Source organism: Narcine bancroftii, chromosome 2 (assembly GCF_036971445.1).
Source record: "Narcine bancroftii isolate sNarBan1 chromosome 2, sNarBan1.hap1, whole genome shotgun sequence".
Lineage (NCBI taxonomy): Eukaryota > Metazoa > Chordata > Chondrichthyes > Torpediniformes > Narcinidae > Narcine > Narcine bancroftii.
Window position 1 is genome coordinate 28,596,072 of NC_091470.1, and position 144,179 is coordinate 28,740,250.

General features: G+C 40.5%; 1 long non-coding RNA gene across 1 annotated transcript; it reads right to left on the reverse strand.

Moving 5' to 3' along the window:
• Positions 1-12,334: 12,334 nt before the first annotated feature.
• On the reverse strand, positions 12,335-114,744 carry LOC138752280 (uncharacterized). The gene is made up of 7 exons (XR_011350477.1): positions 114,679-114,744; positions 101,618-101,739; positions 96,083-96,192; positions 90,455-90,567; positions 55,625-55,791; positions 17,116-17,223; positions 12,335-13,145 (listed from the first exon to the last, which is right to left on the reverse strand). It is a non-coding gene; the product is annotated as an uncharacterized lncRNA (long non-coding RNA).
• Positions 114,745-144,179: the final 29,435 nt, after the last annotated feature.

The window sequence follows — 144,179 nt, forward strand, 5'->3', positions numbered from 1 at the left end:
CAATATTTATGTCATTTCTGGCATATTATCTCTGACAAGTTGATAAGCGTATCTCATTGTTTTCATTTGAAGTATATTGCTAAATTTCCTTGCTAACACCAATCATTATGTCCTTCTTTAAGAAATTTAAATGACTGAGATCAATCAGTTATTCACATAGAATGCTGCAGCACAGAAAACAAGCCATTTGGCCCCTCTAGTCTGTGCTGACCATCATCTCCCTAGTCCCACTGACTTTCTCCCTTTCCATAACCCTCCAGACCTCTCCCATCCATGTACATATCCAAAACACATGATCAAGCCGGCATTCACCACATGTACAAGTGATATTGATAAAATTTCATATCTTACATATAGATAAGACAAAATCTGTAAGGTTTGTTGCTAATACAGTTTGACTTCCATTTTCTGGTTTAGGCTTTAATTATCACATGCAAATTATCAGTCTAGTAATATAATCAAATTCACCATTCACAAAAAGGAAAAGAAGCTTTAAGATTGAAGTAGAAACAGAACAGAACTCTGTTGGCTCCTTAATGTTAATGTATGAACTCTACAGCCATTCTGCGGCTGACATTTGTAATGCTTAGACAGCTGTTTTTGCCCAGGAAACTATTTATGAATGGGATCGCTGTTTTGACAGTTTTGGTTCAGTCATTAAGCCAGTTTTGCCTGTTAAACAATACATATTTAGGAAGTGGTTTTGAATGGTTCATTTAAGTGCTAATCTGGTAGAACTGGGAGACCGAAGTCTTATTCTTTATATGCAAAGTTTTGTCTCTTTTGAAACCCTGGAATCTGTATCGATAAGCTTTAATAAAGACGGGTCTTTACTTAATATTTGTTGCTTCTGGATGACTCAAAAATAGAATCTTTCACAAACCGTGCAATCCTAAAGAACCGTGGGTTGGTTCTGCAACAGTCACCATCCCATTCATCTCCCCAGCTTGTAGAGGAAGCTTACATCTTCATTTTCAAAGGAACATCAGTGATTTCAGTGCCCCCACATCAATTCAAATGAGCAGAAGAATATAGGAAACAAATCAAATTAAAGCTCTCTCACCCTAGATTACTTTATACCATCCCTGATTAAAACTCTTTCATTTTGTATGTGCAATCATCATTTTAATTAAGCAGTTCTCCCTGTAACCGAGGGATACTGGTATCTGCTGGAAGAGAGATTATCAACTATCATTGCTGTGAACTGCAGCCAAATACATGAGGCACAATTACAAAATACATCCCTCGGACCCAACCAGCATTAAACAGCTTGAGCTCTAGCATGTGTCATGTTGTGAATAATCCAGAATGAAAGCTGAACTCTAATTAAAGGATAGCATTAACACTAATGAAGGGGAAATATGGGTAGTTTTAGTGCTTAAGGCCGGGTAGGGTATTTGACTCAGAAAGAGGAATTACAGATGTAAATCTACCTAATCTACTTGGTTTAGTCGAGTATAAGATGAATTATTCCAGTTTCTGTGGCTCTAAAATTTCATTTTGACATGACAAATTCCAAATTTGTAATGATCTCGTTCATGCTGATTAAGGTTGCATCATCTCAATACTTTTCAAACCTTTTCTTGCTGAAATGAAACGTGGAAAAAGAGGATGATGGAAGATTACCCCACAGCCAAGAAAGAATTATCTTTGTGAAAAATAGTTATCCAAGCTGATTGATGCTAAATGGTTTTTATAACCTGAGTCTTACTTAACATTCTTTTTTTTCTTTGGCTTGGCTTCGCGGACGAAGATTTATGGAGGGGGTAAAAAGTCCACGTCAGCTGCAGGCTCGTTTGTGGCTGACCAGTCCGATGCGGGACAGGCAGACACGATTGCAGCGGTTGCAAGGGAAAATTGGTTGGTTGGGGTTGGGTGTTGGGTTTTTCCTCCTTTGCCTTTTGTCAGTGAGGTAGGCTCTGCGGTCTTCTTCAAAGGAGGCTGCTGCCCGCCAAACTGTGAGGCGCCAAGATGCACGGTTTGAGGCGTTATCAGCCCACTGGCGGTGGTCAATGTGGCAGGCACCAAGAGATTTCTTTAGGCAGTCCTTGTACCTTTTCTTTGGTGCACCTCTGTCACGGTGGCCAGTGGAGAGCTCGCCATATAATACGATCTTGGGAAGGCGATGGTCCTCCATTCTGGAGACGTGACCCATCCAGCGCAGCTGGATCTTCAGCAGCGTGGACTCGATGCTGTCGACCTCTGCCATCTCGAGTACCTCGACGTTAGGGGTGTGAGCGCTCCAATGGATGTTGAGGATGGAGCGGAGACAACGCTGGTGGAAGCGTTCTAGGAGCCGTAGGTGGTGCCGGTAGAGGACCCATGATTCGGAGCCGAACAGGAGTGTGGGTATGACAACGGCTCTGTATACGCTTATCTTTGTGAGGATCTCTCTATAAAACTTCATCCATCGAATGGCAGTTGCATCTTCAACTGATGTTTTTATTATAACCACATAACAATTATAGTTCGGAAACAGACCATATCGACCGTTCTAGTCCGCACCGATTTACGTGAAACTCCAACTAGTTCCACCTACCTACTCCCTGCGCACAACTCTCCAACCCCCTCACATCAGGTACTCATCTAACCTCTTCTTAAATGACAGAATTGACCCTGCCGCAACTACCTTCAAATTAATGTGATGAACAATTATGGGGTATTTATATTACAGCTCCTGAAAAATTGACAGATGACCTCTCATGAGTGCTTGTTGAAACTAATTGCAAGTCAAATGATGGCCATTCACATGGTCTTTAATATAAAAGATCCTACCAACATGCAGCAAGATTTCCTTTCCTTGACCCAACATACGAAAGCACCTTTACTTCCTCAAGAGTTTGCGGAGGTTTGGTATGACACCAGAAACCTTGGTGAATTTCCACAGATGTGAGGTGGAATGTGTGCTGACCAGTTGCCGTCGGAGAGCAGCAGCAATCATCATGGATCCGCATTACCCAGCACGCACTCTATTTTCACTGCTGTCATCAGGAAAGAAGCAGAGATGTGATAAGACTCGCACCAGCAGGTTCAGGAACGGCTGCACCCCCTTCACCTTCTCCCTGTAACTGCATACTGTATGAGATTTTCCTGGGTAGATCAGTTTCTCCTGACATTCCAAAGGTGTGCAGGCTATGGGATTAATTGGGCAATGTTAAATTGCTTGCAGTGTAGGATTGATGAAAATGTGAGGAGAATTAACTACATAGAAAATCAGTGAGGGGATGCTCTTTGAACGAGCATGAACAGAATGACCCCTTGCTCTGTCTTAAATCTGGAACAAAAAACTGAGTCATACAGCTCGAAAACACAATTATTAACCACCCATGCCCCTGAGTTAATATTGAACTTACTCTAATCCTACATTTATTCTGGTTTTTTATTCTCCCAAAATTAGATGTGTTCCCAAAGACTGTTGAAGGGTAGAAGAGCATCAGAAGATGGATAGAAATACAGATCAGTAGCAGGTTCCCCTTCAACTCACACCACCGAAAGATAGATATGTCAATGCCCTTTCATTTTCATGGAACTCAGTACCATACAGTAATATGGGAGTCCATTCACCAGGATTTAAATCATTTAACCAAGTGGTTGTCAACAAAGTTCACTGATTGGAGACCTCAAGTATTGTTTTACAGTGTTTATTTCACATGATATATCATGGAGAGTAGGTGGCATCCACTGCTTACCAACTGTGAATCCTACTTGTGGAAGCAAGTCTTCTTCTTTGGCTTGGCTTCGCGGACGAAGATTTATGGAGGGGGTAAAAAGTCCACGTCAGCTGCAGGCTCGTTTGTGGCTGACAAGTCCGATGCAGGACAGGCAGACACGGTTGCAGCGGTTGCAGGGGAAAATTGGTTGGTTGGGGTTGGGTGTTGGGTTTTTCCTCCTTTGCCTTTTGTCAGTGAGGTGGGCTCTGCGGTCTTCTTCAAAGGAGGTTGCTGCCCGCCAAACTGTGAGGCGCCAAGATGCACGGTTTGAGGCGTTATCAGCCCACTGGCGGTGGTCAATGTGGCAGGCACCAAGAGATTTCTTTAGGCAGTCCTTGTACCTTTTCTTTGGTGCACCTCTGTCACGGTGGCCATTGGAGAGCTCGCCATATAACACGATCTTGGGAAGGCGATGGTCCTCCATTCTGGAGACGTGACCCACTGAGGTCCTCCATCAGCCAGCTCCCCACCATGACTACCAGCCCCCCCACATCTCCATCGGGCACACAAAACTCAAAACGGTCAACCAGTGGAAGCAAGTATATTTATAAGAAACAAACAAGCTGTTACAGAAAATAGGATTACATCATGAAATAAACCTGTCAAAAACTACATCAAGACCTTTACTACAATTTATTTTATATTAAAAACTTAGTTTTTTCTAATATGAAGGAGAGAGTATCAATACCCATTGTTATTGTCCTTAACTATGGTTAAGGCTACAACTTTTTTTCTAAATAACTTAAAGAATGCATCAATAATTACTGTTAGCATTGTTGGGCAGCATGGTCGGTTTGGTGGTTAGTACAATGCCTTTACAGCCCCAGTGATCGGGACCAGACTGGCTCTGTCTGTAAGGAGTGTGAACATTCTCCCCTTGTCTGCATGTGTTTTCTCTGGGGGCTCCCGTTTCCTCCCACCATTCAAAATATACGGTGGGGGGGGGGGTAGCTTAATGGAGTGTAAATTGGGTGGCACAGACACATGGGCCGATATGGCCTGTTTCTGTGCTGTATGTCTAAATTTAAATTTAAAAATATAATATTTTAAAAAAAATTATTGACTACTGGCACTCTTGACTATGGTTAAGATTTCAGATTTATTGTCAGATTACATACATGTCATGACATACGACCCTGAGATTCTTTATTCCTGTGAGCAAGGCAGAATTGCCACTTATTGTCAGTGCAGAAAAAAAACCTGACTCAACGGTTGTATATAAACAAATAAAGAAATCTAAACAAAGTGACTGTGCCATATAGAGAGGAAATAAAAATTCAATTTGCCTTGAGACGTCTGTTGGAGGGTTAGCAGCTGATCCTGAGCCTGGTGGTGTGAGTCTTGTGGCACAAATACCATTTTTCAGATGGTAGCGGTGAGAACAAGAGTGTGTACTGGGTGGTGTGGATCCATGATGATTGCTGCTGGTCGCTGATGGCAGCATTCCCTTTAGATGTTCTCAATAGTGGGGAGAGTTTTGTCTGTGATGTCCTGAGTTGTGTACACTATATTTTCTGGGCTTTACGCTCAGCAGCATTGGTGTCCCCATACCAGACCCTGATACAGCCGATCGGCACATTTTCCATCACACATCTGTAGAAATTTGCCAGGGTTTCTGATGTCATACTAAATACCCCTCAAACTCCTGAGGAAGTAGAGGCACTGATGTGTTTTCTTCAGGATGCCATGAAAAGTTAAGGCTTAACTTCTAAATAATATCATGCTGAACAGTTGCTGTTAAAATGGGCTGTTTGCCAACTATGTTAAATTCAATGTTAAAGCTGCAGCACAATTTTTTTCCACAGAGTGAAAATGTCAGTCTTCATAAAAAAATTTCCACAGTGGTTCATCATTGCTTTTCCAAGGGTAATTCAAGATGGGTGATAAGTGTTGAAATTTCCAGCGATACGCTCTTTGGTGATGTGTTGACATTTCCAGCAATATGCTCATATACAAGAAATAAAATAAAGGGAGAGGGTAACAGGGACTGAGATCTTAGAAAATGAGGAAGAATTATGGATGGGAATGAGGAAATGGGACAAGGAAAGTATTAGACAGAGCAGCCTGGTGCAATTAATATTTTCCAGTGATTCACGGTGCTGTGAGTTCATGGGGAAGAGATGCAAATGTGTGATGGGAGTTAGGTGATGGGAAGGGGTTTTAGACCTAGCATGGGAGATGTGGGTAAATGAAAGGTGGATATATTGTGGTGAACAATGCCCTTTTGAAAGCACATACATTTTTGATATAGTTTTGATGGCAGGGTAAAGACAGAGATTTTGCTTAACCAGTCCCTAGTTCATGTCTCGAGACAAAGCCTGTCATTTGCTCTTGTCAGGGCCCAGTTCAGGCTGTTAGCTTGTAAACTTCCAGCTCATCTGTGTACAGTTTTCAAATTCAGCAAAACAAGCTAATGAAGGAATTAATTGTACCCATCAGCACAAACTTCTTCTTTTAGTTCAGAGTTACAAGGCGTACCCTTTTCACCGAGTCTCTGATATCTTGCTGGATTGAGCCATTCTTATCCAAGGTCAATTCCCCACCAATTTAAGTGTGTCTACCCGCAGACTTAATGAACGGCTTCAGTTTATAATTTGCCAGTCGATTCACTCACAGAAATTAAATCAGACTTGCACTGGAGCAGGTGGCACAGGGAGAACTTGACAAAGTCGGTCGCACAGGTGACAAACGATAGAACTGAAGAATTTTTCGAATGCTGTGGAATTACACTCACTCAGGTGAAGATATGTTGATTTCTTTAATGCTATTCACATCAGTAAAATGTGGCAGAATTTTAAACAAACACTGCATAAATGTATTTTTTAATCTATAATGTTCTTTTGATTATGCAAGTAAAATGCCACTCACACAGCAACAATGCATCAAATTATTGTATTTTTTATTCTCTTCCCTTTTTAAGCCTAGGATCAGGGAAAAGATGCTTCCACCCTGGCTTTGTGTGTTTTGAGGTGACTGATTAAGAGCAAGGAGGCTCTGATGCAACTATAAAAAGTACTAGTGAGACCACACCTGGAGTACTGCATGCAGTTCTGGTCTCCTTATTTGAGAAAGGATATACTGGCTTTGGGAGTAGTGCAGAGGAGGTTTACTAGATTGATTCCAGAGATGAGGGTGTTAGCCTATGAGAAGATATTGTGTTGCCTGGGACTATCCTCCCTGGATTTCAGAAAGAGGAGAGGGGTTAATTTTATAGAAGTATGTAAAATTGTGAAACTGATAGATGAGATGGAGGCAGGATAGCTATTTCCACAGGTATGTGAGATTAGAATGAGGATACAAGATTCAGGAGAATAGATTTAGGTTGAAATGAGGAGGAGAAATAGCTTTTCTCAGAGAGTTGAGAATCTGAGAAATTTGATGCCCAAGGAAGTAACGATATAACCATTTACGGAGCAGAAACAGGCCATGTTGGCCTTTCGAGTCCGCACTGGTTCACTGATTTTGTGTGCCCTCTTCAGGCATTGGTCGCAATAGATCTTCATTCAATAACGATGGGCGAATTCAATGCAGGTGGAATCAGTCCGAAAGGTTCTGAAGCCACACTTCATTTTCATAAAGTTGGATATTCCTGTTCCTTGTACTTCGAAATCATTAACATTTTATCTTCATAAACATGAACAACACCTGGGTTTAAATTGTTTTCATTCCTTTCCAAACATTTAACAGTACTGTAGTTGAGACTATTTAAATAAATATACTTAAGACACAGTTTGATTCATTTTTGCATAGTAGCAGAATTAAAGGTTATGGGGAGCAGGCAGGAAAGTGGAGCCTTCTTATTAAATGGTGAAGAAGGCTCAATGGCCCAGATAGCCTATCCAGCTTCTCGTTCTTGTGTACACAAAATTCTTCATCAGGTAATTTTAAAAAGATATTGGAAACTACAAAAACAATCTCCAGTTGGCAATGCGGCATATGCACACAAAAGGCGATTAATGACTTTTTTCAATTTCTGTTCAAGGGGCAATTATAAACATTTACATTTATTTTGCATTAATTGAATCCCAATGCACTCTGAGTGTACGATTTGCATGGTCGTCCATTAGCAATTAATCTGAATATCAGGCATCTTGAACGATGGCATTTCAACAATTAAAAATTAATGAGTATTTGTTTGATTCAATGGGCAAAGCACAATTAGAGTTCACAAATCATATTGATGTCCTCTGTCAATATAAAAAAATGTAACAAATTGTAATATTACAAAGGATGGAATAAAATTAAGAGAGCATAGCAAGTCCAAGAATGTCTGTGACCACGTGTCTGAAGGCAACCTGAAGTTTTTTTAAATAAATATTCAGAGAGGACAAGTAAGTTTCCTTTAAATAAAATCATTCAAAGTTCTTATAATGGTGCTAAAATTAACACAGACGTCATTAAAATGCAGCACATCTGCTTATAATTTAGTTTCAAAGGAAGAATTTGCAAAAGTTTCTTCACAGCAAGGTCCCAGAACTGAGATATCAGTTAATCAGTTCAGTATGGCAGCTGAGAAGGAAGGGATAAGTTGGGGAAAAGTCGACCTGGACACAAAAAAAAACTCCTTGCCATTTGCAGATTGGTTGAGAATCAAAGAATTTTCTGAAATCAAGGTCTCTGAAGTCCATTTGGATCATAATATCTTCAGAGGTAATTATAACTCCAACAGCGCAGAACTCTTGCATTTCTGTGCAGAAGTGTTAGCCTAGATTCTAAGAAGCTTAAATCCATAAAGCTCCATCTAAAATATTAAGGAAGGTTTGCAGGATGAGAAAATGACTCCGAAATTTATCTTCCTGTTTTAGAAAGGCCTTTCTCTTGAATATTATAATCCAACTCACCAATAATATTTTCATATTTTTCTGTATCAATGATCTCTCCACCATTTCATTCCAGATACTTATTACTTCTCCTTGTGAAAGAGTTTAGCATCCTACACATCTGAATCTCCCCTTTAACACATGCTGCTTGACCAACATTGTCTCTATATGTTGAGATACCAATCATCTCTACAATCAAACATCAGTGCTCTAGATAGTGACTTGGCTTTAATTCTGATATTATTTCTATGGAGCTTGCCATTTTCCCTGTGTTTCCCCACTTGTTTTCATTACCTCTCACACCCCAAAGACATCCTGGTTGTTAAACTAACCGGCTATTCTAATGTAATTCTTGCAGACGTGTCCTTTGGGGAATAAGTAAGCATGTGTGAGAGAAAGAATGCAAGAGAATTAGTGGGGAAATGGGATTCCTCTGATAACTGTGATTGACTGAATGGCCCCCTTCTAAGTGTAAAGAAATATTTAAAAATATAACCAATTCTGAACACTACTAATTGCAGTTTAGTCAAATAGTTTGTTCTGATTTTACAATAGAGCCAGAGATCAAAGTACAGTACAACCCCTATTATCCAGAATTCTAGCAACTGGCAAAAAAAAAATTGTGGGAACTTAAACAGGTAAAAAATAGGGAAGTTTAAAATGGGCGTGCCTCACCAATCAAGCAACCGGGAGATTCACTTATCCCCATAGGTGCCAGATACCAAAGGTTTTACTGTAATTTAAATCTATGTGATCATTCAGAAAGATATCATTTTGTTCAAGACTGATCGCAACTTTGGTTGATTGATAAAATGCATAAACAAGAGCACATTCAAACCTGTAGTTATAATTCCTTGGGAAATAAACTTTTCAGTCTGAATCGCCTTCAATTAAGATTAGTTGAAGTAGTCTTTTAATATAGAATGAGGTAAAATCTAAGCTGGTGGCCCTTCTCTGGATTAGAGTGGCTTTGAACCACTCAAAAGTAGTTCATTGCAGTTTATGATATATCAAGCTGGATTTTCTCCAAAGGGGGAAAAAAAAACTGTGTCTAAAGCAAATCAAAAGACTAAATTAAGATTTCATGTGGAGAACTGTTCAAAGACATCAATACTATTAAAATCTCCCTTAGGGAGTGCATTTACTGCCCATAAAACTTCCTTTATGTTCTCAGAACAATACATCACCAGAATGGTATGACATGAATAAATACCTCTTTAAAGTTTTGTCATTGAAGAAATCTAATCCTATTGGATCCATTCCTAGAAAGTCATTAAAAGAAGTAGATGCAACAGAAGAGGAGTTCAAAGTCAGGTTGGGCTGGGAACTCATTAACTCAGCAAAGAGAAGCTGGAGGAACTCAGCAGGTTAGGCAACATCCATGGGGAAAAATGATCAGTCAATGGAAATTATTCAATGGAGATGTAAGGGGAGGAAGCTGAGGCCTCCATTGAGGACTGGTAATTAGAATCAGAGAGGGGAAGGCCCAGACACTAATGGAAACACAGCAGAAAGTGGGATTGGTCTCCGTTGGCCACTCAATTTAATCTAAATCAACTTCTTAATCCTACTGCTTACATATTGGTTTCAGCAAATGTAATTTAATTGAGAGATACAGCATGGTAACAGGCCCTTCCTCCCCATGAGTCTGCACTGTCCCAATACACCCATGTGATCTACTAATCCTGTACTCCTTTGGAATTTTGGAGGAAACCCATGTGGGCACAGGGAGAACATACAAATTCCTTGCAGACAGGGCCAGGTTCGAACACAGGTTGCCAGCGCTGTCGCAGGGTTTCACTAACCACTGCACTAACATGTTAAGATCTACTTTGTTATATTTCCCCGTCAAGAGATTCTTACTGGGTCAAGTCTGCATTGGTCCAAAGTATCATGAGACATGATTGGATAAGCATCAATGTAGATTTTGCAGTCTAGTGACAATAATGTGATGGCTGCCAGCAGACATATAAAAAAAGATTGAATAGTTACATGGATGGGAGGTGTATGATTGAGCTATAGTCTGAGTGCAGGTCAGTGGGACTAGGCAGAATAATTAGATGGGTGGGGACTATATGAGTTGAAAGTCCTGTTTCTGTGCTTTAGTGTTGCATGATTCTATGCTTTGTGGCAGGAAATCTAAGGATAAGGTAGCCAAGTAAACATACTGATTCTCTCAGGTGTTTCCTGGCTCCTTGCATGTCATGAAAATCTAAATTCTTTCCTTCTTCTCCGATGCTACCACTCTATAACATATTGAATTCCCAATTACATCAAACACTGGGTGGTGGAACTTTATTTCACTTTCTGAGTGTCAGGTGAGAGGTGGTGAATCAAAAGGCTTGCTTGGGAGAGACATGGAAGGACTGCTTAGAATGAGGACCAATCACTGTGAGATCTGAGAATATGAAGTCAACACCAACAGGAACCAGGCTTGACTATTTTATGTCAGGGAGATATCCAGTGCACCCAATGTAGTCTCCTCTACATCTGAGAAACTGGGCAGAGACTGTGAGATTGCTTTGTTGAGCACCTCGGCTCTGCCTGCAGCAATAGTGCGGATCTCCCAGTGGCCAACCTTTCCATTTGCCATTTCATTCCCTTGCTGTCCATGGTCTTATGCACTGCCAGATTGAGACCACCCACAAATTGAAGGACAATAGACAATAGACAATAGGAGCTGGAGTAGGCCCTTCGGCCTGTCGAGCCAGCACCGCCATTTTACAGATCATGGCTGATCACTACCATCAGTACCCCTTTCCAGCCTTATCCCCATAACCCTTAACTCCTTTGCCCACTAGAGTCTTATCTAACTCTCTTTTGAACATAATCAGCGAATCTGCCTCTACCACCCTCTGTGGCAGAGCATTCCACAGATTCACACTTCTCTGGGTAAAAAAAATGTTTTCTCATCTACGTCCTAAAGGGCCTACCCTGTATTCTTAAACTATGCCCTCTAGTCCTCGTCTCCCTCATCATTGGGAACAAGTAATCAGACTTCACCTTGTCTATCCCCCTGATGATTTTGTATACCTCAATCATGTCCCCCCTCATCCTTCTAAACTCCATCGGATACAAGTCCAGTTTTTCTAGCTTTTCAGCATATGTCAACCCCGCCATCCCTGGAACTAACCTTGTAAATCTGCGCTGCACACCCTCTATAGCTAGTATGTCCTTCCTCAAAATTGGAGACCAGAACTGGACGCAATACTCCAGGTGGAGTATACCTCGTCTTCCATCTGGGTACCCTCCAAATGGATGGCATTGACATCTCTGGTTTTCATTGAAACATCCCCTCTTCTTCCCTTTGCCATCTTTCTCCCAGCTCTCTCTTTCTCTCTCTTCCCTTTTCCTTCTGTCTACTTTCACCCAGCCAAACTCAATTTTGACCTTTCCTCTATCATTTCAAATTAACACCTTTTGTTGGTCTGGACTCCTCCCAGTCTTCATTCTGATGCCTTCCTGTTTTTAGCTTATAGCTTAAAGAAGGGTTCAGGCTCGAAAGGTCAGTAATATACCTTTACTTCCTATGCCGTCAGAATTTCCCCAGCATGTTTTTACTGCATTCACAGTGTCTACAGGCTTCTGTATATCACTTACGTCAGTGGGAAACCAGTTCATTGAGTTTGTTTTATCACAACACAAATTGTCATATCTTTGGCATTTAAGTAATAAGCTTGCAGTTAATCAAGTTCATGAACTTCCCTCCTGTGTTTCCATTGTGCTGTAAATCAACACTATTAAGTCTGAACTACTAGGAATCTTTGTCCAAAGAGTGTTTATTTCAGCAAGAGGGTACCTTGGCAGACTATCTCAGTGATGGATTAATTTCTCCTTCTGTTATAGTAATGTGGGTGCCACGGTTGGCATAATGGTTAGCGCGATGCCTTTACAGTGCCAGCGATTGGGATCGGGGTTCAAATCCTGCGCTGTCTGAAGGAGTTTGTACATTCTCCCCATCTTTGCACAGGTTTTCTCCAGGGCTGCACTTTCCTCCCACCATTTGAAGCATACTGGGGGTATAGGTTTATTGGGTGTTAATTGTGTGGTATGGACACGTGGGCCAAAATGGTCTGTTACCATGCAATATGCCTAATGTCATCCTTTAACAAAAATTGATTCAATGGAGGTGCCAATCATGCCTAACTACCCTTGAGAAGGCAATGATGAGCAATCTTTCTGAACTGCTGCATTTTGGGTGCTGATTATGTAACATGCGGCTGGTTGGTTGAACATTGCATGACTTTGCTCCAGAGCTGACCCTACAAAGTTACCGTCTTCCACATCAGGGGGTCATAACTTTGAAGCAATTGAAAGAGGGACCAGAAGAGAGATTATGAAAAACAAATACTACACTGAGAGTAGTCATGGTCTGGGAGTCACTGCCTGAAAGTCTGGGAAAGGCAGAAACATTAAACATATGAGAGCAGTCCATGGATGTTTTCTTGAAGAGCAGTGACCTATGGAGTGATGGTTTAAGCATTGGATCAGGCTGTGTTAGCCACCAATTACAATGTAATAAAGAAATAAATCATAGGCTGGTGAAGATTCAACTGCCTGCTGTCCTTGACATTCCAGTTGGAACACATTGATCTTTTGCAATGGATTTCAAAACCTTTAAAAGAGAAAAAGGGTTGACTTGGTCAACATATCCTCTATTAATTCACACACAACAGCAACAAAAAAGACAGTTCATCAATTCTTTAAGTTTGAAGAAAGAATTCCTTCAAAACATTCACAAAAATAAACCCAAGAAGACATATAATATAAAAACAAGCAAAGTATTACTGGAACTGAAAATCTCAATTCTGGATTCAAAGCACTTTAATGATAACCAAGTAATTTCATTGCAGCGTAGAAGGTTGAGGGGGGGATTTGATAGCGTATTTAAAATTATGAGGGGAATAGATAGAGGAGATGTGAACAGGGTCTTCCCCTTGAGGGTAGGAGAGATTGGAATGAGGGGTCATAACTTAAGGTTTAGGGGGCAAAAGATTCAAAGTAATATAAGAGGAAGCTTCTACACTCATAGAGTGATGGCTGAGTGGAATGACCTTCTGGAAGAAGTGGTTGCAGCAGGGTTAGTTTTCTCATTTAAATGGAGGTTGGATGAGTACATGGATGTGAGGGGGTTGGAGGGTTATAGGTGGATCTAGTGGAGTTTCACTTAAAACGGTGCAGACTTGAAGATCCGATATGGGCTGTTTCTGTACTGTAATTGTTATATGGTTAATCTGTAAAAAAGATATGAGCATGAGAGTCTATTGGCATATATATATATATATATATATATATATATATATATGTACTATGTAATGTTATGAGCCCAAAGGACCCCAAAACCCAGCAGCAATAGACATTCACCATTAAAAGTTGTTTTTAATTATCTTTAAACATGAAAACAGAATCAAACTAACTTATCTCTATTAACTTAACTAACCCAACTTAAGCCCCTTATAATTCTAAGAGCACATGTATGTAATGTGTGTGTAAATTTAAGAAAAGTTCTTTAGTTCACAGTTCAATTTCACTTCTCATTCTTCCAAGTTCACTGGTTGCAGGCAATTCTTATTCTGTGCACAGAATTTAACATATATAAAGTTCACCAGGTTTTGGTGCTCGAAAGGTAAATATCTGCCACTCAGGAAGGGTTTTGGAGGGTTTGCAGAGAGAGATTTGTTGTTCCGGGACATCCACACTGATGTATTTCCATCAATCACCTCCACAACTGAGGTATCACCATTAGTCACCTCAATGTCTTGTTGATGAAACTTACCAAATCAGGGTTCTCCAGATGATAACCTCTTTCTTCCAGGCCACCACAGAGTTTCTTTCTGTTCTGCTTATTCCAAGAGAAACATCAGACACATAGCACTTAAAAGTGCTCTGGAGTTTCTCTTTCAGTTCCAACTAGCTTCTCCTGCTTGAGACTCTCTCTCTCTCTCTCTCTCTCTCTCTCTCTCTCTCTCTCTCTCTCTCTCTCTCTCTCTCTCTCTCTCTCTCCCTCTCTCTCTCTCTATCTGAAATTCCAACTGCTAGCCACACATCCCTCTCTCTCTCTCTCACTTGAAAAATCCTCCCCCCTTCTCCAGCAAACAATAGGAGTTAGTCTTCTGCTCCCATCTGTTGTTTTTAGATAAACAAGAACCCAGTAGTGGTCTTTCTGTGCACTCAGTCAAAACCCATTCAAAGAGCTTTCAGCAGACAGAGTGTCTCCAGTCCATTCATTTCATGAAGTCATTTCAATTAGCACCTACTTGTGAAATGTGCACAGCATTCTCCATAGGTTCTGTAAAGTCACTGAATATGAATTCTTCAGTATTTCAAATAATATTTGTTTTAAAGTGTGTGTGTATGTAACCTTCTCTAATTTTACCAATTTATCTCCCAAATACATCTACACATGTTACACCACAGTACAGATACATCAAAATGCTTATTTTTTGTCGTTTCACAGGTACATAAGATATAGTAAGGGCAACAGTGTTAATTAAATTACCACAATATCCCTTGAGACAGGATTAGTTATGGATACTGACAGCCAAATGCAATAACACAAATAAAAGCTTTCATTTCTCTATCCAGTTAATGATAGGCTTGCTTCTTGTTTTTTTTTCCATGCCTGTAATTAACCTTTTTATTTTCCTTTGGTATGACCACTAATATTCTTTCTTGACATCTCTTTATTCTTCACTATCTCATCAACTTGTTTATTTCTGTTATAATTTTCATCCTCTAATCCACATTTCAAATCCTTTCAAAATATCAGTTTTACTGTCTGCTATATGTTGAAAGATTTTCTAAACATTTTCCTTTCATTGATTCTTAATTTGCAGAAAAGCCCACTAATTGATATCACAATTTCCCATAGTACACATGTATTCTTTGCAGTGGACCAGAATTGGACATCTGCATTATGAATTTGGAGTTTCGCTCAACTGACAGGGAATGAAAAATATTGAGAGCATTTGCTATCTACAGATTACAGGATTGTTCTAACAATCAGCAAATTGTCTTTCTCAGACATTTTATAGAATCCATAGAAACCTTCTCAGATTAATTCGAAGGGAAATTATGAATGTAGAGCAACAACAGGGAGCATTGAAGACAGAACACATCCATCATTTTGCTGTTAAGGGGAGTAAAGCAATCTCATGGTGGCCTGAATTTTTCGATCGAAGAGGGCGCTAAATGACATTTGAAACATGAAAAGAAAAAAAATTATGTAATACCTGCATTGTGATATTATAAAACATTAAAAAAAAGAAATTACGAAAAGATGAAAAGTGCACAAAAGAGAAACAGCACAAAAAAAAATCAAGAGCTCTAAGCAATAAGACATAATGGTCAGAGGAGCAGATAAGCAGACCGACTTTGTGCGAAATAGAGGAAGGAGAAGAATGGTAGAGGTACTATGTTTAAGATTTGATCTGTGAGATTGTTAAATTAACAATAGATTTCAAAAATGCTGCTGATGTTGTTACATAGAACATTACGGTACAGTACAGGCCCTTTGATCTTCGATGTTGTGCCAACCTACATATTCCTACAAAAAGATTTAAAAAATACAAAACCCTTTGATGCACGATCAATTACACAAAGACTGAAGTTGCCGAGACTGAAGGCTTTTAGTTACAAGAGATGAGTAGCATCCCTGTGTGGGTCGCTCACACTGACCCTGACTCGAACTGGGGGCAGGCTTGTGGCATGACAGCCTTTATGGGGAAGAAAGGGGAAGAGTCACAAGCCAGCCAGTGAGACCAGGGTCAAGCAGGAAAGGTCATGACATTGATATATGGCATGCAAACATATACAGTAGTGGTTTCACCACACCCTTCAGACTTTGTCACCCTCTGTTCTAATTTTGTCCATATGCCTGTCAAGGAGTCTCTTAAATGGCTCAGCCTCTACCACCACCCTTGGTGGTGCATTCCAGGCACCACAACTCTCTGTGTAAAAAAAAACTTCCTCTGAAGTTTCCTCTAATCTTTCCTCCCTTCCCTACTGGGAACTAAAGTGGGGTTCCGATTGCCTGCTTTTAAGGATCAAGGAGGAGACATCAGTGGAAATTTCCATGGGAAAGAACATTTTATCACAGAATGGAATATTGGTGAATGCTAGTGCTCTGCTCAAGAAAAGGAGGTTCCAATAAGATGGAAAAAAAATGATTGATCAGTTGATCTTTATTCATATTTTGGTAAAATACTCCAGCAAATAACAACTCAACATATCAATAGATCCGTAAATAAGATTATACAGTGTTACTTCAATAATGCAGGAGAGGGAACCATCTGACTACTTACATCTAGAGTCTAAAAAATTGTGTGCATTAACATAGCTGGGCTATGTAGAGGAAATTCTTGGAACCACTGTGTAATGTGGCCAATTGATTCTTTGTTCTGCACCCACTTTCTTTACAATGATTGAAATAGAAGGTAGAATCAAAGCTTAAGCCTTGTCCATCCTCGTCCCTCCTCCACTTTGCTCAAGGTCTGTCGGCTTATCTGCTTCTATGGCCAATTGCTTTATTGCCTTTGATAGCTTTTTTTTTAGCTAATTTGCTTTTATGTGCACATTATATCTACCTTGACCATTCAGTGAAGCACCCCACATATAGATTCTGACGTCGGGAGATACATCTGGGATCTCGAGCAAGAGAGAAAGCAGCAGTCTAGAGGGAGGGTCAGGCTGATCTGAGGAGAGAAGCAGAGAGTTTATGTTTCAGAACTTTCATCAAGACTAGATTCTAACATGCAACAGAGTATTATTATTCACTTATTTAATATAGACAAGAGCACACAGCTGTTATTCATTTTTATATAAAATGCACAAGAAAAATTTTATTTTCTTTACTCTGGAAAGGCACACAAAGAGGCACTGTTAATACTGCACCATGACCAAGACAAGGAAGAGAAGCAAAAGAGAATCCCTTCGGTGTATCTGTGAATTCCACTGCTTTTTCCGATGCTGCCACCTGCCTTCACAGCCCCATGGCTTCCTTTCCGGTAGAGCGGTGGACTCAAACTCGAAGTATCCAAGTCGCCCTCCTCAGGCCCTGGCTCTGAACACCCGCAGAGTTAAGAAGCTGTCAAGGCCCGAGGTCCTTCAGGAGCCCTGATTACAATTGGCAGCCTTAGAAATCCTGATTCCAAGAGGAAATCCTGGCTCCCAGAGGGAGCAGCCCATGTCATGATGTGAGGCTTCGAGCTGTCAGTTCCGATGCTGGAATCTCGTTTACTTCTGTGGTCTCCTACCCTGTAGGGCCCTCTCCAAGAATTCTTCATGGTGAGGGAGTTCTTTCACTCAGGGATTAAAAGAACCTTCACTCGCTTCTCTCTCATGGTCTTCCTTCTATTTATATCTCTGTCAACATCCTTGTCCATTGCCAATTTCTATTTGAGAGAATATGCTGTAAGCAAATTGGCTTCAGCATTCTGCACAGAGCAAAAGAGGAGCTACTGGAAGAGATTAGGGGTGAGGGAGCATCTTAAGGTGGCAAAGGGATAGTTAAGGCCTTTGTTTGCAACCCTGCATTAAAACCACCTGTTTTATTGCTCCATAATCTGGAATCTACAGTCTCTTATGTCCACATTTTAAATATTGGATATTAGAACTTCAGCTGTGTGTTTTATTGTAATTGTTTTAAAACACAATTGAAAACTATTTTCACTCTTATTGCCCATTTAGAATAAGCCCAAGAAATGAACAGGTCTGCAAAACTGGCCCTTTGGCCAATAGAAAGATGTCAAGAAACTGGAATAAATTCAGTCAACCTTACATTGGTCCCTAACATGCTCTAAACAACTGTGATGGAAGGAGGATAATTGACTATTTATCAGCCTGAAGAAAACTGAGGTCCTCCATCAGCCAGCTCCACACCATGACTACCAGCCCCCCAACATCTCCATCGGGCACACAAAACTCAAAATGGTCAACCAGTTTACCTATCTTGGCTGCACCATTTCATCAGATGCAAGGATCGACAATGAGATAGACAACAGACTCGCCAAGGCAAATAGCGCCTTTGGAAGACTACACAAAAGAGTCTGGAAAAACAACCAACTGAAAAACCTCACAAAGATAAGCGTATACAGAGCCGTTGTCATATCCACACTCCTGTTCTGCTCCGAATTATGGGTCCTCTACCGGCATCACCTACGGCTCCTAGAACGCTTCCACCAGCGTTGTCTCCGCTCCATCCTCAACATCCATTGGAGCGCTTTCATCCCTAACGTCGAAGTACTCAAGATGGCAGAGGTCGACAGCTGAAGATCCAGCTGCGCTGGGTGGGTCACGTCTCCAGAATGGAGGACCATCGCCTTCCCAAGATCGTGTTATATGGCGAGCTCTCCACTGGCCACCGTGACAGAGGTGCACCAAAGAAAAGGTACAAGGACTGCCTAAAGAAATCTCTTGGTGCCTGCCACATTGACCACCGCCAGTGGGCTGATATCGTCTCAAACCGTGCATCTTGGCGCCTCACAGTTCGGCAGGCAGCAACCTCCTTTGAAGAAGACCGCAGAGCCCACCTCACTGACAAAAGGCAAAGGTGGAAAAACCCAACACCCAACCCCAACCCACCAATTTTCCCCTGCAGCCACTGCAATCGTGTCTGCCTGTCCCGCATCGGACTTGTCAGCCACAAACGAGCCTGCAGCTGACGTGGACTTTTACCCCCTTCATAAATCTTCGTCCGCGAAGCCAAGCCAAAGAAAGAAAGAAAGAAAAGAAGAAACCAAGCAAGCTGCATAGAAGGAGAAAGATGGGAAGTGCATAATGCTGGAATCATGATTAAACAAATAAAAGCTGGAAGGACTCAGCAGTTGCCTTTAGTTTTTCTCAATATGCCATTTCATGTCAGGCCTCTGCCTGGAGGCTGGCTACAAGAGTGGATCTACACTTAAAACTTACCTTTCAGACAGCACCCCTCAAAGGCTGCTCCAGCATCCCATTCATATCAAGAGGCTCCTCATAGCATCCTCCCGAGTTGCTGGAGACAGGGCGACTGGTGCTGTAGTGTCATCTATCAAATACATGGCAGAGCAATGGCCATCTTTCCCTACTCATAACCCTCCACAAAGCTAGAACTGTTCTGGGGAACCACAGAGCGGTTCCAGCTGTGAGGGGGGGATTATGGGTAGGGAAGACAGGCATTGCTCTGCCACGCTTTGAGCAGTGGAGAGGGGCCCTGAAGGCCGAAGCAGCTGGGTGTGGCTGTCACAGCCTGCACTGACCACCTCCGATGGCTTCCGATGGCTCCCGCTTCCCCGACGGCTCCTGCTGCCCTGTCAGTCCCTGCTGTCCTGCCAGTTCCCACTATCCCGACAGGTCCCGCTGCCACGCCGACCGCCACTACCCTGCTGGCTCCCGCCGCCCCGCTGGTCCCCTCTGCCCCGACAGTTCTCGCTATCCTGACGGCTCCCACTGTCCCGGCAGCCCCCACTACCCTGCTGGGTCTCACTGCCCCCCTGGCTCCCACCCGCCACCCTTGCCTTGAGGGGATCATCGGGGGAGAGGGGTGAGTGGGGAGATGGCGTCATTAGCCTGCCCCTAACCAGTCGCTTGCAGCAGCTGTACATTCAGGTCAGGCAGTGGAGCGCAGCGCTCCGCCAATGATCCTTCCCTGAGAATAGTTGAAATCGGCACCTCAGACATGGTGCATTCAAAAAAGTCTGTGTTTAGGTGTAAGGGCAAAGAACCTCCGCCTTTACAGACAGGTGTTTTCTCCGCTTGAAAGTGCCTAATATTTGCCTAATACTTACAGCAGCCTCAGTGGGTCTTCTGAAATGCGTGACATTTTAAATCCTTTCAGGCTTGGCCTGAAGATGTGTGTGCAGTTTAATTACCAGAGAAACTCATTTTCTCAAATAAATTAACTTCTGCAGGGTACCCTTCCTCCTGTATGTTCTATCCATTCTTTAACGAGCTAGCGATTCCTAAGATTTTCAGGCATACTTGTTCGCAATCTGAATTTTCCAAGAGTAAAATGAAGTCTATACAAATAGACTTCCTTTTAATTAGCGTAATTTCACTTAAATGCAGAATCTGTAAAGGAGCATTTAAACTTCACTGCCTACTGCCCGGTGAAGCTTAATTTGGAAGTAGAAGAACAGAATATCCTTGGAATGTCGATGTTTGTGTTCAAAGCTTATCTAGAAATATCAATTATGAGAAAACCAGCACAGATTTTCCTCTGTAACAGAAAGAAATTTGTGGACTTCCAGAGAACCAGCTCGAAGGAAGAGACAAGTTTTAAGCCAAGGGATATTCCAGACAGGAAATTAGAATTGATTACCTCTTCTGCCCCGTTCATCTCAAAGTAATCATAGAACCTCTAGCTCTAGAATAGATAATGTCTTTAACACAAAAATGCTAAATGCCTTGCCGACTGATTCCACTACTTGTCAAATGGGCTTCCATTCATAAATTGGCTTCCCGCCCAAACGTGGCTGATTGACTCCACTACTTGCCCCACGCGACCTAGCTGTCAAAAGCTGAAGGATGTGCATAGCCACACTGAAGGCGCCAAGGAGACCTTGGCCTCACAGGCCTTCAAACTAGCACCTTCCCTCTCTATTGTTGGTATGGATGGCTGGCTTTCTGTTTAGGGTGGAACTGGCATTTGCAAGTGTTAATGAATGACTGAAGCTAAGGCACACACAGAGCACCAAAAATCACTGTATATTGCAAGCAGCTCTCCAGCCTGGTTCCATTGTATATGCTACAAATTCATATCTTTTAATTATAACGTGTACATGTAAAAGGCTAATTAACATCAACCATTTTCCTGTCTTTAGAAATATGCAAATACTGGCTGCAATGCCTTAACATGTGACAATGCAAAAATGGTCCTTAAATATTGTACACCTCAACTGGATTCTTTGAATGAGGTCCATCACTATTAGTGAGGTGACTTTGTCTACCTGCCTTCTAAAACTGCTCATTCCCGCTGGTGTGACTCATTAAAATCTATGTTTTGTACTTTGTGGTTTTGCTGTACTTTTTGGACCTTGACAGGATGCGAAGCTTTAACAGGAAATGCACACTGCAATCAGCACCATGTCAGTTTCAAACCAGGCCATGATTTTCTCCATATTTGATGTTGAGAACATCATGAGTATCATTCTTGTGATTTGCAAACCTCTTCAGTGACAAAATATTACCCGTTGAAGGGTGCAGAATTCAAATGAGATCGCTTGCAGCTTGCAGAGCTTTAGATGGAAGATTCGCAGACATGGATTCCTGGATATGTCCTCTTCACCATGAACAAATCGTCAGATGTCTTTCAGAAAATAACTTTATGACATACTCTGAGACCAATTCGACACATTGTAAGCCGCAGTGTGGCTGTAATTATAAATACGACCCTCTGTGTTTTCTTAAAGTCACTTGTTCTGTTATATACCAATATTGTTTAATTAACAATAGCGTTAACCTTGCGTTGTATCCTTGATCAAGGTGGAAGGCCTATTTGAAGATGTTTTTTGAAGAGCCATTTTCATATTCCCATGTTATCTTTGGCTTGGCTTCGCGGACGAAGATTTATGGAGGGGGTAAAAAGTCCACGTCAGCTGCAGGCTCGTTTGTGGCTGACCAGTCCGATGCGGGACAGGCAGACACGATTGCAGCGGTTGCAAGGGAAAATTGGTTGGTTGGGGTTGGGTGTTGGGTTTTTCCTCCTTTGCCTTTTGTCAGTGAGGTGGGCTCTGCGGTCTTCTTCAAAGGAGGCTGCTGCCCGCCAAACTGTGAGGCGCCAAGATGCACGGTTTGAGGCGTTATCAGCCCACTGGCGGTGGTCAATGTGGCAGGCACCAAGAGATTTCTTTAGGCAGTCCTTGTACCTTTTCTTTGGTGCACCTCTGTCACGGTGGCCAGTGGAGAGCTCGCCATATAATACGATCTTGGGAAGGCGATGGTCCTCCATTCTGGAGACGTGACCCATCCAGCGCAGCTGGATCTTCAGCAGCGTGGACTTGATGCTGTCGACCTCTGCCATCTCGAGTACCTCGACGTTAGGGGTGTGAGCGCTCCAATGGATGTTGAGGATGGAGCGGAGACAACGCTGGTGGAAGCGTTCTAGGAGCCGTAGGTGGTGCCGGTAGAGGACCCATGATTCGGAGCCGAACAGGAGTGTGGGTATGACAACGGCTCTGTATACGCTTATCTTTGTGAGGTTTTTCAGTTGGTTGTTTTTCCAGACTCTTTTGTGTAGTCTTCCAAAGGCGCTATTTGCCTTGGCGAGTCTGTTGTCTATCTCATTGTCGATCCTTGCATCTGATGAAATGGTGCAGCCGAGATAGGTAAACTGGTTGACCGTTTTGAGTTTTGTGTGCCCGATGGAGATGTGGGGGGGCTGGTAGTCATGGTGGGGAGCTGGCTGATGGAGGACCTCAGTTTTCTTCAGGCTGACTTCCAGGCCAAACATTTTGGCAGTTTCCGTAAAGCAGGACGTCAAGCGCTGAAGAGCTGGCTCTGAATGGGCAACTAAAGCGGCATCATCTGCAAAGGGTAGTTCACGGACAAGTTTCTCTTGTGTCTTGGTGTGAGCTTGCAGGCGCCTCAGATTGAAGAGACTGCCATCCGTGCGGTACCGGATGTAAACAGCGTCTTCATTGTTGGGGTCTCCCATGTTATAAAGGCTGCTGAATTAACAAAGGGGTCATTTCATTAGATTTAAAGTTTGCATCTTTCTGCTCAATTATGTGCGCTCAGGAGAAGTGTCAATTTTAAGTGACCTACTGCCTTGCATCAGTCTTGGCTTGCAGCTCAAATTACATTCAGAGATCCATTTGCACCATATCCAGTGCTATTACAGCTGAAATTGTGGCATCAGCAAAGTACAGAAAAACAAAGGAAAGCAGTTTTCCTTGTCAAACGCTCGATGCAATAGAATGAGACAGATTGATTGCATAGTGTCAAGCTGACAGATCGAACTGGAGATAAAAATTGAAGGATTGTATTGGAGATAGAATGAGCAAATGTTGGAATCAGTCAACAGATCAGGCAGCATCTGTGGAAGGAGTTAACATTTCAGTCTGAACAAATCATCTGTTGCAATAACCTGTCAGGTTCACCAATGTCATTCAAGGAGGGAAATCTGTAGATGTACAACATCGTGTTAGTAAACAAAAGAGTCATTGAGGCATAAAAAATCTGCCACTGTCTCATTGTATGCAAAATGATCGGTGCTTACAATTTCTTATAATTCTTTCTCCTTGTACGGCTTATATGTGACTCCAGTCCCACCTCAATGCATTGATATCAATGTGCTTGTTGAAACAGCCTTATAAATCAATCAGTTTAAAGTTTAAATAAAGCCTGGGAAATAAATGCTGTCCAGCCTGCAAGGACCATTTCCTCCAAAATAATGAATTTTTAAGAAATTACTTTTGCACAAATGTTAGACCAGAGACTTCTGGTTTTACTGATTTAACTGGTCCACTTTCCTTAAGATATTGAGGGAAATCATTTGGCCCAAAGATTCCTGTAACTGAGTATATTATTCAGCCCTTCGAGTCTGCCCCACTATTTAAACATAAGCTGATCCATTTTCCCATTCAGTCCCACTGCCCGGCCTTCTCTCCGTAATCTTTGATGCCCTAGTTAATTAAAAACCTATCAATCTCTGCCTTAAATACACCCAATGACCTGTTCTGTACAACCATCTATGGCGACAAATGCCACAGATTTACCACCCTGTGGATGAAGAAATTCCTACGCATTTCTGTTCTAAACAGACGTCCTTCAATTCGGAAGTTGTGCCCTCTTATCCTAAACTCTTCCAGCATGGGAAATATATTTATTTTATATTATAAACCTTTATGCATGTGTGTAATCTGTGTGCGTATGTTTGTGCACTGTGGTCTGGAGAAACACTGTTTCATTGGGTTACGTATGGGCAGTCAGATGATAATAAACTTGAACTTGAACTTATAAAATTGCAATGTTTAAAAGATATTTGTAATTTAGAATTTAGGCAAGTACATGTTTTTAAAATATTTAAAGGGATATGCAGCAAATGAATGTAAGTGGAACTAGCTTGCAAAGCCAATTTGATGGTTGGGTCAAATGACCTGTTTCCAAGCTCTAAAACCCTACAGTTCTATGGATCTAAATTTGATCCCCCGGGCACTGATTCCCTCCACCATAAGACTTCTTTTTTTTTTTTTTTTTTTAATTTTTTTATTTTTCACACCATAAATCACATTAGCCATGATATACACTATTTCTTTTTCACACATATACAGTGACTTTTTCTCCCCCCCCTTTCCTCCCAAACCCCCCCCCCACCCCCCCCTCTCATCCATTTTAGGTATACAATCTAGGTTGCATTAAGCCAGTCAGACAATGTTGTCATTCAACAAAATTACACCAGAAATTCTACTGAGTCCATTCTTTTCTTTCCTTCTCCTTCCATCAACTTAGGTAATGTTTGTCCCCGGTAGGTTTTCGCTATTGTATTTAATGTAAGGCTCCTATACTTGTTCGAATATTTCAATATTATTTCTTAACCAATATGTTATTTTTTCTAATGGAATACATTTATTCATTTAAATTTGGTAGTTTCTTCCTTTTAATTTGGTTATGTATTTCATTAATATTTAAAGACATATAGTTCAGCGTAGCCCTTTTATATTTTGTTTATCTTCTCTTTCCGTTTTTCCATCATTACCTTTCCTCCTTTTCCATTTCTGTTTTCTTATTTTCAACTCTTTATAAGACAACATTCCTACAACATCTAACATTTTCCTTATTCTCCTATTTCTATCTTATTTATCCCCAATCTCCCCTTCACCTCCTGAGTTGTCCTTTATCCCTTGTCGGACAACCACATCTCCCCTCTCCATTTGGATTTGCGAATCCACTCGCAAGCGTCAACTGATTTTGCAGTGACCGCTATTTCCCCCCACCCCGCCTCCCCCAGAAAAGATTTCACTTTTCATATGTCACAAAGGTCCCTCTTTTAATTCCCTCCTTATTCTCTCTATTCCATTACCTTCCCTTATTAATTCTTGTCTATACTATCTATATTTTCCTCTAAGTACAGATACATTCATGTATGCTCATTGTCTCTATTCACTCTTATACCTCTTTACCTGCATACATATCAATCGTGATCATTTTTACTCTCATTACCCGTCTTCATTCCTCAGTCTATTTTTGTCTTTACCCACATACATATCAGTCGTGATCATTTTAACTCTCATTACCCGTCTTCCTCCCTCAGTCTATTTTTGTAATTGTTCTGCAAATTTTCGTGCTTCTTCTGGATCCGAGAATAGTCTGTTTTGTTGTCCTGGAATAAATATTTTCAATACTGCTGGATGCTTTAGTATAAATTTATACCCTTTCTTCCATAAAATCGCCTTTGCTGTATTGAACTCTTTTCTCTTCTTTAGGAGTTCAAAACTTATATCTGGATAAATGAAGATTTTTTGCCCTTTATACTCCAGTGGTTTGTTGCCCTCTCTTACTTTTTCCATTGTCTTCTCCAGTACCTTTTCTCTTGTAGTATATCTTAGGAATTTTACTACAATAGATCTTGGTTTTTGTTGTGGTTGTGGTTTAGAGGCCAATACTCTATGTGCCCTTTCTATTTCCATTTCATGCTGTAGTTCTGGACATCCTAGGGTCTTAGGGATCCACTCTTTTATAAACTCCCTCATATTCTTGCCTTCTTCATCTTCCTTAAGGCCCACTATCTTTATGTTATTTCTTCTGTTATGGTTTTCCATTGTATCTATTTTTTGAGCTAGTAGTTCTTGTGTCTCTTTAGTTTTTTTATTAGATTTCTCCAATTTCTTTTTTAAGTCTTCTACCTCCATTTCTGCTGCTACTGCCCGCTCTTCCATCTTGTCCATTTTTTTTCCCATTTCTGTTAAGGTCATCTCCATTTTAATTATTTTCTCTTCTGTGTTGTTTATTCTTTTTCTTAAATCCTTAAATTCCTGTGTTTGCCATTCTTTAAATGACTCCATGTATCCTTTAATAAGAGCAAGTATATCCTTTACCTTGCCTATCTTTTCTTCTTCTATTTCACCATACTCTTCCTCTTCTTCTTCCTCTGGGTTGGCCATCTGTTGTTTCTTTGTTGCCCTTTCCTTCTCTTCTTTCTTGTTTCTATTGTCTTCTGTGGTCTCTTCTTGCTGCAGGTGTTCTGCAGCTGTCGTTGCCGGCTGTGGAGATCGACTCCCCAGCTGGTCCCCCCTCCCGTCGGTGTGTTTTTTTTCATTCGCATCGCAAAGTTTCGCGCATGCGCGGTTGCGCACTTTTGCTCGGCTCTGCGAGCCATTTTTGTAGTCCATTATTTACCGACCTGAGGGAGCGGGTTTCTCTCTCCGCAGCGGGCCTCTTCGGACAGGTAAGGCCTTCACCTTTTTCCTCCTTTGTCTTCTCTTCCTCTCTTCTTACCGTTGCTTTCGACTTTTCTTTTTTTGTCGCCATCTTCTTTCCACCTTTATACTCACTTTTCTGTAACTTTTATTTCTGTGCCTTTGTGTTTTCTCTTGTTTTTCCCGACTTTTCTGGAGAGGGCTGGAGTTCACCGTCCGGCCACTACTCCATCACGTGACTCCCCCCCACCATCAGACTTCTTGACAATAAACTTAATCAATAACTCATTTAAGGTCTTGGACTTTTGAACTTTATTTTTTTACTCTCTCTATTGCACAGTCAGTTTGTTTACAATTTTTAATCTGTTAACATTTATTTATTTGTACGTTGTGTACATAGTTTTTTGCATTACCATTAAGTGGTAATTCTGCCCCACTTGCAGAGGAAAAAAAAATCTCAGGGTTATATGTGGTGTCATGTATGTACTCTGACAATAAATTTGAAATCTGAGAACAGAATCTCACATGCAGAGCAAAATGGGGACTATATGGAGCTTTACCCTGTCAGTAAAGAGGAGACGTAAAAGCAATATGGCACCCGTCATCTGGATCTGCGAGTAGTTGTTCTGTGCATGGAGTCCAGTGGCACATCTAAGGGAGCTTCTGCCTGACAAAGCCAGTGATCCTGGTTCAATCCTGATTTCTGGTGCTATTGAGTGGAGACTGCACATTGCTTCTCTCAAACACGTAGGCATTCACCACTTTCCTCCACCACCCCCCCCCTCCCCACAAAGGCAATCTTGGAAGATTAGTTAGGCGTTGTAACCGATAAAACAATGTAAGAATGCAGAGGGGAGACAAGAGGTAATGGAGGGTAGTTTGGGAAAAGGGGAATAATTTATAGAGATAAACGGTAGAGGAATGGGATTGACGTGAGAGATGGGACAGATTGATGAACAGTAGTTCTTCAATCTCACAGCCAGTAGGAAGAAGCTATTTCCTAGCCTGACAGTCCTGATTTTCATACTCTTGTACCTCTTTGTTGATGGTCATGGGTCAAAGATACTGTGATGGAAAGGGTCCTTCATAATTGTATGAGTCCCCTGTAAGCTTACCTCTGAGCAAATGTCATCAATGGAGGAAAGAGAGGCTTCAGTGATCTTCTCTGCTTTTTCAATTATTGACTTCTGGGCCAATACCTGATAGGAGACACTTATTTGTACTCCTGTAATAGGTTGTCAAAATGGGGACCATAGACTTGCCCTCCTCAACCTCTTTAGGGAGTGCAGGTGCCACTGTACCTTTCTGAATGATGAGGAGGAGTTGTGGCACCTCTTGTATGCACACCACAGAACTTTGCGCTCTCCACTCTCTTCACCCACCTCTTCCAATTACCTTGGTATCTCATTCCATATACCCATCACCCTTGATGTGAAAAAGCTGCCCCTCAGATACCTTTTAAATCTTTCCTCTCTCACCTTATGTGGTGATCAACCACTGGACAGTGTGTGACTGCCTGCGCCTGTGTGCATTCCTGCACTGCCTACTGTCACTGCACCTGCAGGGAGGTTACCTGGGAGGCTGGCTCCACCTATTCCCTGCCAATCACTGGTCCTAGATAAAGGCTCATGCCAACCCTTGGGCACACGGAATCAGAAGGGACACTGAACCCTGTCTGCAAGTTTTAAGTGAATTAAAGCATGTAGTACAGCCTTCAGAGTTTGTTTGCAATGCAGCGCATCACACCTTATATCTATGCCCTCCAGTTTGTTTGCTGATCTGGTTTTAGTTGTTGTGAGAGTGGTAGCTTGAATCTCTGGCTAGAAATGTAATCAATATTTTTAATGCACCCTACAGTCTTTGTTTTTTTTTATTGTCCATTAAAGAACATTAAAACTGGTTTCTACTCGAATTCTTCAGCACCCTTCATTATACTTGCTCCTGAGCTGGTTAGGAATTTTGGTCTGAATTTCCTTCTGTGAAGTATGCCGACACATCTACCTTCATCAGAGGTTCACTCCATTCTCCATTTAATTTACATGTTAAATAAAAACTATTTATTTTTATTGTTTCACCAGCTTTCTGAGTTTAACATGTTGCCTTAAGGTTTAACAGTTCAATTACAGTACTAAATGCTCTCCTTAAGCTACTTGCACAGTGAAGATGTTATTTGGTTGGTAATTCCAACAAACAGGCTAGAAATACAACTTTAACCTCATCAGTACAGCTGTGTAATTTAAGTTCAGTTCATTAAGAGAATAACAAAGATTTACTTAATCCAATAACCTAGAATCAATGGGGAAAGTACAACTCTCAGAATGGTTAGTATGAAACTACTGGAATGATATAGCCCCTATAATTTATGTCCTTTAGTGGAGAATTTGTTTTGTTCTCTCCACTTTTCTTGGAGCTGTCTGAGGGCAAAGACCATGTCAGTAGTTCCTCTGTTTGCGCGAAAGCCGCACTGTGATTCTGGGAGAATATTCTCGGCGACACTGGGTATTATTCTATTTAGTAGAATCCTAGCGAAGATTTTGCCTGCAATGGAGAGCAGCGTGATTCCCCTGTAGTTTGAGCAGTCTGATTTCTCGCCTTTGTTTTTGTACAGGGTGATGATGGTGGCATCACGAAGGTCCTGAGGCAGTTTTCCTTGGTCCCAACAAAGCTTGAAAAACTCATGCAGTTTGGCATGCAGAGTTTTGCCGCCAGCCTTCCAGACCTCTGGGGGGATTCCATCCATACCTGCTGCTTTGCCACTTTTCAGTTGTTCGATTGCCTTATATGTCTCATCCAGGGTGAGGACCTCATCCAGCTCTAGCCTTAGGGGCTGTTGAGGGAGCTGGAGCAGGGCGGAATCTTGGACTGAGCGGTTGGTTCCTGAAATCAGCATTATGAAAGTGTCATCCATTAAGTCCCACTTATTTTGCAAAATTTTGATAATCTCTGTTTTTGACTGTCTTATTTCCTTTAGAAAGTTAGCATTGAACCTACTTTTCCTACCCTTTCCAGTTGCACATTCCTGATTTGCTGCTGTGATTGAAAAGACCCCTCATATCTCTCTCTCTCTCTCTCTCTCTCTCTCTCTCTCTCTCTCTCTCTCTCTCTCGCTCTCTAGTTCTTCAGCAATTATCCTGTCTCTCCTGACAATGGGAACATTTTTAATTTTCTGACGTACTCAATCAGAGCTTCTTGATTAAATCTCCCCTGAAATATTTCAGCTGGAAAGAGAACAATACCAGCGATTCCAATCTCTTCACCTGGCCAGTCTCTTCTTCTTGCTTTCCTCCTGGTAAATCTGCAAGCTCTGAAAATGTGCACCCACTTGCTGGATCTTTGACTTCAAACTTGACACGTTGTTCTCCCAAAGCTCATTCTCCAACGAGGTGGGTCAGAATCCAAATGATCCAACTTGGTCCTTGGTTCCATGTTGAATTGGAATGTCATGAAGTAGCTGTCCAAAACATGTGGTAACATAGCACATAGTTCTGGTTGTCATACTATGGGACTGATGTGATAACATAGAACATGAAACATTACAGCAAAATACAGGACCTTTGGCCCATGATGTTGTGCTGACCTACATAAACCTATTCGACAGTCTACAGCTTGCATATGTCACACCCAGAACCCTCTATTTTCTTGCCTATCTAAGAGTCTTTTAAATGTCCTTATTGCACCATCCTCCACCACCACCCCTGGCAATGCATTCCAGGTACCCACTACTGTCTCTGTAAAAAATCTACCCCTGACATCTCCCCTACACTTTCCTCTCCTCACCTTATATAGATGTCCTCTGGTATTTGTTAATGTGGCCCTGGGTAAAAGGTGCCGGCTGTCCACTCTAACCAAGCCTCTCGCAATCTTGAGGACAATGGAAAGATTCACTGGGATGTTGCCTGGAATGGAGGACTGACATGAAAAGGAAAGATTTTCTTAGAGGATTGGAGTGGTTAAAGCAATGCTATTACAGCGCCAGTGACACAGGCTCTAATCCAACATTGTCTGTAAGGAGTTTGTATGTTCTCCCTGTGTCTGTGTGGGTTTTCCCATGGTGCTCCAGTTTCCTCCCACCCTTCAAAACATATGGGGTGTTGTAGATTGAGTGGTGTATTTGATTGGAATGAGCTCGTGGGCTGGAAGGATCTGAATGTCTAATTTAATTTAAAATTAAAAGAAAATACCCTGGGTTTATTCTCATTTATTATCAAAATTTGATTTGAAGATGGTGTATAATATTATGAGGGGCATAAGTAGGAAAGAGACAGTCAGAAGCTTTATTCCCAGTGCAGTCTAAAAATAGAGGGCACAGGTGAAAGGGAGAAAACTTAAAGGAGATATGAGTTGTAATGTTTTCACATGGAGGGTGGCGGTTATCAGAGTGAGTGGGCAGATGAGGTGGTAGAGACAAATGCAATTCAAATATTTGGACAGTAGGTAAGAAATGTGCGGAGGATCATGCAGGTTCATGAGATTAGTGTCGATAAGCACCTCATTCAGTCTGTGTTGTATGATCACTTGTCTCTGTGATTCTATGCAAAATAATTGTTGTTTTAGTGAAAGGTTAATTCCAAAAGAGAGAAGCAAACCAGCTCCTTTCTTAAAATCCAATTTTAGGCATTTCACTTTGATCTCTGGGCATGAAGTATGCTTAAACAAGAATACATAGCATTTTACAAGGAATTTAAGACAACTGTCACTTTCAAGTTAGAAGCTCACAGTTCCTGGTGGTGCCTTTATTCCTCGTTAACATGAATGATGTAAGTTCCAGGAGCATCGTTTTTCAAGGGAGGGAGGGTTCTTTCCTGCCAGGCCAGGAGATGGTTGGGCTCCAGCAGGTCACCCAATCACAAACAAGTCTTCTGCATCAGCTTCAAAGCTGAATTATTCAAGTTAAGACATAAGACCCTTGTAAAGTTCATTATGAGCCCTTAGACAGCAGAAACCTTCATTTCAATTGAAGGAAAGGGATTTCTGGATGTCATTCTATTCCCAACACACACATTCTATATGTGAATACCAAGTGTATTTAAATTGTAATTTATTTGAACAATTCCAATGACATCAAAGTAAATTGAAGTCCACAGATGCCTGCATTGTGCAACCCCTCTTAATCACAAGCTAACAATCCAAAGGAGCATGACTAATATTTTTCAGTGTTGTCTCAATAGTCAATATTCTGTTAGGAATGGATCTTTTATTTGTAGGATGACTCAAGAGTTCTCTCATGACTCTCTACCATCACAAGAAATTGTTAAATGTTACAGGATATAACTTTGTTACCTCTCTCCATGGTCACAACAATTAATTTGAGAAATCAGCTTGCCTTTGAAGCAGATCTGTTTCATTGCTTAGGGTTTCATGCTGATCTTGCTGCTGAGAAGGTTAAAATTTCGGATTTCAGATTTAAGATGTATTCTCAGAATACATACATGATATCACAGACAACCCAATGATTCTTTTACATGCAGGCAAGGCAGAATCACCACTTATTGGTAGTACAAAAAACATTCTTCTGATTGCTTTCGGTCTATGCTCTATGAAAGAGTGAGAGGCCTGATAGAAATAGATACAATTCCAAGTGTTCCGGATGGAATGTTTTACACCAGTGGGTGTAAAAGATAGAACAAGGATTTATAATCCCAAGAGAAGGGAAGGAAAATATCCCTTATCACTTAGGGTTTGTAGACGGCAACTAATGAAATTTGCCATCGCATGGGCAGTCTAAAAAGGAGAGTGCAGGAATTTTTTTTGATTATTTTATTTATAATTCTTCATACAGGCTTGTTGTCATATACCGTGACCTGCCAACAATGGCAGTTCACAATCTCAGTTCACATATATGCCTTTTCTCTATGACTATATATACAAGCCTGCGTCATTCCCCACCCCCTCCCCCCACCTGTAAAACTAAACAATTTGTTCATACTACAATGTCGATAACAATAACAAACACTAACATTAAGGAAATTAATAAGAATATAAATAATAAAAAGAGAAATGAGAAAAGAAACAGGGACTGTCACGGCTCGATGGACGGCTTCCGGGTCGGGGGTCATTCTTGACTTTTCTTGATCGGGATCAGTGTGGGAGAGAGGGAGCAGCAGCAGGGAACGGTAGCCCTGCACTGTGATTTATCCTGCAGGACCCCTACTACTTTTCAGGGGAAGCCTGCACTACAAGACTCACCTCATGAATTCCACTTAAAAGCAGGAACTTAAGGCATGTAATGTAAATAACCACAAGGTGAGTAATTATGTTAATTTTTTTCACTTTTTTTCCGACATTGCTGTCTAAAAAACACCTACTGTGTCCTGACAATAAACCTGAACTTGAAGTTGAAGAGTTATCCATTTGAAGCTGAGCAAAGGAAAACTTTCTTCACTTGAAAGTCTGTCAGTTTTGGCATTTCTTGGTCCGAAAGGGTATGAATGCTCAGTAATTGAGTTGGTTTTAAAGCTGACAGTGAAAGAGATTTTAGACAATTGTGTCATCAATAAATATGGTGATTGGATTGAAAAGTGGACGAGGAAATGGCCTCGCGAAATGGAAGAGGAGAGATTGTGGGTTGTCCACTTTCCAGAATGGGTATCGCAGAATGGTTCCTCCACAGATTTTCCCTTGCCATTTATTTGTCCTCAACATTCTATTTTTTAAAGGTACTTATACCCCAGTAGAAACCAATTGTGTCAACCATTGCAACTCAATTACACCCAAATTAACCAACAATCCCATACATTTTGAAGGGTGGGAGGAAATCAGAGCTCACGGAGGAAACCACACAGACATGGGGAGAATGTCTGAACTCCTTACAGACAGTACTGGATTCAAACCCAGGACATTGGCACTGCACATCCCTTGATTGGGAGCAGTTGGAAGTGTTCCTGCCTCTCCCACGTTGGAATCAGTTTTATCAAGAACTACAGAAGCCGGGGATTGGATAGGAAGCAAGTCACCCACAACTCTGCTGGATGACCAAGGAGGGGAAAAAGAGCGGAACAAGGTTAGCACAATGCCAGCGATCGGGACCAGGGCTCAAATCCGGCGCTGTCTGTAAAGCTGAAAGTCTACCATTAAAACTCTATCCCTTAGACACCAGAATGTCTCAGTACTCCTCAGATAACGAAGCATTGTCATCGTTGGAAATGTGACTGCTTTTATTTTTTGTAAATAGTAATAGGATAATGTCCAGATTATTTGTTTATGCAGCTGTGGATGGAACATAAATTTTTGGTAAAGCAATAACGTTATCTCCTCCTTTTTTATTTTTTATTTTTTTTATTTTTTATTTTTCACACCATAAATCACATTAGCCTCCTTTTTGAAGTAATAACATGCTATTTTTTATATGCATCTGAGATGCATTTAACTTTTCAATGGAAATTCTTAATAGGTTCCATTCACTTCTAAGTATTTGAACAGAGGCGTTGAGGCATTCATTTATATGGGCTCACACCTCACTTCAACTAACAAAGTGCCTGTACATGAAAACATTAAAAACTCCCCACTGTATCATTCACAATGTAGTTTCAAGGCCAGTGCATTTTATGAGTTTTATGTTTAAAAAGAAGCTATGAATGATGTGTTCAATGGGAGGTTATGCTGCACTATAGACTATGGCATTTCTTCAGTGAGGGTTGGGGGGGGTTAAATTATATTGATGAAATTCAATCCACTCTATTTTATCTGCAACTTTCCATGGAAAACAATGTCCACGACATAGGTTGTCTGGGAATGCTTAGCAGCCCCACTCGGCACATTTAATATTCTTTGCACATATTGTTCTGTCTTTGAATCGAGTGGAAGTTTTTTTTTCAAATGTGTGTTTCCTTTGAAATGTGGAATGTCAAATATATTCTTTCTTTTAAGCTTGCTTCAATAAAATATTTCACCTGAGTGTTGCTATGGGCTGAAAGTCAAAAATGAAATTTTGGCCATCCTGGTAAATTGCACAGAATCCAAGAACTTTGCACAGATATATTTTAAAATTCCAATCATGGGGTAATGGGGCGGCAAGGGACGGAATTCACAAGCCTCCAAAAGTAGGCAGGCTCTCATTTTGTATAGTCCCACCGTTTTTAATCAATGGATCAAAATAATACTTTTTGAACAACACAGAGATACTAAAATATCCAGCACAAATATTGTACTGCCAATTTGAGTTGGGCAATTTTGCATCATAAGACCATAAGTCAGAGGAGCAGGAGTGGCACGGTTAGTGCAATGCTGTTGAGAGAAACAGAAGTACCTTCACAGAATTTGCTCAAGACAAAAATTGAGAACAAAGAACATTTATTATACAACAATGCAAAGTTGGGTGCTTCCCCTTACCCTGGGAATACACACACATACTGGGGCTCACCCAACTTTTACACAGTTCATTTCAGTGTAGAGGTACCCTCCCCTCCCCCTAACATTCTTCTGCCTCCTGGATAAGTTTGGCATTAGGCAATCCTGTCTGCCTACTTGCTGTTTCTATGAACTTGGAGGACCAGGGGGGTATCCTGTGTGTGTCCCATCATGTCATTGTCCTTATTCACCTGCCTTTGTCTTATTCACACCTTCCCAACCCTCAGGGCTTACTAACTCTTATATGCAGAACTTGCTAATTCTGTCTAAGACTTACCTAATTACATATGCGGAACTTGCTGACTCTCTCTAAGGCTGGAAGACCATTATCTTATTCAGACTAACTTTACTTCCTACATTCTTATTATCTAGTATATCCATACTAGCTTTCTTCATCTCTCATATTTTCATATTAGTTTTACTCATCTCTCACACTGTTAAAGTGCCAGCGATCGGGACCAGGGCTCCAATCTGGCGCTGTCTGCAAGAAGTTTGTACGCTCTTCCTGTGTCTGTGTGGGTTTTCCCCAGGAGCTCCAGTTTCCTCCCACCATTCAAAAACATGCCAAGGATTGGATGCTTTTGGGCGGCACGATCTAGTGGGCCGAAAGGGGCCATTATCGTGCTGTATGCCTAAATTTGAATAAAAAAATAATTCGGCTATTCAGCCCATTGACTCTGGCCTGCCATTCAATCATGAGCTGATCCATTTTCACACTCAACCCCACTGCCCGGCCTTCTCCCCATAATCATAATTAACAACAAATGCTGCTTACAGGAGGATTTTCCACAGGGCGGATGTTGAAGGTTATTTGTACGTTCACAGTAGCATTGCAAAAATGAGCCAAGATAATTTTGGCTCTTTTGTTATCAATCTATCTTGCTCTCTTTTATATAAATCTATTTTCTCTGTTCCTGCAGCACTTTTTTTCCCAATTGTCCCATGATCCCTATATCACCAGTTGCTATTGGGGACGCACAGGACACAAGCAAAGTGTGTAGAATGAGAATTAAACTGTCGGCTATGGGTCTGTGAGGCAGCTCATTCAGTGTCAGATTATAGATAACCAGCTGTGAGCTGGAAAGTGAAAGCAAAGTTGAGTCCTTTTGACAATGTCACAAACCTCAAGAGTGAACCTTCAGCAGATTATGAATGTTACAAGAACTGGGAGATTGGCTTTTTATTATCAGATATACTTTGAAACCACGGCTTGACTGTGATTTAGAGGGCATAACAATCATTTCAAAATTTTTTTTTATTGTCAGCTACTGGCCATGACAAGCTATGTCAGAGAGAGCAAAAAGGCATCAGTCATGAGAAAATGCGGAAACGGAGGAGCTATGTGGCATTTGGATTACTGAGGTACTTTTACAGCAGTTTTGCAAGATTGTTCCGATGGCAAAAAAGATCGCTAAAAATTAAAAACAGCAAACAATGCACACTTAAATTGTGAATTTGTTTCACAATCTGACCTAATTAATAAGATTCTTCTTTGGCTTGGCTTCGCGGATGAAGATTTATGGAGGGGGTAAAAAGTCCACGTCAGCTGCAGGCTCGTTTGTGGCTGACAAGTCCGATGCGGGACAGGCAGACACGGTTGCAGCGGTTGCAGGGGAAAATTGGTTGGTTGGGGTTGGGTGTTGGGTTTTTCCTCCTTTGCCTTTTGTCAGTGAGGTGGGCTCTGCGGTCTTCTTCAAAGGAGGTTGCTGCCTGCCAAACTGTGAGGCGCCAAGATGCACGGTTTGAGGCGTTATCAGCCCACTGGCGGTGGTCAATGTGGCAGGCACCAAGAGATTTCTTTAGGCAGTCCTTGTACCTTTTCTTTGGTGCACCTCTGCCACGGTGGCCAGTGGAGAGCTCGCCATATAACATGATCTTGGGAAGGCGATGGTCCTCCATTCTGGAGACGTGACCCATCCAGCGCAGCTGGATCTTCAGCAGCGTGGACTCAATGCTGTCGACCTCTGCCATCTCGAGTACTTCGACTTTAGGGATGAAAGCGCTCCAATGGATGTTGAGGATGGAGCGGAGACAATGCTGGTGGAAGCGTTCTAGGAGCCGTAGGTGGTGCCGGTAGAGGACCCATGATTCGGAGCCGAACAGGAGTGTGGGTATGACAACGGCTCTGTATACGCTTATCTTTGTGAGGTTTTTCAGTTGGTTGTTTTTCCAGACTCTTTTGTGTAGTCTTCCAAAGGCGCTATTTGCCTTGGCGAGTCTGTTGTCTATCTCATTGTCGATCCTTGCATCTGATGAAATGGTGCAGCCGAGATAGGTAAACTGGTTGACCGTTTTGAGTTTTGTGTGCCCGATGGAGATGTGGGGGGGCTGGTAGTCATGGTGGGGAGCTGGCTGATGGCTGATGGAGGAGCTCACACCAAGACACAAGAGAAACTTGTCCGTGAACTACTCTTTGCAGATGATGCCGCTTTAGTTGCCCATTCAGAGCCAGCTCTTCAGCGCTTGACGTCCTGCTTTGCGGAAACTGCCAAAATGTTTGGCCTGGAAGTCAGCCTGAAGAAAACTGAATAAGATTAACCAATATTTTATTAATTGTACAACTTATTTTCAAACTAGATGTTGATAGAATTAAAACAAAATTGACTCCGGGTCCATCAGATAAGGAAATTTGAGATAGTGTTGGTGTGCAGAATGCCAGGCTACAGTAATCTAGCAGTAATCTAGAAGAAATGATATTAGACTGGTAATCTGGAGATACGCTAATTACCCAGAATCATGGAATCATGGAGTTACACAGCATTTATCTGGCCCTTGGGCCTAATCTGCCCATGCTGACCAAGTTGTCATTCTGAACTGGTCCCATTTGTCTCCATTTGGTCCATACCCTCAACCCCTTTCTATCCATTGATCTGCCCAAATATTGTTTATGTTGAAATTGCACCCGATTCTATAGATTGCTCTGGTTGCTCATTCCAGATACAGTACACTCTCTGAGTTGTCCCTGGGTTCACTCTTAAACCTTTCTCCCTCACCTTAAATCTATGCCTTCTCATTCTGGGATTGTCTACCCTGGATAATGAACTGTGACAATTCACTTTATCTGTGCACTTTGTGATTATCTATCCCTCTATCTGGTCACCCTCAGTCTTTTATGTTCTAGGCAATAAAGACACAGCTTAGTCAACCATTTCTACTAACTCAAATCCTCTAGTCCTGACAACAGTCTGATGAATATTCTCTGTACACCTCCCAACTTGCTAACATCCTTCTTATAGCTGGGCAACCAGAAATGAACACATTGTAAGTCTCAACCATGCCCTGAATCCTGAGGTCCTAAACATTGTACTCAATATCCCACCCAATAAAAATGAACATATATGTTTTGTTCACCACCCTGTCTACCTGAGTCACCACTTTCATGAAATTATGCATCTGTATTCTTTAGTTTCTCTCTTGCACAATATTCTCCAGTCCCCTGACATTTATTGGGCACATCCTGCCCTTGTTTGACTTACTAAAGTGCAGCACCTTAGTTCAGAATTGGGGCAAGGCCATCTTTGGAGGCATAAGAAATAGGAGCAGGAGTTGACTGGAACAGGTTGTTAGAGGGAAGAGGAATGTTAGGAAAGCGGGATGCTTCTAGACATGTATTGACAAGAGTCCTAGACATGCACGTTATTATTATAGTGAAGGGTAAGATGTGCAAACATCAGGAAGCTTGGATGATGAGGGGACTTTAGTTAATAGCAAGAAGTAGGCATGGGGCAGATATAAGCAGCTAGGATCAAGTGTATACCTGGAGGCATTTTGGGAACTGAGGAGCAAGCAAGAAAAAGAAGCCTGGAGGGCAAAAATGAGACAGGAGATAGCTCTGCCAGATAACATTAAAGATAATCCCAAAAGATTTTATCAGTACATAAAGAGAAAATCAGTAACAAAAAAAGGGTCCCCTCAGGAATCAATGCAGTTAACTCTGTATGGAGCCACAGGAGATGGGCAAGATCCTCAATAAATACTGCTCCTCTGTTTGTGCTGTGGAGGATGACCTGAGGATTAGGGAACTTGGCAGCAGTCAATGGTAGTGCATCATGGATGAGGAGGTGCTTGAACACCTGATACATATGAAGATATACAAATCTCCTCGGCCTGACCAGAAGCAAGAGGGGAATTTGCAAGTCCTCTGGCTGAGATTTATGAGTCGTTACTAAGTACAGGTGAGGTGTAAGAAAACCGGAAGATAGCTGAGATTTATGAGTCATTACTAAGTACAGGTGAGGTGTAAGAAAACCGGAAGGTAACTACAGGGAAAAGCCTGGGAACTGCATACCTGTGGGAGAAGATATACATGCACTTAGATGGACAAAGAGAGGGGTGGGGGTGGGTTCAGAATTGTCATCATGGATTTGTCTCTTACAATCTGATTGAGTTTCTTGAAGACATATCAAAAAGACTGATGAAAGCAAAGCTGTTGATATTCACCAAGGCATTTGATAAGGTTGGGTGCAATAAAATGTAAGATTGCGTGGGATTTTCGAAGAGAGTTTGAAAATAGATAAGCGAGCACTAGCTTTCTGGAGTAAAGCAGAGGATGATTGTTGGAGGTTGTTCTTCATACAGAAGGCCTATGACTAGTCGTGTGTCTTAGGTTTGGTGCAGGATCCATTGCTGTTTTTCATCTTTATCAATGATTTTGATGAACATACACAGAGCATAATTAGAAATTTTGTGAATGACACTGAAGTGTCTGGTATTGTAGACAGTGATGGCGGTTGCCAAAGATTGCAGCAGGATCTTGATCAGTTGGGCATATGAGCTGAGGAATCGTGGATGGATTTTAATAGAGAAAAGTGAGGTGTTGCATTTTGGGAAGTCTAACATTGGTAGGACCAGTACAGTGAATAGTAGGATTATAGTGAATGTTGTAAAGCAGAGGATCTCGATGTTCAGGTACACAGTGCTTTGAAAGCAGCTTCACACATGGATAGAGTGGTCAAAAGGCTTGTAGATATCTGATCTGATCTTTCATCAGTCAGAATATGTAGAATAGAGGTCATGTTCCAGTTGAAAAAGACTTTGGTGAAACCCCATTTGGGGCAAACTCAGGCAAGTGGGACAACTGTGGGTATCATTTTGGTCAGCATGGGCAAGTTGGGCCAAATGGCTGTAAGACTCTATGACTCTCACTTTCGAAATGTGAATTTTAATCTCGATATGGCATCTGAGGGATTTTGCTTCTATTTATATTTTTAAAATGTGGAATATCACCTGAGCAGAGAAAATAAAAGCAGGAGGAGGTCACCTGGCCCCTCTAGCCTGCCCTCCCATTGAATATGACCATGGCTGATCTATCCCAGAAAGTCCTGTCATGGTCATTCATGAATGTATTAGACAATAAGATAGCTAATAGAAACAAGAATAGCTCATCCCCAAGAACAGTCGAGCTTAGGTATGAGTGCCAAAGTGGAGGTGCGTGTTTTGCCAACTCCAACAAATGGATCAACTATCTGGGACGGCTCTTGAGGTTTCTATCACTGCAGTATATAGGCATTATTCTATTCCAATCACCATGCTGTCGAGCCTATTAGATGCAGCAAAGTCCATTAGATCTGATAACATAACAGGATTATACAGAGTCAAAATAAGCCCTAAACCTGATAAAATTAACACTAACAATTGGATCTCTCTCAATCTTCATTAATTTCTCTTATCACCTTATTCTCCCACACACTAGTAGTAATTATCAGGGGTCATTGAATGTAAATTCTCTGGAATGTGGGAAGAAACCATGAGAATGCCTAACATAGACAGCACCTAAGCTCAGAATCTCTGGAGCTATAAGTAGTGCGAGCCACTGTGACCTGAGTCACGAGTTCCATTCATAGTGATGAATACCTCTGTATTCAACTTGCTTGACTCCAACTGTGTGATTTGGGGGCTTTGGAACACAAGCATTTGCACAGAAATATGGAAAATTATCCACAGAATAGACAGCAGAACAAATTTAAAAAGGGTAAATCTGTTCAGCAATCTACCTTCCGCATTCTGCAAAGTGATGAAGGGCATTAGAAAGCGCTATCAAATGTCACCTGCCCATTAATGACTGATGCTCATTTTGGGACTTTCAGGTATTCCATGGCTGCAGACCTTATTACAAGGTCAAAAGATTCAGTAGAGGTTAGATTTAAGAGATACTTTGCTGTTTAAGCTGCTCCACTCTTCAGTAGGATAAGGTCCGACAGATTTCTATGCACCAATTTTTTTGTCCTGTCTTCTGGAGTGCATTTGATTAACATTCTTATTGGTTTCATACTTTACATTTAACATCAGTTGATTTTGGCAGCAGAAAATTCCAGACTGATCTTAATGATTAATTTCAGTCAATAGTACAAAAACATTGAAATTTAAATATTTTTTTATAGAGAAAGAAGGGTTTATATTTACAAATTCTGGATTTCCCCAAGTATTTTATGGTTGAAGAATTTATTTTGATGATGTCAGAAAACATATATACCCCAATTTTCATAAGATTCAATGCAATAATAACTGGATTGTCGGTCGTTGTAATGACGGTTCCTGAATTCCATGTCATATGATAGATGTGCGGGAAGAGGAAAGCCATCTTCTCAGAGTGGACTTGCAATCAAGGAGCTAATCCTTAATATTAAAGTCCTTCTGATGCTCAATTGGCTATGTTGCAAATCCAGTGTTGTTTGCAGAAAGGTCTTTTTAAGTATCAGAAAAAGATAACATTTCTGGTCAATGACCCTTTATCATAACTATACAGTAGTTCCCCTCCTTATCCTTGGGGGAGAGGTTTAAAGACTCCCAGCAGAGACCGGAAACCACAGATAGTACTGAACCCAAGACAGGTTATGCACTGTCTAACGTCCACGATATGTTCAGTGAAATTGGGTGTTATACGATATGGACTCTGGGCAAACACAATGTTATATACATATTAAAGCTATTTGGGGTACTGTATTGTACCTGTACACTTTTTTTACTTGTAACTAGGGATCAGTGTGGGGACCGACACGGGGATGTGCAGAGAGAGCGGGGCAGTGGGATCATGTGGGGACCGACATGGGGATGTGCGGAGAGAGTGGGGCAATGGGATCAGTGTGTGGATCGACACGGGGCTGTGAGGAGAGAGCGGGGCAGTGGGATCAGTGTGGGGACCGACACGGGGCTGTGAGGAGAGAGCGGGGCAGTGGGATCAGTGTGGGGACCGACACGGGGCTGTGAGGAGAGAGCGGGGCAGTGGGATCAGTGTGGGGACCGACATGGGGCTGTGAGGAGAGAGTGGAGCAGTGGAATCAGTGTGGGGACTGATATAGGGGTGTGGAGAGAGTGTGGGGCAGTGGGATTAGTTGGGACTGATACAGAGGGTTGTAGGGAGAGAGCGGGGCGTTCGGATTAGTTTTGGACCACGGATGACCACAGGTAACTGAAACCATGGAAAGAGAAATCATGGATAAAGGAGGACCACTGTACTTTAAATCGGTTTCTCTCTCCATTGATACTGCCTGATTTCTTGAACAGCTTGATATTTTTTTCTAATAACCAGCTTTTTTTGTTAGCTTTTAAACTTTTTGTGATCTTGCTATTTTTGCCAAGGAATCCCATAATTGGATCCACCCAGGCAAATCCAGGACAGGTCTCCCAACTTCAGAGCCTGTTTACTCAGCTGTTATTTAAATGATAGGAAGGAAGTGTCTTCCACTGCCAGGCATCAATAAGCACTTAACATGCAACCCGTTGAGGTGAAACTGAATGAGGGGAAAAGTTCCTTAGAAGCCTAAAGAAACATGTCCTCATTGTTTCCTATCAATCTTTATCGACGCACCATAGAAAGTTTCTTGCCAGTTAGACCACAACTTGACATGGGAACTGCTCAGACCAGCATGGCAAGAAATTGAAGAGATAATGATTGTGTCACTGAGACCATCATGCAATTGAACAACTCCTCCATCAACTCTGACTGGTCTGCCGACTGCCTCAGAAAAACAGCCAAGAATTTAAAAGATATATCCTTCAAGATCACATCACCTTCTAATCCTTTCTGTTGCGTTGAAGACACATAAATCTGAAAATATGCACCATTTGGATCAAGGAGAGTTTCTTCCTCATTGTAATCAGACGATTGAATGATCCCCTCATGAGAAAAATGATGCTGACTTTGTATTGCTTCAACTTAACTTTAAAAAAAAATCTCTGTAGCAGAGATACATTTTGCACATTGTACTGAAGGATAGGTAGGCTTGCCCAGATTGCATGCAAAACATTTTTCCTTGTATCTCAGCAAAGGTGACCATCAATTCAGTTCAATTCATTTCACTTCAAATATTTAATGCCCTTACTGCCTACTTTGAGCCACTGTGGAAACAGGTTCTTTGATCTGTTGGTGATCAAGTACCTCCTTTATTAAACACATTTACCAGCATCTGATCCATTGCTTTGTCCACATTAGAGTTTCAAATGCTCATTGGAATACTTAAATGTGGTGAGAATACCAGACACCACCCCCCCCCCCCCACACCCAAAACCCTATGGGATGCTACAGAGAAGAGTTTAACAGCCTTGGAGATGTTCCTCAAATCCTATTAAAAACAATGTGCCCCTATCGATCCACCACAATAGCGTGGATCTCTCAGTGGCCACCCACTTCAATTCCTGTTCCATTCCCTTACTGATATGTCTATCCATGGTTTCATATAACCATATAACAATTTACGGAGCGGAAACAGGCCATGTCGGCCTTTCGAGTCCGCACAGGTTCGGTCACAAGTGGACTTTACCTTTAACCCCTGAAGGTCCAGTATCCAGCTCCAAGACACACGTAGCCTTCACCTTTAGCCCAGTGGACCTGAGGGTGTCAGCAGCTAACAGCAGTTTTGCAAACTTGAAGACCTGGATCATGCACTACTGGACTGAGACTATCGGCAAATTGTAGAAACAACACCTCATCTTCCATCTGGGAACCCACCAACCAGATGGCATTAACATTAACTGGTCTGGTTTCCATTAAACCTCTCATTCTTCCCTATCTTTGACTCTCTCTCTCTCTCTCTCTCTCTCTCCCTCTCACACTTTCCTTTCTCCACCATCTCATTTCACAGAGCCAAAATCAATTCTCACTTTTGCTCTTAACACATCCAATCAGCACCTTCTGTCTGTTGGTCTGGACTCCTCCCCTACCCATTCTTCCCCCTTTCCCTTTCAGTCTTTATTCAGACACCTTCCTGCTTTTTGCTTATACCTTTAGGAAGGGCTCAGGCCTGAAAGGTCAATCATATATCCTATGGATGCTGTGAGACCGGGTCAGTTCCTCCAGCATTTACTGTGGGTTTTTACCTTAGCTCAAATGCCATCTCCTTGGTTTTAGATGCATCTTTTCAGGAGAAAAATAAAATCTTATTTCTATCATTCATTCGGGTCCCTTTCCAATCTTCTCCTCGCCTATGACAGGCAATCACAACCTATCAAGACTCTCCTCCTGGTTGAAATGTTCTATCCTGAGTAACATCCTGATATGTCTTTTCTGCAGCTTTTCCAATGAAATCACCTCCTTCTCATAGTGTGGCAATTGAACCCAATATTATACTGATCAGACTTGCCTTAGTCAGTTTCATGAATGATCTTTTTGAAGTCATGTTTATTATCATCCGATTACACAAGTACAACCCCAGAAAACAGCTTTCTCCAGATCCTCGTGCAAAACACACAGACATACAATCAGACATTACATACATACAGATAAACAATACAAATTCAGGACAAGTATTCATAGATACAAATAAATTAATAAATAAATGGATAGACATTGTTTTGTGAATATTGGAGTCTCTGATGGTTAGTGTGAGCAGTTTCTTTGGTCGTTCGGCATCCTCACTGCCTGTGGGAAGAAACTATTTGTTATCCTGGTGATGTTGGCTCTGATATTCCTGTATCTGTTTCCCAACACGAGCAGCTGAAAGATGCTCTGCGTAGGGTGGAAGGGGCCCTCAATTATTTTGTGCACCTTCGTCAGATAACGATCCTAGTAGATCATATCAAGGGGGTGGGGTGTGGAAGGGAGTCTCCAGTGATCCTCTCTGGCACTCTTATAGTCCTGTGGATTAACCTCCAATCCAATGTTCTACAGCAACCATACTACACTGTGATACAGCCAGCCAGGAAGCTCTCAGCAGAGCGCCTGTAGAAGTTTGACATGATGGTAGCCATGATGGGAAAGGAAAGAGAGAGAGAGAGAGAGAGAGAGAGAGAGAGAGTGAGAGTCAAAGATAGGGAGGAATGAGAGTTTTAATGGAAAGCAGATCAGTCAATGTTAATGCCATCTGGTTGGTGGGTTCCCAGATGGAAGATGAAATGTTGTTCCTGCTTCACTCTTCACAGGCAGTACAGTCACTCTTGTGCCCTCTTGACAAGTAAGGAAATGTGTGTCCACAATAGGTCACTGATAAAGTGGACTCCAAGGAACTTGGTGCTCTCTCCTCTCTCCTCTACAGTTATTGAAGTGTAGTGGAGGGTGGTAATTACTGATCCTCCTGAAGTCTATGAATATCTCCTTCATCTTGTCCATTTTGAGACTCGTGTTGTATCTCCTGCACCATATCAGGAAATGTGTGTGTGTGTGTGTGTGTGTGTGTGTGTGTGTGTGTGTGTGTGTGTGTGTGTGTGTGTGTGTGTGTGTGTGTGTGTGTGTGTGTGTGTGTGTGTGTGTGGAATGACTGCCCTACCTCTCACACTCAGCAGTACTGATAGGAAAAACTTTTAAACAGCTCAATAATGGGCATAAATATTTGGTGATGCGGCATCTAAGATCCTCCACATAATCTCTGAAGGCATTTACACTGTATTACAGAGGAAGAAGAAAGCTTAAAACTTTTTACAGTGAGATGATACTACAGCTTCTCCTCAATAAGGCAATATTTCATCAGGCTGGTAGCCTTTATCAAGGATTTATGCATACTTTGAGGTTCAGAAGGCTGAGAACCTGTCAAGGATGTTGTCATAAACATACTGAACAGCACATTGTTTATAAGACTAGTAAGAAACTGTAGATAATTAATGGAGACAATTTTGCTGTTATGGATAATTTTTCCAAACTTCCCCTTTTCAACTGTCTCTTGAGCTTCTAGAGTTTTTTTTTGTAGCTGGTTGGTCTTTCAGAAACCCTGCAGTGATCTTATGCTCTGTTGGATCACCTTTTCTGCGTAAACAAGTAGGGCATCTCTGTAAACACTCTGACAGTGAACCAAGTTCATGCAACGTGTCATACATTAGATCTGAGTCCACTAGAAACTGTTCTGAAGAGAGTCTTTTCAACAGACTGTGTTTTTCCTGTCATTCCCAGATCTTGTTTCATCCCTTCATTGCTTTTTTTCAAAATGTAAACACAGTGCTTCATCATTTTACCACACTGTGGAAAATGTTTGAAACGAGCTAGCTACCCACCTGGTGCCCAGAACAAGGCCTCTTTTGCTAATTTCTTGTTCTAGTTGAGTGGCATATTCAGACAGTTCTTTTTGATTTAGAGGTGATCTACTGGCTCTGTGAGTACAATTTGTCCGTAAATGATTGAAAATTATTAATTTCATGAACTTCTCCCACCGAATCACCTATTGCAAGTTCTAATCTGTGGCAAATTATCAAGTTAATGTTCCTTGAGAAATGCAGCAACACCAGATTTGACACCAAGCATTGCGCTCACCCCATCACTAGTGAATGCTACAAGGTTCTGTCTCAACCCATGGTCATTGAGACAGCTTAATGGATGGTTAGCAATAGTTGCAGCCTTCTGATCAGGCAGTTCAATCAGATCTATAAGGATAAAGTGGGAAATCGCATTTACTTCCATAATCAAAATTATCGATGCTTACATCTATGTAATGAATGTGTTTTATAAATCAACTGTGCGCTCATTCTCAAACTGCTTTTAAACTATCACAATCGATACTCCGAGCAGGATAGTTACACCTCTCAGAGAAGGGTTAGGTAAGTAACCCTCCTGGCCAGCTTTTCTGGTTTCAGATGGCCACCCGACAGCCGCACAGGAGTATTCCGTGCGGCTTCACAGTCGGGCTTTGAGGCCACCTAAAAGCGGCTAATGGGAACTTTGTCATTCATCTGCTTGATATGCTGGCAGATTATCTTTTTGATATTAATGGCTATGTGATTAATTTTCTCTGTCGCACTAGGGCGGAAATGCAGTCCAATTCCAATGTCAATGCTATTTTTTTGCTTGGAAGTTCCAGTGAGCCAAAGTGATCAGAGTACGGTCCGTCATTCAGAGCTAAATAATATGCAGAATGAAACATTGAACAAGTTGCCTTTAGATGCGAAGCACATTCATGATGTCACAGAATTTTCCAAGAGCATCTTCACTAGCTCTATTTCCAACATGTAGAGCTGCAGGGTGAGCTCTTGATATTTTATGATTAAAAATTTTGTTTTTCTCTGAGAGACATTTAAGCAGGAACTTCAATCGGCTCCATAATAGGATATTTAGCACATCTGCCATTCATTTGACTGCCTTAAACCCTTAAAAGTGAAAAGTGTCAGATTGCTTATGTTTGCATATACTTTACACCCAAGTTTATCATCCTTGAAGTCTAACCAGGGATAAGTTTCCTTCCTTTTCTTCCACGTTAAATATCTGATCAGGGATACAAGACTGACTTCGAAGTATCATTACTTTCAGAACTGCATTGGGGGACCAGGTTAGAACATTTGAACTAGAGGCAAGCGAAACACAGGAGTGGAGTGGTGCCTTTGTGGCAGGACTTCACCATTCTGAATCAGAATCAAGCGGAAAGCTAGTGAAATATGTAAAAACACAAAAATGCTGGAGGATCTCAATGTCAAGAGGAGGTAGCAATATATCACTGATGTTTCGGGCCTGAGCCCTTCCTTAAGGTATAAGCACAGAACAGGCGAGGAGCCCAGACCAACAAATGGTAAGAAGAGAGGTGAGAATTGAGTCTGGCTCTGTGAATGAAGACAGAGGGCTCGAGAGGGAGAGAGAAGAGCTAGAGGAAAGGTAACACAGGGAAGAAGGAGGTGGGGTGGTTTAATGGAAGCCGCGGAAGCCGATGATAATTCCATCTGGTTAGAGGGTGCCTGGATGGAAAATGAGTCTGGCAGTGCATGATACCCTGGACAGGTCTGTCAGCAAGGGAATGGGGCAGGGAATTGAAATGAATCAGAATTTATTGTCATGAAGATGTCACACAATTTGTTGTTTTGTGGCAGCGTGATAGTGCAAACATTTTTATAAGCCACATTTCAAAAGAAATAAAAGAAAAAAAAAGAGGAGTGCCTGGGATTCATTGTTCTTTCAGAAACGGGTGGCCATCGGGAGATCCACTATATCGCTGAGGTGCTCAGCACAAAGATCTCCCAGTGAACCATGTCCGATCCTCAGCTAGGGTCTGCAGGGTAGACCTTGTGTCCATGCGTCCAGGGGGCATCCACTGCAGAGACCATCTCCCACTACGTCCCTCTGCTTTCAGGTTGGCGTGGTTGAAGTCATAATTTGCTTCATGGTTTTGCAGAACGAACATTCCATTAACCTCATTGCTACTTGAAGGTTAATTTTAATTTCAGGCAATAGTGTCAAACAATTGATATCCAGTTGCCTGCTCTTCCACCCCACCCCCTCACCCTTACATACCGAAGGCAAATTTTCAATTCCAATTACTACTGTGAAGAGAAAAGTCAGATGCGAACTCTATTAGGCAGCTAATTCAATATTACCAATTTACTTTAAAATAATGCCTATAAGTTATAAATGCCTCTGGTTATTCTGAATATTCTCAAATGGATAATTGTTCATAGATTTTTTTTCACTTTGAGAGGGAGCAGGCCTGGTCCTTCACTCGTTAAATATTCAATTCGCAGTAACAATTTGTGAAGATTCTTCTTTAATTAAAAAAAAAATCTCAGCCTTTCAGAGTTGCAGCTTCTCACCCATTGAACTTTCAGGCCTGCTCTGATCATAAATAATATCTAACAAGATTAGCTCGTACACTTGTGCGCTGAGTTGCTCTAAAATTCCAGCAGTTTACTTCATGCATGGGAATTGAACAAAAGGTGTTTACTGTCCACTTGTAAATGTTGAAGAAATGAGTACTTTGCAGGGTTATTTCACATTGCTGTTGTTAAGGAGGTTCAGTTCGGTCAGAAAACAAGAAGGAAGATACAGATACTTCCTTAAAAGTGAAGAATTGCAATTACTTCCATAATTAAAATTATCAATGCTTATAATGAACGAGTTTTATAAATCAACTGTGCATTCTTTCTCACACTGCTTTTAAAGGGTTTGACCATGCCTCCAGAACATTGTGCTAAATCCCAAGATTATTACTGCAGCAATCTCTCCACTTAGCTACCGCGAATGACTTCAGTTATTTTGAAAGCAAACAGGTAGCTTTTCACAGCTATTCCATTCATTAACTCAGACAATAAGAAGTGGATGTATATCCGAGCCCAGAGTGAACTCGGCAAAAAATCTTGTCCATTATTAACTTGGCTGTGGAAAGACTGTTAAAGTATGCATTATAAGATGAATCTATATCCAGTCTTGGGTAGCATTCCTCACAGTCTCAACTGCTAAAATATAACCCAGAGGCTATGTGTAATTGGTACACCAGTTCCAGTTAATGGAGCCATTCAGTGTCAGCAGGGGAAGCAGGCTGGTTTCTGATTATACATCTTTTCCACTGATTAACTTAACCGAAGGGCTCCAACATTTTCTGCTACAGGCAGAGAAGCAGAAAATAGTCTCTCGTTCCACAAGTTCACACAGTTCACTAAAGGTCAGGATTAAAATAATAGCCAAGGTGAGATACCAGCTTAGCTAACTAATACATTCACAATGAAAAGTATCGTCATAGACAGTGTGCCTTTTTGTCATTTCAGTCTATGAAGATAAGACAAATAAAAAAAAAGAGAATTCTTGAGGTCAGTATAAAACTTCAGACAGTTGTAGTCAAAATGCATCATGAACTATCGCTAATGACCAGAACTGACTGGATCTAATAAGTCGAGTGCTGCTATTGTCTCATTCATTTCATCTAGCATCATTTCATTAAAATGCATTAAAATCTTTGCACTCAAGTTGTGCCATTAGAATTGAAAACTGCCTCTATGAAACAACGGTTCTTGAGAAGACGGTGCTTTGAGCCACTTACTGTTTATGCATCTATGTTTCACGTGAAATGGATTAAAAATTATTACAGCATACTAATACAGTCAGTGATGTTTGAGACATGCCATTAATTTATCATTTATAGGGCATATGCTGATTAGATTTTCTCTTCCAGTCAAAGTAATCCCTTTCCCTGTTTGCCAGTGATGGGGTTACTTTTATTTCCTTCCATTCAAAGATGGAATCCTTCATGTGTGTGTGTGTGTGTGGGGGGGTGGGGGTGGGGAGCAGTTAAGTGACATATTTGTCTCTGTGGAGTGTTCGATGATGTACTGACTCATCACTTTTCCTTGAATAATTATCCCTGTCCCAAATCTCATCCTGGCGGTGGTACACTTATCTCATTGCAGGGACTGGACATGTTGAAATGAGGCCAGCTGCATTAATTTATCATGCTTCATTAAACAGACAACCGTGGAAAGGAACGGCTCATCAGACATTCTGAAGGAAGAGAAAGAAAATTAGCTGATTTTATTCCTGCAAATGCAATAATGAGGTGGCGTCAGCTGGCTGCTGGATTCCAGTGTTCTTGCATATATTATCTGAGCAAGACTTTTAACGGAAGTGAATGTCCATTTATAGTGCGCCATCTTTAAAGTGTACTTATCTGAATGTTATTATTCACTTAGCTTGCTAGGAGTTCAAAATTTTGCCATCTGTTGCCATTTAAATGTAATATAATGTCCAACCTTATCAAGATTGCATTTGCTTGCTGATTTTCGAACTAATGCAATTTGCCTAAGTTGCCTTCATATAATCTACCCATATTCTAGGAAGTTGAACAGAGGTTAGGCAGAAACCTTTGCATAAATTCTCATTTGGCTTCCTCATTTACTAGTGAATGAAAAGTATGCCTTTATTTTTGATGTAGTTTATATTTTTTTTATTAAGGCTATGCATTCAAAGCATTGCAGTAGCTTCTGTTATAACACATGCAACATGATTGCCTGAATTCCACCAACATCTAGAGAAGGGGAATCGATTTCAATTCCATGAATAACCCAGCAAGCATTGCTTGTGGCATTGCTGGTACGACAATCATTTATTTCGATTGATAAGACATATCCAGCTCAAGATGAATGGCTGCTTCTGGAATATTCCTTCAGAGGATTGATGCAATTGAGACATTACTGGGGTGAAGTAAAATTATTATTTTTTTGGATGATGCAAACTTCAATTATCATTCAAATGCTTCATTTTGTCTTTGAAATGACATCATTCAGGTTTCAAATATGTATTTTTTTATTATTGGCCAGTGGATATAGATGCCACTCCTGTTATGCAATGAAGTTGCATAATTTCATAACAGATGGTCTCAATGCAAATGGAAATAAAACATTTTTGTTGGCTTTCTTATGCAGAGATATTCTCCTTTCATAGTCTAGTTTCAATGTCCTGCTTAATGGATTTGTGCAAAATCTCTTTATCCATTATTTTAAGTCATTAAAATGGAATTGAATAAAATTAATTTCAGGACCAAAGTATATTTATTACTATTGACTGCAAATTAATTTACAGACATACTTGTTCACAATAAATAAAATGAATCCCACCATTGCATGAACACATTTGAAAGTTAGATAGGCTCAATAACAATATTTTAATATCATTAATATCAGTGGTAGCCCTGAAATACACATGGGATTTAGAGTAGTAAAATCACAGAAATGCTGCAGGAACTCAGCAGGTCTCTCAGCGTCCACAGGAGGTAAAGGTACAGAACTAATATTTTGGGCCTGAATCCTTCTTCAAAGTAAGAGCAAAAAGCAAGAAGGCATCTGAATAAAAAGGCTGAGGAAGGAGGGAAGAAAGGGCAGGAGGAGGAGTTCAGGCCAATGGGCAAAAGGTGATAAGTGGACATAGATCAGAGGACAGGTGAGGAAAGGTGAGAATTGATCAGGGGAGGGATGGCTCTGAGAATTCAGGGCTGGAGGAAAGGAGACTGAGGGAAAGGGAAAGAGTGCATTCTTTTTTGCTCGCACCTTGAAGAAGGCCTCAAGCCTAAAATGTTGAGTATACACCTTTATCTTCGCGGTGAGACATGCTGAGTTTCTCTGGCATTTTTGTGTTTTTATTACATCCATGGCATCTACAGACTTTAGCATTTCATTGGGCATTAGAGAAATTTAATTTATTGAATCATGGACCATAACAAGCCAAAAGAAGAAAACACGAATGATTGTCCCTATACGATATCCTGTTCATGACTCTTAATTCCGTTGCCCTGGCATTTTCTTATCTTTTCAGTTATTTGTCCAGTGCCTCTTTGGAAGTTAGCATAGAATCTGGGTCTTTTTTGGAAGTTAACTTAGAATCTGGGTGCTCAGGTTTTCAAGATATTTATCCCAGATAAATGTCTGGAAATATTTATGTCCATTGTCTGACTAGTTCATCTTCAGCAGAAGCTCAAAGACAATTAAAATTTAAAACAAACACAGATGGTGGAAATCCGAAACAAAAATTGAAAATAATTGAAATCTCGTTGGAATAAGCAATCAAGAAAACAGATTTTTAATGTGTCAGGTTGAGGAACCTTCATCAAAAAATGGGATAGAAAGAGAAGGAAGTTAGTTTTAAATTGTAGAGAAATTGGGAAGTGGGAAGGATAGGAAAAAGGTAGCATCTGTCACAAATTAGGGCCAGCTTGGCTGCAGGGATGGGTTATTAATGGAGCAATTAGAGGGTGACAAAGAGGTGTGACGTGCTATAACTAGCAGTTCCAGATGCACTCATAGGGAAAGGTATATAAAAAAATGTGCCAATCTCACAGATAAATGACCCAACCTATCTGATATAGGGAGAGATGGTAATCAAAAGACAGCAAATTCATTGCTTGGTAAAGACTACAATGTGCTCAGTGGGGAGATAAGATGCTGTTTCCAATCTTGCACTTGCTCTAGTTATAACAGGCCACCGGAAATTAGTTCAGTGGGTGAACAGGATGGAGATTAAAGTGGCAGACAGCCAAAAACTCAGGGAACATGTCCAATCGGGGCAGAGTGCTCCTGTAATTTTATTCATGACCTGACCTCAACTATTAATCCTTTTTTTTGTTGCACCCTCACCTTGTCAAATGCCCCCCATGTTAATTGTTGGTGTAATCTACCAGCAAAGTGTGATCTGAAGAAATGTTGATGAACCCAGACTACTAAATTGAAGAAACAAAGAATGCCTATTAGCCTAGCTGACCCTGACTAATTCCCATACTCTTTCTCAATAACTTCTACTCAAATGCCAATGTATATTGTCTTTCAAAGCAGTCAATTTCCAACGTCTATTGGCATGATTTTGATCAATGACCATTGCCATTGGCACCATTTTGTCTCCGCTCACTTAAACTAAATTTGCCAAATAGGAACAATTTGCATCTGCCCGAAACCCGTCATAATCTTGATAATTAAAAAAATATATATTTACACCATGGTAGAAGTCATTTCTGGCCATTAAGACTCATGCCGCTCAAATTCAACCAAATTAACCTACAACCTCATTCATTTTAGTGAGTGGGAGGAAAGCAGAGCTCCTGGGTAAACCTCACACAGTCAGGGGGAAGAACATGCAAACTCCTTACAAACAGCACCAGTCTCCATCGCAGGTCAGTGCCACTTTAATAGCATTGTGCAGTGTACATTTCAGACAAATCTACCGCCTTCTTTGTTTGAGGAGAATAATAACACTTTTCAGTGTAGCTGGAACCCTTTTATTAAATCTACTCTGCACCCTACCTTGGACCGATGCATCCTTTACAAAGTGTGGTGACCAAAAATTGACTCAATGTTCCATTTATGGACCCGAAGTTCAGGATAACCTCACCGCTGACCTTTGTGGCTCTGTTTGCGAAGTTGAAGATCCCATATGTACCACTAACCACTTTCTCCATGTGTCACGACCTTAGGGGGATACTCCCTTATCTTTTTTAGCCTCGGTGACCAAAGGCAATTTTCAACCACTACACATATGAGCCAGAACAATAATCTGCAGGGACAACTCCCACCTTCACTGTAAAGTCAGCACATATTCTACTGAAGTGCTAAAGGTAAATATAAGAACATATCCCCCAATACGAAGAATGATATTTATTTAAAGAATAGATCAGTTCTGTACTATGGAGTCTAAATAATGTGGTGAAGAAAAAGAGATCTGGAGCCAAGAACAATAGGAAAACAAATCAAAGAAATCAAAAGGAATATCTGAAAGATCGTTCCAGACAGATTTGATTATCCAGCTCTTTGATCCATTGTCAGCAAGTCTAACAATTAACTCACAAGAGTCAAATCCGGAAGGTGATTGAAATGTGCATACACACTGCTTTGCCCCTCATAAACCAAAGCTAAATGTAAAAGCTTAGTTTAAGAGGTAACTTCACGTTCAAGTTTATTATAAACCAATTGAAACAGAGTTCTCTGGTCCTTGGGGCAAAATCATGAAAAAGCATATCCAGGCATAACATGCACAGACAAATGATACATATGCAGAATTATATACATATATCAAAATAAATAAATATTTATAAATAAATAATTGGGTCTCAGAGGGTTTGCATTTCAGTCGTTCAACAGTCTCACTATCCATGGGAAGAAGCTATTCCTTAGCCTGGTGGTTCTGGTGGTTATATCCTGCACCTTACCAGAAAAGGATCGGTGGAAATTTCTCCATGTGGGGTGGTAGGGGTCTGCACCTATTTTGCAAGCCCTCTTTAGGTAATGATCCTGGTAAATCATGTCGATGGGAGTGATGGAGACCCAAGTGTTCCTGTCGATTGACTCCTGATCTAATGCTCGACAGCAACCGTATCCCACTGAGATGCAGGCGGCCAGGAGGTCCTCGCTAGAGTTCATATAGAAAATTGACAGGTATCCTTGCCCACCTCAGTCTTCTCAGAAAGGGCAGTCACTATTGCGCCTTCCAGACAAGGGAGGAGATGTTTTGCGACCAGATAGGTCACTTCTTAAAGTGGACTCGGAGGAACTTCGTTGGAACTTGACTTGGAAGAGATTTCAGTTGGCTGAACAGAGAATTAGCGGAGATGCCATTGGAGAGGTACTCAGGGTGATGGACAAAGCGAGGGCAAAGATAATGAATCCCTGTATGTCATTTACAAAGAAACAAAATACACTAAAGCAACTGAATTTTAAGGATCAATTAAAAACACCAAAGAGAAATATAAAAATGAATTAAAAAAACACAATAAAGAATTATAGCAGAGTGAATATAAGATAAATGTTGGAAGAAAGCCTACTTTACCTTCGTAAATTCACCAATCTCTGCTCCTATTCCAACTGATCTGCGGGAACGTTCATCCACATCTTGTTATCTCACTGACTTTCAAAAGCTCTCTTGATTGCCCTCACTGTTTCTAGAATTTGTAAGCTTCGGTGAATATAAATCATCCAGCCTTGCTGTAATGTGTCCTTTGGAGCAGAATGGATATGGTCAGAAATGTCGGAAGTAGGTGGAAAATGTTTCATTGATCAAACGGAATGAGAGGCAATTCTCGCCCGCAATGGTATAACAGCCATTCAAACTCACATTGTAATTCTGAGAAAAATATCAGGTCAACCTTCCTGCACGTATATAATTGATTTGTGTATCTGGGTCCTCTCCTTTGTCAATGGCCTACCTGCAAGTTTGGTTTTCACTCTGTCTGAAATGTTTGCATCTGAACCAATTGAATTCAACACTTCTTGTGTGAAAAAAAAGTGTAGTGAGAGAAACAAGAGTTAATATTTCACTTCATGAACTGGGCTCCAGCCGGAAACATTAATGATGCCTGGCCTGCTGAGAATGACATCCATTATCAGTAAAAACACCCATATATGACTGTCACCACTTCCCTGCAGTACCAGGTACACTATATAGATGGTGCTCCAATGTAACTTTATTTGCATGGTGACTTGATTTACTTTTCAAGTAACTTTACACATTTTTGAGTACCACATCTGTTTCACATTTCAAGATTATTTTATTGCCATGTAATAAAACAGGTGTAATATTACACAAAATGTAATATGGGGTGACACGGTTGGCGTAGCGGTTAGCACAATGCCTTTACAGCACCAGCGATCGGGGCCAGGGTTCGAATCCCGTGCTGTCTGTAAGGAGTTTGTACATTCTCCCTGTGTCTGCATGGATTTTCCCCGGGGGCTCCCATTTTCTTCTACTGTTCGAAACACACCGGGAGTACAGGTTAATCTGGTGCAAATTAGGCAACACAGACTTGTGGGCCACATTGGCCAGTTACTCTGCAGCATGTCTAAATTTAAAGAAAATTAAATGTGCTTTCATCTGCCATAAGGCAGACAGATTCACCATTTAACAGAAACTGTCTAGTACCTCTTACTGTCAGAGAAAGAGAAGTAGAAGAGAGTCCCCCCCCCCCCCAGCCCTTCTCAGGCTTGAAACATCAGCAATATATCTTTGTCTCCTATGGATACTGAAAAGACCATTGGGTTCCTCCAGCATTTCGGTGTGTTTTTTGAACACAATTTATTGATCTGTCCATCACAGCCTCTTCTATTCTCTAGAGTACTCTTCCTTTTTCCTTTTCTCCTGCTTACTATATCTCTTTTTGTCTCCCCTCTTTATTTGTTTCTCTCATTTACAGCTGTTTCCTTCGTTTCACTCTCTTTCTTACCCCCTCTCCATTTACTCCCACAGCTGTCTCTCCCCTTCTCTCTGAACTCGACCATTTAAGTCCGTTCAGCACAAACACACTTGGTCCTTATCTACACTGAGATTATCAGCTACTCACTTTTAAATGATTGTTATTTGAAAATTCTACCATTTTGTATTAAATATTTTAAGACTTTTATTGTTCAACTCTTTTATTTTGCCTTTTAATAGCCATTGCACTAAAGCACCAACTGTTGAATTCTCTCTGTCCTCCATAAGTCCCGTAGAATTTGTTCTCTGATAACCTCTTTTAAAATTCACTGAGGTTTCCAAGATTTGTATTGTGATAGGACAAGACTATGATGACTTCTTCAAAGCTACTTGCAGTTAAAAATAGCGTTATTCACCTCTAATAATAAAAAAAAATATTGGATGATCTCATGACCTCTCTGGAAGCAATGCCAATTTAAAAAAAAAAATTTCTAACAGATTACAAGAAATGTCGCTTGCTGTAAGGTAGCATAGATATGAATCAAAATGAATGTTCTGAACTCACAAGGACTTGTCCAGTTTCATTGACCTTTCCAATTTCTTATGACAAAATGAACAAAGGTTCACCAGATGGAATTTTGGATGTTGTTTTTTTCATGTCCTATGAGCAAAGAATAATTGTGGAGCTCGTCGAAAGAACCAAAGACTTGTTGATCCAAACCAAGGCTTTTATTAGCAAAAGACAGGAGCTCTTCACAGGTGGCCGACCAGTCCAGAATGATCTGACCTAGCTAGGGACACAACCCTTTAAGGCCCAGACAGTAGGCGTGGCTAAGTTCTCAGCCAATCGCTGTAAGCACAGTCTAGATACTGTAACTATATACACTATATACATTGGTGATAGATCTGTACTATCACAATAATCAGACGGGGACATTACTGTCCTGAGTTTAAAAGATTGAGAGGTAACCTTGTGGAAACAGTTTTCTTCTGGGGCTTCACAGGGTAGATGCAAGGATGACATTCCTTTTGATTGCCTGCATGCAATCAGGGCTCACAATCTCAAAATAAGAGGTTAACTGTTCCACACACGGGTGAGATGAGAGTGCTTCATCTAGAGAATAGTGAGCATTGGGAATTCTCCAGTAAAGAGGGTTGTGGAGGCTCAGTTAATGAGTGTATTCGGGACAGAAATGTTCAGCTATCAAGGGAATCAAAAGATATGCAGGAAAGTGAGATAAAAGACGAGCTGTGAACTGCCAGCACTGAGGTCCAGATGGTCTACTTTTTTTTTCTACTTCTTATGTCCCTCTGTTATTTTTTTTGCAAATTACTTACAATTTTAGAACCACATCACTTAGAAGAGCCTGCTCTGCCCATTCTGTAAATGCCAGCCCTCGGAAAGAGTGATCTAATCATTTCGACTTCCTTAGTCTTTCCCTTAAATCTTTAATGTTTGGTTTGACTTTGTAAGTAACTAGCCAAATCCCTTCAGAAATGTATTAGTCTGTTTCTCTCTCTCTTTTGAGCAATTCAATCCAAATCATTACATCAAATTACTTAAAACTAAATTTTACTGACGTTCCCACTAGATTTCCTATTAATTAAGGTTATGACCTGCTCCAAGTGGAAATAATTTCTATTTACTTGTTCGAGCGAATTTCTTCATACAATCTCTCTTAACAGTCTCTCTCGGAGATCTTGCCAGACAGCTTGTATACCTAATGGGCAGCAATATCCTCCATATAAATATGATGAATCCCTTGTCATCAATTGGTAGATTAATTGGCTTCTGGAAAAAAAAAATCACTGTGTAGATTAATGTCAAAAACAATAAAAAGAATAAGTCTCAGAAGTACAGGCAAATAAAATTAATGGTTTTGGTCCCTTGGGAAGAGACATGACCCCTATGGGCCAAATGTTATACTTCTGTATAGTTCTGAGCACAAAAATACATAAAAAAATAATCCTTGCCTCCAAGGATTTTCGCTAGCCACACAATTCCTCTGCCTGACAATCTGCTGACATAGAATCAAATGGCTTGCAATCTTGTTTTCACATGTATCCTGTGGCTGAAGTTTGAACCATTTATCTGTGTTATCTCAGTTTCTTTCTGTGCAACCAACTGCTTTCAGCCCTGGTTCATCTTTTGTTACTGAAACGTTTACTCATACAGTTGCAACCCATAGGCATGACTATTCCAATGGAATAGTCCCTTAAATCTGTTGCACCTTTCAGTTGGATTTCTGGCTGTACAGGCTCAAGAATCCTAGCTGCTGGGATCTACGAGGGGAAGAAATGTGAGGCTGGAGAGACTAAGCCGGTCAGGCAGCATCCATGGAGAGAAAGTCAGTCAACCCTTCGGGGCGGTTCCATTTATTAAGACTTGACAAAGGGTTCTGAACCAAAAGGCTGACTATTTCTGGTTGGCTTGCTTTGATTTCTTCCCCACAAATTTCAGTTCCCTGAAACCTTTGCTGCTCACGACCTAACTCTCATCTCAACCATGAAGAGGATTTGTTTTCACTGGTTCCTTTTTTTTTGAGAAGAGAGTATCTCTGGCTATATTAACTGATATTTATCTCTATAAGATTCAATTGCTGATTAAAATGTGTTAATCATTTTTTTTATAAACCTGTCATAAAGTATTTTAGAGCATTTTAATGTGCACCAATTTTATGAATAAATTATCCACCTTGTTTAAAATTCAATTCAAAAATATGTTCTTTATCTTTCTATTGCATGCCATTTAATACTATCATGGTGCCGGTGCCACATTTTGAAGATTAAGTGGTATTTACCCCATTAACTGGTTATCCACTCTGCTCAATACCAGTTGCCATCCGACTGAAAAGGAAACTGTGCTAATACAGAGATGCTGATTGCTTAACCAAATTCTAATTTCCTAGAAAATCGATCTCACCTTCTCTGATCTGTGCAGACTGGAACAGTGGAGTCTGAAGGAATAAAGCACTGAGAAACTTTTACCAATGAGTCAAGGTAGTTAAGCACCAATGATTTTTGATATATTTCACCCAAATGTTTCTGTTTTTCTCTCCATTTGAGAGAACGTTGTGCGAAGTGTTGTTTCCATGGTGACATGCTTCGATTGGGACCTCGAACAAATGGAATTTTTTTATTTCCTCATGTAACTAAGCAATAGAAGCCTGAAATTTCAAAATTTTTTTTTCAGTGAGAGTCCTCACTTGACCCAGAAGGAGTTGGGTCTGAAGCATTTTGGCTTTACATCTCTGAACTACGTCAACCATGAGAATAGTACTAAGGCAGTCCTGGTTCCTATTTATTGTATGGTGAATCAACAATGGGAAGGGAGTCAATAATTATCTGGTCAGCATGCCATGTGAATATTAAAGCAATCAGTAGTCCTTGGAGTACTTTCATACTTGACTGCTTTGGACCTGTTTCAGATGCATCTGTATCTCTGCAGCTAATCGTCTTGCCCCTGAATCACAGGGTCTGGGATCATCACATGTGAAGACCACTTCAGATGTGATGGCCCCGTTGTATTATTGAAGTGATGGTGTAGCGATACTTGTGCTGTCGTTCATCGGAACCATTAAACTGAAGCCTTGTCAGGTGAACAATGAAGGCATGCATGGCATTATTTTGAAAACAAGGGTGTTTCACTAGCCAAAGTTCTTGCCTCACTTCGATCAGGTTCTGTGGTGATATGTAATTACACCACTAGGTCACCCGGAGTCATCATGGTGACCTTGCATATAAAGCAGTCCAGAGCTACAGTCTAGCCTTCCAGGTTCATCTTGCAGAGAGACAAGACCTCTTAGTGTACATATTAGTTTATTAAAACTGTCTTATACTCGCACTGCTGGTGTGGTTATTGTCAGTACAATTTAATAACTTAATATGATGGCTACTAGGATGGAAGCTGCTTCTGCTCCAATGCGCATTCCTGATCACCTGGAAACTCTTCCTGAGGAATGGAATCTGGGGACAACCAGCATGCACGTGCATCCGAGGACAGAGACGGCGAGGGACTGTTGTACTGCAATTGTAGTGGAATGCGGGGAAGAACACAGAAGTATGATAGGACAGGTAAGAAACAGCCAAGATCCCTGCTTGCCCATGGGTTCGCTGGTACAAGCGCTGACGACCCTAAACCCCGGTCCGATCAGAAAGGGGCTACTACAAGTGTGGGTGGAAGGATCTCCACAAGTCTTGCTCCTGACCACTCCAGAGCCAGAGAAAGCAGACACTGCTATCGTCACTCCCCCAGCAGCAGTTTCCTCAGTACCACAAAGACCTGATGCTGCCACTGGGGTCCACCCTAAGCCCTCTGCAAACATCCCAAAGCCAGAGACTCAGCCAACAGCCCCAAGCACCCAGGTTACTCCTCCAGCAGAAACAAGCCACACAGAGGCTTTACCAGCAGCTCCCAGTACCCCAGGGTCCGCCCTTGCTACACCTAAGAGACCAGAGACTGCGGCTTAGTCATGTGCTGTGACCAGACAGGCTGGAGCTCGACCCCAGAAATCCCAGAGCTGGCATGCACTTCAGCCGGTGGCAGAGATGCTTTCTGAAGAGAGGATACAAATAACCTCCCAAGGATGTTGGGAAACATAGAGACTAATGCAAGGGAGGAACTGAAAGAAATCAGTATCTCTAAGGACATGGTCTTGGGGAAATTGATGGGATTGAAGGCAAAAAAATCCCAAGGGCCTGATAATCTACATCCTAGGGGACTTAAGGAAGTGGCCATTCAGATAGCAGATACTTTAAGAATTATTTTCCAGCACTCGATAGACTCAGGATCAGTACCCCACTATTTAAAAAGGGGGGTAGAGAAAAAGCGGGGAATTATAGGCCGGTGAGCCTTACATCAGTAGTGGGCAAAATGATGGAATCCATTATTAAGGATGTAATAGCGGAGCATATGACTAGCAGAGAAGGGATCGGACGGAGTCAACATGGATTTACAAAAGGTAAATCGTGCTTGACAAATCTATAGGAATTCTTTGAGATGGTGACAGGTAAAATAGATGGGGGAGAGCCAGTGGATATGGTGTACCTAGACTTCCAAAAGGCCTTCAATAAGGTCCCGCATAAACGACTGGCTTACAAAATCAAGGCTCATGGGATTGAAGGCAAAGTATTGATGTGGATTGAGAACTGGCCGGCAGGTAGAAGACAGAGACTTGGGATAAATGGCTCGTTTTCTGAGTGGCAGGCGGTGACCAGTGGGGTGCCACAGGGATCTGTACTGGGACCCCAGCTGTTCACAATTTACATTAATGATCTGGATGAGGGGATTGGATGTAATATCTCCAAATTTGCAGATGACACTAAGCTAGGAGGGGTTGTGTGCACGGAAGAGGGGGTCAGGAAGCTCCAGTGTGATTTGGATAAATTGAGGAACTGGGCAGATACATGGCAAATGCACTACAATGTGGATAAATGTGAGGTTATCCACTTTGGTAATACAAACCGGAGGGCAGATTACTATTTGAATGGCAATAGATTAAGAGATGGGGAAGTGCAGAGAGACCTAGGGGTACTTGTACACCAATCTCTGAAGGCGAACATGCAGGTACAGCAGGCGGTTAAAAAGGCAAATGGTATGTTGGCCTTCATAACAAGAGGGTTTGAGTATAGGAACAAGGATACCTTACTGCAGCTGTACAGGGCCTTGGTGAGACCACACCTGGAGTATTGTGTGCAGTTTTGGTCACCTTATCTAAGGAAGGATGTTCTTGCAATGGAGGGAGTGCAGAGGGGATTCACCAGGCTGATACCTGGAATGGCAGGAATGACTTATGAGGAAAGATTGTGCAAATTGGGATTGTACTTGCTGGAGTTTAGAAGATTGAGAGGGGATCTCATAGACACATATAAAATTCTGGCAGGACTGGACAGAATGATGCGGAAGGGATGTTTCCAATGGAGGGGGAGTCCAGAACCCAGGACCATGGTTCGAGGATAATAGGCAAACCATTTAGGACTGAGATGAGGAGGAATTTCTTTACCCAGAGGGTGGTGAATCTGTGGAATTCATTGCCACAGAGGGCAGTAGAGGCAGGTTCACTAAATCTATTTAAGAGGGAATTAGATATATTTCTTCAGTATAAGGGTATTAAAAGTTACGGAGAGAAGGCGGGGACGGGGTACTGAACTTTAAGATCAGCCATGATCTCGTTGAATGGCGGAGCAGGCTCGAAGGGTCGAATGACCTACTCCTGCTCCTATCTTCTATGTTTCTATGTGTCTATGAATTGCGTGGAGGGAGCTAAGGCATCGGATAAAGAGCTATTAATGCTGCTGTTAGCCCGGCTGGGAGACCACCCTTATACAGGATCCCAGGTCCTACCAAGAGGCAATGAGCATTTTACAGAGGCATTACAGTGAGGGGCATAGCAAACTCCACTCCGGTACAGACTCATGACCAGGTCACAACAAGTAGGGGAGTCTGCCAGAGAATTTATACTCTCCCTGAAAGACCTGGCGAGAGGCTGCAACTTTAAAGCAGTATCAGCTCAGGAGTATGCGGAGGACCTTATTAGGGACAGAATTGTTGCGGGCATACGGTCCACTGAGACGAGACATCAATTGATGGATGAAGCAGAGACCATTGCAGAAGCTTTAGAATGTGCCAGGAAAGAATTGGAGGAGTGCTCACAGGACCCTGGGGTTGGGACAAACGTCACGCTGCTGGACTCTCTAGCCCCTCGAAAAGAAAAGTACGCTGCCTCACAGGAATTCACAGCAGCAGCACACCTCGAGGGTCCCAAGTGCTTATTCTATGGACAAAGAAAGCCCCCCAGAGCCCTCTGCCCTGCCAGAGAAAATGTCTGTTCCAACTGTGGAAAACGTGGGCATTATGCAAAAGTCTGCAGAAGCCCCAAGGCCCATTCTCATGCTAATGAGAGGCAGGAAAGCTCTTCTTTCTCCACAGACAAACAGAAGAACAAGAATGCCAGTGCAGCCAGCCATCTTGGACAAATGCTACAGAGCAGAGGACACAGTCTTCAGGAGATGAATAAGATGCTGAGTACTATCGGATGGAAGGACACGAAGGACACGCCAGACTTGCTTCCCGACGCATGAATCAGGTGAGTCCACACAATTTATCTGATGCCACTGTGTGCATCAAAATTAATGATGTGAGGGTAAATTGCTTAATAGATAGTGGAAGCACTGAAAGTTTTATTGACCAGGAGTTAGTCAACTGCCTTGCAGTCCTCACATGCCCGAGTGAGCACCAGATCCTGTTAGCAGCCAGCAGCCTTGCAGCTGAGGTCAAACAGTTTTGCAGGGTTACTCTAGAAATCCAGGGCTCAAAATACGAAGGGTTCAAATTACTAGTACTCCCTCACCTCTGTGCCCCGGTACTGTTGGGGTTAGATTTTCAGTGCCAGTTAGAAAGCATTACAATAGTGCACAACGGGCCTCACCCCCCACTACGCCTCACGAAGAAACAACACTGCAGCCTGTCTGTCCTGAACATAGAACCCCCTGCGCTGTTCACACACCTGACCCCAGAATGAACCACGGAGCAGGAGGTACAGCCTGAGGGACAGAGCCTTCATTAGGAACAGAGGTCTGCAGGCTACTACAGGAGGGCATCATAGAGCAGAGTACCAGCCCCTAGAGAGCCCAGGTGGTTGTACTAAACTCAGGAGAAAATCTGTGCATGGTAGTGGATTACAGCCAGACAATCAACAAATTTACACAATTAGATGCCTACCACCTGCCACGCATAGCAGACATGGTCAACAACATTGCGCAGTATAAGGTGTTCTCCACCATAGACCTGAAGGCAGCATACCACCAACTGCCCATTAGAAACAGCGTTCGGATTTACACGGCATTTGAGGCAGACGGCAGGCTGTATCAATTTCTGCGACTCCCCTTTGGTGTCACCAATGGAGTGTCCCTATTTCAGAGAGAAATGGACAGAATAGTAGATGAGTTCCAACGGAAAGTGGTGTTCCCCTACTTAGACAACATGACAATCTGTGGCCACACTCAGGAGGATCATGACACAAATTTAAAACGCTTCTTCCAGGCAGCCGAGGAAAGGAACTTAACAAACAACAGGGATAAATGTATCTTTAGCGTCAGGAAGTTGCCAATCCTGGGCTACCTAGTGCAGAATGGGGAAATCAGCCCAGTCCCAGCCCATATGACCCTCTCCTAGACCTCCCAGTGCCACACACGCTGAAAGCACTAAAAAGGTGTTTGGGACTGTTTGCTTACTATGCCCAATGGGTCCCCAACTATGCCGACAGGGCCCGCCCACTTATAAAAGCCTCCATTTTCTTACTGTGCCCAGCAGCCACCAGAGCATTCAGGGACATTAGGGACCATATCGCTTAAGCTACCATGCGGTCCATAGATGAGTCGATCCCATTTCAAGTAGAGACGGATGCATCCGATGTGGCCTGGCAGCCACCCTAAACCAAGACGGATGACCGGTGGCCTTTACAGGGGTCAGAGGTAAGACACTGAGCAGTAGAGAAGGAGGCCCTAGCCATTGTGAAAGCAGTAAGACAATGGCGACATTATCTGTCGTACAAACACTTCATCCTCGTTACAAACCAACGGTCTGTGGCTTTTATGTTCGATAACCAGAACAGGGGGAGAATTAAGAATGACAAAATCCTGCACTGGCGGATAGAATTGTCTAGATTTAACTATGACATTCTATACCGCCCCGAGAGACTTAATGAGCCTCTGGACACACTGTCCAGAGGCACTTGTGCCATCCTTAACCACGTATCCCAGTTGCAGAGCTTGCACAATGAGCTGGGCCACCCAGGGGTCGCTAGACTGTTTCACCTCATTAAAACCCAAAATCTCCCATTTTTGATAGAGGAAGTGAGGTCATTGAACAAGAGCCACCCCATCTGTGCGGAATGCAAACCGTAATTATATCAGCCAGACAGAGCCACCCTGATAAAAGCTACCAAACCTTTTGAGAGCCTCAGCCTCGATTTTAAAGGCCCGCTCCCATCCAATAATAGAAATGTCTATTTCCTTAATGTAATAGATGAATATTCCCGTTTCCCCTTCGCAATCCCGTGTTCTGATGTATCTGCAGCCACTCCAACCCATCTTCAGCATATTTGGGTACCCGAACTACATACACACAGATAGGGGTGATGCATTCATGAGTACAGCAGTACCTGCACGAGAGAAGGATTGCTACCAGCCGCACTACGATTACAATCCCAGGGGTAATGGACAAGTCGAAAGGGAAAATGCCACTATCTGGAAAACGGTCCTCTTGACTTTAAAAGCAAAAGACCTGCCTGTTACTAGATGGCAAGAAGAGTTGCCAGAAGCCCTACACTCTATACGTTCTTTGTTGTGTCCTGCCACTAACGTGACCCAACATGACTGTATCTTTTCTTTCACAAGGAAAGCCACGACAGGCACAGTCCTGCTTAAATGGACGATGACACCGAGCCCTGTTCTCCTCCGGAAGCACTGTAGACCCCACAAAGCGGACCCGCTGGTGAATCAAGTAGAGTTGAGGCACGCGAACCTTCAGTACGCCTTCATCACATTCCCACATTCCCGGTGGCCATCAGGGATCTCGTGCCAGCCGGATGTGTGAACATCGTGGAGGAAACACAGATGTCTACGGATCAACAAGGAACGCAGCAGCAGTCACTAGAACAGTCGTCCATCGAGTCACCCCAGAGGACTAGACCACCCACCCCGGAAATCAGGACTCTGAGTACACCTGCCCCACCACCCTAGACTTGATGACAGGACCTAATCACATACAAGAGGATCTCCACCCTACACGGCCACATGGCCATCTAGTACTTCCCACTCCCACACCTCCACTAAGAAAGGCCAAAAGGCAGACCGCACCCCCCACCCCTGTACCACTTCCGAGGAGGTCCAGAAAACAATGGAAGCCACGAAAAAATTTTGACTTATGAAATTTCAAATAAGGAATGAGGGATGGGGTGGAGGTGAGGTGGGGGGAATAACAATTTTTTTAAGGGGGATGAATGTTGTGATATGTAATTACACCACTAGGTCACCAGGGGTCATCCCAGTGACCTTGTATATAAAGCGGTCTAGGCTTCCAGGTTCATCTTGCAGAGAATCAAGACCTCTTAGTGTACATATTAGTTTATTAAAGCTGTCTTATACTCGCACTGCTGATGTGGTTATTGTCAGTACAGGTGCTTTTCCGTTCAGCATGGGCAATCATGTCTCTCCATCCATCTTACCTCAGACAACAGCATAAAATAACATTTTCTGGAGGAATGTAATTGGGAGGAATTTGGTAAAATTGGAGAAGGTCACACACACACACACACACACACACACACACACACACACATTTTAAAACAGATCTTATTTGAAATACTGAAGAATTCATGTTCAGTAACATTGCAAGATCTTTGGAGACTTTTATGCACATTCGCAAGTAGGTGCTAATTGAAATGATATAATGAAATAAATAGACCATTGTTTGGAATTGGAGATAAGCTGGATAGTTGGATAACTACAAGGCTTCTGTCCTTTCTGCAAAGTGCTCGCAGAAGGGTCATCCTGGGTTTTGTTTACCTAAGACAACAGCTTGAGCAGAAGGATAATTCCTATTTTTCTGCTGAAGAAGGTAGAGGTTTTTGCAAGTGATAGAATCACATGGACTTTCTGGCAGTTGGCAGTTGGAGAGAGAGAGAGAGAGAGAAGACTAGTTCAACAAGCTCTCCCAGCAGTTGAACAGTGCAAGCCAGGAAGAACTGGTTGGAAACAGAAAACTCCAGAGCAGTGGATGGCTTAAAGTGCTATCTGTCTGATATTTCTCTTGGAATAAGCGGAACAGAAAGGAACTCTGTGTTGGCCTGAAAGAAAGAGGTTGCATCTGGAAAACTCTGATGGGGCAAGTTTTATCAGTGAGACATTGAGGTGACTAATGGTGGTACCTTGTTGTGGAAATCCTGGAACAAGGGGCGTGGCAAGATGGCGTAGAGTCTAGATGTGTAATCTCGACCTCTCTGGCCAGACTTTTAAGAACCCATTTTTAACTCTTTGTTTTCAGGTTTAATTTTTTTAAAACTTAGTTTAAAGTATCAAGGAATTGTTATGGCTATTAATGGTAAAAAAAATTAAACCTCAAGTACAGAAGAAACTACATTTTCGGAGTGTTGAAGATTTAGAGCATAAACAGTCTGCTACAATTTCAGGTTTGCTTTCTTTCAAGCCTAAACCACAGAGATTGCCTGTGGGAGCTGAAAAAATGAATACTACTCATCAGGAGAAGGACATTGCTGGAATTACCCATTCTCAGAAGGAAGGTCCGTGTCCCCCCGATGTGGATCCTGATTCTGGCAGCCTGCCGACTTTAATGGAGGGGGCACGCAAGAAGATGACTTCATTGCTTGAAATGCCCCAGGAAGTGTCCCAACCTGAATATCTTGATCTTTTCCGTTAGTTTTTGAAGCAACAACGGGTTGCGGGGGGAGAACAGCGTCGGCCCCCTGAGGAAGTCGGGGTGCCGTCGCTGGGAGTCCAGACCCGCAGTAAAACTGTTAAACTGCCTGTTGTTGAGATGCAGCAGGAGCTGCAGTTATCTGGTTCTGCCACTACGCAAGAGAAAGCAGGGCTGAACTTTTCTGAATTACAATGTAAACAGCTAAGCCTCATCATTCAGCCTATGCTAAATGAAATGACTCAGAGGCTCAGTTTGAAACTGGATACAGTTAAAATATGTGTGGAAGCATCTTGTGTGGATTTTAAACAATTTCAGGCTGATTTTTTGAAATGTCAACAACAAGTGGCTTCTAATACAGAAAAAGTGTTGGAGGTGGAAAAATCCGTTAAAGAATTGTGAGAACGTGAGAGGGAGTTAGAGAGGAAAGTAGATTATTTGGAGAATCAAAGTAGAAGGAATAAAGTGAAGATTGTTGGTTTGCTAGAAGGTATGGAAGAACAAGATCCTTCTTCGTTTTTTTTACCGAATGGATTCCACAAATACTGGGGCAGGAATTTTTCTCTGGAGGTCTGATATTGGAAAGAGCTCATAGAGCCTTAAGAAGAAGACCTTTGCCTGGTCAACCACCAAGACCTGTGATAATTCGATGTTTGAATTATTTGGACAGAGAAACAATACTTCATTTAGCAGTGCAAAACGTAAGACAACAACAAGCTCCATTAATGATTCAGAATAGTAGAGTTTTTTTCTATCCTGATTTGAGTCAAGAGGTTATTCAGCGTCAGCGTCGATTTAATCCAGTTAAAGAAGTTTTGTGGCATAAAGGTTATGAGTCTACCTTTCGCTATCCGGCAGTGTTGAAGGTGTTTTGTGGAGACTTTCAATCTCGGTTTTTTGAGAATGAGTGTGAAGCAATGAGTTTTGCTGACTCGTTGCCAGATGTAAGAGGACAAAGACGTAGCCCACCATTGTCTCCTAAAGAAAAATCTGGTGTTCTGGAAATGGAAGAAATGGCAGAAATGGGAGAAATGGGAATGAAAAGAGTCCGTTTCCTTGAAATGCGGTCGCTGAGTCTGGAATTTCTTGAATGAATAGAAGAACTTTCTTATTTTTATTTTCTTTTTATGTCATTATGATATCTTGTTGTTATTCTTTGTTTGACTGGGGAGGGAGAAATTTGCTCTATGTTCTACTAGTCATTAGCCACTGCTGGGTGATCCACACCCAACTTTTGTTTAGGGATTACTTCCTTTTGGTAGTTTTTTTTTGGGGGGGAGTTTTTTTCTTTTTATCTTTTTTTTACTTTTATTTTATTTAGACTTTAATTTGTGGTTTCTTTTTCTCCTATTGTAGGGCCTATTTAATAGTCTTTATATATTGATATTATTAGTTTTTAGTAATATTAGTGGATATGTCAAAGTTGAAGTTTGCTACTTTTAATGTTCGGGGTTTACACAGTCTGATTAAGCGTAAGTGTATTTTTATTAAGTTTGATCTTTGGTAAGACATGTGTTCGGTAGAGATATGATTTTACCTGAAATGATTAAATTTGACTTTTGGCATAATGAGATGAAATTTTGTTTAATAATGGAAAAAATTACATATGTTTCGCGGATAACTATAGTTTTTTTTATTAATAGGTGGTTGTTATATTCAGAATATTTACATTTTGATTTAAATTGACTAGATTTTAATATGTATGCTTTGCTTTTCTTTATTTTTTTCTTGTTTCTTTATGGCTCTCCTTAGGAGAGTTGGCTGAAAGAGTGGTGGGGGGTTTCTTTCCTTTTTTTTCTTTGTTTTTTTTTAAATATATAAAAATATAACGTTAATGCTTTGTTTATTGTTATATATGTTACTTATTATCTGTATTTTGAATGAATAAATAAAGTTTAAAAAAAAAGAAATCCTGGAACAACAAATCTCTCTCTGCAAACGCTACAAGAACATTTACCTTTTGAGCATCAAAGCCTGGTGAACTTTATACATGTTAAATTCTGTGCACAGTATAAGAATTGCCTGCATCCAGAGAACTTGGAAGAAGGAGAAGTGAGATTGAACTGTGAACCAAATAACTTTTAAATTTACGAACACATTACATACACATGCGTTTAGAATTAGAAGGGGGTTAATTTGGGTTACTTAAGTATAGTGATGAGTTAAAGTTTGATTCTATTGTCACGTTTAAAGTTGATTAAAAACAACTTTTGTTTTAAAAACTACTTGTCTTGGTGGATGTCTATTGCTGCTGGGTTTTGGGATGCTTTGGGCTCGTAACACTGGTCATTTTCACATTGGTGTTTGGAGAATTAGTTGCTGCGTCATTCATTGGCAGTAAATGGTTTAACTTACAGCACGGCAATAGGCCCTTTCACCCCACAAATCCGTGAAGCCCAATTACTCCCAATTGACATTCAACCCCAGTAGAGTTTGTACAGTGGGAGGAAACCAGAGGACCTGAAGGAAATCCAAGCAGACATGAGGAGAACATATAAACTCATAACAGACAGTGCTGCATTCATTGTGCTAACTGCTATGTCAACCGTGCTTCCCACCCTGACTCCATTTTTTTGGGAATATTGTATTTTATGATAAAATACATAAATGAAAATGACTCACTGATACAAGTTGTTCAAATTTCCAGAAAGGAAAAGAAAAGAAAAAAAATCCCTCCTCCCCACAAACAAAAAACCCTCAAAAGGAAAGAAAAGAACAAAAAAAATGAAGAAATAGAATGAAAAGAAGAAAGAAATGATAGAGGAAAGAAAGAAAAAATAAAAGAAAGGAACCGTATAGTTTCAGATTCCAGCTCAAATCACAACTATGGGAAAAAAGGATAAAAAATTCTAAAAAGGATAATTGCCTAATCCAGTTATTCTCAACCTTTTTCTTTCCACCCACATACCATTTTAAGTAATTTCTGTGCCATCGGTGCTCTGTGATTAGCAAGGGATTGCTAAAGATGCTATGTGAGTGGGAAGGGAAAGTTGAATATCACTGCTCTATACCTGAATTTTACTGAAATATTTTACCTGCAAGATATTGTCATTGGCCCATTTCCTTTGGAGTTATGAAACCATGCACATAATGAGTCAATTAGGATGATTAAAATAGCAGTTTTCAAACTTTTTCTTTCCACCCACATGGTACCTTAAGCAATCTTTTATTAATCCCAGGGCAGCTGGTGTGTGAGTGAAAAGAAAAAAGAATCAGACTTCCAGGTAACTGCAATACATTTCCAAGCCACTGCTAATGCAATCATAAGAAATTCAGACTTGTACTGACAGCTTCATTTTATGTCTTATGTCCATAATATTTCCTAGAAGAAACAATTCCAGACCTAATAGCAATTGCTTCTCAATAATCTGGTTTCATAAAATTCTTAAATTTTCCCAAAAAGTTTCAGTTTAGAACATGACTGGAAGAATGTAAAAAAGGTACCTGTTTCTTCCCCCATCTAATGCATATATCAGAAATATTATAATTTATGCAGGATAAGATATAGCTGCAAAAATATTATATTGCGCCAGTCTATATCTTAAATTAATTGCATTAGTCATGGAGTCATGTCATAAATCAGACCAGGCCTTGTCTTTAATACTAATATTCAAGTCTGATTCCCATCTTTGATTTGATTTGTATAACTCTCATTTGGGAGTGCCCAATTGTAGTAGAAAGCACATTATGATGTAAATTTCTTTGATCCCCTTTCGAATTAGAATCTCCATTTCACTGGTAAAATCATGGTCAGTTCTAATACATGTCTAAAAAATGTTCTTAATTGAAATTAGCAGAAAATTGCAGTATTATGGATATTGTATTCATTTTTTTATCTGTTTGAATGACATTAATTGCCCTTGTACATAGTAATCTTCTCGATATCGGATCCTTTCAGGGGACCAGGCATGTAGAATTAAATTGTCCATAGTTAATGGAATTATTCTATTTTGAATCAAGAGCATTTTTGGAGTTTTTTTTTCTTTGAACCAATAAAATTATTTAATTTGTGCCAGATTTTCAAATTGTGCTTTTTTAATGGTGCCTTTTTTTCCAGCAAAAATAAACGTAATACCCATTTGTATGTAAAGCTTTCTGCCATTCTCTCTCTGACTTTGTGCAGTTCAATTTCCACCCATGAAGGCTGGTCTCTTCCATCAAAGAGGGAAGAGACAAATTCCATTTGGGCCACCCAATAGTAATATTTGAAATTTGGGAGTTGTAAACCTCCCATATGATATTTCCAAGTTAATGTTTCTATGGAGATTCTAGCTAACTTACCTTTCCAAATAAATTCCTAATTAATGTTTTCAAGTTTTGAAAAAAATATCTGCAGTAATGGTATTGGAAGATTCTGCAAAAGATATTGTAGATGTGGAAATACATTAATTTTAATACAATTTACTCTTCTAATTAATGTTATTGGTAGAGTAATCCAATTACTTAATGAAGGGGAGATAGTTCAATTTATACAAATTTTTAAAATCATTATTGACTTTGGTCCCCAAATATTTAATCCCATTTATTGGCTATCTGAATTGTGTGTTTCTTTTACACTCTGTATAGTCCCCATCAGTTAAAGATATAATCTCACCCTTATTCCAAATCATTTTATACTCAGAGACCGTCCCATAATCTTCCAATTGCAAATGCAATCTTTGTAGAGAAGTCACGGGTCTTGTCAGATATATCAATAAATCCTCTGCAAAGAGACTGATCATCTGTTCATCTTGGTTAACTCTAAACCCCTTAATGATTGGATCCCATTGAATAGTTTCTGCTAAGGGTTTTATGGCCAATATAAATAGGGCTGGAGATAGTGGACATCTTTGTCTACTAGTCCTAGGTAGTGGGAACGTCAAAGATATTTGCCCATTGGTCACAACTCTACCCTTTGTTTCATTATATAAAGCTTGAATCTAATTTATAAAATTTTGACCCAATCTAAATTTCTCCAATAGTTTAAATAAAAAGTCCCAATCCAATCTATCAAAGTCCTTTTCTGCATCCAGAGCCATTCCCACTTTCTGGGCCAAATAAATTACAATAAGCAGTCTTGATACATTATCTGTTGAATGGTTTTTCTTCTAATATTCAGTATGATCCATATTTATCAAATTAGGCAAATATTTTGCTTGGCTAGTATTTTATAATAATCTGTATTTTATAAAGAAATCAGCCTATATGATAATGGTTTCAGTGGATCCCTATTTTTCTTAAGAATCACTGTTATTATTGCAGTTGAGAAGGATTCCAGCATAGTGTGTGATACAAATGCCTGATTCAAAACCTCTATAAAGAGAGGCATTAATAAATCCTTAAATTCTTTGTAAAATTCCTATGGAAAGCCCCAGCCTGACTCCATTATTTACATACTGTAATTTCCAGTCATTCTTATCTCTAGCCTAAGGATACTAAGATGATTATATTGCTTAAAGCCATCTTGCCATTGCCACATCATCGTCAGATCAATAGAGATTGAGGATGAAATAATCCTCTCTTTTATAAATATTTCCATTCTACAGCACTGATACAGGGTACCTAGCAGGGTACGGAACATCTGTGCCAACCAAATAACCTGAGTGTTCATAGTCTTTTTAAACCTTCCTTTCCTGCATTCAGAGGTTTCCATCTGCTACAAAAGGGCATCAATAATCCTTGTACCCAAGAAGAGTATCACCCAGTAGCACTAACTTCTGTGAGGAAATGCTTTGCGAGGTTGGTCATGGCCAGATTAACACCTAGCTAAGCAAAGCTCTGGAGCTATTTGCCCATCATCATAATCGCTCCACGGCAGATGCAATTATCGCTGGCTCTGCACTCAGCTCTGGATCACCTTGAAAACAGTAATTCATACATACGGCTGCTCTTCGTCGACTGCAGCTCGGCTTTCAATACCATTATTCATTCAGTGCTGGTCAAGAAGCTACAAACTCTAGGTCTCTGTACCCCACTCTACAAATGGATCCTTCACTTTCTCATCAGAACACCACAGTCAGTACAAATTGGAAACAATGTCTTCTCCTCACTGATCATCAACAGAGGTGCACCCAAGGATGAGTGGTTTCCCCACTGCTCTACTCATTATACACCCATGAATGTGTGGCCAGACACAATTCCAATGCTATCCACAAGTTTTCCAATGACAACTCAGTTGTCGGCAGAATCACAAATGGCAATGAGGAAGTGTATGGGAAGGAGATGGATCAGTTCGTTGAATGGTGCAACGACAATAACCTTGCACTTAACATCACTAAAACCAAGGAGGAAGTCAGGGGAACACGGCCCAGTACTCATCAAGGCCTCAATTGTGAAGAGGGCCAAGAACTTCAAATTCATGGGTGTCAACAACTCTGAAGATCTGTCCTGGAGCATCCATGTTGATGCAATCACAATGAAGGTTCGCCAGCGGTTATGCTTTGTGAAGTGTCTGAGGAGATAGAGGTCATCAAAAACTCTCATAAGTTTCTACAAGTGTATTGTGGAAAGCATTCTTTCTGGTATGGAGGCTCCAATGCGCAGGACAAGAATAAACTCTAGCGAGACATCACAGACACAAGATTTCACTCCATCGAGGATATCTACATGAGGTAGTGTCTTAAAAAAGCAACCCCACCACCCAGGCCATACCCGCTTCACTCTGCTACCATCTGGAAAAAGACAAACGACAAACATTTAACAGCACAAAGACAGCTTCTTCCCCACTACCGTAAGATTGCTAAATAATCAATGAACCAAAGACACTGCCTTACTTTTCATGCATCCTTATATTTTTATATAGTAATGTTGTAAGATGGTTATAATATGAACGTTTGCTCTCTGATACTGCCGCAAAACACCAAAGACAATAAATTCTGATACTGATTTTTAATACAGAAAAATGTTCCACGATGCAGCAAAGATACCTCTCAGGAATCTTATTAAGGAGTGAGACGCCTTTCGGTTAAAGGCACAATTTTCTCCAGATCGATTGGAATTAGAAACGGCATGCAAAGTGGTCAAATTGACAGGTAATGTCCCACAAAGAAAGGACAGGGAACTAACTGAATGAGACAAGCCAGTGATTTCAAAATGAATTAATAAGGTATGCAAGCAGCCAGAGAAATGTAAGGTGAAATTTAATGCAAGCTAATATGAAGTGCCAAGCATAGAAAGGGGGAAGTAAAAGATAAGCATTAATTTTAGAATCAGTGCTGAAAGCCCTCTGAACAGAAAATTACTGAACAGTAATTTTCAAGGCCAATGAAATGTTGAATTTCTATGTCAAAACTGTAGCAAAGTTGGAAATTAAAGGTTATTCTGCACTTGTCAGAAGCAACAAGAGGATTTTTATGCATCGGATTAAGTGCTGGGAAACACTACAATCAGAACCTTTCTTTTAGAGAAATGAGTTATAGAAAAAAGCTGGAGCTGTGAACAGTTTAACCTAAAAAGACGGCAACTAGTCAAATCACTCTACTGGTTAGAACAATGGTTCTCGACCTTTTTCTTTCCACTCACATCCCACTTTAAGTAATCCCTCCGCCATCGGTGCTCTGTGATTAGTAAGGGATTGCTTAAGGTGGTATGAGAGTGGGAAGGGAAGGTTGAGAATCACTGCTCCAGACCCAATTGTTACTGAGATATTTTGCTTGAGAAAAGTTGTTAATGGACCATTTCCTTTGGAGTTGCGAAACCATGCACATGACGAGTCAATGAGGGATGATTAAAGCAGTGGTTTTCAAACTTTTTCTTTCCACCCATATACCGTCTTAAGCAATCCGTTACTAATCACAGAGCACTTATGGCATAGGGAATACTTAAAGTTGTATGTGAGTGGGAAGAAAAAAGATTGAGAACCATTGGCTTACACAATTCATTTCATATTTTAAGAGAACTCAGAGAAGAAAATGCTTCCCATGTCTATGCCGGAGGGTCAGGGATTTGAACAATTTAATAAATGGGCTGTTTTTGAAATGATTTCTGAAGACCTTATTTGAGAACGAAGAAGAGGACAGAATTTTGCAGATGTAAATGGAAAGAGATTATTGAAAACAGAGGACACTGGATAGTCAAGGATTATAGTCATTTGAATTTAGAAGAATCTCATTGAGACATATAAAATTCTGGGAGGGTTAGATGTAGGAAGATAGTTCCCAATGGTGTAAAAATCCCGAATAAGAGGTCACAGTCTAAGGATAAGGAGGAAACCATGTAGGAGATGAGGAAAATCATCTTCACCCAGAGAGTTATGTCCTTGTGGAACTCCCTATCATGGAAAATTTTCAAGGCCAGCTCATTAGATATATTCAAAAAGACCTTGTCTGTGGCCCTTATGGCTCAAGGCATCAAGGGGTATGGAGAGAAAGCAAGAGTAGGATAATGAGACCATGTGATCATCCCAATCAAATTGAATGGTGGTAAAGGGCTGAATGACCTGTACCTGCACCTATATTAATTCCATAATTCTAATGGAGAGCAATATGAGATATGAAAATAACACATTCGAGAAGAAAGGCATTAAAGTTGTTGAAAATTTGGAACACAAACAGAATACTGGAAATATTTAGCAGGTCAAGCGGAATCACTGGGATCTGGCTCCCCCCACCCCTCCCCATACCTCCACTCCATCAACGTGATCTATCAGGATCATTGTTTGAAGGTGGTTCACAAAATCATTGAGGACCCCTATCACCCCCCGCACACAGCATCTTTCAGCTATACCTGTCAGGAAAGAGATACGGGAGTATCAGAGCCAGAATCACCGAGCTGAGAAATAGCTTCTTCCCACAGGCAGTGAAAATGCCAACGACCAAAGGAACTGCTCATGTAAACCCTGAGAGATTCCACCATTTATTCAACAATATTTTTTTTAACATATGTACTGTCTATGTATCGCTTTTCTACATCTGAGCTTGCATGTTTTTGTACCGAGGACCAGAGAACACTGTTGCATCAGGTTGTATTTGTACAATCAGATGACAAATAAACTTGAACTTTAAGTTGATTTCTAGAGAGACATAAGTAGAGTTAAAGCCAAAGGTTGATGCCTTTTCTTCAGAGAGACACACTTCTGATACAAATGGAAACATTGGCGATCTACAATTATTGAATTCAATGTTGACTCCAAAGGGCTGTCATGGGTGTAGTTGTGTGAAGAGAGGCAGTTCGTTAACTCATGTTGGGCTTTATTGGAACAATATAAAAACAGAAAGGTCAAAGTGGCAATGGGAGAATTCAAATGACCAATAGTATGCCTGTGATCACTGAAGCAGACTGAATTTTGGTATTTTGAAAATAGCCATACTCCAATGTGCATTTGCATTCTACAATGTAGAGGAGGTCATACTGTGAGCATTGAATGCAGTTTTCTGAATTTAATGGGGTGTAAGGGAGTTGGTGCTTCACCTGAAGGGAGTACTTGAGTCTTGTGGCACCTAGACCTCTTTCTTGATGGTAGCAGCAAGGACGGAGTCTGTGCTGGGTGGTGTGGGTCTTTGATGATTGCTGCTGCCCTCCAATAGCAGCATTCCCTGTAGATTACTCAACAGTGGGGAGGGCTACATCCACCACATTTTGGAGGGCTTTATGCTCAGGGGTATTGGTGTCACCATACCAGATACTATTGCAGCTGGTCAGCACACTTTCCATTACATCTTTGAAGAAATTTGCCAGGATTTATGGTGTCATACTGGAGGAAGTAGAGGCACTGACATGCTTTATTCATGATGCCATTGATGTGTTGGGTCTAGGAAAGAGCTTCCGAGATAGTGAATCCCAAGAACTTAAATCTGCTCACCTTCTTTACCTCTGATACCCCAATGATCACTCGATCGTATACCTCTGGCTTTCCTTTCCTGAAGTCAACAATATGCTCCTTAGTTCTGGTGACAATGAGTGCAAAGTTGTTGTTGGTGAGTAGAGCAGGGAGCTAAGAACATAGCCTGGTACTGATGGAGATTGTGGAGATATTCTTAGCAATCTTAACTGATTCTGGGCTGGAGGTAAGGAAATTTATGAATCAATTATACAGTGGGGTGTTAACTCCTAGGCCTTGCAGTTTGCTTATCAATTTTTCAGGGATGATGATGTTAATTCCTTAATTGTTGCTGACAAAGAGTATCCTGATATATGCATGTTTGGTGCCCAGGTGTTCCAGGCTTTATGTTGAGCCATGAGACCAGTTACTATGATAGGCGAACTTAATGTATCCATGTCATTGCTCAGACAGGAACTAATATGCTCCATCTCCAGCCTTTCAAAATACTTCATCACTGTTGATGTAAGTGCAACTGGTAGATAATCATTAAGATAGGTTACTGCACTCTTCTTGGACACTGCTATGATTGACATCTCTTTGAAACAGATCGGTAACACACGCTGCTGGACTGAGATATTGAAGCTATCCATGAATGCATCGATAGGTTGGTCAGCACAAATTTTGAATACTCGCCCAGGTACTCCAGATGGTACTTCCTCTGATTTATTCTCCTGACTGCAGCATGCACATCCTCCTCAGATACGGACAGGATGGGATCATAAAGAGACATGCGGGTGCGAAGTTTACTGTGGTCAAATCAAGCGTAGAAGGCATTGAGTTACTCTGGGAGCAAAGCTTTGCTTCACCGGATTTGGTTTTGTAACAGGTTATGGCATCTAGGCCCTGCCACTGCTGTCGGGTATCCCTTACCGTTTCCATTTTCATCCGGAATCTCCACTTTTCCCAGGCAATAGTTTTGCACAGGTCATATCTGCTCCTACTGTAATGATCTGGATCTCCAGACCTAAATGCCTGTGACCTGACTCTCAGCCGGTTCTGGATTTCATTGTTCATCTAGGGCTCCAGGTTGGGGAAAACCCTGAATGATCTGGTGGGGACATACTCATGTTCTTTGTTCATTTACATCTATTTTGCAAACAAAATATCTACTTTGTTAATTTCCTTAGCCTGGAAACAATTATCATCAGGGCATCATCAATATGTTCTCTTTAATGTTTTTACAATTCAAATTAATAGTTTTATATTTCAACCCCCCCATTGGATCATTGATAAAATCAGAAGCAGAGAGATCAAAAAGCAGTCATCTTTGTTTTTATGGCTTAAATATTAGCAAAAAAAAATCTAATTTAGCAGAGCAAAGACTGCTTAAAAACATACTCCATAATAGTTGTGGTTGGGTTTCATTCATTTGAGATCTTAGAGTGTTTCCTGAAATGGTCTCTTTTTTTCTCATGAATAAACTTTATTTACAATAAAATTATTTACAAAAGAAAACCATACCGAGTCTTACTGCATCCTTAGTGTCCTAGTTATACTGTTCATGGATACATTGTTCTCTAATTAATGCATTGCTCCAGTCACCCTTGTAGTTCCTCCTCTCACTGTTGTTTGATGAACTTCCCCTCCAGTAGCTGCCTATCATAACCCAGTAGCACAAGTCCTTCCACACAAAGCCTTCGCGTTGGCTGCACCAAGCCTCAGTGCACCTCTCAATGCGTACTCCTACTGCCTGGAACGTGCCAGTCAACAGCATTCCCTCACCGCCATCTCTTGCGCTGGAAGACCAACAGGTTTCGGGCAGACCAAAGGGCGTTGTTCACCAAGTTGATGATCTGCTGGCAGCTCTGCAAGTCTGGCTCTCTGTGCATCCCGAGAACAGTCCATAAATCAGAGAATCCCCTGTCACGTCACAATGATGACTTGCTTGTAACGATGAGAGACCTGGTGATTGTTTTATGTTCTTTGGGCAAACCAGCATGTCTTGAGAGGAACCTTTCACCAAACACATTATACTCACCAATGGTTCCATGCTGAATAAACTGTATATTTATTATTTTTTGATATCTGATTGTGAATTAATGAACAGTGAAATGATCTTATAAAAGGGAACCAAGGAGACAAAATTTTCAACTTCCAAATATTTATGACATGAATTTTGCAAGGACACATTTTTAAGCAAACACGATTCATAAAACATCTAACATTTTTAATTTTACAGGTGGAAACCATTTAATATTTATAATAAATGTTCTTGTAGTAATTCTCAGCAGAAATGGTGTGAAATACTAAAGTCTGCAGATGCTGTGATTGTAGTTAAAACACAGAAATGCTGGAGGAGCTCAGCTGGTCTTTCAGCATCCTTAAGAGGTAAAGATACATTACCCAAGTTTCGGGTCTGAGCCTCCCCTTCCCATTCGTCTTCCTTACTTTTCCCAGCCTGTAATTCAAATGTCTGTCCTTTTTCACCCATACATGGCAGCAGCAGAGTTGGCAAGGGTGGCACGGTTGGCATAATGGTAATCACAGTACCTTCACTGCACCAGCGATCAGGACTGGGCTTCGAATCCCGCGCCATCTGTAAGGAGTTACATTCTCCCCCTGTCTGCGTGGGTTTTCCTTAGGTGCTCCAGCCAGTATATTCAAAATATATTGAGGATTTAGGTTAATTGGGCGGCATGGACTCATGGCTGAAATGGCTTGTTATTGTGCTCTATGTCTAAATCGATGGTTCTCAACCCTTTTTATTTCCACTCGCATACCACTTTAAGTATTCCCTATGCCAGCAGGACTCTGTGAATATTCAGGGATTGCTTAAAGTGGTATGTGGGTGGAAAGGGAAGGTTGAGAATCACTGCTTTAGACCCAACTGTTACTGAAAATGTTTTGCTTGAGAAAAATTGTCATTGGCCCATTTCCTTTGGAGTTCTGAAACCGTGCACATAACGAGTCAATGAGGTACGATTAAAACAGTGGTTTTCAAACTTTTTCTTTCCACCCATATACCACCTTAAGCAATCCCTTACGAATCACAGACCACCTATGGCATAGGGAATACTTAAAGTGGTATGCAAGTGGAAAGAAAAAGGTTGAGAACTGCTGGTCTAAATTTAAATTTAAAAATCTCAGGCCCGAAACATTGGTAATATATCTTTACCTCTTATAGATGTTGCAAGAGTGGCCAAGTTCCTCCAACATTGCTGCGTTTTGTCAGCAGAACCTATAAACTATTCAGTACATGATCTCAAAAATAATAATAGACAACTGTGACATCGTTGTATCTAGGAAAGTGCCAGGTTCAGTGGGTTCACAGAGAGACGAGTCTGGACACTAGTGTTACAAGCAAAGGTAGCTTTATTGAACTCACAAGAGATAAATAGGGGAAAGATGCTTAATCCAAACGATGATTAATTACTCTACTTCTAAACATCTATATAGACATTCACATCAGATCCAGCGTGGACTCTGATACCAGTGGCAAATTATCTTCTATACGCTCCTACACATGTACACATTTCACAGACAGGGACTTTCAAACACACTCTTACCAATGGCGGTGCAGCTCACTGCAAGCACTGATTTATCACAGTACCTCAGCTCAATTACCCATGACTCCTCTAGTGATGTCCAGCGACCTGGCATAGAGAGATGTCCGAGATTGAACCAAGAGGCAGAGAGAAAGAAATGTAGTATGCATCAATGTTTTATACTGTTCTGAGCTGGATGCCTGACCACTGATGATACCAAGACATTTAAATGAGCCAATGGCAAGGTGTGCCCTAGTGGGTGGCTGGACTCCAATGTTAATTGGTAGGTGATGCGATTTACAAGTTTCTGACTGGGAGGTCATATGACCTCCAATCCACAATGTTCCAGGCAGAGAGGCCACGTGTTCCACCACAATCCACATACAACAGCCATAGGATGATGGAGCAGAGAAACAAGTTCTTCTGACAATAGAATCTGAGCCCTCAACCATGTATTTAAACCAATACTACATTAATTTCACTTTTTAAAATTTACCTTTCATTCAGATCAACCTCCCTTGGATTCTCACATTTATCTGCAAACTAGGGGCCAATTACAGTTGTCAAACTGACCAGACTGCACATCTGTGGGATATGGGTTGGAGGAGAGGGGGGGAGGGGCATCAGGAGATGCACAGAAATCCTACACAGTCACCGGGAGAATGTGCAAGCCTCGTACAGATAGAACTCGAGGTCAGGATGAACCCAGGTGTCTGGCAATATGAGCCATCGGTTGTACCAGCCCAAGTTAATGATAATTTATAACAACATCTGGATTTGTATTATAAAAACTCATGCATTAAAGTGCCTTTTGATGCTTCATCAAGCAAACAAAAATATGTAGTGAGCCACAAAGAAATTTAAGGCAGACACCTGAAGGCTTGTTAAAAAATAGAGGCTGATGTTGCTTTTTAATGAAGCTGAAAGTTTCATGTGGAGAAGGTGAAGTCTTCCACTGGAGAAAATCTCAATAAATTCATGTATAAATCAGTGATTACATGACTGGTAGAGATTACAAGGATGTAAAGGGGAAAGCCTGTTGATAAATTTGAAACAATGGGTGAGAATTTTGATACTGAGGATTTTTTCCAATTCATTGACAATATGGGCTGAGATGGTGCTAAATGTGACCTGGGCTACAATGTTTTGAAGTTGTTAGGTGATGAATCAAAGGGGGAAGCTAGGAGTGTGCACAGGCAATCAATATATTGATGAAGATCCTAGCAGCAGATAGACTGAACCAGGGATAATAAAAACACACAGAAATGTTGGAGGACCAGCCGGTCTCGCAGGAATTGAAATGGGTGGCCACTGGTAGATCCTTGCTATTGCGGCAGAGAGAGAACTGAGGTGCTCAACAAAGCAATCTCCCAGTCAGCGCCTGGTCTGAGGTCACTCATAAATTAGAGGAGCAACACCTCATCTTCTTCCATCTGGGCACCCTCCAACTCACAGAAAGAGAGTAATGAATGGTAAATAATTTGCAGGAATGTGGGAAAAAAAAAACAGTGTAATGCGACCAATTAGATTACCTCAGGAGACGTTGGTTTAGCCTTGATGGGCAAATTATTTTCTTTCTCTCCTCATTTAATTTCCAGTAGATAGTGAAGGCTATAATAAATGCACAGCTATCCACTCCAATGTTTTACTCAGAGTCAAATATGACCATAAATGTCTGAACAGTAGGGTTTAAGGAGAGTGAACCAATCTGTGAATATGGATTCAATTTTCACAAAGCCATCTTTTCATGAGAAAAAGCTAAAAGAAAATAACTAATAGTTCAAATAACTAATAGCAACCTTTCTTTTTTTATATATAACTGACTGAACTTTATTTACAATGCAACCAGGTAAAGAATGGGGGTACATGGAGGAAATGTTTTGGAGCCTCTTGCAACAAACTTGCAACCATCTGAAAAGGTGGCTTTGTTCATTGATGTCAGCATTATTTTTTCTGTGGCTCTCACTGACATCACTCTTGTCAACCAGAGTTTCAACCAACTCTTAGAACCAGGGTCTCTGTGGACATGGTTTCTGTATAAGCCGAGCTAATAGCCAGTTTTCTCTGCCTAAAGTCTGTCAGCATTCCATCAGTGAAAAACAAAATGCATCGGGGGATGCCTCCACTGCACAGAGAAATGTACAAGGGGCCGCGGGTCTAATTTGGAATTTGTTTTATCGATGCTGGTAATTTCCCTCCAGTTATTGCTGATTAGACTGCAGTCTACAACATACAGCATGAACTAATTAAAACTTGGTGTTGCTTCCACTGCTTTTCATTAATCCACTCCTTTTCCAAGCTGCTCATTATGTAGTATACTGAACCACAAAATCATTTTTTTTTCAATCCTGGAATTGCTGAGACCGTCAATATCACCCCAGTTTGTTCAGTATGTATCGTTTCTCTTCACAATTCAAATCCTATCCTTCAAAGACATGATCGGAACTAGGATGTTCTAGATATCAGGAATGACTGAGTGGGCTGACTGAGTCATTGTGAAGGTGTTTCTTCTTGCAGTGGAATCCTAAAACCATCACAATAAAGATATTTGGCACGCTAATTAATCCAACAGGGAAATCAGGAAAAGCTTCCTTACGCTGGTACAGATTGAAATGTAAGGCTTGCTATCACAAGATATGACCAATGGAAATAGCAGAAATGGTCACCAAATAAATGCAGAAGTGAACAACAGGCTCAACTAATGAGGCCGATAAAAACAGGTAATCCTCTTCTCTGCCAACATGGCAGAGAATGGCTTTGTGGTGAAGTTTGCAGATGATATGAACGAAGGTGGAGGACCAGGCAGTGTCGAGGAAACACAAAAGCTGCAGAAGGACTTAATCATCAGAATGGGCAGAGAAGTGACAAATGAAATATAACGTCCGAAAGTGCGCGGATATGCACTTTGGTAGAAAAAAATAGGCAGACTATTGTCTGCCTGGGGGAGAACATTTAAAGTGCCCAGATGCACAGGACCTAGGAGTCCTCATGCAGGGTAGCCTGAAAGTAAACTTGCAGATTGAAACAGTGGTGAAGATAACAAATGCAACACTGCCATTCATTTTGAAAGGAATAGTATATAAAAGCAGGGATGTGATGTTGAGGCTTTGTAAGGCCAGACCTTACTTGGAGTATTGTGAGCAGTTTTGAGCTCCTCTTTTAAGAAAGGATGAGCTGAAGTCAGGGAGGGTTCAAAGGAGGTTCACTCGGATGATTCTAGGAATGAAAGGGTTCTCATAAGAGGAGAGTTTGACAGCTCTTGGCTTGTATTCATTGGAATTTAGGTGAGGGGATCTCATTGAAATATTTTGAGTATTGAAAGGCATGGGCAGAGTAAATGTAGAAAGGTTATTTCCCAAAGTGGGAGAGTCTAGGACAAGAGGGCACAAGTGTGTCCACTTAAAGCAGAGATGCATAAGAATTTCTTCAGCTGGAGGGTAGTAAAGGTGAGGAATTTGTTGCCACTGACGGTGGAGGAGGCCATGTCCCTGGCCATAATTAAGACAGAGTTTGATAGGTTCTTGATTACCCAGGGCATCGGAGGTCATGGAGAAAAGGCCGGGCAGTGGGCCTGAGTGTGAAAATGGATCAGCTCATGATTAAAAGGCGGGGCTGACTCGATAAGGCTGAATAACCTATTTCTGCTCTTTTGCCTTAGGGTCTTAACATTAGCAGTTTTATTTACTAAGATATTGTGCTTAAATGCAACAACTTACAGGAAAATGCGGAAAGATATATAAAGTTAGACAAGAGAGTCTGCAGATGCTGGAGTTGTGTGCAGTATGCAAATAGGCTGGAGAAACTCAGCAGGTCATGCAGCATCCATGAGAAGTAAAGAGTCACCATCGTTTTGGCTCTGGGCCTGATGAAGGGCTCATGCATAAAACATCTGTTGCCCTTTACTTTCTGTGGCTACTGAGTGCCTGCTAAGATCCTGCAACATGTTTGTGTACTCCAAATAGAAACATATCTTTTTTGTCAACTTCCTTTTTAAGAGGATAGTCAAACTCACCAAAGGACAGATGAAGATTTTTTTTTAAAAATACTGAGTGAATACCCTGGACATTTGTTCAATAGCAAGAAGCCATCATAGACACAATGGGCCAAAGTCTCCTTCCTGCTCTAAAATAAAGACTGTGTCTCTACTGCAATTATTCCATTTTAATCCCTGTGACACTTTACAACCAAAAGCATAACCAAGTAAAACTAGAGAAATGCCACTCACCTTTGTTCTTTGCCCCTCCCCTACCAGAGTTCCATGGTTTTCAGCTTCCACCCTACCAGATGCAAAAAGGATTCACCATTGGACACACGTTCCCCTCCCCTCTCTGCATGTCATATGGATGGTTCACTTTATGACCTGTTCTGCTCTTCTGTCCATCATTTCCTCTCCACTGGAACATTCCCGTACAACACTTCCTGTCTCATCGCTCATTATCCCTTGCACATCCTCTAATCTAGCCTATTGCATTTGGTATTCGCAGTGTGACCTTCTTTCTCCTGAAATCAAATGCAAATTGGGTGATCATTCCACTCAGTCTGGGGGGATGACCCTGAGCTTTCTGGTGCATGATACTAGTTCCCATTCCAAACTGTCTGTCTGTGACCTCCTCCACCTCCATAATAATGGCTAAAGATAAATTATCTGAAGACACTTTGCAGCCTTCTGGAAAGAATGTTGTATTTTCAAACTCAAGGTCAACATTTCTCTCATTGTTTCCTGTTACCATGCCTCTGTACCTTTCTCAACACATCTCGTTAGTGGATGGTCAGTTCTCATGCTCCATATCACATGATAGTGAAACTTGGTTGCAGGAAGGACAGGACAGGCAGTTCAATGTCCTGGGCTTTTGTTTCTTTAGACATGAAAGAACAGGGGGGTGGGGAAATGAAAGAGAAAGGAGTGGCATTGCTCATCGGGGAAAATATCATGGCTGTACTCAGGTAGGAAAGACCAGAGGGCTTGTCTACTGAGGAGTGGAGTTGAGGAACGTGAAAAGTATGATCACACTCATAGGTTTGCATTATAGACCACCAAATAGTCAATGAGAATTGGAGGAGAAAAAGAGATAGCAGACAGCTGCAGGAAACATAAGGTTGTGATAGTAAATTTTAACTTTCCACATATTGACTGGAACTCCTATATTGTAAAAGGGCTGGATGGCTTGGAGTTTGTCACAACTGTTCCGGAAAGTTTTCTTAATCAATATATAGAGGCACCAAATTTTTCATCCCACTTGTTCCTCATTTTAAGGAATAAGAGGGGACAGGTGATAGAAGTATATGTAGGGGAAATATTTGGGGTCCAGTGATCACAATGCCATTAGTTTCAAGTTAATTATGGAGAAGGATAGGTCTGGGCCTCGGGTTGAGATTCTAAATTGGAGAAAGGCCAATTTTGAGGAAATGAGAAAGGATCTAGAATGTGTGGATTGGGATGTTGTTTTCGGGCAAGGGTGTGTGAGGTAAGTGGAGGATCTTCAAAGGTGAAATTTTGAGAATACAGTGTTTGTATGTTCATGTCAGGATCAAAGGCATGGGCAACCTAGGCTTCTGAGGGATACTGGGGACCTGGTTCAGAAGAAGAGAGAGGAGTACAACAGGTATAGGAAACATTGAGCAAATGAGGTACTTGAGGAGTATACAAAATGCAATAGAAACCTCAAGAAAGAAATTAGGAAGGCTAAAATAAGACATGAGATTTTTTGGAAGACAATACGAAGGAAAATCCTAAGGGCTTCTATAGATTTATTAAGAGCAAAAGGATAGTAATGAACACAATTGACCCCCTTAAAGATTAGAGTATTTGTCTTTGTATGGAAACAAAAGAGATGGGGAGATCTGAAATGTCTTTTTCATCAGAATTCATTCAGGAATTGGGCACAGGGTCGTTGGAAGTAAGGAAATTAAGCAGTGAGGTCATAGAACCTCAGCAGATTAAAGTGGAGGAAGTGCTTGCTGTCTAAAAGCAAATAAGTTTGGATAAATTCCCTTGGCCTGACAAGATATTCCCTTGGACATTGATGGAGGCTAGTGTAGAAATTACAAAGGCTCTAGAAGAAATATTTAAAATGTCTTAGCCATAGGTATGGTGTTGGAAGATTGGAGGGTAGTTCATATTGTTCCATTGTTTATAAAGTCTTCAAAATAAATCCTGTAAATTATAGTTGGCCTGATGTCAATAGGACGTAAATTATTAGAAGGAATTTTAAGAGATCAGAAATAGAATTATTTAGATAGCCAGAAATGGATTAGGGATAGCCAACATGGCTTTGTGTGCGGTAGGTCCTGTTTAATAAATCTTATAAAGTTTTTCGAGGAGGTTACCAAGAAAGTTGATGAAGGAAAGGCTGTGGATGTGGTCTACATCGACTTTAGTAAGGCCTTTATCAAGGTTCCACTTAGGGGGTTAGTCAGGAAGGTTCAGATGCTAAGTATTCATGGAGAGGTTGCAAACTGGACCCAAAATTGGCTGAATGCGAGAAGACAGAGAGTGGTAGTAGATGATCACTTCTCAGACTGAAGGCCTGTGATTAGCGGTGGGCCTCAGTGATCGATGCTGGGGCCATTGTTTCTTTTTGTCATCTATATCAATGGTCTGGATGATAAATGTGGTAAATTAAATCATCATGTTTACAGATGACACTAAGATTGGAGGAGTTGCAGACAGTAAAGTAGGTGTTCAAAGCTTGCAGAGGATCTGAACCAAATGGAAAAGTGGGATGAAAAATGGCAGAAGGAATTTAATGCAGAACAGTGTAAGCTGTTACATTTTGGAAGGTCAAACCAAGAAAGGACATGCATGATAAATGTGGGCCACTGAGGAGTGCAGTAGAACAGAGGGATCTGGGAATATAGGTACATAATTCCCTGAAAGTGCTGTCACAGATAGAGTTAGGAAAAAAAAAAGCTTTTCATATATTGGCCTTCATAAATCAAAATATTGAGTACTATTGAGATGGAATGTTATGGTAAATTTCTATAAGACATTGGTGAGGCCAAATTTGGGGCATTGAATCCAGTTTTAGTAACCTAGCTACAAGAAAGATAGAAATAAGATAGAAAGAGAGCAGCGAAGATTTACTAAGATGTTGTTGTCTGGATGTCAGGATCTGAGTTACAGTGAAAAGTTAAACTGGTTTAGGACTTGATTGCCTGGAGAGTAGAAGAATGAGGGAAGATATGAAAGAAGTATTTAAAATTATGAGGGGAAAAGTCAGAGTAAATGTTGATAGACGTTTTTTCACTGAGGGTAGATGAGATACGACCACAGGACATGGGTTAAGAGTGAACAGGGAAATGGTTATGGGGAAACATGAAGGGGGAACTTCTTCAGAGAATGATGGGAGTGTGGAACGAGCTGCCAGCTGAGGTGGTGAATATGGACTCAATTTAACATTTAAGAAGAGTTTGGACAGGTACATGGATGGGAGAGGTATGAAGAACTATGGACTGGGAGTAGGTCACTGGGAGTAGGCAAAAGAAAATAGCTTGACACAGACTAGAATGGCCAAAGAGGCCTGTTTCTGTGCTGTAGTGTTCTGTGGTTCTATGATCTGTCATAAACTGTCTCTGTACAGGGCAGCATGGTCAGTGTCGCGGCTAGTGCAATGTCTTTACAGTGCCAGAAATCGATGGGAGTCAAATCCTGGACTGTCTATATGGAGTTTGTACATTCTCCCTTTGTCTGCGTGGGTTTTCCCTGGAACTCTGGTTTCCTCCCACCATTTGAAACGTACCAGTGGGGTAGGTTAATTGAGTGTAAATTGGGTGGCACAGACTCATGGATGACATGGCTTATTACTGTGTTGAATGTCTAAATTTAATATAATTACATTTTAAAAGAAATTAAATTTACAGTCTTTGGTCTTGCACCTTGTTGCTTTACCCCATCACCCTACTTTGAGGCGACAATCTCTTTATTCTTCCCCTCAGTTTGATCCTCTTTCTGCAGATGTTGCTCACCTCACTGAGTAATTCCAGAATTCTATGTTTATTTTGTGTTGTAATGCATTGAGAAGACAAAAACCCAGTTGATTATCAAGTGGATATAAGTGAGTGCATTTATGGCACCATGGATTATTGGGAGCAAGAATATTATTTAGCCAATAATATTTGAATTGAGAGGCATCTTGTAACTTGGACACATGCCTAAGTGTGCTCTTCATCAACTGCCTTGGCAATTGCATTTCACAAGGTCATCCTCTTGCAATCCATCATCTACATTCCCCCCATTTATTTGATTGCTGCTGGAAAAATTATCTTGCCGTCGTAAGGAATAGGTTAGGTACGGGGCCTGGTCTGCATTAAAACATGTAATCATCTTGGTAGCTCTCTACCAACTATTGTAATGGTATTCAGAGCACATTACTTGCAGACCTATTCCACAGGAAATTGACTTATGTCATCCTACATTCATGTGAGTAATCGTGAGGAAGATTTATCTTTAAAACAAAATCTAGATAAAGAAAAGCTTATGGTATCTTTATGGATGTTCTGCATTGTTTACATAAAGTGAACTTTCACTTTTGTAATGCAGGAGATACGTATCTAATTCAAGCATTGTAGGCTCCTGTGAACAATAAATTAAACACGTGATCAGACTCAGTGACGGTTAAGAGTTAAATGTTGGCCAAGACTTTCTGAATGATGACCTCCTTAAATATTGGAATGGGATTGTTCACACCTGCTTGAGAGATCAGAGGTACTGTATCCTCAGCTTAACCCTTCAATCAAAAGATGGAATTTCTTACCGAGTCTGTTGCAGCTAAACTGTCAGATGAAGTTAGGTGTTGATAATCCCTGGAGACGTGCTTGAGCCCACCTCTCCTTATTTAAAGTTGAGTGCACTACCAATTGAACAAACCTAAATGGTAAAATGTAAAGAATATTTAGCCTGCTGATATAATGCATAATAAGAACATTATGTTATATTGAATGTGCTATACCGGTATATAAATTTTATTATTGTTCCTGTAAAAAAATACAATCTTGCTTCTTCTGGTTTACATCATTCTTATCATACTTAAATATTGTTTTGGCCCTAGTTCACATGCTTCAGTGTATTGTCAGCACAAGACATCTGTGTTGCTTATTTTGTTCGGAAATTTAAAATGTCAGCAAACGGGCTCCAGCATTATTCAGTAATAGAGCAGAATTTAAACTAAATTACACTTTTTATTCAGGATTGATTACTTGCCATTGTTAGTGGTCTGAGTCATTAGTCATTCACTTACCATCTTCTATCTGTTACAAATTGAGGGACCACACTGCCATTTTCTCTTTAACTTAGGAGCGCATGGAAAATATCTGATTTGTTCGTGCATGGCGGAAGGACAAGCCATCATTCCCTTATGGGCATTTGTAATGTTATGAAAAATGACTCATTTAACTATCAGCTTTACTGGTTGTGCCCCCAGGTAAGGATTCTACTGAGAGATAAAAAAAAAACCAAAGCAAATGCTTAATTTTTTTTTCTCTGTGGAAAACTTGCACCGAAAGATATGTCATTTTCTAAATCTTCCTCTCAGTGCGATGGATTCAGCAAGTATCCCAAATCTTAACCTTAGAACGGAATGATTCAAATTCCTAAAAGGAAAACCAAATCAATGATTTGCACCCAGGGATTGCTGTAAGAAGTGGCCAATTTTCCATACAAGGAAATAAAAGGCGGTCATGGATGTTCAATCCATTCTGTTTATACTCCATAAAAAATTAACAACACCTGTTATTTGGGCACTCCAGGGACCAAGGTCACAATCACCTTGCTTCCGGGATTAAAATAGTGGAGAGGGAGTGACACTAGTTGACCTCTATTGTCCACCAGAGATATGTGAACCAAGGAAGAATATGATACAATGAACATACAATTCTGATTTGATGCCAGTGTGGGTCATCTGCATTTCAGTGTTTTTTTTTTGCCCTATTTTATCTTCTCAATGTCAAATCTGTATTAACTAAGAGGAGTGACTCCACATCGAGGTGATTTAAAGAGTAGTTTGACTTCCTCTGGCAAGAGTTTATTTGGCCAATGGACTCTAACGCTGGGTCTTCAAACAATCTCATCAATCCTATTACCATTTTGTTGTATCCTATTAACTCCTTTTGCATCTATGTTTAGGGTCATATGGATTAGCCCAATAACCAGCATGTATTTGGTATGTCAGAGGTAACTGAAATACCCAGTGGAAACCTTAAGCAGTTACAGGGAGAACTTTAGAAAAAAAGAACTTGAGACGGAATCAAATCCAATCAATTGAGCTCCAAGGCAGCACTACTGCCAACAGTCCCCATGTACTTCCTATCAATTCTAACAATGCAATTCTTCAAAGCCTTTGCTATTTTCCAAAGTTGTTTCCATTGTTAAGCCTGTACACTGAGGGAAAGTAAATGACCCCTGCCTGAATTTAATATGTCCTGCAAATGAGTTGCTGCCACACATGGATCTTTACCAAGGAGAAGAGGATGGGCTGAAAGGGCAGAGACAGGGAGAAGGAAGAAGGAGGTATGATGAAATGCTGCTTTCACTTATGATGCACCAACTCCACATTCATCCACAATTGTACACAACTTACTTTCCCTCATATTCCGTCTTGGCTCCCTCCAACCAGGTGGCATTAACATCAACTTCTCCTGTTCCCATTAGGCACCCTCTCCCCACCTTTCTCATTCCCTATCCCTTGTCTCCCTCTGTCTCCTATCTCCATTTCCACATTCACAGAACTACCCATGTCCTCCAATCAATTCTCACATTTTTATCTCCTGCCCTCCCTACCCATGGCTGTTGTCCAGCACTTCCTTTATCTCCCTGCCTTTTTATTCATGTGCCTGCTTAATTTTTGCTGACACCTGGACAAAGGGCCCAGGCCCAGAACGTTGGCTATAGATCTTGGCCTCCTCTGGAGGCTGCTCGACCTGCTGAGTTTCTCCAGTACTTTTGTTTGTTTATTTTCCCTCAGTGACCATCACAACAATATCCTGGTCACAATGCAAACACTAAAGTGTAAACATTCCCAGCCAAATATAAATTAAATGAAGCATAGAACGTTAGGAACTCAATATTGTGAATTTCTTTACTGCTTATATATAGAGGGTCTTAATTATTCATAATTAATTGTGGGATGTTCATTCTTTCTTAGTGTTCAGCACAATTTATCATTTAGGTTATTAAAGTAACAGATAAGATATGTTTAATCTTTGAATGTCTATTTCAATGGAATTTAGAACAATGTGATAGGGGATCTTATAACAGTATGTAATATTATGAAAGGCATAAATAAGATTGAGGTTGGGGAGACCAGAACTAGGGTTAAGATTCAGGGTAGTAAATTTAGGACAGAGATACGGAGGGATTGGATTTCCCAGAAGGTGATGAATCTGTGGAATTCACTTCCCCTTTGAGCAACAGAAGTGACCTCAGTAAATACCTTCAGGACAAGGTTGGACAGATTTCTACATAGTAAGGAAACTAAGGGATATGGGGAAAAGGCAGGTAGGTGGAAATGAGCCTATCATCAGATCGTCAGGATGTCCTATACCTGCTCCTATTTCTCAGGTTCTTATGTTCCAGCAAACTAGATGCAAGTAACATTTGTGCATTGAAAAACTTAATAAACTTCAAATTTATTTGATATAAAAATGATTCAATAAAAGAAAGCATATTGTGGGAGGAAAATCTATCTAGATATAAATATAAAAACCAGCAATGAAGTGCAGATGTCCATTGTTATGACTAAGATTCAGAGAATCCATTGTTGTAAATCACACTGTTCATTTCAAATGAATTTGCAGGCATTAATGCTCGGTCTTTGTGGTCCAATGATAGTATGAATTCAAGGGAAGGAAGTCGCCGTAGGCATAACCACAGCAACACAATAATGTTTGTTATTTCTGTTCATTGTGCATGCTTACCTTTCCAGAACTCTAATCCTGTAACGTTGAGTTAATAGGGGCCAGGGGGAGCATGTTGTTCATGAACCGATTCTCCAGCAGCTCTTAATCTACATCCCACACAGGCAGTTAAAGATTAAATTGTGTTCTTCCAAGATTCAGATGAATTGCTTCACATTCAACTAGTCTATAACCCAAAGTGAATCTTCCCATCAAAATAAAAGAGGCTTTGCCTGTATCACAAATCGTTAGCTGATAAATTTTAAGATGAAAATATTTTGCATATGTTGATTATTGAATGTTTAATAAAGGTTTTGGCCTACTCACTTGAGTATTCTTCATATTTTTGTTGAAGTGCAGATTAAATGTGGGGTAAAGCTTGAGCTCAAGCTTTTTATTGATCCAGTTAGAGAGTTGGTTCTCTGTCAGAAACAGATGCCAGCAAAATAAAAACTAACTTTTCTTAAGACTGATCAAATGATCTGGTCTCACGGATTTTTCTTATGAGCAATTTCACTCCAGAGGAGAAATTTTGTTCAGCTTTCTCCAATAAGTGCTATTGACCATAATAAATAAAAGATAGGTCCCCACCAAAAAAAGTTCCAGCACATTCTCATCTAGTCAAGGTGATCACTATGAAGTACTGCATTATGTTTCAGAGAGCTTCGAGATGTATAAATATTTTAATACAAGTGAGTCACAAACTGCCCTGCTCCGGTCCAATCAGTGATGAATCACAATGTCAAGAGGTCTCACGTGACATCCCACACGGTGCAGGACCACCTGCTTCAATCTAAAGATCATATACTTCATGGAAACTACGTTATGTACTAATGTTACTTTAATCAGGGGCTGCTCAGAAACCAATAAAAGAACTGTGAGCATTATTGCTAAGTCAAGATTTTTGAGCTAGAATTATTTTGAATATATTATGTCTTTTCAAAAATTATTTATTGCCTCATTTTAATTCAGGTAACAATTTTAGTTTTTTTTTTCTTATAAGGTACCTGTTCGTCTGCAGCAAATAAGAATTTTGGTACAATTTATATACAATATATGACATTAACATACTTCAATTCTTGCAACCCCCTCCCCTTTCCAATTACACCCCACCCATAACTCTGCTCACACACTCAACTCCCACTCTCCAACATTCACTGCACTGCTTTCTGGCATTTTCTCATACTTTGATGAAGCGCTCAGGCCCAAAACGTTGGTGGTGTATCTTTACCTTGGCTACATAAAGGCACTGTTTGACCTGCTGTCTCATCAATTCTCCATTATTTGTGTTTTTTTTCATTATATACTAATGATTTGGATATCGAATTGATGACTTTGTCAGCAGGTTTGCAGATGATACAAAGAAAGGAGAAGGGGCAGGTGAAGTTGAAGAAGTACTGATTCTACAGAAGAATTTAAGGGCAGGTTAGGCGACTGGGCAAGGAAATAACAGATGGAATAGAGCGGAGAGAAATGTGTGCCCTTTGATGGAAGGAATAAAGACAATTTTCTAAATGGGCAACAAATTTAGAAATCAGAGATGCAGAGGGAGTTCGGAGACCTTGTGCAAGATTCCTTTCAGGTTAACTTGCAGGTAGAGTTGGTGGAAAGGAAACAAATGCAATGTCAGCATTCAGTTTGAGAGAGAGGGAGTGAACCTAAAAGCAGGGATGTAATGTTGAGACTTTGTCAGGCATAGTTAGACAATATTTGGAGTACTGTGAGTTGTTTTGAGATCCTTACCCAAAGAAGAATGTGTTGGCATTGGAGGGGGTCCAGAGTAGGTTCATGACAATGATCCCAGAATGAAAGGGTTATCATATCAAAAATAGCTCAGTAACCGTACTTTGGAGTTTTCAAGAATGAGAGGGGATCTCATTGAAACCTATCAAATACTGAAAGACCTGGATAAAGTGGACGTGGGTAGGTTCCTTCAAATGGAGGTGGAGTCTGGGATCAGATGGCACAGCATTAGAATGCAATATTGTCCCTTCAGAATAGAGTTAATGAGGAAGGTGGAGAATCTATGAAATTCATTGCCATTTGCAGCTTTGAAGGCCAAGTTATTGGGGATATTTAAGATAGAAGTAGATAGAAGTCAGGAGAATGGAGTTGAAAGGATAGTAAATCAGCCATGAAGGAATGGTGAGAAAGAAGTAATGGGCCAAATGGCCTAAATCCACTCTTATTTCTTATAGCCTTAAGGTTTCTTTGGTTATCTCCTGAATTTGGCTTCATCAATTCAAAAACATCAATAACTCACCACATGTATGAAGCAGAGATTCTTACGAAGAAGTACGAGGCACTGCAGATTTAGAATGTGGAGCAAAAAACAAATTGGTAGAGGAACTCAGCAGCATCAATGGGGGCAGGATTGGCATCAGAAGTGATCCAATCAAGGGCATTAGGATAATCACGGTGGGGGGGGGGGGGTTTCGCAAACTAACATTTGAGGACCTACTCATTTTGGATTGGGGGAGGTGGTGCCTTACCTGCCATGGACCTTCTCCTGGGAAGACAAAACCACTCGACTCATTTTGGTGACACCCCTCTGATGGTGTCACCCGCAACCCCAAGATGACGCCCGTTGCTGCACTTGGACCTGCAGCGTAAAGACCTATAAGTATGGGTTCAAATTTTTGAAAGCAACCATTTTGTGTTTCTGATATATCTCAATGCTATAAACAAGTTGAATGTTGAACGTTGTACCTCAACCAAACATAAACTTTATTCACAAATAAATTAAACACAAAGTAAAATGATTCATAAATTTCCATCACTGTACATTGTTACATTCATTTTTATTTACACTATTACCACCACTGTGGCATCATTTCCTTACTCCCCTTCTGTTGTTTGAGAGGCTTCCCCTTGGTCTCAGCTCTCAGTTGTGCGTCCAACCCGCCAGAAACTCTCCCTTTCTAACCACACACTAGCTGATGATAGTAAGACTTTTCCCGTCAACAGCCAACACACCAACCCTCTTGCTGCAAAAGTCTCTCTCTTTCACACACACTGCCCTGTGCACGTCATTAGAACATCATTTGAAATAGACTATATACTCCACTTTTACCAAATAAATGCAGACAGACCTAAAAATTATTCAACATCATGTGTGATAATCATGAAAACCAAGGTTGGCATCAAAGAGTGAATTAAATGTATGGCCTAGCTTAAGAAGAGTTGCAGGCAGCGAGTGTTGGTGCTGAATCTTGTAAGAATGGTGTCCTTCCACTCATTTGTGCATTTTCAGTATAGGTCCCCCTCAAACGCTTTCTGAACCAACTGGGCCTTTCTTTTGTGGAGCATTGGGCGTCTGTGGTTCGGAAATATGTTTGTCAGAGTGGAGAATGAATTTTTGCACATTGCTGTGGAGGCGCTAAATGTTAAGATGTGTTTGAAAGGAGTCAGTACACTGGCAATTCCAATCAGATGTGTGCGGTACTTTGAGAGGATGGGCTGTATAGTTCAATCCCCCTCGATTGGCTTTGATGGTTTTTGTGAGCTGAAAAACTGTTTAGCAACTTCGTACTCTATCTTAATTATAGGAGATTGTGACAGGTCCATAATATGCTTCACAGCCTTTACATCAAGAAATGTACCCCTTTCTGGATTCAGTGCTACAAGTAACACTAGCCAACTGTGAGTTTCACTCACTGAATCTGTGATCGATCTCTCCAAGCTCTAAATCAACAGTGGTGTAGTACAGTCTCCGAAGTTCTGTTTTCTCATCATCATTCTTATGTCCTGTAGTTGACATAAATAACAGAATCTCTGTTTGGTAATTGTGGGTCTCAGAGGGGTTTCCGTAAGCAAGCTGTTGCACTGGCCTCGATATTTAAATCTGTCATCAAGTCAGTGTCCTCTTTCAGTAGAAGCTTCTTTGGTGAGTCCAACAGGGCAAGAACTGGGTGCACTAACTTGGCAATGAAACTGTGCTCGGTCATCTCGCGCATCAGGCCTACATCATCCATTCGTATCTCTGTACTATAGACCAACACAGAATCAAACTCACTAGAGGTACTCCCCAACTTGTGACCTATGCAACTTAAATCCACCTGTTTATACTAACAGACACTTAAAAAATTTAAAAAATATATACAATTTATCCCATTTACATTGTATTTTGGCTTTTACATTCTCTATAACAAGGATACAGGGCATGTAAGTGCCAAAATATGCTTACTTACCTGTTGAGTCGCATCCCAGAGTCCATAAGCTAGGGGCAGCCTTCTGGTTTCCTGTGCGCATGTGCGAGTCTTCAGTTGGCACATGTGCTGTGGGTTCATGTATTAGAGTTCGGTTGGCACATACACGAGAGTTAAGGGCGCAAATTCAGTATCATTAGGGCGCTAAACTCACACGTCTATAGGTTCCACCTAATTTCAAGGTGTAATAGGAGTTTCCTAATTCCTCCATTATAGCCTCTGTCACCACACTGCTGTGTTCTTAGGAGTTCATTTTGCATGTTGTGTCAAGTGTACATGGCGCTAGAGGGATCACTTTCACAACCTCAGGCAATTCAAGCTCCTTTTTAAGTGTATAGTCCAGTAAGGAGAAGAAAAGTCCACTATTCCACTCCAACATTATCAAACACCTCTATCTTGCCTCGCAAAGGCAACTGGTTTTCTGCCAAAAATCCGAAAACATCGATCAGAGAGGAAACATAATTCTTTCATAGTTGCTCTGTGTTGATAAGGGTGGAAATCTTCTTTCCAGTATTGAAATGCCTCTTCCACTTCATCACGTATGCATTCCACCCAGTAAAGCGTAACTTCCTTTCAGACGTCACGTGCTTAAGTAATGTTCTTTTCTTATTTTTGTTTTATTTCATTTAATTTCATTTAGCAAAAAAGCTACTTTGAATATGATAAATATAAATTAAGAAGTTTTGCCACAAAGGCTTGACTTGCCTGTGGGTGGCAGGGGCAAAATAACTTATTTGGTGGGGGGGTATGGCCCATGAATGGCCCCTCTTGGCACCAGCTGTGGGGGTGGGGGGAAGAATTGTCAATATTTCTGGTCTAAACCATTCTTCAAAACTGATTCTTATTTCATGGTGGAGGTGGTTCTAGAACCAAAGACTTGAATGCTGAGTCACACTCTCAAGTTCACATGTCTGTCCATGGGCTTTTACACTACCCCACCCTAACCACCCACAGATTGGAGGAACAACACCTCATTTTTCATCTGGGCACCCTCCAACCCCAGGGCATGAACACTGAGTTCACTGCATTCCACTAATCAGCTTGCCTTCCCCACCTCTCCCACCTCACTAGTTATTCCAGTTCCTACTTCCTTTCTCTCTCCACCTAGCCTAGACTTGTCTCCCCCTTCCTGCGGTCCTCGCCCCCCCCCTATCATCGCCCAACCTCACCACCCTCTCTCCCCCCCCCCTTTTGTTCGGACATCTCTCATGGTCCCCCATACCTTGATGAAGGGCTCAAGCCCGAAACGTTGGTGATGTATCTTTATTTTTGTGACATAAAGGCAAAGTTTGACCTGATGAGTTTCTCCAGCATTTGTGTGTGGTTTTTTTTACTTGAATGCTACATCACCTTAGCTCATTCTCTTCTTTATCAGCAGCGTGATTTGGCTTATAGCCCCCCCACCCCCAACCCCCAACAATCTTCATACTGTTGGTGGAAATAACTTTAAAAATAAATATTCTCTTTACCAATGATTATTATAGCACTATTCATGAACATTCCCATTCTTTATTATTAAAATTACAGTACTATTTATTATCATTGAGAAACTCTCCTTACACTAGATGGTGCTGTTCCCAAAACAATATATTAAATGCAAGGGCAAATGTGCACACAGGGTTCCAGTGACCTGAGCTTCTCACAGAAGGCAGCTATCAATGGTGAAGATATAGACGGCCTTGGAGAATGATGTCAAGTACCCACACCTCAGTAAGCAACACTCAGCAGATACCAGCAATGGAAAATGTGAGTTTTGGATTTGTGTGAGCCATCGTGCATAATTATGCTGTGGACATCAGACTGTGCCATCGTGCATAATTATGCTGTGGACATCAGACTGTACTGCATAGGAACAGGCCCTTTAGCCCATATTGTCTGTACCAAACATGATTCCAAACCAGTGGTTTTCAACCTTTTTCTTTCCACTCAGCTACCATTTTAAGTAATCCCTATGCCATGAGCGCTTTGTGATTAGTAAGGGATTGTTTAAGGTGGAATGTCAGTGGGAAAGGAAGAATCACTGCTCTGGACCCAATTGTTACTGAAATATTTTGCTTGAGAAATGTTGCCATTGGCACATTTCCTTTGGAGTTGTGAAACTGTGCACATAATGAGCCGATTAGGTACCATTAAAACAGTGGTTTTCAAACTTTTTCTTTCCACTCACATACCACAATAAGCCAACTCTTACTAATCATAGAGCACTTATGGTATAGGGATTGCTTAAAGTAGAACATAAGTTTAGATCGCACGGATTGATCTGCTGGGCGATGCCTGGAGATAATTGCGATCATGGAGGGTCCATCGAAACAACGTAACTTGCAATGAAAGTATGAAATGGGTGTTAAATTGAAACTGATAGAAATGGCCAAGAAAACCAACATTTGTGCTGCTGCAAGAACATTTGATGTGTATGAGAAGTTGATAAGAGATTGGAAGAAGAAAGAAGAGACCTGAAGAAAAATACCAAAAAAATCCAATGTTTGTTGAGAAAGGGAATCACTTGTTGGCCAGAGTTGGAAAATCAAGTTGCGGAATCTAGAAGGCTTTGAAATACTATTGTTTGCATCCACCACTATCCTTGACAGCATGTTCCCTGCTTCTCCCATTGTCAGAGTGAAAAAAAATGCCCTCCTTTAAACTCCCCCCCCCCACCCCCTGAACCTCCCTCTCCTATAACCTAAGTGCATGTCCTGTTGTATTTAATCTTTTTTTCCCCTGGGAAACTGATTTTATCTACCCAATTTATGCTTCTCAGAATTTTATAAACTCCGTCTCCAGAGAAAACATCTTTGCTTTGTCCAACTGTAGTTCATACCCTTTAATCCAAGACACATCCTGGCTAATCCCTTCTGTGCTCTTTCTCTAGCCTCCACGTCCTTCCTGTGACCAGACTTTGTGTGATCTGGTTCACCAGGAGGACAATGTCCAAGTTCATCAGGGCTATTAACAACATCAGCCATTCTCAAAGAGGGCAACAGCACATTTAAGGGGAGCCATGGATTGAAATCATAATTTTTTTTGTTTTTACGTAGTCGGTGGGAGAGAAGTACGGCAGAAAGCAACTAAACTTGATGGCTTCACAGGGAATGGAGGCCATAAACTTTGAGCAGAGTCCCAAGGGAGCCGTAGCCAAAAACAAAGGTTGGGAATGACTGCTCTAAATTACATTGTAGTAAATTACAATCGTGCAACAGTAATTACAAAGAGATATTGATGGATTGAAGAAAAGGAGGAAAATTTTGGCAAATAGGTTTCAATGTAGGCAATTATGAGGCCATCCACAGAGGATTTAAAAGGGCTTTTAAATGGTGACAAGTGTGAAAGAGCTGATATTTGAGAAGACTTCTTGGTCCATGATATTTAAAAAGTCAAATAAACCGACAGAAAAAAAGAAATGGGATAATGAGAGAGATAAAGGGACTGGAAAAGAGATTACATTTTAAAAAAATTACCATGTGAAGGAGTGTGTGAGATGTTACAAATGCGATTTATTTCATTTCTAGATAATAATTAAGATTTATGTAGCTGAGAAATTCCTTATACTTAAATAGACACACACACCCACACCCCCATTGCTTGTTCAAAGGAATCTGAATGGAGAAGGGATGATTGGCTTCAATCCACAGATGTTTGCTCTTAACTAATTTCATAAACTAAGCAGGCTCGAGTCCTGGTTAGTGTTTCAATGGGACACTGTTTGTGATTACATTTGGATAAAAGGGAAGCGGTGGGGCACCATCCCTGAGAATCATGTACATCAGCAAACTGAGGCCTGTCTTCCACATTTTAATGGGATAGTACATATTCACCTCTTACCCACTTCTCACCATTCATGCGTTTTAATGTTGTCTCTCTGAACGAAGCATCAACAGCCTGGAAGATGCAAAGGAACCTTGGCACATCTGAAGCTGTGCTTGAGAGTGCAGGAGCTTACAGACCTGAGGCCAAAGAACAAAATTTGAGTGTTGAAATTGTGTTTTCTGGAGGAAAACACAGTGCCCTGTCCAGGGTTGCAGCAAGACGTATAGAGCGCATATATTCAGAATGCCCTATCCAAATCCATTGTAGCCACAGAATTGCCAGCTAGCCATCAGCACAATTATGGCCATTAAGTATTCAAATTCATTGTTTCTGATCAATAATCTGGGCTCTGGATAAGAGTGGAGAGACTTAACCAATGGGCAAACATAGCTTGAAGTTAATCTTTGAATGATCCATGTTTGTCCTGTGAGTAGATTTTGCAGGCCAGTGAACTTTAAATGTTGCATGGAGATACTAGAAGACTGTGGATGCTGTAATCTGATGCTAAACTTCTTGTTGGAGAAACTCAGTGGGCCAAGCAGCACCAGTGGGAGAAAAAAAAAATGGTGGATGTTTCAAACCGAAACCCTTTATCTTTAAATTAAATGTATAAACACAGAAAAAAGCCGAGTCCAGCCATGAGGACTCGTGTCACCAAATTAAACTCAATTAACCTACAACTCTGTATGTTTTGGAGGGTGGGATGAAACCAGAGCACTGAGGAAACCCACACAGATTATGGGGAGAATATTCAAACTTCTTGCAGCAATTGGCTCTGTAATAGCCTTGTGCTATCTATTACACCAACTACCCTGCCCATTGAGACTGGGGATGTGGAGAAGGGAAGCTAGAGTAGAGGACAGGGTGAGATAGATACCTTCTTGTAGCAATCCAGTGGTTTTATTTTAATGGCTTCTGAATCAAGTTTTACTGACACTGGCCACGTTGAACCTGTTCTTTGCCACTGACAGAATGTCCACGGGGCGCTGACCCCTTGTGGCCATGCAGCTCCCAACATCTTGCTGTGTTCCATAAGCCAGTGGAACTCATGACTGCCTAACGACTGCTTTGATGGGGTTCTGAAAGCCAGTCTTATCAAAGGCCTTTTGCAATATTTTGAGATATGATGATGACCAAAATTATTGAGAAAAAACTGAAACAAGACCAAAAGTCTGAGGAGCAGAAATAGGCTGTTCAGCCCATCAAGTCTGCTCTGCCATTTAATCATGAGCTGATGCTTTTTTCCCACAACCCCCTCTCCTGTTCTTCTCCCCATAACGTTTAAACTACTCAAAAGTAATAAATATATTCAATATCACCTTTGACCTCTAACTATTTTATTAAAAATCCCTTTAAGTATTGTTTAAAAGATCTTCATTTATCTTTTACTGACCCTCAGAAACTCCATTCAAATTAATGGAGATGAAATGCATTCACCCACTATGGCTGAAAAAAGGAAGGACAGATCAAATCGATGTCCAACCCATGTAACAGAACTAAGTCTGAGCCCAGTGCCCTGTCCAGGGTTGCAGCAAGACGTATAGAGCGCATATATTCAGAATGCCCTATCCAAATCCATTGTAGCCATAGAATTGCCAGCTAGCCATCAGCACAATTCTGGCCATTAAGTATTCAAATTCATTGTTTCTGATCAATAATCTGGGCTCTGGATAAGAGTGGAGAGACTTAACCAATGGGCAAACATAGCTTGAAGTTAATCTTTGAATGATCCATGTTCGACTCTTCAGTTTTGAAATGAAATCTTTTTTTTCTGATGCCACAGGTATCAAGTAAAGCTAATTATAGTGAATTCGATCCAATAAATAGTCGTTCGAAGGCTAAGTGAGACACATTAGTGATGTGCTTTCAATTAGTTTCAATAAAAGTCCAGGTGTATTTAATCTTTTATTTAACACGTAAATTTGAAATGATTTTCTTTTGATAATTTTATTTTTCATTTGAATACAAACATATAATTCTTCATCATAAACAATGAAATAAAAAGATACAAAATGATAGATTATTTAATTTTTCTTTTTATTCCCCCATCCCTCCCCAAAAGAAAAATTTTAAAAAACACCTGTTGTTAAGGTAGAGTTGCCATAAAGGTTTATATTCAGGTGTTAAGTTTATTGAGGTAATTCTATTATTAACAAATTTTGTGTTAAACTTAACTCATCTCTTTATGTATCTCTAAATTGCTGCTGGTGAGGTGTAACAACACACTCAGCCGAACACACTCAGGACGCCTGCGGGGACCAGCATGATGCCCACCTAACAAGGTATGTAAACAAATTAAATCAAATTTTGGCTCTTACACTAATTTAAAAATTGCTTAATTGTTAACAAGCTGGACAGTGATTCTCACTTAATATCACCCATGCAACTTTGACATCCAGTTTCCACCACTCTCCAAAACATGCAGGGTTGGTGATTAATTACGTGTAATTAGTGGAATTAGCTTCTAAAGTGTTGAAAATAAATTAAAAATATAGAATAAAGCTAATTTTCAATACCAACAATCCACATTTTATGTAATTAAATCACTCCTCTCAAATTACAACTGTACAGAACCATTTTGATTTTTTTTGGTTTCTAAATCTAACTCTTGAATCTAAATTAGCACCAGGAAGTGGAAATTCCAATTGATATCAGATGTAGCTACAAAAGCATGATTTTATTTGGAACAATAGCTACTTAACCCCTGCTTAATTTGCCATTAAAAAGAATGCAGAATTATATTCTTATCAGTTTATCCATCAAGTGACTTTGGACAACTATTATCACCTTAAATACACAAAAGTGTTGGAGTATTTACTACAATCACAGAATCTGCAGACTTTCTTGTTTCACTTATCATCTTAAAACAAGCTTTGTGTGAATGCTTCAACCTTTCATTGAGATAGCAGTTAAATAATGGGTACCAGGGAGAGATTAATGGCATAGAGAGCATAATCTGTCAGCTCCCACCATGATAACCATTGTCTGTAAAATATGGCACCAAAAAAGATCTCATAGTTCAGTGCAGTGTCTTGAAGCATGGAATCTTATTTGGGGAATTCATATGTATCAAAATGCTGTGAAGTTCGTGCTCCTGGTTTTATTTGCAGTTTGAAGCGTATTTTGTGGTCATAGATTTCATGGTGATTACCAATATCTTCTACTTCATTGACGTTTGATGGTGTTTGCATTGAAGTAGCAGTATTTGTGCCCATGTGTTCTTAAAAGCTTTGCTTGGAAATGCCAGGGTTATCCTACATTCCTGCCACAGAGCTGGGTGCTGTGACTGAACACAAAAGTCAGTAAGGAAGCTGCTTTATTCAAGTTTTGCAAAGGGAGATTGACTTAACATCAGAGACACCTTTCATTCCTATAGTGACGAACACCTATAATTGGGAAAGGTGAGGCCATTTCTATTTCTTGCATTTGTTCAGCTCATCTCAGTGTATTTATCTACAAGTATTTTCAAGTGTTAATTTAATCCATTTTTTAAAAAAAAAATGCATCATCTGAGAATTTTAAATAGGTTTATTCATTTTAATAGTTTTTAAATGCATTTGCAGAGTTGTTCATGAGTATCCCAAACATTTTGACTGCATCACTGCCCTTTAAGACTGGGGAGTGTTTTTAAAAAAAAATGCAGAAATGCTGGAGGAACTCAGCAGGTCTTAGAGCATCCAAAGGATATTCAGGTATTACTGATGTTTCGGGCCTGAGCCCTTCTAGTGTTTTAGCCAGGTGTCTAAGCAGTTTTGTAAGCATTTTTTATTCTTCATAGTTTGAGGGTTTTGTACAAGAAATAGAACCAGAAGTCAGGCTTGCTTACTCTGTCTGTCTGTTGAACTATTCAATAACAACAAGGCTGTTGTGCCACATTATCCTTAATTCCTCTACTCTGCAAAAATCTAGGTAGCTGTCTTCACCAGCAACTGTACCTCTGGTCTCTGAGGCTGACATGAGTAGAACCTTCAGGAGGGAGATTCCTCAAAAAGTGTCTGGACCAGACAGTACTGGTGTACCTGGCCAAGTCCTCAAAAACTCAGCAGGTCAAGCAGCCGAGAAAGAATGGTTGATGTTTTGAGCCGAAATTTTTCATTAGGACTGAGGAAAATTGGGACAGAAGGAGTGTAAAGAGGACAGGGAGGGATGGATGAGGCAGAGGTCCCACATGGATGCTTTTATGCGGCACATGATTGAACATCTTATCAAAACCCAAACAGATAACATCCATCAGTCCCTTTCTAGTCACCTCCATGATATATTGTCAAAGAACTCTAGTACATTTGTCAAACATGACCTGAACTTCTTGTCCAGTTTTGGATCTCATTGACCACATGAGAGCTGGCTTCAATCTAGATGTTCTCTCTGGAAGATCCTTCTCCGGTAAAATCACACTTAGCAGGCTCGCCACTGTCAGGAAATTCAAGGTAATTTAAAATCTTTGAATGATAGACAGTGTATCAGTAACGAATAGTGCACAGTATAATGCACAAACTGGTCTCCAGTGGAAATGCAGCTCGCACTTTCTCTGGGCCTTTATTACATTTAGTTACAAATCACTTTTTTTTTGCACATACTCTCAGTACTTTTGTGCTTTGAATACAGTAAATTGGAGGAAATGTGTGCCTTTTTATTGTACAGCTTAAGCAATTAGTGAAAGAAGAAAGTATTAGAAGGATGCATTGATGAAGTGGGATGAGGGTCATCGGGAGCATTAATAATGCCATTGGCCTGTTTGGTCCTGAGATGTTAATTCTACATAATTAGTCATGGGCATATCCATTTGGAGAAGACTGCATATTTTGAGGCACAGAATTATCGATTTCAAGCCTAGAGGACACAAACTAATTTTACCAGTGTAGTCTGAGGACAGGAAATGACCAGGTTTTGCCCAAAACCTACCTGTAGTATTTCCAAAGACTGTTCATCCCTGGGAGGCAAAACATCTACTCAGGGTGGGAAGGGGGCAGGGGGAGAGAAAGGGTTGTCAGTAAACAGGACAGTTTTGGAGGCTACAGATGAATCCTGCTGGGACTATGATTTTGATTTGACCTTAGGTTAAAATGATAGAAAGCTTATTTGAAAATTCACCTCTTTATGGGTACTTTGCTTATTGTTTTCTATGAATTTTAAAATTCAGGGGGTGTTTTTATTCTGGTTGGAAATCAGTAGGGAGCAGGGTACCACAGGGATTGGTACTGGGCCCACATCTGTTCATGATGTACATTAATGATCTGGAAGAGGGGACAAAGTCTAGTGTATCTAAGTTTTGTGATATCCCAAAATGGAGTAAAAAGCAAATTGGGCAGAGGATACCGAGAGTCTGCAGAGAGATATAGATAGGATAAGTGAGTGGGCAAGGGTCTGGCAGGTGGAGTACAATGTGAGGTTATCCACTTTGGAGAATGGAAGATCAGAATATTATTTAAATGGAAAATGATTGCAGCATACTGCCATGCAGAAGGACTTGGGAGTGCTTGCACATGAATCGCAAAAGGTTGGTTTGCAGGTGCAGCAGACTTTAAATAAGGCAAATGGTATGTTGGCTTTCATTGCTAGAGGGATTGAATTTAAGAGCAGGGAGGTAATACTGCAAATGGACAAGGTGCTGGTGAGGCCTCATCTGGAGTTCTGCGTACAATTCTGGTCTCTTCACTTGAGGAAGGATGAATTGGCTTTGGAGGCAGTGCTGAGGAGGATCACCAGGTTGATTCCAGAGATGAGCGGGTTAGCCTATGAGGAGAGATTGAGTTGTCTGGGATTATACTCCCTGGAATTTAGAAGAACGAGAGGGGATCTTATAGAAACTTATGAAAGGCATAGATAAAATTGAGTTGGTAATTTGTGTCCATTATGGGGGACACTAGAACTAGGGAATATAGCCACAAGATGCAGGGTAGTAGATTTAGGACAGAAATAGTAGGAACTACTTTTCCCAGAGGGTGGTGAATCTGTGACTTTGCAGCCCGTTGAAGCAGTGGAAGCTATCTCAGTTAATATATTTAAGACAAGGTTGTGTAGGTTTTTTTTTTTACAGAGTAGGGGAATTAAGAGATATTGGGAAAAAGCAGGTTGGTGGAGATGATCCTATTATTAGATCAGCCATTATCTCAATGAATGGCAGGGTAGGTTTGACTGGCCAGATAGCCTAGTCCTGCTCCTATTTCTTATGATCTTAGAGTGGTGCCGACTACCTGGATAGCACTTAAAACAGCCTTTCACTCTATCTCTATACACATGACAATAAAGTAAATTGGACAACTCTAATTTGAAGCGCTTGGCAGTGGAAAGACGCAGGCATTCATAGAAGAAGGGTAGGAAGAGGCTAAAAGTAGACCAGTATCACTCCCCTTCTGGGCACAGTAGGTAATGATTGTTTCATTGAATTGATAATCCAAAACACCAGATTCACGGTCAGGAGACAAGAGTTGAAATCCCAATCAGACAAAGAATTTAAAAATATTTAATTGAATATATTCTGGAACAAAAAGACAATTTACCAATGTATTCATAGATATCTTCAATATCTCATTCCAGCACAATGTGGTTACACACCTGTTTCTAACAGACATCAATCACACCGGTGCCAAGAAAGTGTAGTAACCTACATTAATGACTGCAAAAGGTTATGGATACAGCCCAGGACATCGCAGGCAAAACATCCCCGCTATCGAGAACATCTAAAGAGAATGCTGCTGTTGGAGAGCAGCAGCAATCATCAAAGATCCATACCACCCAGCACACGCTCTGTTCTCACTGCTACAATAAGGGAAAAGGTATAGATGCTACAAGTCGCACACCACCAGGTTGAGGAACAGCTGCTACCCCTCCACCATTGGACTCCTCAACAACAAACTCAATCAGAGACTCATTTAAGGACTCTTACTTGTGCACTTTATTGATTTAAAAAAAATAATTCTCTCTATTTCACAGTCAGTTTGTTTACATTCATTATCTGTTTACAGTTCTTTATTTGTTTATATGTACAGGTGCTCCCCTACTTACGATGGTCTGATATACGATTTTCAAAGTTACGTTGGTTCGAATCCATACTTTCAATTTTGAATTCCGATCAGTTCCCGTGCTTGCGATATATGCGATGCACTTCTCTCCCTGTTGCTTTAACACTCCCATCATCCTCACCATCCAGCAATTAATTTTAATTCAATGCTTCAAACATTCTCCATGCCCAATGTGCTTTCAGTTGCGTACATTAATGTTTTTTTTTCCCCCCAGTGTGGAATAAAGGTATTCAAAATTTTAATTATATAAAATGGTAGGTGCGGTATTCTTTGTCAACTGATGATCGGTTTGCCAGAACGTAACCCCATTGTAAGTTGAGAAGCACCTCTGTACAATTTTCTTTTGCACTACCAATATGTGGTAATTCAGCCTTGCGCACAGAATAAGAATCTCAGGGTGGTATGTGATGTCAATAAATCAACATTTCAAACACTTTGGGGACCCTTTTTGAATTATTTTCATAATCTTTGATTTGTTATGAAGGTAGAACTGTTGACTAATGAGGTAATTTGTCACTGATTAAAAATTCTGTCTTTCTTTTCTTTTTCTTTGGGCCCAGTAGATTCATTCTTGGTTGTGGGTTTAGATTTTCCTTTTTATTTTAAAATAATATGATACCAGTACAACATAATCTGGGGTATCTTGGATTAAATGATTTGTGTAATGTATCTTTTTGAATTTTAACATGTACTCTGTATTTTGGGATGCAAAATTTCAATGTTAATAAAAATATTGAAAAATAAAAATAAATCTGAAATCTGAAATCAACTTCTTGGATCTAGTAGAATGATGTTGATGTGCTGACTAAGATATTATTTTTTCAGTAGCCAAAGGAAGTTCTACATGTCCTCACAATCTCTTAGCAGCTCTTATAGTTGCACCTTCGAAGGTATCCTGTCTAGATGTGGCATCACCGCGCAGTACGCAAACAGCTCTTCCAAGGCTGAAAAAAAAAACTACATAGGGTTCAGGCCATCAGGCAAACGAAACTCACCTCTCTTGACTCTGTTGATATCTCCTCTTGGGAAATCTGATAGCATCTTTATAAGAATGATGCTACCCCTGTCAAACTCACTTCTCTTCTTCCCCCCTGCCCCCCCCCCCCCCACCTTTCATCTGGGAAGAGGTTCACGAGCTTGAAAATATAACCAACCGACAGTCTTTCTCCTGCTTGGACAGACCCTTAACTAGACCTCTCAGTGGAAAAAGGGAATGTCTCTGCATGGTTTCAAATTGTAGTTTTCTCTACACTTTTTTTGTACTGCTTTGACACATTATTTGCTTGTATGTGTATTTGTTATTATTGCACTATCTACCGTACTAGTTGACTTTCCTGGATAGTATGCAAAATTAGGATTTCATATTTCAGTGCGTCTCAGCTTACATGACAATAAGACACTTCAATTCAGCAATAGTAATGGCAGCCAGATTGTTGTTTTAAAAATAAAACATTTAGTCAACTCATGCCCCTTAAACAAGGGAAGTTTTACTAGCTGTCCTAGATGTGATGGCAAATTCACAGCTGCTCTATGAAGTCATCTCGGTTGAAGGGTGATGAGAGATGGACCACAAATGCCTGCCTTGCTTGTGATAGCCACATTCTATGTAGGATTTTTAAAAAAGCACATCAAATGAACAGCTGTCAGCATATTAAGGAGGCAAAAATGAGCAGTTTAGAACAATTCAGCAATCTAAATCCATGACCTTTGTCTGATATTCGAGTTTATTCCATTTCTGTGCCTGGAATGTCTGAATGCCTTTGGAGTGGTTATTTCAAGATGGGGGTGGACTCTGTGGACTTTTCTCCCAGCACAGGAAAATGAAAGGCAAAGAGCCTCAGAGAATTGTAAAGCTTCTTTGTCATGCCTCACATGGGCCCAATTCTCCTTAATCCACAGAAGAAATTTCTAGCTCAGAACGATGTCTTTCACAGGGCATAGATGTGTAGATTATAGCAGATGTTTGTGTTTAGACATACAGCAGAGCTCATGCCGCCCAATTATACCCAATTGACGCACAGCCCACCCCCCCATACGTTTTAAAGAGTGGGAGAAAACCAGAGCACAAGGCCAAAACCCACAGACACAGGGAGAACTCCTTACAGAGAGTGTCGGATTCGAACCCGGATTGCTGGCGCTGTAACAGCGGTGCGCTACCCGCTACACTAATTGTGCCACCCCCGCCTATGTTCGGCAGACATTTGTGCAGAGACTGCCTCAAAGTCAGGAGGATCCAATCGTTCTCCCGCTCCCTCAGACCACAGGAGTCACAATCTTCTCCTGCCATGAGCAAAAGAAATCAACACATTCCTTAAGAAACGCATTTGTAAATCCAGCAATTATGGGTTATTTTTAAACTTAAAAAGGAAGTCATGGCACCTCTTTTAACCTCCATTTAACCCAATCATTGATAAGTAGTTCCTGTTGGGATATAATTATGGGCAAGGATCCAAGTGAAAGAGCAGAGTAGACAACAGTTGAAGGTCCTGCACCAAAATGACACCCCTGAAAACACTGCCATCCCTCACTTCTTCACTAGAGTCCAGATGTTTCTGTTCACCCCCGTGCAAGTGGAATTGGATTCTGTCCTACTCAGAGGAACTACAACCGAGTCATAGTGGTCAGCCCAGCAATTAAAGTGCAACATATAAATGCGAACTTTATCCACAAATTATTTCCATCTATAAAATGGACTAAATCGACTGTGTATAGTCTGGTCAAGAATGTAGCACATGTCTGAAGTCAACAATCTGTCTGAAATCCAGATTTTTCCTCACACCAACAATGTCACTGGCTCTCCACTCAGCTCTGGATCACCTAGAAAACAACAGCTCATACAGCTGTTCTTGATCGATTACAGCTCAGCCTTTAACATCATTATTCCCTCAATGCCCGTCAACAGGTTCCAAAACCTGGGCCACTTTATCCTCCCCTCCCTCCCTTCCTCCCCCCCCCCCCCCCGCAATTGGATCCTTGACTTCCTCATCAGAAGACCATAGTCAGTATGAATTTGAAACAAATCTCCTCCTCAAGGATGTTTGCTCACTGCTCTATTCACTGTACAATTCTACAAATTTGCAAATGTCATCGGCAGAATTACAAACCTGCAATGAGGAATGTTAGGTCTGCTTTGTTCATGAATGAGTGAGACAAACACCAGACTGAGTCGAAATCAGGGTTCTTTGTTCTTTATTACCGGATTGTAACACTTGCAACTAACCATGTTAGTCGGAGAATGCATTCTGCCGTTATCAGCAAAATGGTGATTTTTTATACCCTTGGATACGTGCTTAGAACATGTTAGGTCTGCTTTGTTCATGAATGAGTGAGACAAACACCAGGCTGAGTCGAAATCAGGGTTCTTTGTTCTTTATTACCGGATTGTAACACTTGCAACTAACCATGTTAGTCGGAGAATGCATTCTGCCGTTATCAGCAAAATGGTGATTTTTTATACCCTTGGATATGTGCTTAGAACATCATCATATCATTACTTGTCCAATGACTAAAACTGTTGCTATCCTTTCCCTGCTAGCTTCCTGCCTCTCAATCCATCAATGTCTCTCTTATCTTGTAAGTACAAGGATGCATTCACATCTTGTTACAGCCCTGCACAGGGTAACTCCTTACACATTCCCATCTCATGATGTTTTACCTTACAGGAAGCATACAGGAGGGAGATAGATCAGTTAATTGAGTGGTGTCACATCAACAACCTTGCACTCAACATTAACAAGACCAAGGAGATGACTGTGGACTTCAGGAGGAAGTCAGGAGAACATGATCCAGTCCTCATCGAGGGCTCAGCAGTGGAAAAGGTCAAGCACTTCAAATTCCTGGTTGTCGACATCATCAAGGATCTGTCCTAGAGCTTCCATGTCGATGCAATCATGAAAAGGCTCGACAGTGGCTTTACTTTGAGGAGATTCAGTATGTCACCAAAGACACTCAAAAACTTCTACACATGTACCATGGAGAGCACCCTGGCTAGTTGCATCACTGCCTGGTATGGAGACGCCAATGTGGAGGACAAGGGAAAAAAACTCCAGAAGGTTGGTAATTTGGGTTGCAACATCACAGCACCAGCCTTCATACCATCGAGGACATCTACAAGAGGTGGTGCCTTAAGAAAGCAATGTCAATGCTTAAGGACCTCCTCCTCTCAGGCCATGCTATCTTTACTCTGCTACCATCGGAAGAAAGGTAGTGGAGCCTGAAGATGAGCACTCAGTAGCACAAGGACAGCTTCTTCCCTCCTGCCATCTGATTCCTGAACCACAAACAGAGCCTTACTTTGACCTTTTCTTGCACTATTTGTCTTTATTTTATGACGTAATTTATATAAATGCACCATGATCGCTGCTGAAAAACAATGAATTTCACGACACGTTCATGACATTAAATTCTGATTCTAACATTTCTATAATTTTGGCTGCCCTTTAGTTCACCAGCTTCACCACCTGTTGTTGCAATGGTGGACCCATCCAGTTCCTGCACTCAGAATAAACTCGATCTAAAGCTCTCAACCTAACCTCATAATTGGATGCCTGGAATATTTGGTAATTACAAACATAAATTAATTATTGCTTTCAAACTTCAATTTCACATTATCTAAACTCTGGGGAAACAATTAAAATTGTGGAAAATCCAAAATCTGCTACAGTCTTCTACTCCTGCAGATGTTGGACTGATGTGCGCATTGAGAGATACAATAGTGGTTCCTTGACATTGAATGCTTAAATATGTCAACTGATATTGCTCATAGCTTTCAACACATTCATTATTTAATAAAATATTCTTTCTTTGGCTTGGCTTCGCGGACGAAGATTTATGGAGGGGGTAAAAAGTCCACGTCAGCTGCAGGCTCGTTTGTGGCTGACAAGTCCGATGCGGGACAGGCAGACATGGTTGCAGCGGTTGCAGGGGAAAATTGGTTGGTTGGGTTATAAGCAAGAAAAATAATATAATCAAATATACACATTCAAGTTTTTTTGCATGGAACTATGAATCACATTCAAGTTAAATATCCAGAGACAAATATTATGTAACGTCCCAAATAATGCAGACACAAACTTAAAACAATCCCACCAAAAAAAAATCTGCAACATTCCAAGTTTGAAAGAATTAAAACAAATTAGAGAACAATTTATCCCAATCTGATTAATGCCATCTTTGATGGTTGCAGCCAGCTACTGTGAATAAAGGTTAACAGTTGACCTTCTATTTCGTGATGACTCCCAGTTGTGAAAATATCATCGGTCCTCATTGGGAGATTTACGATCATGGGGTATTTTGTTTTTCCTTTATGTTTACTGAAACTTTTAATCTTGTTTGATTTCGACTCTGCTTGGAATGAGACTCTGTAGAATGGATCCAGCTGTGAGAGACAAACATGTCTCGTGGACAAAGTGGTAAAAAGAGTCCAAAACCTGCAACCTCAGTTTTCTTTTCCATTTTCTGCCTATCTTCTTCATCTCACCTCCAGAACACCGGGCACACAACCTCAGAAGTTGCTTTGGTCAAAGGTGGGGGGTGGAAGTTACTGCATTATTGGAAATGCAATTTTAAACTTTCTCCACAGCAACACAGGCTTCAAGCGGATGGAGATCTCAAACTGTTATCCAATGTAGAAAAAAAAGTAACTATCATAATGGGATGAAACACAGAAGTCCGCAGATGCTGTGGTTGTAGTAAAACACAAAAGTGCTGAAAGAACTCAGCAGGTCTCACAGCTGAGGCATGTAAAAAGATATGTAACCATCATTGGATTTTCACCTCTCTCTACCTCCTGGGTGTTTCAAGACCTACTGATTTCCTCTGGCATTTTGGTGTAGATATCAGAATGTCTTAGTTGATATCGATCCCTCAACCATCATCTAAAACAGATATTAATCAACCTAGTTCAAGAGACCTGTCTGTGTGCAATTTCAATAATGTACTTCCAACATTGCTATAATTTAAAAGTACCTCATTGACTGCCATGCAAAATATAAATGCAAAATGTAGGTATTACACGTAGTTTTAGAATTAGAAGACACATGGTGACCCACTTACCAGCAAGCAAACCAGCTCACAAAATGGCAGATATGCTGTGGAAAACTGACCTGCATCCAACACAGGTTTTTATCTGGGCTGATCACATCACTGATTATGTCATTTCCTGTCCATGTGACAGAACCAGTGATGTATATAAGGCCAGCATGCAAGCCTGGAGGTGTCAGTTTTACATGAGGCTTGCCGGTGTAGATATTAGCTTGACAATGTGTAAGCTGATGTCTATAGTTGCTCAGTATAGAATACTTCACTACAAACACAGAATAAATCCAAGCAAGTTCTTTCCACCAAGGAATTTTATCCAACCAGATGTGTCCAGCATTCTCCTTATGGTTTCCAAATTCAATTACTCCAACCTGCATTTTACAGCTTCTTTTAAAAGTCCCTTTGTTGTTTTCTTTCTCTCTCTCATTCATCTATTAACCAGGCAGTGATCCCTTTGTGGCCTTCTCTACATCAGAAGGACTGGGCACAGAGAGAGAGATTGCTTTGCTGAGCACCTTTGCTCTGCCTGCACCAGTGACAGGGACCTCCCAGTGGCTCACCATTTCAGTTTTGAGTCCCACTCGCATTCTCACATGTCTGTCCAAGTGCTATCCCACCAAGGTCATCTGTAAATTGGGGGGAACCACACCTCAATTTCCATCGGGGCACTCTAGTGTGGATGTCATTAACATTGACCTTTCTGGTTTCTACTAACCTGCTCTTCTTTTCCCCCTCCCCTTCTCTTCTATCTGTCCTCTTTCCCCCAGCGTTGTGCTTTTACTTCAACCATGGTGTCCGCAGACTTTTGTGTATTACACCAGACAGCACTGCATACATGGGGGTCTGAAATATTCATTTTGTTCTATCCACTCACCACCCTCCATCTCTACAACTTAAAGCTCATTTTTTCCGACACCAATTCTCTTTTCACCTTAGATGATTGTTTTCAGCATTTTTTCTGATTTATTTTTTTATTTCAGATTCAAAGCATCTGCAGATTTTGATTTATAAACACTGATGTTGACCCAGGGAATAAGAAAATGTGAATTGAAGGAAAGTTATATACCCCATTAAGACCCTAAGGTACAATATATCAGTCTGTGCAATGTTTTATAATTTATAAGCATCTTGCAAAAAGATCTCACTTCATTTACTATCACTGCCATTCTTACTTTACTCAGGAGTTTAAATCTAGTGAATCTCTAAAATGTCCACAGATCCAACCTTTTCCTTGGAATTGAAGATCATATTTCTTTAGCTGTTTATATCCTATGACCTTCAATGGTTTTCAGCAAAAAGATAGCCCTCAATTAACAATGTAGTAGCAGTAGAGAAAGCCATTTAACTCTGTGAGCTTTCTCAATCAGTGAATCATTCAATCACATGGCTGATCCTGTACCTTGGTGACATAAAATAACCACCCAATCAGCATATACACTGTGGTACTCAAAAATTAGCAAGTTATAGAGCAGTTGACGATTCGCGCCTGAGGCCTTCTTCACGAGCCCCCAAAATGTCAGACAGATGCCCGAATAAGCTGGTGGGGGGGGGGGGGGAACAGAGGGGAAGGGGGAGGAGTATAGGCTAGTAGGTGGACACAGGTGGCAGGGAGAAGAAGGACTTGGACTTGATAAGGGGAGAGGGAAGAGGGCTAAGAAGATGACTCTCTGATAGAAGGAAGAGAAGGGAGTTAGGAGCTGGAGGAAGATAGACAGAGGGATAAGGTAAAGGGTTAATGGAAAATAGATAAATCAAAATTGATGCCTTCTGGGAGAAGACTGCCAGGGTGGAATATAATGTGTTGTTCCTCCAATTTTTAAGTACCCTCAACATGGCAGGGCATGAAACCATGGACAGATGTGTTAGTACGGCAAGGGCTGTTTTGTTTTGTTGAGTTTCAGTTATTTAGCATAAGTGCAGATTTCAATTGGGCTGCAGGCTAAGCAACCTGCTCGTGTGTTAATAAATCAAAAGGGCACCGCTAACATCTGAAGCATTCATTCACCAGTGTACAGTAATTCGGGAGTGTACCATTGACAAACTTCTTGCAGTTATTCGCACAAGCCACTCCAACAGTGCTTCCTAAATCTATGAAATCTACCACTACTTAGCTCAAGGGCAACTGGTACATTGAAATACCAGCACTTTCAGATTTTTGTCTGCAGCTTAATCAATAACCACAAGCAGACACAACGCTAAAGGCTTTAATATCCAGAAACATCAGACATATCTCCACATGTTGCTACCCCAGGTCCGAGGCTGGTATGGAGGGAGGAGATTAAGGCTATCAGCTTTTATTAGGGTATCTTATGGGGAAGAGTTACAGGGACAGAGGCAGGCCAGCCTGTACAATCCAGTGAGGTTACAGCTGCACTACCATTTTCCACCATATTGTCTAAGTCATGCAGCATTCTGACTTGGAAACCTATTGCAGCTGCTCCATTTTCACTATTTGTAAATCTTGTAACTCCAGCAGAATTGTGGAGCAGCATCACCTGAAGGACTGCAAATGTTAATGTAGGTGGTTCATCACTTCCTTTTCGAGGGCAATTAGAAATAGGCAATAAATGTGAGATGTGTCGATCACATCATACTGTGAAAATGAATACAAAGTTAAATGCTAAAAATGTTCATGAGTGAACAAACAGAGAGTGAATGCTCTCCGAGACCATTTGATTTGTAGATGTAGAGCAGAGAGGCATGGTTAGTGAAGTAGTTATCTTGATGCTATTAAGCACCAGCATCCCATGTTCAAATACAGACCTGTCCATGTGTGTTCTCCCTGTAACTGTGTGGGTTTCCTCTGGATACTCCACTTTCCTTCTACCTTCCATAGATGTATGGGTTTGGTAGGTTGATTGATGACATGGATGTAATTGGGTAACATGGTCTTGTGGTCTGGAAGGGCTATGTCTCAGTAGAGGTAGGTAGATAGAGGTAGGTAAGTTGTTTCTATTGGTGGGAGTGACCAGAACTTGGGAACGAAGTCTTAAGATTCAGAGTAGTCGACTTAGGACAGAGATGAGGAAGGTGGTAAATATGTGGAATTTGCTGCCCATTAAGACAAGGTTGGATAGATTTTTACATAGTCAGGGAATTAAAAGATATGAGGAAAAGGCAGGAAGGTGGAGATGATCATCAGACCAGCTATGATCAAGGCAGGCTTGATGGGCTGGATGGCCTACTCCTGCTTCTATTTCTTATGTTCGTATGTTGTTAGGCCTCTAAATGAAAAATAAAACCCACACATTTAGGATGAGCAACTGTGAATCGCATTCAACCATGGGATTTGTGAGTTATATTTAGTTCTGAAGAATTCTGTTGCTTAGCTTGGACCACTTGCCTGCCCTAATTGGAGGCTTGCCCTCTTAGAAAAGATAATAAAACCAAGAGACGGAAGTTCAGAGAATGCATTCATACATGAGATGGCACCAATGGAGCTTCGTCAAAAAATCTATTTTGTTAGATGATGTTGTTTAGGACAGACATGGATTGGAGGTGCAGAAAGTGAGGATCTTCAGAATCAAGGTGCGTGGTGGAAAAAATGTCACTATAGTGGCAGAGAGACAAAATAACTAGGCAGAGAAACAATGGAAAAAAATGGTGATATATTGAACAGTAAAGACAGTACAATTAGACTTAAGTCAACTTGGAGAGTGGACAAATGAATAGCAAATAGAATTTATCTCAAATAAATGCAAATGACACATTTTGGTAAGTTAAACAAGAGTGGGACATACGCAATGAATGATGGGATCCTGGGGAGTGTTATCATGCAGAGAGATCTTGGGGAACAAACATATGGTTCCCTGAAAGTGTTGGCATGAATAAACAAGTTGGTGAAGAGGCAAATTACACATTTGCTTCTGTAAGTCAGAACAATTACAAGAGTTAAGGCATCATATTTTAATTTAAAAAAAAAATCCCTTCCAGTCTACAAGCCCATGCCCAATTAACATACATTTTTGAAAGGTGGGAGGGAACTGAAGCGCCACAGGAAACCCACACAGACATGGGGAGAACGTACAAACTCCTTACAGACAGCACCAGATTAGAACCCGGGGCACTGGCACTGGAACAGTACTGCCCTAACTGCCACGCTAACCATTCCATTAAAGCTGTACAAGGATTACTCTGCGCAATTCTGCTTGGCATGCAATGCAAGGATGTGATTAAGCTCGAGAGGCTGCAGGAAGGATTGGTGAGGAACTTGCCTGGTCTTGAAGGTTTGAGTTATGAATAGTGATTGGGGAGTTGTTTTCCTTGAGGCATGACCATTTAGATGTTCAGAAATTACAAGGTGCTTTGATTTGATAAATGGTTGGTATTTTTACTTGGGTAATGAAGTTTAAAACTAAAGGGCAAAAGTTTAAGATGATCAGAAAGGCAAATATGTTTACAGAGAGGATGGAACTATCTTGAATGGTAAATGCAGATTTCAGATTTATTGTCAGAGGACAAACATGACATCACTTACAACCCTGAAATTCCTTTTTCCTGTGGGTGCAGCTGAATTTCCACTAATTGGTAGTGCAAAAAGTTAACTGTACACAGTGTAAACAAATTTTGAAAACTGTTAACCGGTAACAACGTTTAAAGCATATTTGGACAGGTACATGAATGGGAAATATTTCAAGGGAAAGTTACCAAATGCAGGCAAATGAGACTAGCTCAGGAAAGCATCTTGGTTGACACAAATGAATTGGGCTGAAGATAGAGCATTATTTATTCCACGACATAAGATTAGAGATACGTAGTGAATGGAAAAGTGCAGGGATTTTAAATTGTCTTCCGAATGTTCCGAGTTCTCTCTTGGAGGAGGGTGGTCTGATAAATGGGTGGTTGCATGAAATAACTTTGCTTTCCCTGTTTTTTATTTCCTTTCCCTGTCTCCTTTTGCACAGACATGATATCTGCTGTACTTAAGTACTGTATAGGTTAACTTGCCTAGAGATCATGCAAAACCAAACTTTTAACTATCTTGGTCCACATAACAATTTGATCAAACCAATGGAGGGCTCTATCATTCCTTTTGTGTAACTTCCTGCTTTCCACCAATTTTAGGCCTTTCCTTTTGTTCTGTCCTTCTCTTACCCCGCCCCCCCCCCTCCTTCTCTTGCATCTTCAGGGTCATCTCCAACAATTTTGATTTTTGCTTTCACGTAATTGAGCTGAAATATCAAGATTTTGGGCAAAGTTCTCATGATTGAAAGGCTAAACATTTTTTTTTTCTCCACAAGAGCTGGCCGACCAGTTGAGGGTCACCAATGTTTCTTTTTCTTTCAGTCTTCCAACGTTTGCAGTGTGAGAAGCCAATCGTCTCTTTAATAAGAGACAATGCGAGGGCACTTGCATCCAGAGCTGGACAGGTGAAGGTATTTTCTAACCTTGTCTGCCATTAGTCATTTTCATAGACAATAGCAATATCGACCAGCCTCCGCCAAACTCTGCGCAAAGTTTATTGCCCCTTTCCTTGTGAAGCAGTCAAGTTTTGGATTCTTCCGTACTTCTCTCCTACTGACTCTATAAAAGTTTTTAAAAATATTTATGTTATATGAAGGCTTTTACTTAAATGTGCTCGGATCCCCAGGGAAGGGTCTTGTTGAGGGGGTGAGGGTTGGTGCAGATCTCTCATTGAGAATGGCTGGCTAAAGAGACACCCCCTACGTTTCTGTGAGGGGCGGTGGACAAAGTGCTGTTCAATTGGATAAGTAGAAAGTAGATCATATTTGGTTTTATGTTCAACTCCTCTTATAAAAATCAGGATTTTTATTTTGTGCGAATTGTAGATCAATTTACTTAATCTGATTTTTTAAATCTAGTCTTTCCTTTTATATAATTTCCCCTCTTAAGTATACTTTCATTGTATCCCAAACAATCAAAGTTAGACATCGTTGAGGAAGAATTGGTAGTAAAAAAGAACTGAATTTCTAATACTAAAACACTTGATCTGCTTTTTAATACACCATTTTATTTTTAAGATGGATTAATAGCATGTATTTATAATAATTTACTGGATTTAAATTTAGTCCCAATGGCTGGGATCCAAAGAGACTGGGGAAAAAAAAGACTTGAATATAACATTTTCAGTTGAAGATTGGTATTCTATTCTCATCTTAATTAATGATTCCTCATTTTGCGCAAGGCATTGCTTATTACAATTAAAGGTGGTACGTAGAAATCATGACCAAACTTAAATTATCCCATTTTTACACAGACGTTGATAATTTTTTTGTGAGAAATGTGAAATTTTTGAAGCCTCTCTACTTCATATATTCTGGGAATTGCCCAAATTTAGAGAGATTTTGAAAAGAGATTTTTCAAATTTTCTCAACAATTTTCAAGACTAACTTGGAAACCTGCCCATTAATTGTTCTGTTTGTTTTTTTTTCTCTCTCATGACTCAGCGTCTCAGGAAAAAGTCTTAGCTTTTGCTACATTGATAGCCAGATGAGCTATGTTATTGAGATTCATCCCCTACTCATACGCAGTGGTTCTATGATGTAATGTCCTACTTAAGAAATTTTAGAGAAAATCAGATATAATCTTAAATTTAGAAAGTTTCATTTCATGAAATTATGGGGCCCATTCTTAGAATTTTTTTTTTATAACTGGAAGAATCAATAATTATATGTTCCAGGAATTCTTTGTCTGTTTTCCTGGGTTGCCTAATGATTTCATTAAAAAAAAAATCTCATTACAAAAAAGGTCACCTTTATTAGAGGGAGGCGATAAGTTAATTTAGCTTAGTTCTTTAGTTTTTTTTTAATCTTGTTATTTTAATATAACAGTCAAATGAATGGTTGCATGTATTATGTTCATCACTAGATTGAGTTACGACAAGTAATTATAAAAGTAGTTATACATGTTTTATTATTTACCTATTTTTTCCCTTTTGTATGTATTTATTTGCATAAAACAGATGTATTATGTAATCATCATTTATTATATATTTAATATATTAAATATTTAAAAAGAAAAAAGAAAAAATAGATGTTCTCATTGAGATTGTCCCTTTGTCCCAACCTGAAACTTTGCATCACTTTTCATGCCACCAATTCATATCCCATTCACGACTTCCCAGGAAGATTATCTGATTTTCTATCTTGATAGATGGATAGTTCTCTTGTCATTCTCATATTCAACTCTCTCTCTCTCTCTCTCTCACTGGCCTAATTCTTCTTCTTGATTCACTTCTGTCCAAGGTACTCTCAGCCACTTTGGTCATACACTGTGGAATTCCCACACTGAACCAATTGACCTCTCCACCAGTCCCTTCTCTATGCTATCCATTAAAACCATGCACTTTCAGCAAGAGTTGAACATTTTGTTTAATGCAGTTCCCACAGGATAAAGAATCCCCTCAAGGATGCATGTGATTTTATGTATGCACTCTGACAATAAATTTGAACATTGAACAACTTTGGTGCAGTAACCAAGATTAGCATTCCATCCCAATACAATACAATACAAGAGTGCTTCACTGCTGAACGTGTGCAGGTACCAGGGTCAAATGTAATACACAAATCAGGTCACACAGCATCCACAGGAAGTGAAAAGTAACTAATGTTTCGGGCCGGGGGTATTCATCAAGTATGATAAAAAGGTGGGGGGAAGGGAGAGGAGGAGAGGAGGGAAGAAGGAGCAGGGGAGGAGCAAAGGCTAACAGGGAAGAGATTATCAGACATGTGGTATTTTGTCTTTCAGCTGGAAGAAGATCTCAAAGAAATATTTAGGAAAAAAGTGCTCGAAGAAATTTTCACTGGTATCATCTTCAGTATTTATCTCCCAATCCTGATCAGAAATAAATTGCCCATTGTGTGCATGACCTTGCTGATCTGAAGCCACATTTAACACTCCACAACACTGACCACCATTATAACGGAAAAAAAGACAGTAGATGCTAAAAACACACAAAAGATTGGGCTACGTCTGTGGAACGATAAAGAGGTGAATCCATCGCAGATCCATGACTTTTTTGCCAGATTTCAGATTTCCAGCATCTGCTGTTTGTTGATTCACAGCGAAAAATAAATTTCATTTAGTTGAGAAAGGAAATAAATCAACTCAAAATTGTGAAGCATTCTATTGAAGTTACATTTTCCCTTTATTTTAATTTGACTTAATAATTGATGTTGGGCCATGCCTTCCTCCAGGAATTTGATTTAACTAGTTAATCCAGAGTTTTAACTCATTGCCAAACAAAGCCATTCTTTTTTATTCCTTTGGACCCTTATGCACACATTCACCTTTAATATAAGCAATTCCATTGAAAGCTTTTGCTGTCTTTAGGACTGAAGACCCAGCAATGCCTTCCTATTTGTTGGCTATGTGGAGCAATCCAGGCTACTAGGCTACACAGACTATCTTCACTCTCTCTCCACGGCAATAATGCGGAATTCCTAGTGGCCAGCCATTTAAATTCCATACCCCATTCCCATTGCAACATATCTGTCCAGGCTCCATGCACTGTCAAACCAAGGCCACCCACAAATTGATGAAACAACATATATAACATACCATCTGTGTAACCAGACAGCATTAACTTTGGACTTCTCTGGTTTCTATTAGATTCCTCATGCCCCCCACCCCTCTCTCCCTCCCCCAAACCTATGACTCTTCCAATTCCCCACCCCCTTTCTTCTCTTTTCAAAGAGCTACTCTCCCTCCCCTTTCACTTCTCAGCCTGATTTTCTTCTATCCTCCCATCCGTAACCACCTAAGACCTCCTGCCTGAGAGCGTGTGCTCCTTCCCCGCCTTTTCCCTCCTTCTCTGACCTTTTTACTCAGACACCTGCCAGCTTTGTGAAAATACCGTGACAAAAGGCTCAGGCCTGAAACATTGGTTATTATCTTTGCTTTGTATGAATGCTGCACAATCTGCTGAGTTCCTCCACCAGTTGGTATGTTTCCCCAGCTCTCGAGGATCTACAGTATTTCTTGTTTCCTGCCTTGTGGGTAAAAGAAGACATGTTCATGGCCTGATCAGCCATGATCTTATTGGGCAGCAGAACAGGCTCAACAGGCAGGATGGCCAACTCCAGTTTCTATTTTTGGTTGAATTTTCTACTTTCAACAGGTGGTCTTTAACAAGTGTCTTTTTAAGATCAGAGGAATCTAAACACAAAGAAAATTATAATCAGCCTTTTGGGCAATAACGTCTATTCCTTCATAGGAATCATATGTACTTTCTTTGTTGTGATCAGTTCTGGCTGCTATGTATAAAGTCAAATGTTTTGGGGACATGCCAGAAATGCTGAAAACGCACAGTATCCATGGACAGAGAAACACCATTTATCAGAACTGAACAGATGAGAGGTTATCTAAATGAAGTATTAACTGTTCGTCTCACTCCTCAAACGCTATCTGGTCTACCGAAAAAAAAACTGTTTTCTGCTTTTTTTGCATCATTTTAGGTGAGAGATAAGTTCATTACGCTGGAAAAGTACGCGAGAATCTCATGGCACCTGGCAGGATAGGTTTGGATTTTTGGCGCTGGATGACCTTTTGAAAAAAAATTACAAAATCTTGAAGGGCATAGATAAGTTAAAAAGTCATGGTCTTTTTCCTTAGGTAGGAAGTCTAAAACTAGAGGGCCAAGATTTAAAATGAGAGGGGAAAAAACCTAAAAAGGTTTATCCCAGTGGTTCTCAACCTTTCTCCTTCCACTCACATACCACTTTAAGTATTTCCTATGCCATCAGTGCTCTGTAAGGGATTGTTTAAGGTGGTATGTGAGTTGGAAGGGAAGGTTGAGAATCACTGCTCTAGACTCAATTGTTACTGAAATATTTTGCTTGAGAAAAATTGTCATTGGCCCATTTCCTTTGGAGTTATGAAACTGTGCACATAACAAGTCTATTTGGTACGATTAAAACAGTGATTTTCAAACTTTTTCTTTCCACTCACATACCACCTTATGCAATCCCTTACTAATCACAGAGCACCTATGGCATAGGGAATACTTAAAGTAGTTTGTAATTGGAAAGAGAAAGATTGAGAACCATTGGTTTAGATGAAGGGTTTGTGAAACTACCAAAGGAGGTGGTAGAGGTGGGTACAATGGCAGCATTTATAGAACAGTTAGACAGGCACATGGATGGGAAAGACTTGGAGGAATATGAATAAAACACAGATGAATGGGACTATCTTAGGTAGTTGTATTTTGTTGGCATGAACCAGTCAGTCTGAAGAGTCTAGAACCATGAGTTTGTATTTCAGAAGATGAGAAGGGGTATGGAGTTGCTGTTATTAGGACAATGTGATTTTCAACCTTTGTTAAATCCTGATCTTTTTTAAACAGATCTTCATTGAATCTGAGCAAAGAGCTCCAGTCATGAGCCTTGTCTCTTTGGGACATGACACTCTTGCTTCTCCACTGCAAGGTCATGTTTATTTTAATTTTTTTCCATTGTAGTGAGGGGTTGCACATCTCCTGCAAGCATGATAATCTGTGTTCATTTTCCTTGGAGTGTAGGAGGCTGATGTGGGGTTGTGGGTGGGTGGGTGGGGGGGGGGGGGGAGCCCTGAAGGATGCATAAGAAATCAAAATCAGAAGAGATAAGGCAATAAGTGATGTTTCAAAACCTCCTTTGTCAGTGTGCTCAAAGCGATGTAAAAATCTGTCATGGTCCTCTTTTGAAGAAATATTTCCCACTGTCCCAGAACAATACTTGAAGAATAGATTATCTACCTGCCTTTTATATTAAAAAAAATTAACATGCAGAACAATGCCTACACTTCAAAAGTAATTAATTAGCTGTGAAATGCACTCAAACATCCTTTGACCGTAAAAGGAACAATTATTTTATAGATGGCCAATTGGCTCTGTCAATGTTGTAAACCAATTATAAATGAATATCATTTATGGGAAATAAATATCCAAAGTGTCTATATTTCCAGTTCTACGCTATTTCTCATCAAAATTATCAATTGTCATTTGAAGCAGGTTGCCAAAAAATAATTTTAAAATGTCAGTGTTCTTTCGAACAGTAAGAATTTCAACTTTGTTAATTTTACTTTAATTGTTACCTTATTTGTAAATAAACTATTTCAAATCGACATCCTGATTAGAAATGCAGGAGGTGGTCATGAGCATGTGTTTAGCAGACACAAACCCATCAGTAATAAATTACTTGGTTGAACTACTGTAAGTAATTACAGAGGCAAATGGAAAAGAGATGACAGATGGGTGTTTTTCTGGACGTGCATCTTTGATAATCAAACAATAATGAGAGAAGAAAGCTCCAAGACAGATTTCTCTGGCAGTCAGAGATTCATTTACTTAGTTAATCACCTAATATGACAACAGAAAAACAAGCAAAAAAAAAGCCATCATTCGAGCCTAATAAATACAGCACATTTACTCTTCAAGAGTATTTACTGAAATTAAAAGACTTTGCTATTTTATTTAAGAACTCACAAGATCAGAATGTCAGAATAGCATAAAGTTTTTTTTCCCCCCAGCACATTTGTCAAACACCCAGAACACCTCAAAGGGGAAAATTATGGCCTCATTTTATCTCACATATCAAACCAAAAGCTCCAGATATTTCAGAAGAGGACTTTGAACACAGTGAATACATCAGCACAGCTTCACTCATTGAGGCATATGGCCTAAGTCCAGGTGCACCAAAAGAAGCCCTTCAGCCTATTTTGTTGTGCATTCATATTTTCAGAAGGCCATTGAAAAACTGCCACACACAAGGCTACTTTACATGATAAGACCAGGAAACATACTAGCATGGGTAGAGCATTGGCTGATTGGCAAGAAACAGGGAATACAGGGATCATATTCTGCTTGGCTGCCAGTTACTAGTGGTGTTCCACAAGGGTCAGAGTCGGGGCTGCATCTTTTGTCCTTGCATACCAGTGATTTAGATTATGGAATGAATAGCTTTATATTTGATACAAAGGTAGCTGGAGAAACAGGTAGTGTTGGGGAAATGAAGGCGGTGGAAGGACAGAGACATGGCAAATGAAATACAATGTTGGAAAGTGTACAGTCATGCACTTTGGTAGAAGAAATAAACAGGAAGACTTTTTTTTAACGGGGAGAAAATGGAAATTTCTCAGATGCAAAAGGACCTGGGAGTTCTCCTGCAGGATAGCCTGAAGGAAGACTTTCAGTTTGAGTCCGTGGTGAAGAAGGCAAATGCAATGCCGGCATTTATTTCAAGAGGATAAGAGCAGGGAAGTAATTTTGAGGCTTTATAATGCACTGGCAAGACCTCATGGAGTATTGCGAGCAGTTTTGGCCTCTTTATTTAAAAAAAGAGGGTGTGCTGAAATTGGATCATTGGTGATCATATGAGGAGCGTTTGACAGCTCTTGGCCTGCACTTATTGGAGTAAAAACACGGAGAACTCGCAGCATCCAAAGGAGGTAAAGATATGGTGGAGGATCTCTCTGAAATATTTTGAATGTTGAAGGAGATGGAGAGAGTGAATGTGGGAAAGTTGTTTCCCATGGTGGGAGAGTTAACGACATGAAGGCACAACTTCAGGATTGAATGGCATCCACTTAGACAGAGATGAGAAGGAATGTCTTCAGCCTGAGGGTGGTAAATCTGTGGAATTTGTTGCCCCAGGCAGTTATGGAGTCCAGGTCATTTAAGACAGATTGATAGGTTCTTGATTAGCTTGGTGTCAGTTTATGGGGAGATGGCCGGGCCGTTGGACTGAGCTCATGATTAAGTGGCAGCGCAGACTCGATTACTGAATAGCCTATTTCTTCTCCTGTTTCTTATTTTGCTTATGTTGGCAATCAACCACTTGTCTATATTAATACCATTCGGCAGTTACTTGTCCTTCATCACCATTGTCCTATAAATGCTCGAGCAAATATTTTGTTTTCCAATATTGTGAAAGTACCCGCCACATTTTGTGTCCATTCAATTAAGACTCGACTGCTCAAGCTTTAAGGACCAAACCTTGAAAACCATTTGTATTCTTAATAAGCAAACTTGAAAAAAATTCCTTCAAAAATCAATTAGGAATTGCCTTTTTAAAAGCTGAAACGTTTAATTTCAAGCAACTTGATTAAAAATAAATTTGAATAACAACATATCTTGCAGTTTAATATCTCAATTCTAATGCATTCTTTGTTTGCTTTTGTGGAATGAAATACTGCAATGAATGATCTGTATTTTTTTTTGCAGTAAATGGCCTGATGTCAGTTTTATATTCAAGGCTGATTTGATGTCTGACAGAATGACAATAGAAATCTAAAATGAATGTTATTGAACAGAAATCCAAGTGAACCTCACAAGCGACTTGTACACACAGAAAATTACACACTGACACACACAGACTGTCCTCCATGCACATTAAATAAAAATCCATCCAGCTTTTGACATGCAAATGTTGGTATTTTCATCTGGTGAATTGAGTCTTTAATCTGTCTGAAGTTGGGAGAATAGGAGACGTGTATTGTACGTCTATCTGTGTTTGATTTCCCAGAGTACAAGGTGCTAGTGATTAAAGAGCCAGCTTTTGAAAAAAGGTGTTTTTGTGTCTGACCCATTTTCTTTGGGATAGCTCAGCAAGAATTAAACAGATCAACTATTGAATTCAGTGCAACATGAGTTTTGCCCTCATTAAAGGTCTTAATGCAAGTTGAATTATTTTCCTTGTTTTTTAACCATGCTTTGTGGATCAAATTTAAGATGCCAACAAAAGCCACTACACAAGTGATTCTCAACCTTTTTCTTCCCACTCACATGCCACTTTTATGGCACAGTATTCCCTGTGCCATAGGTGCTCTGTGATTAGTAAGGGATTTCTTAAGGTGGTATGTGGGTGGAAAGAAAAAAGTTTGAAAACCACTGTTTTAATCGTACCTCATTGACTCATTATGTGCACGGTTTCAGAACTCCAAAGGAAATGGGCCAATGACAATTTTTCTCAAGCAAAATATTTCAGGAACAATTGGGTCTAGAGCAGTGGTTCTCAACCTTCCCTTCCCACTCACACACCACCTTAAACACTCCTTTACTAATCACCGAGCACCGATGGCATAGGGATCACTGAGGGACATAATTCCCCCAGTTTTTTGCCTTGTTGAGTAAGTGCATTGAAAATGATTATCAGGCCTCATTTGTTTATAATTTCTACCCATTTCAAATGGCCCTTCAAAAATAGTTAACTTAAAATCCCTGCACACACCATTCAGGAGGGCAGTGGTTGATACCTAAACCAGGAAATCCAAAGATTTCCATGAAAATGTTTGGTTGGTAAAGAAAGGAAATCTGATACACTGAGAGACAGGGTTCAGTATAGGTGATGCTAAGTGATGGGTGATTATATGATAGGTTGTGGTTGGCTTAACATTTCTGGAAAAGATAGACTTTAATGTTAGCAAGTAATAGAACATTTTGGAAAATGGAGATGATACACTTCCAAAGACTTACAATTTAAAAGGAAGTCTGCTTCTGAAGCATATTAAGGATTCTCTTTGATCCATTAATACCAGTAAATTTCACACTTCCTATCATGAGAAAATTGTGTTTTAGTTCAGCTAAGGCAGGGTTTCCCAACCAGGGGTGCGAGATTGCATTCCAGCGGGTGTGAGATAACATTTCAGTTTTTTTTTATAAATCCATACTCCTTCAATGTGGATGATGAAGAGCTGAAGGAAGATCTTATTGAACTGCGCACAAATCGTGTTCTTGAAAGGCAGTTTGAAAGCCAAACTTTGGAACAATATTGATGTTCGGCCATGGACATGTTTCCAAGACTTTGTGAAAAAGCACCAACTGGGCTCATCCCCTTCGCGACGACATACTTATGCGAGTCTGGATTTAGGGCCCTTTTGTCAATCAAGACAAAATCTAGAAATCGTTTGGGTGCCCAGGCAGACACATGGACTGCTATCAGCAACAAGGTGCCATGTTTTGAAAAACTCTTAAACAATAAATAATGACAAAAGAGTCATTAAATTTAAATGGGCTTATGAACACTTGAACATTAGTTCTTTAAATTTTTAAAATAAATTTCATGCATGGATGAAAATTTAATTTTTTTGTAGGGTTTATGCAACTTTTAATTTGTTGTAATATTTTTTCTTTTCCATATGTTCATTTTTGTTTATATATTATTAAAAATTGATTCTACAAATTTGTTTCGGTCACCTTCACCTTTATTCTTAAATAAATTATTACTTTAAGGAGTGCGAGAACATATTAAAATTTTTTAGGGGTGCGGGGCATAAAAAAGGCTGGGAACCACTGAGCTTAGGACTACTGATGACAAGGAATACAAACAGACCAGTTTCATACTTATTATTCTCATAACATATCACCCTGCAGGGGGTTTATGGTCCACACAAGCATAATGGTTTGGTTATTGGGCTAGAATTTTGGAGGCTTGGCCAGCTAAGTTTAAAACCCACCTTGGCAGCTGCTTGTAATTAAAATCAGATCGGTAAATAAACCATATGTCAGTAATGGTTACCATGAATCTATCGAATTGTTAAAACGCTCATTGTAGTTCATTAATACCCTTTTGGAAAGAAATTGGTCTGGCTTAAATGTGAAGCATAAGGTAGGCTTTTAAGTGATCTCTGAAATGAGCTATTTTACCTTCACATACCAAGAGTGAATAATTAAGGTTTTAAGAGAATAAAAGTGAAGAGAAAAATGTTCATGCACTGACTTTGTTCATCAGCAATTAGCACTAAATTATTATTCTCCACAATTTCCACCACCTACAAGGTGATACACCACTTACATATCTTTCCTTCTCCTTCTTGCTCTGCTTTTGCAGGGACAACTCCCTCATCCAAACATCCCATCCCACTAATTACCCCCTCGGTTCCTACCACTGTGGCCACAGGAATTACTGCAATTGTGTCCACACCTCCCTCATCACCATTCAAGGCCCCAACCTGGAGATCCTTCCAGGTGAAGCAATAATTTGCCCGTGAATATGCAAGGGTCATTAACCTTATCCGGTGCCCCCATTGTTGCATCCTCTGCATTGAGGAGTCTGGACGCGGACTAGGACATCAGTTTGTTGAGTACTTTTGTTTGCTGCAATAATGGTGACTGTCCAGTGACCACCATTTCAATTCCACAACCCATTCCCACACTGATATGTCAGTCTATCACCACATACACAACCTAACCAAGGACACATGGAAGTTGTAGAAACAATGCTTAATATTCTGCTTCGGCTCTCTCCAAACCATTTGGCATTAACATTGGCTCTCCGGTTTCTGTTCGGCCTTTCCCCAGTGTCTCTCTCTCTTTCCTATCCTTCTGTCTCCTTTCTCAGCTTCCCACCCATTTCCCTCTCCATTCAGAGATCTAACCCCTCCCCATCATTTCTCAGCTTTTTTTTTCTCCTGCCATAACACCCATGTCCACTTCCTGCTTCTTGCCTGCGGGCCTGTGTTCTTCATCCTGCCCCTTCTTCCCTTCTACCCGCCCCCCCACACACCTTATTATCCAGACACCAGCCTGCTTTCTGCTCATACAAAAGGCTCAGGCAGGAGATGTTGATTATATACCTTTGCTTCCTCTAAATGCTGTGTGATCTGCTGAGTTTCTCCGGCATTTTTGTGTATTGCATGGAAATCAAAGTGATACAGGTGGGAGGGTAGAAGAGAAAGAAGCTGAAAAGTGATGGGGAAGAGGGCAAAGCACTAAGAAAGAGAGGTCTCTGATAGGAAGAGGAAGGGAACAGTGTGGGGAGCCAGAGAATCGGAGAAACAGAGAGTCGAGGGGGAGGGTGTGCTCACAGAACTTGGAGGTCGACATTGATGCGTCTTGTTGGTGACTGTCGAGATGGAATATATCGACCCCCAATTTCTGTTAACTCCCACCTCCTCTCACCCCTCTGTCTCCCTTCATCCGGGACCCCACCCCCTTCCCTTCTGACGTGCTGCATTTTTTCTGCTCTTTAGTGCCCTGAATTAGAGCACAGCATCTGCAGATTTCTTGTTTGCTAAGAAAAGTAAAGGTTATCATGTGAATTAATGGCATGGATGTGGAATTGATGTTTCCCAGGCTGTTTTGACTAAAAGCAAAGTTCACAGTCTCAAAGTTCAGGCTCAGCTACTTGGGATAGAAAGAGAGAAGAAGCATCTTCACCCTGAGGGTAGAGAGTATTCAGAATCCTTTAAAAAAGCTGGCTGTATGCATTCAGTAGATAATTATAATCAGAGCAGAGTTCAATCGATATTTATATTTAAGAGGACTCAAGGAAACTGGACTAATGTCAGATGATTCCACTGAGGTATTAAAAGAAAATCAACACAGGATTATTTTGAATGATGGAGTCACCCTGAATGTCTTGCTCCCATTTCTATTTCCTGTACAGTACCATTACAATCGAGGTGTGATCGCACTGGAGAGAGTTTAGAGGAGATTCATCAGGATACTGCCTGGACTAGAGGTCAGCAAGTATGGGGAAAGGTTGGACAAGATAGGCTTGGAAGCATAAGTGACTCCAGACCATCCTTTTGTCGCATCAGCGCATGATTAGTCTTTCAGGATGTTTGTCCGAGACTCAAATGACTCAGAAATAAAGGTTTAAGTTTTGGTCGCATCGAAGAAGGTCTTCTGAGAAAAATAAAGCAGGAGACTAAATTTTTAGTCAACCGGTTAAAGCTTTGGGTGGGGGTGGGGGGAAGTTAGAAGTGAGACGCAAGTATGAGGAAAGCAATGGTGAAGCCACCGGCAAAACCAGGTGGATACAGAGAGGGTAGAAGAGAAAAAAGCTGAGAAGTGAGTCGGAGAGGGGGCAGAGGGCTAAAAAGAAGAGCTCTCTGATAGGAGAAAGAGGGGAAAAGGGTGTGGAGCTTTAAAAAGGAGAGTGAAACCACCGATTTCAGACCTCCATCTCTTAAAGTGTTAAGGTACAATACAACAATACTTAAATATGGAATTTTGGATGACACGTTTTCTTTTCTCTTTTTTCTTTTCTGTCCTTTTATTGCTTATTTATTTTTCTTCTTTTATTTTATTTCTTATTTTGCATTATAAGGGGTGAAGAGGGTGGGAGGAAGGGGAGGAAAATAAAAAAAATGTCACTGAGTATTTTGTTGAAGAATATTTGTATATATTGATATTGACATGATTCACAGTGAAGTATTAAATAAAAAAAAATTTAAAAAAGGAGAGCGGTACAAGAGCAGAGACATTGCAACAAGACTGATTGGCTTGCACTATCAGATGAATCATGAATTCAAATGGTTTCCTTCTGATGTCAGTTCTTTCTGACATCAGACTCTTGAATGGACCTCTCTTTAGTATAAAATAAAGCCTTATTCTGCTTAACCATACATTTTACTTTAATAGTATGCTTTATACCTTTGTCTAATGCTTCCATATACCCTGTACTTTTGATATATTTTAACTACAGTAAAAGTCCAAAAATCTGAATGCCAGAAATCTGGACCACCCGAAAATTTGGACTTCTCAAAAAATCTCAGCTGTAATCTGGACAACTCGAAAATCTGGACATCTCGAAAACCCTCAGCTTTTGTGTGCATGTAGGCGTAAGTGCCGCAGATGCACAGGGCCAATGAGCAACCACCTGGAAGTCATTGAAATGTAAGAAAAAAGATGATTTGTTTTTTTCTACTTTGTATTTATATAAAAACTATCAAAATTTACCTGTTTATTCTCCTTAAATCTGAATTTTAAAAGTACTGAGGTAGAATCCAGAAAATCCAAAAATCTGGAGTGACCCATTCTTTGAGCAGTCCAAATTTTAGGAGTTTTACTGTAAATATATTTATTCTTGCACTGCCTGCTGCATCATGTAGAGGTTGACTTGCAGGGACAGCAATATATATTATTTTACCGCATCTCAGTACAGGTGACAATAAACAACTCCGTTCAATTCAATTCAAGTTATGATTCCTCACCTTTAGCAATCACGAAAGTGCAAATGTTTAACAATGAACAATGGTGGAGAACGAATACCAATAATGACCTTCGGCGTCTGGGTTTTTATTTAGAGTGTAAATTGTTTCAAGATTCTGCAGGTTGATATATTATGTTCATAAAAATGTTGGATTAAAACATGTAGCTGCATGCATGGCTGCTCCCTGGCACTGATTAAAGAAATACAGTTCCTAAAGAATTGCGGGAATTCTACTTATGATAAAGGTTAGACCTTAGTTGCAATAATTGAATACCTATGTTTGTTTTATTATGTTGTCAGTGTGTGGGTATCATATAACTAATGATCCTGTTAAATGATATTACTGCTTCACAAATTTCTTGCCTAATCTCTCCCAGAACTTTGAGATGAATCACACTGAGTATCACATTTTCATCTTTAACTGTTGCACACCAGAAATGTGGCCATGATAAAATCACCGAAAAAGACGAGCAGACTCTAATTACATTGGACAGTGAACGTTTTGCTTCCAGAACAATTTTGTGTGTATTTTATGGACTGTTGATCATGAAAATCACCTTAAAATGTTCCTATCACTTACTGTTTTATATATAGATATATATAGATATATATATATCTATATATATATATCTATATATATATATCTTTTGTGATTTCCTGTCATATTTTAAGTCTAGTAATATATTGCTCACAAAGCAAGCTGTTTTGGTCAGTGCAAGCATGCCTGGGCACGCACTCAGTGTAGGTGTTATGCAAATATTGTCTTAGGCCTGGGCATGCTTACTCAGGATAGACTATTAAGGAAGCTCACATGGCATGCTGTGCTTTATATTCATATAGATTGAAGGCATGTTGAGGCACGTGTTCTTCAGGCCATAGCATATTGAGTGTACTTAAAAATAGCATTTATTGTCTTCAGGAAAATTCAATGTGTCGTCAACCTTGCAACAGCTGTGATACATTATGTTACATTTGGGGTGAATGCAGCGTACGCTTGAGGCTCAAAGATGCAGCATGACTGCACTAATTAAGAAGGCCTATGAGCTGTACTTCAGTTAAAATTAGCAACCAAGACAGACTCTGAGCTCCTCACATTTGTTGTGCAATGTATGTAGTCAATCTGTCAGCATCATTATGCAATAAAGCATGATAAATTCAATAAAAGTTAATTTAATGTTTCTCCAACTTTCTATATGATACAACAAATCTGAAATGATCTTTGTGTTCAGCTTGACGTTGTCTATCATAATCCCCAATTTCTTTTCAGAAAAAAAAATTGACAAGTGTTATCAGAGGTACAAACTTTCCTTAAAGTGGTGACATTATCAAAATAAATACATTGCTCCCTGCACTAAAAATATGCCTATTCTGTTGCAAAGTGACTGCTTTAAATGCTTCTTTGAGAACCACTCCATTGTAGTGGTAAACTTGAAGGTCACTAACAAGTATTCAATACACAAAAAAAATCCTAAAAATTAACTGCCATTTTAAAATGTTATTTGCTGCATAAAAAAAACCATTGAAAGGTAATTTTTGCAATCATTATGTTAAACAAGTAACACCTACAAACATGCTTTGAATTAATTTACAGGTACTGCCCTTCTTGCAACTTATGTCCATTCACACATATGGTAAAAAAATTAAAATATATAAAATTTATGTGGATTATGTTGTACTTGACAAACTATAACAGTGATACAGGCCATGTAAGAGCCAAAATATGTGTTCTTACCTTGTTAGTTGGCATCCTGGGGTTCGGAGGCTGGACGTGGTCATCTTGATTCCTTTGCGTCTGCGTGAGTCTTCGGTTGGTGCATGCGCAGTGGGTTTGTGTCGTGGAGATCGATTGGCACATGCACAAGATTTAAGGGGGAAAATTCAATATCATTAGGGCGCTTAACTCCCACACATGTGCCAACCAAGCTCCACTACATGAACCCACTGCACGTGCACCAACTGAAGACTCGCACAAGTGCACAGGAGTAAGATGGCTGAGTGCAGCCTTTGGACTCTGGGACACTGACTAACAAGATAAGCATGGATGAGAATGTGGAAAGATTCGCCAAGACTGATCAACAAATTCAGGAAGTTTTAAGATGTTATCGTTAAATCTATGATGAAGAAAAGATTTGATTAAAAAGTTTGCTTTAAGAATTCAGTATTCCACATGTATGAGCAAAATTCTGACTTGCATCCATTTTGAGATACAACCGATCCTTTGGTCCCAATTAAGATCATAAGTCGGGAAGTACCTGTACTATGTTTTGCCTGTAGAAATTTTCCCTCCCTTTATCCTCTTTAATAAAGCACATTTTATCTAAAAAAAAAATTGTGCTCAATATATTGGAATTCTTGCTTATTTATTCTGGAGATATACTCGAGATGGCAGAGGTCGACAGCATCGAGTCCACGCTGCTGAAGATCCAGCTGCGCTGGGTGGGTCACGTCTCCAGAATGGAGGACCATCGCCTTCCCAAGATCGTGTTATATGGCGAGCTCTCCACTGGCCACCGTGACAGAGGTGCACCAAAGAAAAGGTACAAGGACTGCCTAAAGAAATCTCTTGGTGCCTGCCACATTGTCCACCGCCAGTGGGCTGATATCGCCTCCAACCGTGCATCTTGGCGCCTCACAGTTCGGCGGGCAGCAACCTCCTTTGAAGAAGACCGCAGAGCCCACCTCACTGACAAAAGGCAAAGGAGGAAAAACCCAACACCCAACCCCAACCCACCAATTTTCCCCTGCCTGTCCCGCATAGGACTTGTCAGCCACCAATGAGCCTGCAGCTGACGTGGACATTTTACCCCCTCCATAAATCTTCGTCCGCGAAGCCAAGCCAAAGAGCCAAAGATTCTGGAGCAGAAAATTCTGTGACACTTGGTGGATCTGTGAAAATAGAAATTTATGAAATTCAATGACAAGGAATCATCAATTTCCTTCAACTGTTAATAGAAAGAATGATTTGCCACAGGAACAGTTTGTGTGAAAGCCATTCGAATTGTACCCGAAAAGTGGATTCAGGTGTCAATTCAGTTCCCTTTTAGAAGCATTTCCTTTACAGGTAGTGAGTTCCAGATCCTGACTTTCAACAAGACTTTTAAGAATGATAAGAACACTACAGTACAGAAAAAGGCTCTTTTTCCCCTTCTATTCTGTGCCATAACATTTTATTTTGCCCAGTTCCACTGACCTGCACCCAGTCCAAAGCTGTCCATACCTCTCCCAGACCAAATTCTTCTTACATGCTATAATTGAGCCTGCATTCACCATCTCAGATGGAAGCTCATTCCACAGACCCACCACTCTCTGTGTGAAGACGTTCCCATTCATGTTCCCCCTAAACATTTCCCCTTTCACTCTTAACCCATGTCCTCTAATTTGCCATTCACCTACCCTCAGTGGGTAAAGCCTACCTACGTTTACTCTGTCTATCCCCCTCATAATTTTAATTACCTCTATCAAATCTTCCCTCCAGCCAACAAAGTCCTAACCTGTTTAATCTTTTGCGTAACTCAGTTCCTATAGTCCAGGCAAATTCTTAGGAAATCTTCTCTGCACTCTTCCACATTATTGATATCTTTCCTGCAGTTAGGTGACCAAAACCACACACAATACTCCAAATTTAGCCTCGTCAATGTCTTACACAACTTTACCATAACAACCCATCTCCTATACTCAATACTTTGATTTATGAAGGCCTCTGTTCTACCGCACTCCTCAGTGCCCTAATGTTTACTGTGGATGTTCTTTCTTGGTTTGTTCTTCCAAAATGCAACACCTCACACATGTCTGCATTAAATTCCACCTGCCATTTTTCAGCCCATTTTTCCAGCTGGTCCAGATCCCCCTGCAAGCTTTGAAAACCACTATCGTTGTCCACAACACCTCTCATCTAGTCATTGTCAAATCCAGTTCACAACTTCACCATGAATACCTAACATATGAACCTTCCTGACTAGCCTCCCATGTGGGACTTTGTCATTATCAAAGGCCTTACTTAAGTCCATGTAGTCAACATTCACAGCCTTTCCTTCATCAACATTCCTGGTAACCTCGAAAATCTCTATAAGATAGGTTAAACACGACCTACCACACACAAAGCCATGTTTACTACCCCAATCAGTTTCTGGCTATCTAAATAATTGTATATCTGATCTCCCAGAACACATTCCAATAATTTACCTACTACTCACGTCAGGCTCACTGGCCTATAATTTCCAGGGTTACTTTTGGAGCCTTTTTTAAACAAAAAATCCTTCAATACTCTAGTCCTCCAGCACCACACCTGTGGCTAAGAACATTTTAAATCTTTCTGCTAGAGCACAGACAAATTCTACACTAGCCTCCTCTAGGTCTGAGGGAATATCTTGTCAAGCCTTAGGGATTTAACCATCCCTATTTGCTTTAAATCAGCATGCATTTAATCTATAATTTTGACAAGATCAAGCAACATTGAAACCAGCTTTTCAGTCCACAATTCTGCACTGGCCATCAAGCACCACTATACACTATTCCTTCACTAATCTCATTTTATCAAGCCCTCATTTCTCTCATGTCTCCTACAAGGTCATTCTGCGACTCATCTCCACTCTAGAGGCAATATAATGTGGTCCATTAAGCAAACAACCTGCATATATTTTGGAAGCAGAACGAAACACATCTCCTCACTTGTCAGGAAGGCACAACTGTTAATGCACTTCCGGTGAAGAATGAAGCAGGCAAGACTACTGGCTACCATTATGTCAACCTATAGCTACTGAGAGCATTCGGTTCAGCTGTATCATAGTGTTGTATGGTGGCTGTAGAGAAATAATCGGAGCTCGATCCACAGGACCATGAGTGGCAGAGTGGATCACTGGGGTCTCACTCGCCCCATTGGCATGATTTCCCAGGATCGCTCTTTGAAGAGGGTGTGCAAAATCATTGAGGACCCCTTCTAACCTGCGCACAGAATCTTTCAGCTGCTCCCTTTGGGAAAGAGTTGCAGGAGTATCAGAGCTAGGCACGCCAGGCTGAGAAACAGCTTCTTCCCACAGGAAATGAGGATGCTGATTGACCAAAGTAAATGCTCGCACTAACCATCCTAGACTCTCCTATTCATTTAATAATAAAAAATATAATTTTTGTACTTGTCCTGCTCGTGGATTGTTTGTCTGCATGGGTGTTTTGACTGGTTGTGTGCCTACATGTTTTGGAGCCAGGACAAGAGAACACTGTATTGTCGAATTGTAATTGTGCAATCAGATGCCAATAAATGTCTTGAAACTGAAACATGGCGAGGAAATAGAAACAGATACAGACCACATGGGGAAACTGCACAGAGACAGCAATAGAGGCTGGAATTAACCCTTGGTTGCAGGAGTTGTGAGGCATAAGGATCAACCTCTGTGCTGCTCTGGCAAATTGTTCAAAAAGTAAAAATGCTTTCAGGGAGATTGGCAAATAGACTCCGTGCAAATGGATCAATGATTATTGCTTGTGACTGAAAGGCTTGACTGCAAGGATTGGTGACTGGTCCGCTTCCTTGCTGTTATGTAAATCAATATTTTAGACTTTCGATTTAAGGCCCTGAATAAAGAAGGTGGTGAATAATGTAACGATTAGACGTGTAGTTGACAATATAAACTTTTGATTTAAGAGTAAGATACAGGTGGTTGTGTCAATTGGGGAGCATATGTGGCAAATGGAACAATCAAAAGAAATGTGTGACGATACATCAGGAAAGTCATGGCATCAGGGCGAGGACATTGGAAATTGTGGAGGAGGAGAGGGATCTTGGAGAGTTTGTCCTCAGATCTTAGCCTAGAAGGAAATGGCCATAAAGAGGATGAAGGGAAGTTTCAGGGGATGTGTGATAGTACAGATTCTATCACCAATATGTATATGTACAGATGGTAGTATAGGATGACTGTGATTGGCTGAGAGTGTAGCCACACCTACTGGCAGGTCTTAAAGGATTGCTCCTAGCCAGGCCAGGCCATTCTGGACTGGTCGACCTACTTGTGATATGCTCCAGTCTTTTAGTTAATAAAAGCCTTGGTTTGGATCAACAAGTCTTTGGTTCTTTTGATGCGCACTACAGGATGTAGAGAGGCTAAGCCTCAAAACTCCGGGACCACCCACCTATGTATTTATAAGAATATTTGCACAGTAATTCCGCTGCAAAACATCAGATTTTATGACATGTTTATGAGAACAAATTCTTAATCTGATTCTGATTCTATTGAGATTTAGCTTACAAGTCCGGCAGGAGGGGTTGAGTGAAGTCAGAGAGTATGCAAGCGAGCCCTGGCAATATCATCACGCTGTTCCTCTGTCAAAATAATCGAGCTGAAAGTCAAAAGTGTTGCAGATGCTGGAAATCTGAAATGAAAACAGAAAATGCTGGAATATTTCAACAGCTCAGGCAACATCTATAGAAAGAGAAACAATTAATGTTTTAGATTTTTTTCTCTTTTTTATTGCAATTCTCTATTTGTAATGTAACTGGCATTTTCTAAAGATTCAACATAACTTCCAAATTTTGAACTTTGCTTTAATGCTTAAATCCTTGTAAAATGGCAAAGTCTGTCTGGACCTTTCTCTGTCACATCTCCCTAGATGAAAGTAGCAAAAGACATCTTAAATACGGAAGCAAATCTAAGAACAATACCACCGCTCAAAGCACATCCAAACAAGGCTAAATTATGTGCAAATATTGAAATCTTTCTCACGTTTACAAAAGTCACAAATTCTATCAACTCCCTATTAATAATGAAGGATGATGAAGAGAAACTTTTTTAATTTTTTTAAAAATTTTTCGCACTATGAACCATACTGACCAAAATGCATACAGACATTTCCCTCTTGAATATATAGTGTCATTGTCTCCCCTTTCCCCCCCTTCCCTCCCTCCCTCTCCCCCCTTCCCATTTATTCAAAGTTCAATCTATAAGATACATTAAATCCGTGAAACAATGTCGTCACTTAATAAAAATAAACAATAAATTTTTGTCTTTTACTTTTACCCACTGAGTCAGTTCATTTCGTTTTCTTCTCCTTCTGTCATTTTAGGTGTTGGAGGATTTCTTTATTGTGTTCCATGTACGGTTCCCATATTTGTTCGAATATTGTGATGTTATTTCTTAAATTATATGTTATTTTTTCTCATGGAATACATTTATTTATTTCTATATACCATTGTTGTATTCTCAAGTTGTCTTCTAATTTCCAGGTTGACATAATACATTTTTTTGCTACAGCTAGGGCTATCATAATAAATCTTTTTTGTGCTTCAACCAAATCGAGTCCAAATTCTTTATTTCTTATATGACTTAGAAGGAAGATCTCTGGGTTTTTTGGTATGTTGCTTTTTGTGATTTTATTTAATATCTGGTTTAGATCTTCCCAAAATTTTTTCACTTTCTCACATGTCCAAATTGCATGTACTGTTGTCCCCGTTTCCTTCTTACAGCGAAAACATCTGTCTGATACTGTTGGGTCCCATTTATTTAACTTTTGGGGTGTGATGTATAGCCTGTGTAACCAATTATATTGTATCATGCGTAACCTCGTGTTTATTGTATTTCTCATAGTTCCGGAGCATGATGAAGAGAAACTTGAAGAGACACCTTTGCTCAACATTATCATTGATTTGCTTGACAGCCTGTGAGCTTTCGCTTCTTTATAGCTTTCCCAAACACAGCTTTGCTGCCTATTCAATGAACTGTCAGTTTTTGTGTGGGAGTCAACACTTCGTAACTGATATTTCCATGCATTCTGCATCCCTCATTGTTTTAAATGCCTTTAGGTGCAATGTCTTGTCTTGCAATGTCTGAGGAAGGCTCCAAACCTAAAATATTAGCCTATTCACTTTCCATTGGAATGATGCCATCATTTCACTGTAAAGATGACTACATAATCCAAGGTTTTAAGTATTTTAGAGATACAGTACAGTCACAGGCTCTTGCTGAACACAATCCCAAATGCACCAATTAATCTACGAAGCCCATGTGTTTTTGAAGGGTGGGAGGAAACCGGAGCACCCGAAGGAAACCCATGCAGATACGGGGAGAAGGTACAAACTCCTTACAGATAGCGCCAGATTCATACCTGTAATAGTGTTGCACTGCCCATTACGTTAATTGCGATGCCCCATTCTTGTGCTGCCTTTAACCTACTCTACTGCAAGGATTTGACCTGATGTAGTTGCACACAAATCCTCCAAAAATACTCTGAAATAATTTTTTTTAATATTTTTTATTGAGTTTAACATAATAATCCTACATACAAAGTCTACCAACATAACAAAAAGCATGTCAGATCATATACATATCACAAATTAATATATATAATTCAAAAATAATCCATCCAAAATTTGTTGATTTAACATTATTTCTTAAAAAAAAAATAATTCTGGATAGAAACCAATTGAGTGACATTGTATCAAGCCTTAGTCAAAACAGAGTAATATCTGTCTAATTTGTTGATATGAACTGGGACAACCATAATTAAAACTGTATATAATCAATTACTCTAAAAAAGGAATAAAAAGAAAAAAAAATAAACAAAAAATAAAACTAAAGCTCAATCTAATCTCCCCCCCCCCCCCCACTGTAATCGAGATTACCTTGTAAAACAGTGTGAAGATATGGATCATATAGCGACCTTCAGAAACAGGACAGAGAATCGCTGGAGGATCCAAATTACTTAAATCGGCCAGTCATGAGAGTTTTCTCTGAATGGTCCCCACATCTTTCCAAATTGGAACTTTCCATGTATAATGCTGTATCTAATTTTCTAAGCTTCAATAGGACATCACATCATGTAAACACTGTGCATGAGTAAGTGAAGATTCATCTTTCCATTTCATTAAAATTGCTTGAAAATTTAAGGCTTGGTTGCATTAGGTTTATTTTTTTAAAATTATTCATGTTTTCATTTGTAGGCATAATGGTAATACCACCACTTATCGCCCATCCACAAAATACCTTGAGATGGTGAACCATCTTAAACTGATGCTGTTACTTAGTTGAAAGAAATCCCACAACACTTGGATAGGGAACTGAAGAATTTAGATTCAATGATAATGAAAGAATGGTGACATATTACCAAATTAGATTGGAGTCAGGCAGAGTAGAATATGTGCATGTAGTCACTTTGCTTCATTTCCTAGGTTGAAGACGTTACGAGTTTGGGAGATGCTATCAGAGTTGATCTGGGACTACACTTAAAATATCGTCGAAGCTATTAACCATGGACACCATGTGCTTAAAGTACAAATGTTTAGGATTCAGGTCTCTATCAAGCACATTGTTTTATCCTAAATAATGTCAGACATGCTGAGGGTAATAGTACCCTCATCCAGCCGTACGTAGAGAATTCCTTCAATTCCGAGTCCTAGAGGAGTGGTACAGCTATGTACAAATATTGGAACAGGAGCAGGCTATGCAGGCATTTTCCTTCAACTAGTTCAGGCCTAATTTGTATACCAGATGTATTTGCTTGATTTATTCTTGATTCCTTAATCGAACAAAAAGATCCTTCCATCTTCCATGCCTTTTTTGGTTTGGTGTACGAAGCAACCAATTGTCAATTTCTCCCTCAAATAACATAGGTTCAATGTTAACATGTTCAATGTTTCTGAATTGCCCTGTTAACCTGAATTTCAATCATGAGTTAAACCTATCTCTCTCTTTCTCCTCTCTCCTCTTATCAGTTTAAAAACCTAGATTAGCTTCCAAAACTCAAAGGAATATTTGTCAAGCCAAACATAATCTGCTGGAGGAAGTCAGCAGGGCAAGTGGACTCTGTAGGAGAAAAATAATGGTCGATGTTTCAAGCCAAAGTATTTCTTCAGAACCATTTCTTTTCTCCCATGGAGGCTGCTTGACCCTTTTAGTTCATCCATCAGTTTTTATTTGGTTTGAGATTTTTACATTTGCTGTCTTCTGTGCATCTCCAGAATATTCACGTCATCTGCCCTTGCAATTTAAACTTGAACTGGTGAATCCAAATTGTATCTTCTCGAAGACCAACATTTGACATTTGTCAGCATTTAACATTACACCAGATGACAGTAAAAAAACTCGCTCTTCTCTCTATGTTCACATGCTCAATGCCCTCCTACACCCATCACCTGGTATAAATCCCAATGAAATTAATTACCTGAAATCAACTGGATGTTTACTGGCACAGAGTGGACATTCAAAATGTTGTCAGTCATTGTACTTACATAGTAAAGCCAGGCTGAAGAACAGAACAGTAACAAGATAACCAGCAATATTCTTCTATAAATAAACACGATTGCTATTTGATTGCTTACGAGATAAGATTAATTCAGACGTCACCATGATTAATTCATGTAATTAGTTTACAAAGGCAAGTCAGCAAGGTTATCTGATTTCCTGATTTACAGGGCAGCACCACTGGCAATAGAATCGATGAAATAATGCTCATCTTGGACTTTGTACAGGTTATTTATACTTTTACTCCTTGAAGAACTCAGAACAAAAGTAAAATGCAGCAGATGCTGACAATTTGAAATAAAAAAATAGAAAATGTTAAAATGTTGATCAAACAGCATCCTCAGGGAGACTTAAAATTATATGGTACCTTTAAGTCTTTTTATGTCAGGCCTCTGCCTTGAGACCGGCTACGGAGCAG